A 140,042-nucleotide genomic window follows, 5' to 3' on the forward strand; every position below is an offset into this window, starting at 1 on the left:
GAGTGATCACACCATTGTGATTATCTGGGTCACGAAGATCTTTTTTGTACAGTTCTTCTGTGTATTCTTGCCACTTCTTCTTAATATCTTCTGCTTGTGTTAGGTCCATACCATTTCTGTCCTTTATGGAGCCCATCTTTGCATGAAATGTTCCCTTGGTATCTCTAACATTCTTGAAGAGATCTCTAGTCTTTCCCATTGTGTTCTTTTCCTCTATTTCTTTTCATTGATCGCTGAGGAAGGCTTTCTTATCTCTCCCTGCTATTCTTTGGAATTCTGCATTTCACAACACTTACCATCTAGTGGGAAGACAAATACAATGGTATTTTATATTTGTTAATTATATTTGACAATAGTCAAATATATTCATTAAATCAGAGGTCCCTCTGCCCTTGTCCCTTCAATGATGTCCCTATCTTTTTCCTCTCCATGAATTGACCTAGAACATTCTTTGTTCAGATGATTCACTCTATGTAAATGAAAAGAAAGCAAAGGACATACCTAGCCTCTTAGAAGATGTGATATGTGGATAATCAGCCTGGTTTTACCAGGTGGTTTGTGAAATCAGAAATCTTTCCTTTGTTACCGTTAATGCACAGGGCCAGCACAAAACATCTATGGTAATATCAGTTGATTGAAACAGAATATTCATACAACATCATATTACTGAAACTCACATTATGAAGTGTCACTACCAACTTCAGTCCAAGATAAATGCTATTCTGAACCCAAAAAAACATTTAGAGAATCATTCACAGTAAAGTTCAGAGTGGCTACAACCAAGTCAGAGACATCCAGCAGTAGAGAAGAAAAGGCCTTGATTGTGTTGCTCAGGGTGCATTGTGAGCCTCTTTTCTCCTCCTACAGATGCTGACATTTAAAGCCACAGTTCTTCATCTTGGGATGCACATGGTGGCTGGAAATCCTGCATGTGGGACTGGTTGCCCACGTCATGGCCTACCTCTTCACCATCATCAACGGTCTGCAGGGTTTCTTCATCTTCCTGATGCACTGCCTCCTCAGCCAGCAGGTACCACTATCTGACTCCACCCCAGGACTCGCCCAATCTTCACTCCTCTCTGTGAGCTGATCCAGAGTATGATTTGCTGCTACAGGTGCAAAAGCAATACAAGATAAGGTTCAAAGGGATCAAGAAAACCAAAGCTGAATCTGAGGAGTACATACTCTCCAGCAGGGCTATCTCAGAACCCTCTAAACACAGTGAGGTAAGATCATGCACTGTCCCCCAAAGCACTTCACTCACTGATCAATTGAGCAGCACATGTCTATCACACTGGACAATTGGGTATAAAGTAGGTGATACCCTATTATGACTCACAGTGGTTTATATCTAGGCTCACTCAGGACATTTCTCTGTCATGGAAAAATGTCTTCCTCTACTTCTGCTCATTGTGTTTCTATGCTCATCTTAACTCTTGTACATAGCTATCTTCTTATTCTCCACCTGGGTTGAGCACCCTTTTCTGTAACATGCTGCATGGACTTTTTCATGCACAAAATATGTAAAAAAAAAAAAAAAAAAAAAAAGGTCCTATGTTAGGCTCAACTTAAACAGGAACTCTGGATCTGAAGCAGAGATGCACAAGCAATCCAGCGGCACTCATGTCAACCACGGTACCCCTCTATATGTATGTTTCTGCCAAATCCCTTCAGTTGTGTCTGACTCTTTGCAACCCTATGGACCATAGCCCATCAGGCTTCTCTTTCCATGGGATTCTCCAGTCATGTATACTGGAGTAGGTTGCCATGTCCTCCTCCAGGGAATCTTCCTGACCCAGATATCAAATGCTTGTCTCTGGCATCTGCCTGCATTGGTAGGTGAGTTCTTTACCACTAACACCACCTCTATACAGAAAACAGTAAATATGTGGTTTATATAGTCATAAAAGTAAGGTGACATAAGCATTACATTAGACTGGAGAATTTCCTTCAGATTATGTAGTCATTCCTGGGATTTGCAACACACACAAACAATGCAAAACAGGATGATAATCACAGGGTGCATGGGAGAGATCCTGGCAAGGTGAATCTTACCAAGCAATTTTATTTTTGTGTTTACACAAACAGTTGTCATATTTTTTGTTTATATATTCTTCATATCAACACTTGAAGGTAAGGTAAGTATTATTATGTTTCCCTTTGATAGGTGAAAAAACTGAGACCATGGGGTCTATATAAATTGTGCAAGGACTTTAGCCCATCCTTGCTCCCAATATTGTTACTCTCTTGATGGTGTTCATTGATGCACAGAAGTTTTAATTTTTAAGAAGTGAAGTTTCTCTACTTTTTGTTCACTTCTCCTTTGGCTGTCCTATCTTAAAAACAATGACCTACCACAAGACCACAAAAATTTACACTTACATTTCTTCCAAGACTTTAGTAGTTTTAGTAACTACATATAGGTATATCTATTTGGAATTAACTTTTTATTGGTATGAGTTTCATAAATTTTTGTGAGGTCCACCTTCAGCATATGGATATACAGTTGTCCCATCTTCACTTATTGAAAAGATTACTCTTTCCCCAGGGACTTGTACTGACATCCTTGTTAAAATAAGTTACCATCAATAAGTTTTTATGCCTGCATTCTTGGCTCTTCCACTCATCTATCTTGAGTCATGTTGTTTTGTAGTACATTTTACTTTGGGGAATTGACTCTACCAATTTGTTCTTGTCAAGATTTTTCAACCATTTTGGATCCCATGAAGTCCCATGTAAATTCAAAGATACGCCTGTCAATTTCTGAGAAAATTAACTGAGGTATTGATAAGGACTGTATTGAATCTACAGGTCAATTTGGTGGAATGCTGCCATATTAACTGCATTATCTTCTGATCCATGAACATGGGATGTTTATCTATTGCTTTGAGTCTTCCCTGGCTTCTTTTGATGATCTTTTATAATTTTGAGTATAAAAGTCTACTACTTTCTAACAAGGTATTATTTTTCACACATTCCTTCTCAGAATTGGATTAACCAGTAAACCACAAATTTGCTGTCTTGGATGATGAGGAAAATTCTGAACTGTCATCTTTGAGGGAAAAAAAAAAGATACTTCTTCATGTTTTTTACAAGTAACTCTTCATGGAACCATTATGGAAGAAAGCATGAAGGGAATGTCTGATATTCAGATTGCTGGAGAATTTTAGTTTTCTGCTCCACATAGTATGCTCACTTCACTCCCAGCATAGTCAAGGAGTCACGACCCAATTCCCCAGTTTCCTTGGATTAAATCACCTGCTTCAATCTTTTTTCCTATAAAGTGCCTCTAATTGAAGATATATGACAAGGAAATTGAGCTTCAGAAGTCTATCTTAAAATGCAGGAAGAGAGGAAATAAGGTCAAACCCTACATGGAGGGTAAACAACTAATATGGTTCCCAAGATTTTTCTGGATTATGTCCTAAAAAAAACTTGAGTCACACGCAACCTAGGGCAGTTGGTCTCCATACATGCATGCTTCAACTTCACTCTCCATTTCTAAAGATTACTAACATTTTCATTAGAAAAATATATTTTACTACTCATCATGCACTGCACTAAATTAAGAGAGATTAGGATTCTAATTTCACAGAGCTTAAATGATAAATAAAATGCTTTATCAGAGTAAAATTGGAACCCTATGATTCATACATCTTTAAGCTGAGCTGGATAAAAAATATATATTGTTACTGCACAGTTTTGTTTTATTTACTTATATAACATATTATTACATATATAACAAATTATTTCTTTCTCAGAATGTTACCTAAGCAAGATCTAAACCAAAAGATTTCACTTACAATAAATGCCCTACAAACAGCCCCTTTTGTATCTCTTTAAACCAAATGGAAAATGACTGGAAATGATCATAATATACTAAATTTAAAATGCCCTTCAGTTGCTGTTGTTTGTCACTAAGTCATGTTCAACTCTGTGGACTGCCCACCAGGTTCTTCTGTCCATGGGATTTCCCAGGCAAGAATACTGGAGGGGAGGAGCCAAGATGACAGAGGAGTAGGATAGGGAGAACGCTGTGCCGAGCTTTGGAAGCACAGAGGGCAACATAACAGGGAGAAAAAATAAATAAACAATTAAAACTCACAGATTGCGAGCCCTACGGTAATCCCCCCAGCAGAGAAGCAGCGCAGACGCCTGCACACGCCATTAGCAAGCAGGGGCTGGGCAGGGAGGCGCGGCGCGGGCTGCATTGCTTAGAGTAAGAACCTGGCCTGAATACCCTGAGTGCTATCTGAGCAAAATAATTTGGGCTAGCAAACCAGACTGTGGCATATCTACCACGCAAAAAGCCAGCCCTAGCCTAAGACACCGCCAGGCCCGCTCACGGAACAAAGGACTGAACAGAGATAGCCGGCTGCAGACCTTCCCCCTCTGGTGACAGGCAGCCAGAGCCGGAAGGGGGCAATCGCAGCCCCAGAGAGACACTATCTATAAAACTGTAAGCAGGCTTCTTTGCTAACTAAAACTTCTTGGGGGTCTGGACGGTCAACATCTGCCTGAGAAGGTGCACCAGTTGTACACCCAGATAACCGAGTGGCAGGGAGGCAATAAGTCGCAGCAATGGCGCTCGTCAATCACCTCATCACCTGAGCTGCTCGGACCTGGGAAGAGCACAAAACGCAGGCCCAACTGAGTCTGCGCCTCTGAGGACTACCCGAGTGCCTGAATCTGAGTGGCTTGGACCTGGGAGGTGCATGCAGCCCAGGGCCGGCCTCGGATGGTTCCCTGCGGAACAACCTAGAGCCCGAGCAGTGTGGGCAGGGAGGCTACATGCACCGTGAGCAGGGGCAGACCCAGTGTGGCTGAGGCACTGCGAACACACACCAGTGTTATTTGTTTGCAGCATCCCTCCTTCCCTCCCCACAGCGCGACTGAACAAGTGAGCCTAAATAAAATAAAAAAAAAAGTGTCCTCCACCGTCCCCTTTGTGTCAGGGCGGAAACCAGACACTAAAGAGACCAGCAAACAGAAGAAGCTATAACAGAGGGAACCGCCTTGGAAGCTACAGGCAATAGATTAAAACCCTGTGGTTTCTACCAACTACATAGGAAGGGGCCTATAGACCTTGAGAAATATAAGTCAGACCAAGGAACTAGCCAAAAATGAACTGAACCCACAATACTCACAACAAAACCAGAGAAAGTCCTAGATATATTTTTACTATTTTTACGATCATTCTTTCTTTCTTTTTTTTTTAATTTTTTAAAAAAATTTTAAGTCCTCTTGTTCCTTTAATTTTCACTTTTATAACCTATTACTTTGCAAAAAAAAAAAAAAAAGAAGACCCAATTTTTTTTCTTCAGCAAACTTCATATATATATATTTTATAATTTTTTGACCTTGTTTTTTCTTCTTCTTCTTTTCTTTAACATTGTATTTTTGAAATTCCAAACTCTACTCTAGATTTTTAATCTTAGCTTTTTGGTACATGTTATCAATTTTGTACCTATAGTTTTTTTTATAATTTCTGTGACTTTTTTTTTTCTCTGTTTCTTTCTTTTCTTCTTTTATATAACATTGTATATCTGAAATTCCAAACTCTACTCTAGATTTTTAATTTATGCTTTTTGGTATTTGATATCAATTTTGTACCTGTATTTTCTTTATAATTTTTGCAACATTGTTTGTTTTTGTTTGTTTGTTTATTTCTCTCTTTGTTTTTCTTCTTCTTTTTTTTAACATTGTATTTTTGAAATTCCAAACTATACTCTAGATTTTTAATTTTGCTTTTTGGTATTAGTTATCAATTTTGTACCTATATTTTCTTTATAATTTTTGTGACATTGTTTGCTTTTGTTTGTTCATTTTTTCTCTCTTTCTTTCCTTCTTCTTTTCTTTAACATCATATTTTTGAAATTCCAAACTCTAGATTTTTAATTTTTGCTTTTATGTATTTATTACCAATTTTGTACCTTTAAGAACCCTATCTTCAGTACCCATTTTTCACTAGGGAGCGAGATTACTGGCTTGACTGCTCTCTCTCCCTTTGGACTCTCCTTTTTCTCCACCAGGTCGCCTGTGTCTCCTCCCTAACCCCTCTCTACTCTACCCAACTCTGTGTATTTCTGTGTGCTCCAGACGGTGGAGAACACTTAGGGAACTGATTACTGGCTGGATCTGTCTCCCTCCTTTTCATTCCCCCCTTTTATCCTTCTCGCCACCTCTGTCTCCTTCCTCCTTCTTCTCTTCTCTGTATAACTCCGTGAACATCTCTGAGCAGTCCAGTTGTGGAGTGCACATAAGGAAGTGATTACTAGCTAGCCCACTCTCTCCACTATTGATTCCACCTCATCTCATTCGGGTCACCTCTAACTCCCTCCTCCCTCTTCTCTTCTCCATGTAACGCTGTGAACCTCTCTGGGTGACCCTCACGGTAGAGAAACTTTTCATCTTTAACATAGATGTTTTATCAGTGGTACTGTATAGAAGGAGAAGTTTTGAAACCACTGTAAAAATAAGACCAATAACTGGAAGCAGGAGCCTTAAGTCCAAACCCTGACTCCAGGGAACTCCTGACTCCAAGGAACATTAATTGACAGGAGCTCATCAAACGCCTCCATACCAACACTGAAACCAAGCACCACACAAGGGCCAACAAGGGCAAGACATACCAAGCAAATTCTCCAGCAACAAGGGAACACAGCCCTGAGCTTCAAGATACAGGCTGCCCAAAGTCACCTCAAAACCATAGACATCTCATAACTCATTACTATACACTTCATTGCATTCCAGAGAGAAGAAATCCAGCTCCACCCACCAGAACACCGACACAAGCTTCCCTAACCAAGAAACCTTGACAAGCCACATGTACAAACCAACACACAGTGAGGAAACGCCACAATAAAGAGAGCACCACAAACTGCCAGAATACAGAAAGGACACCCAAACTCAGCAATTTAAACAAGATGAAGAGACAGAGGAATACCCAGCAGATAAAGGAACAGGATAAATGCCCACCAAACCAAACCAAAGAGGAAGAGATAGGGAATCTACCTGATAAAGAATTCCGAATAATGATAGTGAAATTGATCCAAAATCTTGAAATTAAAATGGAATCACAGATAAACAGCCTGGAGACAAGGATTGAGAAGATGCAAGAAAGGTTTAACAAGGACCTAGAAGAAATAAAAAAGAGTCAATATATAATGAATAATGCAATAAATGACATTAAAAACACTCTGGAGGCAAGAAATGGTAGAATAACAGAGGCAGAAGATAGGATTAGTGAATTAGAAGATAGAACGGTAGAAATAAATGAATCAGAGAGGATAAAAGAAAAACGAATTAAAAGAAATGAGGACAATCTCAGAGACCTCCAGGACAACATTAAACACCCCAACATTTGAAACATAGGAGTCCCAGAAGAAGAAGACAAAAAGAAAGACCATGAGAAAATACTTGAGGAGATAATAGTTGAAAACTTCCCTAAAATGGGGAAGGAAATAATCACCCAAGTCCAAGAAACCCAGAGAGTCCCAAACAGGATAAACCCAAGCCGAAACACCCAAAGACACATATTAATCAAATTAACAAAGATCAAACACAAAGAACAAATATTAAAAGCAGCAAGGGAAAAACAACAAATAACACACAAGGGAATACCCATAACGATAACAGCTCATCTTTCAATAGAAACTCTTCACGCCAGGAGGGAATGGCAAGACATACTTAAAATGATGAAAGAAAATAACCTACAACCCAGGTTATTGTACCCAGCAAGGATCTCATTCAAATATGAAGGAGAAATCAAAAGCTTTTCAGATAAGCAAAAGCTGAGAGAATTCAGCACCACCAAACCAGCTCTCCAACAAATACTAAAGGATATTCTTTAGACAGGAGACACAAAAACGGTGTATAAATTTGAACCCAAAACAATAAAGTAAATGGCAACGGGATCATACTTATCAATAATTACCTTAAACATAAATGGGTTGAATGCCCCAACCAAAAGACAAAGACTGGCTGAATGGATACAAAAACAAGACCCCTACATATGTTGTCTACAAGAGACCCACCTCAAAACAGGGGACATGTACAGACTGAAAGTGAAGGGCTGGAAAAAGATTTTCCATGCAAATAGGGACCAAAAGAAAGCAGGAGTAGCAATACTCATATCAGATAAAATAGACTTTAAAACAAAGGCTGTGAAAAGAGACAAAGAAGGTCACTACATAATGATCAAAGGATCAATCCAAGAAGAAGATATAACAATTATAAATATATATGCACCCAACACAGGAGAGCCCCAGTATGTAAGACAAATGCTAACAAGTATGAAAGGAGAAATTAACAATAACACAATAAAGGTGGGAGACATTAATACCCCACCCACACCTATGGATAGATCAACTAAACAGAAAATTAACAAGGAAACACAAACTTTAAATGATACAATAGACCAGTTAGACCTAATTGATATCTATAGGACATTTCACCCCAAAACAATGAATTTCACCTTTTTCTCAACCACACATGGACCCTTCTCCAGGATAGATCACATCCTGGGCCATAAATCTAGCCTTGGTAAATTCAAAAAATTAGAAATCATTCCAAACATCTTTTCTGACCACAATGCAGTAAGATTAGATCTCAATTACAGGAGAAAAACTATTAAAAATTCCAACATATGGAGGCTGAACAACACGCTGCTGAATAACCAATAAATCACAGAAGACATCAAAAAAGAAATCAAAATATGCATAGAAACGAATGAAAAGGAAAACACAACAAGCCAAAACCTGTGGGACACTGTAACAGCAGTCCTAAGGGGGAAGTTCATAGCAATACAGGCACACCTCAAGAAACAAGAAAAAAATCAAATAAATAACCTAACCCTACACCTAAAGCAACTAGAAAAGGAAGACATGAAGAACCCCAGGGTTAGTAGAAGGAAAGAAATCTTAAAAATTAGAGCAGAAATAAATGCAAAAGAAACAAAAGAGACCATAGCAAAAATCAACAGAGCCAAAAGCTGGTTCTTTGAAAGGATAAATAAAATTGACAAACCATTAGCCAGACTCATCAAGAAACAAAGGGAGAAAAATCAAATCAATAAAATTAGATGTGAAAATGGAGAGATCACAACAGACAACACAGAAATACAAAGGATCATAAGAGACTACTATCAACAAGTATATGCTAATAAAATGGACAACGTGGAAGAAATGGACAAATTCTTAGAAAAGTACAACTTTCCAAAACTGAACCAGGAAGAAATAGAAGATCTTAACAGACCCATCACAATCACCGTAATCAGAAATATTCCAGCAAACAAAAGCCCAGGTCCAGACGGCTTCACAGCTGAATTCTACCAAAAATTTAGAGAAGAGCTAACACCTATCCTGCTCAAACTCTTCCAGAAAATTGCAGAGGAAGGTAAACTTCAAAACTCATTGTATGAGGCCAGCATCACCCTAATACCAAAACCTAACAAAGATCCCACAAAAAAAGAAAACTACAGGCCAATATAACTGATGAACATAGATGCAAAAATCCTTAACAAAATTCTAGCTATCAGAATCCAACAACACATTAAAAAGATCATACACCATGACCAAGTGGGCTTTATCCCAGGGATGCAAGGATTCTTCAATATCCGCAAATCAATCAATGTAATACACCACATTAACAAATTGAAAAATAAAAACCATAAGATTATCTCAATAGATGCAGAGAAAGCCTTTGACAAAATTCAACATCCATTTATGATAAAAACTCTCCAGAAAGCAGGAATAGAAGGAACATACCTCAACATAATAAAAGCTATACATGACAAACCCACAGCAAACATTATCCTCAATGGTGAAAAATTGAAAGCATTTCCCTTAAAGTCAGGAACAAGACAAGGGTGCCCACTTTCACCATTACTATTCAACATAGTTTTGGAAGTTTTGGCCACAGCAATCAGAGCAGAAAAAGAAATAGAAGGAATCCAAATTGGAAAAGAAGAAGTAAAACTCTCACTATTTGCAGATGACATGATCCTCTACATAGAAAACCTTAAAGACTCCACCAGAAAATTACTAGAACTAATCAATGACTATAGTAAAGTTGCAGGATATAAAATCAACACACAGAAATCCCTTGCATTCCTATACACTAATAATGAGAAAATAGAAAGAGAAATTAAGGAAACAATTCCATTCGCCATTGCAACGAAAAGAATAAAATACTTAGGAATATATCTACCTAAAGAAACTAAAGACCTATATATAGAAAACTATAAAACACTGGTGAAAGAAATCAAAGAGGACACTAATAGATGGAGAAATATACCATGTTGATGGATTGGAAGAATCAATATTGTGAAAATGAGTATACTACCCAAAGCAATCTATAGATTCAATGCAATCCCTATCAAGCTACCAACAGCATTCTTCACAGAGCTAGAACAAATAATTTCACAATTTGTATGGAAATACAAAAAACCTCTAATAGCCAAAGCGATCTTGAGAAAGAAGAATGGAACTGGAGGAATCAACCTACCTGACTTCAGGCTGTACTACAAAGCCACAGTTACCAAGACAGTATGGTACTGGCACAAAGACAGAAATATAGATCAATGGAACAAAATAGAAAGCCCAGAGATAAATCCACACACATATGGACACCTTATCTTTGACAAAGGAGGCAAGAATATACAATGGATTAAAGACAATCTCTTTAACAAGTGGTGCTGGGAAATCTGGTCAACCACTTGTAAAAGAATGAAACTAGAGCACTTTCTAACACCATACACAAAAACAAACTCAAAATGGATTAAAGATCTAAACGTAAGACCAGAAACTATACAACTCCTAGAGGAGAACATAGGCAAAACACTCTCTGACATACATCACAGCAGGATCCTCTATGACCCACTGCCAGAATATTGGAAATGAAAGCAAAAATAAACAAATGGGACCTAATTAACCTTAAAAGCTTCTGCACATCAAAGGAAACTATTAGCAAGGTGAAAAGACAGCCTTCAGAATGGGAGAAAATAATAGCAAATGAAGCAACTGACAAACAACTAATCTCAAAAATATACAAGCAACTCCTACAGCTCAACTCCAGAAAAATAAATGACCCAATCAAACAATGGGCCAAAGAACTAAATAGACATGTCTCCAAAGAAGACATACAGATGGCTAGCAAACACATGAAAAGATGCTCAACATCACTCATTACCAGAGAAATGCAAATCAAAACCACTATGAGGTACCATTTCACACCAGTCAGAATGCCTGCGATCCAAAAGTCTACAAGTAATAAATGCTGGAAGGGTGTGGAGAAAAGGGAACCCTCTAACACTGTTGGTGGGAATGCAAACTAGTACAGCCACTATGGAGAACAGTGTGGAGATTCCTTAAAAAACTGGAAATAGAACTGCCTTATGATCCAGCAATCCCACTGCTGGGCATACACACTGAGGAAACCAGAAGGGAAAGAGACACGTGTACCCCAATGTTCATCACAGCACTGTTTATAATAGCCAGGACATGGAAACAACCTAGATGTCCATCAGCAGATGAATGGATAAGAAAGCAGTGGTACATATACACAATGGAGTATTACTCAGCCATTAAAAAGAATACATTTGAATCAGTTCTAATGAGGTGGATGAAACTGGAGCCTATTATACAGAATGAAGTAAGCCAGAAAGAAAAACACCAATACAGTATACTAACTCATATATATGGAATTTAGAAAGATGGTAACAATAACCCTGTGTACGAGACAGCAAAAGAGACACTGATGTATAGAACAGTCTTATGGACTCTGTGGGAGAGGGAGAGGGTGGGATGATTTGGGAGAAAGGCATTGAAACATGTATAATATCATGTATGAAAAGAGTTGCCAGTCCAGGTTCGATGCACGATACTGGATGCTTGGGGCTAGTGCACTGGGACGACCCAGAGGGATGGTATGGGGAAGGAGGAGGGAGGAGGGTTCAGGATGGGGAACACATGTATACCTGTGGCGGATTCATTTTTATATTTGGCAAAACTAATACAATTTTGTAAAGTTTAAAAATAAAATAAAATTTAAAAAAAAAAAAAAAAAAAGAATACTGGAGTGGGTTGCCATTTTCTTTTCTTGGGGATCTTCTCATCCCAGGGATCAAACCCATATCTCCTGCACTGGTAGGCAGATTCTTTATCACTGAGTTATCTGGGAAGCCTCATCAATGGGTATATGTTGTTCAGTTGATATGTCATGTCTGACTATTTGCGACGCCATTGACTGCAGCACACCTCACCATCTTCTGGAGTCAGAAGATGTCCCTCACCATCCTGTCCTTCACCATCTCCTGGAGTTTGCCCAAGTTCATATCCATTGAATCGGTGATGCCATCCAACTGTCTCATCCTCTGTTTTCCTCTGCTCCATCTGCCGTCAATCTTTCCCAGCATCAGGGTCTCTTCCAATGAGTCAGCTCTTCACATCAGGTGACTAAAGTGTTGGAGCGTCACCTTCAGCATCAGTCCCTTCACCATCAGCATTCAGGGTTGATTTCCTTTAGGACTGACTGGTTTGATCTCCTTGCTTTCCAAGGGACTCTCAAGAGTCTTCTCCATCACTACGGTTTGAAAGCATTAACTCTTTGGCACTCTGCCTTCTTTGTTGTCCAGTTCTCACATAGGTACATGACTACTGGAAAAACCATAGCCTTGACTATACACGCCTTTGATGGCAGAGTGATGTCTTTGTTTTCAACACACTGTCTAGGTTTGTCATAGCTTTCCTGCCAAGTAGCAGTCATCTTCTAATTTCATGGCTGCAGTCACTATCCACAGTGATTTTAGAGCCTAAAAAGAGGAAATATGTCACTGCTTCCACCTTTTCCCCTTATATTTGCCATGAAGGGATAGGACCATATGCCATGATCTTCGTTTTTTAATATTAAATTTTAAGCCAGCTTTTTCACTCTCCTCCTTCACCCTCATCAAGAGACTCTTTAGTTCCTCTTAGCTTTCTGTCATTAAAATGGGTATCATCCACATATCTGAGGTTGTTGCTATTGAGAGAGTCATTTCCTAGGCAGGTTGATAAGAAGTCTAGGGGTCCCCAAGGAGAGAGGGGTCTGGAATTCTCAAGGAGGAAGAAAGGGCAAACTTTTTTTTCCTTCTCTACATTCCTTAGGATTATATAACAATAATGTATCCTGCCTGAGGACAGTCTCTGGATTAAACCTTCTGGCTAAGTCTGCTATCTTAGAATGTAAATAATGGGAGTAGACCTGGTCTTTACAAGGATTATATAACAATAATGTATCCTGCCTGAGGACAGTCTCTGGATTAAACCTTCTGGATAATTGTGTTATCTTAGAATGTAAATTATAGGAGTAGGTCTGATGAGGTCTTTACAACCTCCAGACATTCTTTGGATTCATTGGAGAGTATATACCTTCATTGCTAACACTAGCAAGGGTGTACTCTTTCTGCCCCCTTCTGATGCCTATGTCAGAAGCTTTCTCTATCTCCTTTACACTTTATTTTTTTTTCATGATATTCACTTGTTTATTTTTTTATTTTATTTTTTAACTTTACAAAATTGTATTGGTTTTGCCATATATCAACATGAATCTGCCACAGATATACACGTGTTCCCCATCCTGAACCCTCCTCCCTCCTCCCTCCCTGTACCATCCCTCTGGGTCATCTTTATACTTTAATAAAACTTTATTACACAAAAGCTCTGAGCAATCAAGCCTCGTCTCTGGCCCCGGATTGAATTCTCCTCCGGGGGCCAAGAATCCCAGTGTCTTCGCATGATTCAACAACAACCTTTCACTATTTCTCCCCAAGAACTTAATTCCAGCTTGTAACTCATCCAGCCTGGCATGTAGCATGATGTGCTCTGTGTATAAGTTAAGTAAACAGAGTGACAATAAACAGCCTTATAAAGTGTCGCAATCATTTTTCAACCCTGAGCCAGTCAATTGTTCCATACAGGGTTCTAACAGTTGCTTCTGGACCCATATTCAGGTTTCTCAGGAGACAGGTAAGATGGTCCGGTATTCCCATCTCTTGAAGAGTTTTCCAGTTTGTTACAATCCACACAGTCAGGAGCATAGTCCATGAAATAGAGGTACATGTTTTTCAGGAATTTTCTTGCTTTCTCTATGATCCAGCAAATGTTGGTAATTTGATCTCTGGTCACTCTGCCTTTTCTAAACCCAACTCAAACATATGGAGATTCTCAGTTCATGTCATACTGAAGCCTAGCTTGGAGGATAGATATTAGTAAAATACCAGCCAATAAATATAGAAGATATGACAGAACTAGATCATGATAACTTTTCAGTAGTAAATGCCCACTAAATGCACTGGGAGAAATTATGTTCAAAGACAGGTCAATCCCACAAAACTTCCCAAGAGATTACTGATTAATTACGAGGAACAAAGTGTTTTTGGTTTTTTTTTTTAATGTTAGATCAGACAGCCACCAAATGAACTAATGATCAATCTCAACATTAAAAGTATCAGTGTGACATTGGATATTTCCTGATAAGACATGAATTTAAAGCATCTCATTTGTGATGAATAAAGGATTGTGACAAATACATCTGTCCTAAAGCTAATCCAGCCTTTAACCCCAAGGTTTGGCAAACTACAATTTTCAGGAAAAATCTGGAAATAAACTGCTTGTTTTTGTAAATAAACTCTAATTGGGTCCTAACCACACTATTCACTGGCTCATTGCCCATAGCTGCTTTCAGGTTACAATATCAAGTTGAGTGCTTGTGAAAGAGAATGCAAGACCACAAAGACAAAAATATTTACCTTCTGGCTCATTCTAGAAAAAGCTTACAGGAACCTATTCTTTGAGACCCAGTTTTCAGTACACTTGAAATACAGGGGAAATGCACACAAGTTAAATGACATCATGAGGAAACAATCAGGCAATTACAGAATATAGGAAACTCTTCTAATGTCAGTATCCTTGTAAAAAGTTCATAAGGTTATTCTAGATCAAAGTGAGAAAAGTGACATGACAATCAAATTCAATGTCAATTTTAGTAGGACTCTGATTTGGATGTATGCTATATAAATATTTTGGAGACAGTTGGGATAATTTGAGTATGCATCAGATATTTAAAGTTACTTATGAAACTATTGATTTTCTTGGGCGAAATAATAGTATTATAATTATGTACAGCATAGTCTATAAATTCTTCGATGTTTGATGAAGATGTATTAAAGAATAAAGTGTTGCAAAGTCTCCACTGAAAATCAAGTATCAGCAGGAAAATATACATATGTGTATATGTATTGTGAAATATTTTATAATGTGGCACTATGTTAAAAACTGTGGTTTCAAGGTATAGCCTATACAAGATTTTAGTGTGTCATTGTACCAAATTCTCTCTGTTTAAAATTATAAATAAGATATATCATAAAAATAAACAAATTCATAATCAGTTATTAATTCCTTAAAAACATACATACTCATGAATTTTTAGGTAGACCAAAAAATGTCTTTTTTAATAGAAAACTAACTTAGCAAATAGACACCTTATAAATATATGAATTGGTATGGCTATGTGGTGATGATTTAAAGTTTAAAACTTAGAAATAAAATAAAATTATTAAAATGTGTAAGAAAATAGAGAATACTTAGATTTCTGGCTAGAAAATAGAAAATGGAAACAGGTAACACCAAACTAGTAATGAGAAATATTCATAGAAACTACAAAGTCATGCCTTTCCTTGAACCCAGAGAGAGCTGATATACAACAAAGAAGCCTAAACTCTAAAAGATCATCCACAAATATACCATCAGGAACACTGGCTCACACATACAGTGCACACACACACAAATGATATGACTGTTACAGAAATGATTAAGAGGATTCATCAAAATTTTCTTAATTAAAGAAAGTGCTCTCAGCTTTTCACTGTTGAGTATGATGCTAACTGTGGGTTTGTCTTATATGGCCTTTTACACAAAACTAAAACAGAAAAAATTTAATTTGTATGAAATAGCAAAAGCAATCTTGAGAAAGGAAACAGAACCAGAGGGATGAGGGTCCCTGAAATCAGATTATACTAAAAATCTACAGTTATTCAAAGCAGTATGCTACTAGCACAAAAACAGAAATATACACCAATGGAACAGGATAAAGTCCAGAAACAAACACATACACCTGTGGTTATGTACTCTATGACAAAGAAGGAAAAAATATACAATGGAGAAGAGACAGTCTCTTCATTAAATGGTGCTGAGAAACTGGACAGCCACATGAAAAAAAATAAAATAAAATTAGAACATTCTCGATCACCATGCAGAAAACTAAACCCAAATGGTTTAAACACCTAAATTTAAGGCCAAATAGTATAAGACTCTTAGAGGAAAACATAGACAGAACACTCCTTGACATAAATTGTAGCAATATCTTTTTTGATCCCTAGTGGTCCACTGGTTAATGCTGGAGAAGTGGGTTCAATCCCTGGTCGGGGAACTATGATTTCATATGCTGGGGGCAACTGAGCCCACATGCAACTACTGAGCCCACATTGCAATGAAATATCCCACATGATGCAATAAAGATCCCACATCCCACCACAATTTATAAGATCTGACATAGCCAAATAAACAGACAAATAAACATTTTTCAAAAGAAAGACCATTTCAGAACTGGAGAAAATATTTTCCAAAGAAGCAAACAACAAAGCATTAATCTCCAAAATATTCAAACAGCTTGTGCAGCTCAATACTAAAATAAAAGAAAAACAAAAATGGGCAGAAGATCTACATGAATATAAGATGGTAACGACAACCCTGTATGCGAGAGAGCAAAAGAGACACAGATGTATAGAACAGTCTTTTGGACTCTGGGAGAGGGAGAGGGGGGATGATTTGGGAGAATGGCATTAAAACATGTATAATATCATATAAGAAACAAATCGCCAGTCCAGGTTCAATGCAGGATACAGGAAGCTTGGGGCTGGTGCGCTGGGATGACCCAGAGGGATGGGATGGAGAGGGAGGTGGGAGTGGGGTTCAGGATGGGGAACACGTGTACACCTGTGGCGGATGCATGTTGATGTATGGCAAAACCAATACAATATTGTAAAGTAAAAAAAAAATTAAATTTAATTTTAAAAAAAAGATATGCATAGGTGTGTGCTCAGTTACTTCAGCCATGTGGGACTCTTGGCACCCCCATGGACTGCAGCCCACCAGCTTCCCCTATCCATGGAATTCTCCAGGCAAGAATACTGGAATGGAATGCCCTCCACCAGGGGATCTTCCCAAACCAGGGAGTGAACCTGGGTCTCCTGCATTGCAGGAGCATTCTTTACCCACTGAGCCACCTGGGAAGCCTACCCCAAATACCCCACATAGAGATGTCCAAAAAGGACATGAATGATGCTCAACATCACTAATTATTAGAGACATGCAAATCAAAACTGTAAAGAAGTATCACCTCACACTGGTCAGGATGGCCATCACCAAAAATTCTACAAACAACAAGTGCTGGAGAGGATGTGGGGAAAAGGGACCCTTCCTACATGTTGGTGGGAATGTAAACTGGTACAGCCACAATGGACAACAGTATGGAGATTTTGGGGTGTCAGTGGCACTAAGGAGCAGCACAGAAGCACTTCATCAGGGGAATGGAGGCCAAGGGAAGAGTGAAGGGACTAGGACACCAGTGTTGTCATGTCCAAGAGATGGAGCATAAAGAGCTCAAGCTTTAGAACTGGAGGACACCAGCGATCACTGCCTTTCCACATAGATGGGAAAGGGTCATATGAGGACATAGGGAGAACAGGGCCAGGTACAAGCCCAGAGAGGGCTTTCATCAGAAACCAACCCTTCCAGCACTTGATCTTGGACATCCAGCCCCAGAACTGTGACAAAATAAATTTCAGCTCTTTGAGACACTCATTCTATATTTTGTTGTGGTAGCTCTAGCAGAACTGATCATCATAGCCACATAGAAAACAGTAAAAGTTTAAAAATGCAAAGAAAGAAAATTATCATAATTCTATCACACAGACTTCCAGAAAATTTGAGGGATATATTTTTCTTATCTTTAAAAACATATCAGGAATATTTTCTTTCATCATCAAATATGAATCTCAGACTATGTTGAGCTTTGTTGAAGAATAAAATCCTTAGTTTTAGACCTGCCAAGGTTTAGGGATGCTGGGGTGGCATGAGGGAAATCTTTGTGGTGATGGAATATTGACGGATCTTGATTGCAATGACAGTTGCAGGAATCTACATATATGATAAAACGACATGGAATTGCACACACACATCGTACCAATGTCAGTTTCTTCATTTAAATATTGGACTACCATTATATAAAAATGTAATCTTTGTGGGAAAAAGACTGAAGATTACACAAGAGCGCTTGGTACTGTTTTGCAACTTCCTCTTAATCTATATTTCAAAGTAAAACTTAAAAATAAAAAAATCTGAGTTCTCTGAGCTTGCAGTGCTGCTCTCCTCCCAGGGGAGGATTCTTGACTTCTTTTTTTTTTTCCCCAGCATGGCCCCTAAACACCAGTCTTCACTTACACCCCAAGCGAAGAAACCAAAGAAAGCGAGGCTGACTCCTGCCTCCAGGCCAGATGAGGCATGTGCTTCTTCAACTTTGCTGAAGGAAGAAAAAGAATAGCAAGAAGCAATTGAACATATTGATGAAGTGCAAAATCAGAAAGACTTAATGAACAAGCCAGTGAGTAGATTTTGAAAGTAGAATAGAAATATAAAAAACTTCACCAACCATTTTTTCAAAAGAGGTCAGAATTGATGGCAAAAATCCCAAAATTTTGGGTAGCAATATTTGATAACCATCCACAAGTGTCTGCACAGCTTGGGGAGGAGGATGAAGAGGCACTACATTATTTGACAAGAGTCAAAGTGGCAGAATTTGAAAACATTAAGTCAGGTTTCAGAATAGATTTTTACTTTGATGAACACCCTTACTTTGAAAACAAAATTCTCTCCAATGAATTTCATCTGAATGAGAGTGGTGACCCATCTTCAAAGTCCACTGAAATCAAATGGAAATCTGAAAAGGATTTGATGAAACAATCAGGTCAAACACAGAATAAAGCCAGCAGGAAGAGATAGCATCAGGAACCAGAAAGCTTCTTCATCTGCTTTACTGATCATTCTGATGCAGGTGCAGATGATTTAGGAGAGGTCATCAAAGATGATATTTGACAAATCTATTACAGTACTACTTGGTTCCTGACATGGATGATGAGGAAAGGGAAGGAGAAGAAGACAACGATGATGAAGAGGATGAAGGATTGGAAGATACTGATGAAGAAGGGAAGGAGAGGAAGATGAAGAAGATAGATGACTAATGAAAGGAACAATGATGGATTCCAACCTTTTTTTATTTTCTCCAGTCCCTGGGAGCAAGTAGCAGTCTTTTTTTTTTTTTTTTTTTTTTTTTTCTCCCTCCTCTTGTTCTCAGTCACCCTGCTTTTGCAGTCTCTTTTCCGTTTATACCATGGTTCAAAACTTATTTGGGGGGTGGGGGGGTGGGGAATACCTTGAGCAGAATTCAGTGATACTAGAAGAATACTAGATTCTTCAGTAAAGAATCTCTACCCATTTCTGTTCCAAATTCATTTTTATCCATTCCTGTCTCAACAAAAATTTTATGGAATCAACATCACCATGCTCTGTGGGGAAAAAAGAAAAACCTTCTGCTCCCTTAGCTGTGCTGGAAACTGGAGGGTGCTAGGCCCCTGTGTAGTAGTGCATAGAATTCTAGCTTTTTTTCCTCTCTTCTCTGTATATTGGGCTCAGAGAACACTGTGTCTCTATATGAATATGGACAGTTAACATTTACCAACATGTATCTGTCTACTTTCTCTTGTTTAAAAAAGGAAAAAATACTTTAAAAATGGGGTTTATAGAAGGTTAGCAAAGGGTGGGTTTCAGATGTTTGGGTGGGTTAAGTGGGCATTTTGACAACATGGCTTCTCCTTTGGCATGTTTAATTGTGATGTTTAATGGAAATTCTTGCAGTTTAAGATGACATTTTAAAATAAAATTCTCTCCTAATGATGACTTGAGCCCTGCCGCTTGCTGGGAGAATCAGCAGAACCTGTAGGATCTTATTTGCAATCAAAATTCTCTATTGTAATTTTGCTCCTGTTTATTCTTAAACTTTTCTTTTTGTTTCACTGGAAAGGAAAGATAAAGCTCAGTTTTAAACGTTAAAAGTGTACAAGTTGCTTAGTTACAATAAAACTAAATGTGTACACAAAAATATTTTTTAATCTGCTAATATATAGCAAATAAATAATTCTATTCACTCTGAACCAAGGTCCTCATACATGCAAAAAGACAAGTAAAATGAGTCTTCATGTTTGATATAGGAGGTCTTCATATATCAAAACAATATAAAAACCACTTTTGAAGAGGCTTGCAGTACAAATACCAGTAATATTATGCAAATGCTTAGAAAGTTCAGAGAAGTAATCATCAGGCAAAACAGGAGGAAGAAACATCCAGACCAGTGATTTCCTGTTAAGTAATGAAAAGCAGCATGCGTGTGCGCTAAGTTGCTTCAGTCATCTCCAACTCTTTGTGACCCTATGGGCCATAGCCTGCCAGGCTTCTCTGTCCACAGGATTCTCCAGGCAAGAATACTGGAGTGGATCACCATGCCCTCCTCCAGGGGATCTTCCCAACACAGCTATCAAACCCATGTCTCTTCAGTCTCCTGCTTTGGCAGGTAGATTCTTTACCACTAGCACCACCTGGATGAGCCCCATGAAAAGCAGAAGTCATACTGAAAGCCAGAAGTCCCTCCCCCACACACAGAGAAAGATAAGACATCTTCTGTGGCTGGGCTTTCTGCTCTCTGCACCATGAGAAACAAGTATCTAAGTTTGCTTCCAGGTAAGTAGAATTATAACAATGGAGTTAGACAACTAAAGCTGTCTGAGACTCTTTATCCAGTTTGAGAATTTCCTCTGTTCTTTACTTTTAAAAGCTTTTGTTTTATTTCTGGTTTTCCCACTATCTTTACAAAGGAAAGCAGGGAAGGAAATTTAAGAAGGGTATTAACTCAATTACATTAAGTTCTTAAAGGAGAAGGTTGGTGAAACTTTTAATTAGTTGGTTAATTTATATTTTTGGTTGTGCTGGGTCTTGCTGTTGTATGTGGGCTTTCTCTGTTTGCCATGCATGGGGGCTCCTCTTGGTTGCAGTGCAAGGGCTTCTCATTTTTTTGGCAATTCCCTCTTTTATTTTTTTAATATAAATTTATTTATATTAATTGGGGGCTAATTAATTTACAATATTATAGTGGTTTTGCCATACACTGACATGAATCTGCCATGGGTGTACATGTGTTCCACATCCTGAACACGCCTCCCACCTCCCTCCCCATCCCATCCCTCTGGGTCATCCCAGTGCACCAGCCCCGAGCACCTTCTCTCATGCGTTGAACCTGGACTGGCGATCCATTTCACATATGATAATATACATGTTTCAAGGCCATTCTCGCAAATCATCCCACCCTCAACCTCTCCCACAGAGTCCAAAAGACTGCTCTATACATCTGTGTCTCTTCTTCTGTCTCGCATACCGGGTTATCGTTACCACCCTTCTAAATTCCATTTATATGCGTTAGTATATTGTATTGGTGTTTTTCTTTCTGACTTACTTCACTCTGTATAATAGGCTCCAGTTTCATCCACCTCATTAGAACTGATTCAAATGTATTCTTTTGAATGGCTGAGTAATATTCCATTGTGTATATGTACCACAGTTTTCTTATCCATTCGTCTGCTGATGAACATCTAGTTTGCTTCCTTACCCTGGTTGTTATAAACAGTGCTGTGATGAACATTGTGGTACATGTGTCTCTTTCAATTCTGGTTTCCTCGGTGTGTGTGCCCAGCAGTGGGATTGCTGGGTCATATGGCAGTTCTATTTCCAGTTTTTTAAGGAATCTCCACTGTTCTCCATACTAGCTGTATTAGTCTGGATTCCCACCAACAGTGTAAGAGGGTTCCCTTTTCTCCGCTCCCTCTCCAGCATTTATTGCTCATAGACTTTTGGATAGCAGCCATTCTGACTGGCATGAAATGGTACCTCATTGTGATTTTGATTTGCATTTCTCTGATAATGAGTGATGTTGATCATCTTCTCATGTGTTTGTTAGCCATCTGTATGTCTTCTTTGGAGAGATGTCTGTTTAGTTCTTTGGCCCATTTTTTGATTGGGTCATTTATTTTTCTGGAATTGAGCTGTAGGAGTTGCTTGTATATTTTTGAGATTAATTCTTTGTCCTGCAGAAGCTTTTAATTTTAATTAGGTCCCATTTGTTTATTTTTGCTTTTATTTCCAATATTCTGGGAGGTGGGTCATAGAGGATCCTGCTGTGATGTATGTCAGAGAGTGTTTTGCCTATGTTCTCTCTAGGAGTTGTATAGTTTCTGGTCTTACATTCATATCTTTAATCCATTTTGAGTTTATTTTTGTGTATGGTGTTAGATAGTGTTCTAGTTTCATTCTTTTACAAGTGGTTGACCAGTTTTCCTAGCACCACTTGTTAAAGAGATTGTCTTTTCTCCATTGTATATTCTTGCCTCCTTTGTCAAAGATAAGGTGTCCATATGTGTGGATTTATCTCTGGGCTTTCTATTTTGTTCCATTGATCTATATTTCTGTCTTTGTGCCAGTACCATTCTGTCTTGATGACTGTGGCTTTGAAGCCAGGCAAGTTGATTCCTCCAGTTCCATTCTTCTTTCTCAAGATAGCTTTGGCTATTCGAGGTTTTTTGTATTTCTATACAAATTGTGAAATTATCTGTTCTAGTTCTCTGAAAAATACTGTTGGTAGCTTGATAGGGATTGCATAGAATCTATAGATTGCTTTGGGTAATATACTCATTTTCACTATTTTGATTCTTCTGGTCCATGAACATGGTATATTTCTCCATCTATTTGTGTCCTGTTTGATTTCTTTCACCAGTGTTTTATAGTTTTCTATATATAGATCTTTTATTTGTTTAGATAGATATATTCCTAAGTATTTAATTCTTTTTGTTGCAATGGTGAATGGAATTGTTTCCTTAATTTCTCTTTCTGTTTTCTCATTGTTAGTGTATAGGAATGCAAGGGATTTCTGTGTGTTAGTTTTATATCCTGAAACTTTACTATATTCATTGATTAGCTCTAGCAATTTTCTGGTGGCATCTTTAGGGTTTTCTATGTAGAGGATCATGTCATCTGCAAACAGTGAGAGTTTTACTTCTTCTTTTCCAATTTGGATTCCTTCTATTTTTTTTTCTGCTCTGATTGCTGTGGTCAAAACTATCAAAACCATGTTGAATAGTAGTGGTGAGAGTGGGCACCCTTGTTGTTTTCCTGACTTTAGGGGAAATGCTTTCAATTTTTCACCATTGAGGATAATGTTTGGTGTGGGTTTGTCATATATAGCTTTTATTATGTTGAGGTATGTTCTTTCTATTCCTGTTTTCTGGAGAGTTTTTATCATAAATGGATGTTGAATTTTGTCAAAGGCTTTCTTTGCATCTACTGAGATAATCATATGATTTTTATCTTACAATTAGTTAATGTGGTGTATTACATTCAATGATTTGCGGATATTGAAGAATCCTTGTATCCCTGGGATAAAGCCCACTTGGTCATGATGTATGATCTTTTTCATATGTTGTTGGATTCTGATAGCTAGAATTTTGTTAAGGATTTTTGCATCTATGTTCATCAGTGATATTGGCCTGTAGTTTTCTTTTTCTGTGGCGTCTTTGTCAGGTTTTGGTATTAGGGTGATGGTGGCCTCATAGAATGAGTTTGGAAGTGTACCTTCCCCTGCAATTTTCTGGAAGAGTTTGAGTAGGATAGGTGTTCAGTTCAATTCAGTTCAGTCGCTCAGTCGTGTCCGACTGCGATCCCATGAATTGCAGCAAGCCAGGCCTCCCTGTCCATCACCAGCTCCCAGAGTTCACTCAAACTCACGTCCATCGAGTCAGTAATGCCATCCAGCTATCTCATCCTCTGTCATCCCCTTCTCTTCTTGCCCCCAATCCCTCCCAGCATCAGAGTCTTTTCCAATGAGTCAATTCTATGCATGAAGTGGCCAAAGTATTTGAGTTTCAGCTTTAGCATCAGTCCTTCCAATGAACACCCAGGACTGATCTCCTTTAGAATGGACTGGTTGGATCTCCTTGCAGTCCAAGGGACTCTCAAGAGTCTTCCTCAACACCACAGTTCAAAAGCATCAATTCTTCGGTGCTCAGCCTTCTTCACAGTCCAATTCTCACATCCATACATGACCACTGGAAAAACCATAGCCTTGACTAGATGGACCTTTGTTGGCAAGGTAATATCTCTGCATTTTAATATGCTATCTAGGTTGGTCATGAATTTCCTTCCAAGGAGTAGGCGTCTTTTAATTTCAAAGCTGCAATCACCATTAGCAGTGATTTTGGAGCCCAAAAAAATAAAGTCTGACACTGTTTCCTCTGTTTCCCCATCTATTTGCCATGAAGTGATGGGACCAGATGCCATGATCTTCGTTTTCTGAATGTTGAGCTTTAAGCCAACTCTTTCACTCCTCTTTCACTTTCATCAAGAGGCTTTTTAGCTCCTCTTCACTTTAGCCCTTCTCTAAATTTTTGGTAGAATTCAGCTGTGAAGCCGTCTGGTCCTGGGCTTTTGTTTGCTGGAAGATTTCTGATTACAGTTTCAATTTCCCTGCTTGTGGTGCATCTGTTAAGATTTTTCTATTTATTCGTGTTTCAGTTTTGGAAAGTTGTGCTTTTCTAGGAATTTGTCCATTTCTTCCAAGTTTTCCATTCTATTGGCATATAGTTGCTGATAGTATTCTCTTATGATCCTTTGTATTTGTCTTGTCTGTTATGATCTCTCCATTTTCATTTCTAATTTTATTGATTTCATTCTTCTCCCTTTGTTTCTTGATAAGTCTGTCTAATGGTTTGTCAATTGTATTTATCTTCTCAAAGAACCAGCTTGGCTTTGTGGATTTTTGCTGTGGTCTCCTTTGTTTCTTTTGCATTTATTTCAGCCTTAGGTTTTAAGATTTCTTTCCTTCTACTAACCCTGGGGTTCTTCATTTCTTCCTTTTCTAGTTGCTTTAGGTGTAGAGTTAGGTTATTTGACTTTTTTCTTGTTTATTGAGGTAAGCATTATTGCTATGAACCTTCCCCTTAGCACTGCTTTTACAGTGTCCCATAGGTTTTGGGTTGTTGTGTTTTCATTTTCATTCATTTTTATCCATGTTTTGATTTCTCTTTTATTTCTTCTGTGATTTGTCGGTTGTTCGGCAGCATGTTGTTCAGCCTCCATATGTTGGAATTTTTAATAGCTTTTCCCCTGTAATTGACATCTAATCTTACTGCATTGTGGTCAGAAAAGATGCTTGGAATGATTGAATTTTTTTAATTTACCAAGGCTAGATTTATGGCCCAGGATGTCATCTATCCTGGAGAAGGTTCCATGTGCACTTGAGAAAAAGGTGAAATTCATTGTCTTGGGGTGAAATGTCCTATAGATATCAGTTGTGTCTAACTGACTATTGTATCATTTAAAGTTTGTGTCTCCTTGTTAATTTTCGGTTTAGTTGATCTATCCATAGGTGTGAGTGGTGTATTAAAGTCTCCCACTATTATTGTGTTATTGTTAATTTCCCCCTTTTTGCATGTTAGCATTTCCCTTACATAATGTGATGCTCTTATGTTGGGTGCATATATATTTATAATTGTTATATCTTCTTCTTGGATTGATCCTTTGATCATTATGTAGTATCCTTCTCTGTCTCTTCACAGCCTTTATTTCAATGACTATTTTATCTGATACGAGTATTGCTGCTCCTGCTTTTTTTTGGTCTCCAATTACATGAAATATCTTTTTTCAGCCCTTCACTTTCAGTCTGTATGTTTCCCTTGTTTACAGGTGGGTATCTTGTAGACAGCATATATAGGGGTCTTGTTTTTGTGTCCATTCAGCCAGTCTTTGTCTTTTGGTTGGGGCATTCAACCCATTTACATTTAAGGTAATTATTGATAAGTATGATCCTGTTGCCATTTACTTTGTTGTTTTGGGTTCGAGTTTATCCACTTTTTCTGTGTTTTCTGTCTAGAGAAGATCCTTTAACATTTGTTGGAGAGCTGGTTTGGTGGTGCTGAATTCTCTCAGCTTCTGCTTGTCTGTAAAGCTTTTGATTTCCCCTTCATATTTGAATGAGATCCTTGCTGGGTACAGTAATCTGGGTTGTAGGTTTTTCTCTTTCATCACTTTAAGTATGTCCTGCCATTCCCTTCTGGCCTGAAGAGATTCTATTGAAAGATCAGCTGTTATCCTTATGGGAATCCCCTTGTGTGTTATTTGTTGTTTTTCCCTTGCTGCTTTTAATATTTGTTCTTTGTGTTTGATCTTTGTTAATTTGATTAATATGTGTCTTGGGGTGTTTCACCTTGAGTTTATCCTGTTTGGGACGCTCTGGGTTTTTTGGACTTAGGTGATTATTTCCTTCCCCATTTTAGGGACGTTTTCAACCATTATCTCCTCAAGTATTTTCTCATGGTCTTTCTTTTCATCTTCTTCTTCTGGGACTCCTATGATTCGAATGTTGGGGCATTTAACATTGTCCCCGAGGTCTCTGAGATTGTCCTCATTTCTTTTAATTCTTTTTTCTTTGCTCTCTGATTCATTTATTTCTACCATTCTATCTTCTACCTCACTTATCCTATCTTCTTCATCTATTATTCTACTTTTGGTTCCCTCCAGAGTGTTTTTGGTCTCATTATTGCATTATTCATTATATATTGACTCTTTTTTATTTCTTCTAGGCCCTTGTTAAACATTTCTTGCATCTTTTCAATCCTTATCTCCAGGTTATTTATCTGTAATTCCATTTTGTTTCCAAGATTTTGAATCATTTTTACTATCATCATTCAGAATTCTTTATCAGGTAGATATCCTATCTCTTCCTCTTCTGTTTGGTTTGGTGGGCATTTATCCTGTTCCTTTACTTGCTGAGTATTTCTCTGCCTTTGCATCTTGTTTATATTGCTCTTTTTCGGGAGGCCTTTCCATATTCTGGCAGTTTGTGGTTCCTCTTTATTGTGGAGGTTTCTTGCTGTGGGTGGGGCTGGAAGGGTGGCTTGTCAAGGTTTCTAGGCTAGGAAATCTTGTGTCAGTGTTCTGGTGGATGGAGCTGGATCTCTTCTCTCTGGAGTGCAATGAAGTGCCTAGTAATGAGTTTTGAGATATCTATGGGTTTGGTGTGACTTTGGGCAGCCTGTATATTGAAGCTCAGGGCTATGTCCCTGTGTTGCTGGAGAGTTTGTGTGGTATGTCTTGCTCTGGAACTGGTTGGCTCTTGGGTGGTGCTTGGTTTCAGTGTAGGTATGGAGGCTTTTGATGAGCTCTTATCAATTAATGTTCCCTGGAGTCAGGAGTTCTCTGGTGTTCTCAGCTTTTGGACTTAAGCCTCCTGCCTCTGGTTTTCCGTCTTATTCTTACAGCAGCCTCAAGACTTCTCCATCTCTATAGCACCAATGATAAAACATCTTGGTTAATGATGAAAAGTTTCTCCACAGTGAGGGACACCCAGAGAGGTTCACAGTGTTACATGGAGAAGAGAAGAGGGAGGAGGGAGATAAAGGTGACCAGGAGAAGAAGATGGGAGATCAAAAGAGGAGAGAGCAATCTAGCTAGTACTAATTTCCCTATGTGCTCTCCACAGTCTGGACTGCTTAGAGATGTTCACGGAGTTACACAGAGAAGAGACAAGGGAGAAAGGAGACAGAGGTGGCCAGGAGGATAAAAGGAGGAATCAAAAGGAGAGAGACAGATCCAGACAGTAATCAGTTCCCTAAGTGTTCTCCACAGCCTGGAACTCACAAAGAGATTCACAGAGTTGGGTAGAGAAGAGAAGGGGGAGGGAGGAGATAGAGGCAACCTGGCGAAGAAAAAGGAGAGTCAAAATGGGGAGAGATCAGTCAAGCTAGTAATCTTGCTCCCAAGTAAAACTGGGTACTAAAGATTGGGTTCTTAAAGGTACAAAATTGATAACAAATACCGAAAAGCAAAGATTAAAAATCTAGGGTAGAGGCTAGACTCTCAAAAATACAATATTAAAAAAAACAGAACAAAGTCACAAAAATTATAAAATATAAATGTGAAGTTTGCTTAAAAATAGGGTCTTTTTTTTTTCAAGGTAATAGTAGGTTATAAAAATAAAAATTAAAGGCGTAATAGAGACAAATTTTTTTACCTTTTTAATTTAAAAAATGATAATAGTAAAGATATATCTAGGAATTTCTCTGGAGCTGTTGTGGACAGTGTAGGGTCAATTCATTTTCAGATAGCTCCTTGATCCAGCTTATACTTCTCAAGATCTATAGGCCCCTTCCTATGTAGTCAGTGCTAACTACAGTGTTTTAATCTTTTGCACCTGTCACTTCCAATGTGGTTCCCTCTGTTTGTTTTAGCTTCTTCTGTTTGCTGGTCTCTTCAGTGTCTAATTTCTGCCCTGACATAAGGGGGCGATTATGGTCACTTTTTTAGGCTCACTTGTTCAGTCGTGCTGTGGGGAGGGAGGAACACTGCAAACAAATATCACTGGCATGTGTGGGGAGTGCTCGCAGTGTCTCGGCCACACTGGGTTTGCCCCCGCTCACAGCATGTGTGCTTTCACGGTCTACACTTCTCAGGCTCTAGGTTGCTCTGCCAGAACTGTCTGAGGCGGGCCCTGGGTTACGTGCACTTCCCAGGTCTAAGCCGCTCAGGTTCAGGTTCTCAGGTACTCCACAAAGGCACAGACTGGGTTGGGTCTGCATTTTGTGCCCTTCCCAGGTTCAAGCAGCTCAGGTGATCAGGTGCTTGGTGAGCACAGTCACCCCCAGGTCGGGGGTGCATCTTATCCCCTCCCTCATCCCAGCCGCTCAGTTTTCTGGGTGCACAATGGGCGCACCTTCTCAAGTGTGCCGTGTGTCTCTTCTAGGGAGCTGATCTCTGGCTATGACTCTCCCAGTGAATGTCAACCATCCAGAATCCCAAGAAGTCTTGGTTAGCAATGACGCCTGCTTTCAGTTTGGTAGAGGATGCCTCTCTGGAGCCACGATTGCCCCCTTCCAGCTCTGGCTACTCCCCCCTGCCTGTCTCCTGCAGGGGATGGGCCAGTCCACAGCTGGCTAGCTCTGCTCAGTCCTTTATTCTGTGAACAGGCCTGGCAGTGTCATAGGTTAGGGCTTTTCACAGGATAGTTCTCTCTCTCTCTCTCTCTCTCTCCCCCCCCTCCCCCCCTCCCCCCCTCTCTCTTCCTCTCTCTCTCTCTCTCTCTCTCTCTGGCTATCCCACAGTCTGGGTTGATATCTCATGTTAGTTCCATCAGATTGTCCTCGGGGTATTCAGGCCCGGTCCTTACCCTAAGCAATGCAGCCCTTGCCTCCCTGCCCAGGCCCCGCTTGCTAGCAGTGGGTGCTAGCATCTGGGCTGCTTTTCTGCTGGAAGTTGCTGTTAGGCACGGAATCTGTGGGGTTTAAGTAGGTATTTATTTATTTTTCCTTCCACTTATGTTGCCCTCTGAGATTCCAAGACTTGCCACAGACCCGCAGGTGAGAGTGTTTCCTGGTGTTTGGAAACCTCTCTTTTTTAAGACTCCCTTCCTGGGACAGATCTCCGTCCCTACCTCTTTTGTCTCTCATATCTTTTATATTTTGTCCCATCTCCTTTCAAAGACAATGGGCTGCCTTTCTGGTGCCTGATGTCCTCTACCAGCATTCAGAAGTTGTTTTGTGGAATTTGTTCAGTCTTCAAATGTTCTTCCCATGAATTTGTGGGGGAGAAAGTGGTCTCCCTGTCCTATTCCTCCACCATCATAGGACCGCCCCCAACTCTCTCTTTTAAAACACTTTGTATTACATATTGGCATATAGCTGATTAAGGGATAGGCTAGCCACTCCAATATTCTTGGGCTTCCATTGTGGTTCAGCTGGTAAAGAATCGCAAACAATGTGGGAGACCTGGGTTTGATCCCTAGGTTGGAAAGATTCCGGGGAGATGGGAAAGGCTAGCCACTCTACTATTCTGGCCTGGAGAATTTCATGGACGGTATAGTCCATGGGGTCCAAAGAGCCAGACACAACTGAGCGACTTTCACTTTTACTTTTCATAGCTGATTAACAATGTTATGATAGTTTCAGGTGGGCAGCAAAGGGACTCAGCCATACATCTCTATGAACCCATTCTCCTCCAAACTTTGGTGGCTTCTCGTTGCAGAGCATGGGCTCTAGGTGTGTGGCTGTGGCTCATGGGGTTAAGTTGTTCTGCAGCATGTGGGATCATCCAGACCAGGAATCGAACTTGTTTCCCCTGCGTTGGCAGGCAGATTATTGCCCATTGGACTACCAGGAAAGTCCAAGTTGGTTTAATGCATTCCTAGTGAAACTTAACTAAGATTTCTCATTTTACCACCTGTATTAGCCCAGGTTCTCAAGAGGAACAGAACCAATAGGATGAATCTATAGAGGTGAGAAAGGATTTTATTTAAGAAACTGATTCATGAAATTGTGGAGGTTGGAAAATCCAAAAATCTCAAGAACCAGCAGCACACTGGAAACCCAGGATGACCTGATGTTGCATCTCACGTTCGAGGGCCTCCAGAAGCTTTTTTTTTTTTTTTTTCTTCAAGGAGGTCAATTTTCTTTTTCCTCTTAGGCCTTCAGCTGATTGGATGAGGTTCACCTAAATTATGGAGAGTAATGTGCTTTATTCAGAGTCTACTGATTTAAGTGTTAACTCAAACAGACTCACTGACTTAGAAAATAAGCTTATGATTACAGGGGGGAAGTGGGGGATGAGAGATAGATTGGGAGTTCGGGATTCACATGTACCCACTGCTATATTTAAAATAGATAATCAGCCCCAAAAATAAAAAATAAAAATAAAAATTAAATACCAGGGTCCAGCCCCGGATGGATCCAGGGATTCCCTCAGGATGACGGTGTTGGCGATTAAGGGATAGCAAAGGCTTAGAGATTTTTAGGTGCTCAATAATAACTGGTTTACATGGGAAATCAATAAAGTTCATGACACCAAACTTGCTCTGATACCTCGGAGGCCGCAGGCACCCTCTAGAATAGCGGAAGGTGCCCCACCTTAGGCACCTTCTCGAGTGGGTCTTAGAAGCCCAGGCAAATAAGTGGTCGCAGAGGACCCCTGTGCTCCAAATTATTTTGTCATGAAGAAAGAACAGAAGAGAAAAGGAGGAAAAGGAAACAAGAAAGAACTACACGGGGAGACCAAGGTTCGGTGAGCAAGGCCCATAGCTTTATTTTCAATAGGGGCTTTTATACCCTAAGTTGCACATAGAGGATAATAGAGGGTGTGAAATCATGCAAAGTCAAGCAGTCTTTGATCCTTATCGAAACCAGGGTTTCTTTTCTGCAAATTTATCGTATACAAATGGTTTAGGTGATTTACATCATCTTCTGGCCAGAAGGCCTGTTAACATTTTATGACTCTGATAAGGATTGTCAACCATAAGACTTATTTTCTCTAAGAGTAATTATTTTAAAGTTTGGTACCATCCTCCGAAGGTGTTAGATAAAGTTGCATTCCTATAGGGCAAGGGTGCAATGGCTTTACAACAAAGGAAAGAATTTATTACCTTAAGGGTCTAAAGTTGTTAACACGACGGCCACTAGTTATTTTTTCTACATACCAACTATATTAATTAATACACTTCCAAGGATACAATGCAGGGGATCTGGAAACTTGGCAGCAAGCATTGGCTCAACAATGAAATCTTCTACTAGTTCTACTCTGACAATTTCTAACTCTTCGAGAGGCTCTATACTATTTGAATATCTTAAGCTTCCCGTGCCTCTTGCAGCTGGGAGACTGTAAACAATCCTATGCATAGCTGTAGGAGTCCAGGTAAACCTGTCAGGAAAGTTAGAGAGCCATCTGAGGGTTTTGTGAACTAAAACACTCTTTTTTTTTTTTTTTAAACTTAACATAATTGTATTAGTTTTGTCAAATATCAAAATGAATCTGCCACAGGTATACATGTGTTCCCCATCCTGAACCCTCCTCCCTCCTCCCTCCCCATACCATCCCTCTGGGTCGTCCCAGTGCACCAGCCCCAAGCATCCAGTATCGTGCATCGAACCTGGACTGGCAACTCGTTTCATACATGATATTTTACATGTTTCAATGCCATTCTCCCAAATCTTCCCACCCTCTCCCTTTCCCATAGAGTCCATAAGACTGTTCTACACATCAGTGTCTCTTTTGCTGTCTCGTACACAGGTTTATTATTACCATCTTTCTAAATTCCATATATATGCGTTAGTATACTGTATTGGTGTTTTACTTTCTGGCTTACTTCACTCTGTATAATAGGCTCCAGTTTCATCCACCTCATTAGAACTGATTCAAATGGATTCTTTTTAATGGCTGAGTAATACTCCATTGTGTATATGTACCACAGCTTTCTTATCCATTCATCTGCTGATGGACATCTAGGTTGCTTCCATGTCCTGGCTATTATAAACAGTGCTGCGATGAACATTGGGGTACACGTGTCTCTTTCCCTTCTGGTTTCCTCAGTGTGTATGCCCAGCAGTGGGATTTCTGGATCATAAGGCAGGTTTATTTCCAGTTTTTTAAGGAATCTCCAGACTGTTCTCCATAGTGGCTGTACTAGTTTGCATTCCCACCAACACTGTAAGAGGGTTCCCTTTTCTCCACACCCTCTCCAGCATTTATTGCTTTTACAGTTTTGGATCACAGCCATTCTGACTGGCATGAAATGGTACCTCATAGTGGTTTTGATTTGCATTTCTCTGATAATGAGTGATGTTGAGCATCTTTTCATGTGTTTGTTAGCCATCTGTATGTCTTCTTTGGAGAAATGTCTATTTAGTTCTTTGGCCCATTTTTTGATTGGGTCATTTATTTTTCTGGAATTGAGCTGTAGGAGTTGCTTGTATATTTTTGAGATTAGTTGTTTGTCAGTTGCTTCATTTGCTATTATCTTCTCCCATTCTGAAGGCTGTCTTTTCACCTTGCTAATAGTTTCCTTTGATGTGCAGAAGCTTTTAAGGTTAATTAGGTCCCATTTGTTTATTTTTGCTTTTATTTCCAATATTCTGGGAGGTGGGTCATAGAGGATCCTGCTGTGATGTATGTCAGAGAGTGTTTTGCCTATGTTCTCCTCTAGGAGCTTTATAGTTTCTGGTCTTACGTTTAGATCTTTAATCCATTTTGAGTTTATTTTTGTGTATGGTGTTAGAAAGTGTTCTAGTTTCATTCTTTTACAAGTGGCTGACCAGATTTCCCAGCACCACTTGTTAAAGACATTGTCTTTAATCCATTGTCTATTCTTGCCTCCTTTGTCAAAGATAAGGTGTCCATAGGTGCGTGGATTTATCTCTGGGCTTTCTATTTTGTTCCATTGATCTATATTTCTGTCTTTGTGCCAGTACCATACTGTCTTGATAACTGTGGCTTTGTAGTAGAGCCTGAAGTCAGGTAGGTTGATTCCTCCAGTTCCATTCTTCTTTCTCAAGATCACTTTGGCTATTCGAGGTTTTTTGTGTTTCCATACAAATTGTGAAATTATTTGTTCTAGCTCTGTGAAGAATACCGTTGGTAGCTTGATAGGGATTGCATTGAATCTATAAATTGCTTTGGGTAGTATACTCATTTTCACTATATTGATTCTTCCAATCCATGAACATGGTATATTTCTCCATCTGTTAGTGTCCTCTTTGATTTCTTTCACCAGTGTTTTATAGTTTTCTATATATAGGTCTTTAGTTTCTTTAGGTAGATATATTCTATATATAGGTCTTTAGTTTCTTTAGGTAGATATATTCCCAAGTATTTTATTCTTTCCGTTGCAATGGTGAATGGAATTGTTTCCTTAATTTCTCTTTCTGTTTTCTCATTATTAGTGTATAGGAATACAAAGTGAAACACCACAAGACACATATTAATCAAATTAACAAAGATCAAACACAAAGAACAAATATTAAAAGCAGCAAGGGAAAAACAACAAATAACACACAAGGGAATACCCATAAGGATAACAGCTGATCTTTCAATAGAAACTCTTCAAGCCAGGAGAGAATGGCAAGACATACTTAAAATGATGAAAGAAAATAACCTACAGCCCAGATTATTGTACCCAGCAAGGATCTCATTCAAGTATGAGGAGAAATCAAAAGCTTTTCAGACAAGCAAAAGCTGAGAGAATTCTGCACCACCAAACCAGCTCTCCAACAAATACTGAACTAAAACACTCTTGTCACGCCCAGGAACTTTATTAACTGGAGCTGTAAGTTAATTCTTTTTCAGAGAGGGAGATTGGGGGGGGGGGGACAGCCCCCAGTAAAGTCAGAGGTGTAGGTGAGAGCACAAAGCAGTAAAGAAGGCAGACTCTGGTTTTGGGGTAGACGCTCAGGCAGGCCCAGAGGGGCACCCCTCAAGTTCTGGCTTGCCTTGCCCACCAGAACTCTCCCACATAACCTTGTTATGGGCGGGGGCTCCCGTGCTGGCTCCCGGCAATTAAAAATAGAAAAAAATAAATAAATAAAATAGATAATCAACAAGCACCTATTGCACAGCACAGTGAACTCAGCTCAGTATTCTGTAATAGCCTAAATGCAAACGTAATTTGTAAAAGAATCAGATCAGATCAGATCAGTCGCTCAGTCGTGTCTGAGTCTTTGCGACCCCATGAATCACAGCACGCCAGGCCTCCTTGTCCATCATCAACTCCCGGAGTTCACTGAGACTCACATCCACCGAGTCAGTGATGCCATCCAGCCATCTCATCCTCTGTCATCCCCTTCTTCTCCTGCCTCCAATCCCTCCCAGCATGAGAGTCTTTTCCAATAAGTCAACTCTTTGCATGAGGTGGCCAAAGTACTGGAGTTTCAGCCTTAGCATCATTCCTTCCAAAGAAATCCCAGGGCTGATCGCCTTCAGAATGGACTGGTTGGATCTCCTTGCAGTCCAAGGGACTCTCAAGAGTCTTCTCCAACACCACAGTTCACGATACTGGATGCTTGGGGCTGGTGCACTGGGACGACCCAGAGGGATGGAATGGGGAGGGAGGAGGGAGGAGGGTTCAGGATGGGGAACACATGTATACCTGTGGCGGATTCATTTTGATATTTGGCAAATCTAATACAGTTATGTAAAGTTTAAAAATAAAATAAAATTAAAAAAAAAAAAAAAAGACAAAAGCATCAATTCTTCGGCACTCAGCCTTCTTCACGGTCCAACTCTCACATCCCTACGTGACCACAGGAAAAACCATAGCCTTGACTAGACGGACCTTTGTTGGCAAAGTAATGTCTCTGCTTTTGAATATGCTATCTAGGTTAGATACATGTATATGTATAACTGAATCACTTTGCTATACACATGAAACTAACACAACATTGTTAATCAACTATGGTCCACTATAAGATAAAGATGAAAGAAATTTTTTTTCCTGCCAAACAATGCTAGTTCATGTAAAACCTTCACAGCAATATCTCAACTAGTGTAGACCTAATATGTGGGTACAGTGGCCCAGCCACATTGTTACATAAAATTAACCATACTATCTACTACTACTACTATTACTACTAAGTCTCTTTAGTCGTGTCCAACTCTGTGCGACCCCAGAGACAGCAGCCCACCAGGCTCCTCCATCCCTGGGATTCTCCAGGCAAAAACACTATAGTGGGTTGCCATTTCTCCAAAGCGTGAAAGTGAAAAGTGAAAGTGAAGTCGCTCAGTCGTGTCTGACTCTTAGCGACCCCATGGACTGCAGCCTACCAGGCTCCTCTGTCCATGGGATTTTCCAGGCAAGAGTACTGGAGTGGGTTGCCATTGCCTTCTCCACCTAAACCTTATTAGTCTTCAGTCATCTACAACTGAAATAAAGCTCATGCTATTATGCTATTACTACCATTGCACTCATTTGATCAAACCAGTCAATTCTAAAGAAAATCAACTCTGAATATTCTTTGAAAGGACTGATGCTGAAACTGAAGCTCCAATACTTAGGCTACCTGATGCAAAGAGCTGACACACTGGAAAAAACCCTGATGCTGGGAAAAAAGGAAGGCATGAGGAGAAGGGGGCAATAAAAGAGATGTTTGGATAGCATCATTGACTCAATGGACATGAGTTTGAGCAAACTCTGGGATGTAGTGGAGGACAGAGAGCCTGATGTGCTGCAGTCTGTGGGGCCAAAAAGAATTGGACACGACTTAACAACTGAAGAACAACTCATTTTGCATTGGGGAAATTGTGCTTCAAAGGACAGGTGGCATTTCCAAAGACATGTGGCCACCAAATGAAAGTTTATATTCAGACTTGGGTCTTCAAATCCATTCTTCACCAGGATCCTCTGTCACATAACAGTGTTGAAATGGCAGTACAGCCTGGAGGAGGATTTTTTTTTTTTTTTTTTTTTTATCTTTGCCTAAGAAGAAAGATCCTGGAAAGCACACAGCTCTGAAAAGATTTTTCTTAGGGTTCAACTTCTCACTTGGATGGGATGACAGACTAGGTACTGTTTGTAGGGTAGACTTGATCCCTTTACACCCACAGTGGTTTCATATCACAAAGCCTACTGCTGTCAGTGATTCATTTCAGGCCTGGACTGAGATCAAGGAGAGGAGCTTTGATCTCAGTGCACTATAGAAAGGCCAGGAGCGCATCTGCAGGGAACCATAGCAGCCATGGCTGCTGAACCTAGAGAGGCCACTTATCCAGGGCAGACTGGATCTACCCGCAGATACCTTAGTTCTCATATCTACCTGTCCTCACCCTCTCCTGATTCCAGGGTTCCATGACTTGCTGACATCATCATGAGGTAGGACTTGGACTGTCTAACTCCAAACTTGGACTGCAATATCCATGCTCTTTCTATGTGTCATGAAACATGTAACTCCAACAGGAGAAACCATCCTGGAGAGAAATCCAGAGAGATTTAGGCTATTGCCAGAGGACCAAGAACCTGAGTATGGGCAAAGGCACCAAACTGAGGACTTTCTTCCTCCTTCAAATATGCCCACTCATTTGGGAGAGGTTGGAGTTTCTAAGATGTGTCCTTGTCATCAGCTGCCTGTGTATACTCTGGCCCTTTACATCTAGCACCTGAGGTTCCATGAGGGCTGTGCCTGTCAGTAACTGATTCCCTGGGGAGTCCCAGGAGATGCAGGGGAAAGGCAGAGTCCTCAGTTCTGTGCAAAACACAGGAACCTTGGGGAGGCTGCTGGAAAGTGGTGGGCAGTGGAGACACCACCATCTCCCCCAGGAGGCAGTGGCCACAGGAAGGCGTTGAAACTGAAGCTCCATTTTCCTATCTTTGTCATCTCTGTCTTTCTGCCCCAGGACTCTTGGTGCTGCTGCTGTTTCCAATGGGACCTACAGCCCAGAACAGTAAAGGTGAGTCTGGGGAAAGGTGGAGAATGCATGCCAAGGTCTGGGTTCTCTCACCAACAAGGGAGAGAAGGAGACTTATTTTTCAAGTGAGGTTCAGAAATGGTTCTCTGGGAACAAGAGAAATTGTTTCTTCTACCCAAATGCCCAGAGTGTTCTAAGCTCTACCCCTTTGGATAGCATTGTCTCTCCCCCTTTCTCCCTCCCTTCCCCCCATTCATGCTTCCTTCCTTTCTGCCCATGGACCCCCAGATGATAGTTTTCTTTCATTCTCTGGAACTTCTGATGACGGTCTCCATCCCCATTTCTGCCCCCCACAGCCTGTGCTCTGCGGTGCCCTCCAAACTCCTCATGTGTCAATGGCACCGCCTGCCGCTGCACTCCAGGATTCATTTCTTCTTCTGGGGAGATCTTCACAGACCCCTTCGAGAGCTGTGATGGTACGAAGATTTGGGGTGGTGGCAGGACATGCAGAGAATGTGGGGTACAGCCCAGTACCCATGGGAGACATGGATATTCGATGGGTGCCTCAGGCTTTGTCCTCAGAACTGTCAAGCACAGAAAAAAGGAAAACAAAAAGATACAAAGGTGGGGAGATGAGACATGAATAATCCTGGCTTCCTGGAGAGGAGCTAGGTCTTCAAGAGTCTGGAGTCTGAGCCTCAGTTTGTCCTTTCAGGACTGAGGAGGGAGATGCAGAACTTCTACCCACTCCCCACTTCAGCACTGCCTACTGTGTTCCAATCTGGGGTGCCAGTCAGAGGGCTAGGAAGATCAGAGCTGACTGCACAAGCTTCAGGGATGGCTTGTTCCAGCTGCATCCTAGACTCAGCAGTATTGACCAAGAGTCTAAATTGTCCCAAAAAGACATGGATTACATATCAGGCCCAGTGCTGCAGAGTAAGGTAGGGGATGGAGATCTCTGTCTTGAGGGGACACACATCTTTGGGAGGTGACCCTTTGCCCTGTTGTGTTCCAGACATCAATGAGTGTGGACCACCCTCACCAGTGTACTGTGGAAGTTCAGCAGAGTGCCAGAACACGGAAGGGGGCTACCACTGCACATGCAGCCCAGGATATGAGCCTGTTTCTGGGGCAACAATCTTCCGGAATGAGAGTGAGAACACATGTCGCGGTAAGAATGAGGCTGCATTTCCTGCCTCTCATTTTTGACGTTTCAGGGCCGAAATGCTGAGTCATTTCTGAAGCATCCAGGGGACAGGACCTTGGTTACAGGTGTAGCACCCAGGTCTGAGTTGGGACAGTTTACAGGTACCTGTGCCACCCGCACAGAGGCAGATGGTACGAGCCAGGGACCCAGGTCCCGGCTTTGCCACCTGAGAGCTGCATGTGTGACACTGGCCAGGACACTTATTCAGAAATCACTGTTAACATGGGAGATGTGATAATATTATTGTGATTTTCTGTTTTCTTTTTTAAGTACCTCTATCTTGCACAAATAAAAACAAAAGCAACTTTGCCAAGATCACTATGTGACCTTGGACAAGTTAATTCACCTCTCTCTGTGCCCCAGCTTACCTAACTATAAAAAAATGGGGGCGGGAGGAATTATGGTGTTTACCTCATAGAATTGCTGGAAAGGTATATGAGGTCATAAAGCACAAAACACTGATGGCTGTTGGGATTTTAAATTATGGTTATCATGATCTAACATACCCTCTCCATAATGGGCATCCTTGGGGGCTCTGCCCCAGGGTGGGTGCTCAAGAGCAGCTGTCCTGCCCACTCCCTCACCAGGACCAGGAGGAGCATGGCCTCCACACATCACCAGGCTTTGCCCCACTTCCAGGGGGAGCAGGCAGGTAGGGAAAGGGGCAAGGGGCCAGCAGTGGGTCAGACAGGACTCCAGAGAGGGGTCCATGAAGAGGGATAGACCTGAATACTGAGGGTGAGGAGGGGAGGAGAGAGAAGGTGGGAGGTGAGAAGAATGCTGAGCTCAGGGTACAGAGAACTCTGAAGAGGGTTCTTTGACCACCCTGCTACAGGGAGAAGAGCCAGTGACTGTGGGCCCAGTCCCTTCCCTCCTGCCCTGCAGACAGAGGGCAGCAGAGCCTCCCTAGTGGGAGGGAAGAGGGGACCTGCATCTGTGTGGAGTCCCTGCTAGCCTATAGCAGCCTCAGTGGGTGGCTGTTGTGCTTGAACTCATGACCTGGTCAGAAGACAGAGCCTTCAGTAAATTAGTAAAGGTCCCTCATCGCCAGGCCTACTGTGTGTTTGGGGAATGGAGACTGAGTTGACTTTCCTCCCCCAATTTGCCTCATTGGCCAGATACTCTTGTGCAGTAAGCAACCTGCACAATTGCACATGGTGATCACTGATCCCACTCAGTGTGTCTGCACTAAGGGGCCTGCTCACCCATTGTTGTGAGACCCTCCAGAGACATAGATGGAGAAGACTGAAGTGGGAGGGGACCTCAACAGACCTCAAGGTGGATGACAGGGAGAGAGCCACCTGCTGGTTTGCATCAAAACCTTCTGCCTGAAGACCTAGATCTGTGACAGGCTTAGCTGGATTGTCTTACACTCCCCACCTCAGCATTCCAGCCCTCGCTGCACCCAAGTATATGTCCATCCATGTTCAGGCCATGAGGTCTGCTATGAGAAGAAGACCTGGGCTGGGACCCTGGGCTCCTTGTTCAACTTTTCCAGGCATCAGACGGCTGTCCTGTGTTCCTATCTAGTCTCCCAACCCTCACTGAACCCGAAGACTCAGAACCTCTGCAGAGGGTCTCTTCTGGATGTTCAGAACATCCCACTGTCACATGGCCTCTTATCTTCTTAAAACAAAAGAGGAAGTGACATTCAAGATACTCAGTGTGGTCACAGCACCATGTGTTCCTGAACACTATCTGTCCTCATTGCCACTGTTAGTACCATCTGGGAGAAGACCTGCCCCCACTGGGGCCTCTGAGACCCTGGGTCATGGTGGACTCTGGGGCCCCATCCAGAAATGTGAGAGGAGGAAGACTCAAGGAATGCTCCACTGTCCCCAGCCATCACTGACCCTGCCAGCAAACTGCCTGGAGAAGATGCCTCCTGGCACCCTGATGCAACATCTCAACTGCTCAGCTTCCGTTTATTTCCCTACCCAAGGCTCCACCTGACCCTCTCCTGTAATTTCAGTTACTGGGCCTGAGGTAGCTCTGATGACTGGGGCCTGGGAGGATGTTGTGTCAGGGGTGTGGCAGGGTGACGTCAACCCCCAACTCACTGGAAGAATCAGGTAAATGAAGAGGTTTCCATATGGTCTAAATGATAAGTTGTCACCAGGGACCATTTCCTCTGGTCTGACCTTCTACTAAGAAAGTCAACCCAGATTTCACAATGACCCAGACCATGTGAGGACAGAAGGTGGAGGCTGAGCCCCACACAGCAGTGTGCACATGTCCACATATCTAGTGGGAGGCCAAGTGTCAAGATGGCAGAAACACCTGCCACCCTTCGCCCATGAGCACCTTCTCCCTGCTCCAGCCACCCAGCCCTCACCCATCATAAGCCTTGCTCAGCTGTGGATTCTCATCACTTCCTGCCAGTCTGGGGTATGCCTTCATGGGAATCAGATAAAGGCACCTTCACAGCCCTAAAGCTGACTAGCCAGACATCAAACCCACTGTCCAGCACAGCCTGGTGCCCACTGAGCTTCCCTGGTAGCTCAGAGGTTAAAGCATCTGCCTGCAATGCAGGAGACCTGGGTTCGATCCTTGGGTCAGGAAGATCCCCTGGAGAAGGAAATGGCAACCCACTCCAGTATTCTTGCCTGGAGAATCCCATGGACAGAGGAGCCTGGTGGGCTACAGTCCACGGGATTGCAAAGAGTCGGACACGACTGAACGACTTCACTTTCATTTTCATTTTCTTCACAACTGCCCACAAGCCTCATCCTTGAGCTGCATGACTCAGGGATGGGTCTTTGTCCATGTCCACAGAGCTGGGGTCTCAGAGTTAGCATGAATGGAAAAGCACTGTCCTGCCAGGGTCAGCAGGATCCAAGGAGAACTCAGTGGCAGCATTTGCCCTGGGGAAGTCAGGACAAAGTGCATCACTGGGAACCAAGATGGGCCCTGCTCAAGGAACAAAGCTGTATTCGGTTACCAAGAAGACCCACCCAGGCCTTTTGTCCAAATCTTTAGCCTTGGACACGGGCAGCTGTGATGCCCCCATCCCAGCTGGCTTCTTCCCAGGGAGGCTCATGGAGTCAGAGATAGCAGATTGGGCAACTGGGCCACTTCTAGACAACAGAACCTCCGGGTCACCATGCTCTTCCATAGCATAACTCAATATGAATGAGGAGAGGCCCCCACTCACCAAGGAAGAGAGAGCGGGCCCTTCTGGATGCTTCTATGCTGAGAAACGTGGCTGACATCCAGACCAGAAGACTGTCCACAGCAGCAGGTATCCATCACCCTCTCCTTCCGCTTGCAGACGTGGACGAATGTCAGCACAGACCCCGAGTCTGTAAAGGCCGCAGCGTCTGCATCAACACCGAGGGCAACTACACCTGCCAGTGCCCACCTGGCTTGGAGTTCAGCCCAGAGGACCCGAGGCATTGCACATGTAGACCCTCGGAAGACAGTGTGAGGCAGGCCTGGAGCTGAGGAAGGAGCTGAGGTGGTTCAGAGACCCCAAGAATGAGGGAGACGAGACTCAGGTTCCTGTGACACCAAGGGCCTGCTGGGGCCCTGCCCAAGGATCACCTCCTCAAATGGTCCCACCACAGACCAGGGAGACAGCAGAGTCTTCTGGGCCTGGGGTTTATTTGTAGAGTTCCCTGCCCCCCAAGAACATCCCCAGACCTCACCCCTTCCGCATCTGCTACATTCGAGCAGAGGGAGGTGTCACCTCTGGCTTTCAGAGGGGGAAGCTCGGTTCAGGGCTAAAGAGAATGTGAGTAAGAGCATTGATGGAGGAGTCAAGCTTCCATGACTCAGTTTCTATCTTTGCCTCATTTTTCTTCTTAAAAATAGGGACAACGTCCCAGCTGGAATCATCTTAAGGGAAGCTGCCATAACAATCTTTGGCAATGAAGAGGCAGCAGCACTACGAGGAGAGCTGTGTCCTCAGCACAGTGACGAGCTGGGAGACCTGGGCTGCACAGGACTGGTCCTCTGGGTTCTGTTCTAATAAAGGCAGGGATGCAGCTCCAGATGGCAGTGGTGGCTCCCCCTCACCCACCACGTCACATGTGGGTCGTGATCAGTGCTACAACCTGCCTGGTTAGAAGCCCACAGAGCCTCCTGCACCCACAAAGTTGTGCCCTGTCCACCTTGCAGGGAGGATCTGAGCTTATGGAACTTTTACATAGAAAATGCTATCACACATTTGTATCCCAACAGGCCAGGTAACTTGCAGAGAGAGGGTGTCCTCAGAGCACAGCACTAAGAAATCTGAGAAGGGGCTTGAAGAATGGGTGCAGTGAGTGAAGGGGGGTAGCTCTGATCTTCTGGCTTTTTCCTCAGATGTGAATGAATGCACCTCTGGGAGAAAGCCATGCCACAGCTCCACCCACTGCCTCAACTCCATGGGCAGCTTTGAGTGCTGCTGTCGCACTGGCTGGAAGCTGATCCAATGGCCCAAACAGCAGTCTGGTTTAGATTGTTTAAAGGTTTAGAGCTCAGGGGCTACACTCTTGGGGACCCACACTCAAAACATCTAATTATATACTCACTGGTACCCACACAAACCAAACAAAAAGATCACTGGGGGTCCCCTGCTGTGTAAGGTGTTATGCATTTTGAGGCTAAATGTGAAAAGATCTTGGAGGGGTGGGGGGTCCTAGAGAAGGACCTGGGATACCAAGCAGAAGGCTCCCAGGGACCCCAGGCAACAGCTAATTACCAACTGGAAAGAGGATATGTCAGTATTTTCACAAGCTGTACTTGCTTCATCTGCTGTCTGTCAGAACTTTACACACTCCCTATATATATTTTCACAGCATCCACTACTCAAGGATGTGCTGTCCTTGATTCTAGGAGGTGGCATCACCTCCTGGGGAACGAATATGGGAAAAAGAGGGGCACAAGGAGGACAGGGGCCTCACAGGACTGAGGCAGAGTCTGACCCCCTCCTTCTTGCCCCCAGATGTGGATGAGTGCAGCTCCGGGTGGCATCAGTGCCACAACTCCACCGTCTGCGTCAACACTGTGGGTTCATACAGGTGCCACTGCCGCCGAGGCTGGGAGCCTAAACCTGGATTCCAGGATAAGCAAAGGAACACCATCTGTAAAGGTACCTATCCTGCCCTGATCTAAGACCCACCCACAGCAAACACAGACACTGCCACACCTAATGAGTTGCTCACCTGTCCCCTGCAGAGATCTCCTTCCCCACCTGGACTGCTCCCTCTGGAATCAAGAGCCAGGTGAGTGGCCCCAAAGGGACAGGCAGCAGGAAATCTCTCCGCAAAGCCCGTTCATTTCCCCCAAGCTCCCAGACTCACATGAGGCTCTCTGACCACCTTGTCTTCTCCCCTAGGCGCTGTCTCACTTCTTTAACAGAATCCAGGATCTGGGCAGAAACTTCAGTTCAGCCTCAGTCCTGAACACTGTTCAGGTAAGGGGCAGGCCCAAGGGAGGCAGGCAGAAGCACCCCATAGAAGCCTTGGGAAACTTTGATCTGGAAAGGGACACCCCAACAACAATGGTGTGCTCTCCCACAGGATGGGTGGGAAGAGTGGACACGTGTAGTGACTATTGAACACCATGGCACACCTACTAATGCCCTTTCCTTTCCCTATTTCTGGATATTGTGTTTACATCATCCTTGACACTAATGAAAAAGTTTGACCTCAGAGTGGCTTGATTGAAGGGGCAAAAATCACAGGGAATCCCATCCAGTACCACCTGTATCACCCAGACAGTCTCTTTGGTCTGTTCTCTGTGACTGGGACATAACTTCATACGGCCTCTCAGATGCATGGGCTTTGTGTCCCCATCCCCCCAGGACATCGTACAGGAGATGGGTGATTTGCTGGAGACCCCCGGGGACCTGAAAACCCTGCCCTTCTCAGAGCAGCATTTTGTGGTCACTAACCTGCTCTTTGGCCTGGAAAATGTCCTGAGAGGGGTGAGCAAGGCACTGCCTAAAGGGTCATTTACCTTCAATTCATCTGCAGGCATAGGTAAGTCAGTACCTGAGTCTGACCACAGGTTCCTGCTTTGCTTGTTCCCTGCCTCCTTGCTCTTCCAATCCCACTAAAGCAAAGTGACCATGCTTATATCTCCCAGTTAATGTCATAAACAAATTAAAATAAAAGGTTAAGGGCAAAATCGTTGAGAGGGATTAATAGGTACAAACTTGTAGTTGTAAAATAAATAAAAGGATGTAAGGTACAGAATCTGGAGAAGGAAATGGCAACCTGCTCCACTATTCTTGCATGGGGAATTCCATGGACAGAAGACCCTGGAGGGCTACAGTCCAGGGGTTTGCAGAAGTCAGACACGACGTAGTGACTAAACCACCACCAACGATGTTCAGCACAGGAAATGTAGTCAATAATATATGGAAATGAGTGGTAACTAGAGTTAGTGTGGTGACCATTTTGTAATGTATGATAATATCAAATCATTGTATTGTACACCTGAAACTATTATAATATTCTAGTTCAATTGCACTTCAGTGAAAAACAGAGAGAAAAAAAGGTTAAAAAGAAATGAAAAACTAAACTTTCATTGTAAAATGAAGTATCAGCAAAGGAAATAATTATACTGAAGAATTTATGATAAAATATAAATGGCTTCAAAACAAGACCACCTGCTGTCTCAGACGGTAAAGAATCTGCCTGCAGTGCAGGATACCTGGGTTCGATCCCTGGGTCAGTAATATCCCCTAAAAAAGGAAGTGGCAATCCACTCCCAGTACTCCTGCCTGGAGAATTCCAAGGACAGAAGAGTCTGGTGGGCTACAGTCCATGGGATCGCGAAGAGTCAGAGAAGAGTCACTAATACTTTCACTTTCTTTTCAAAATAAAACAAGGTATTAAATTTGGAAGTGTATAAATTTACTATTACTTGCTATTTAAGTCTGATTTGTTTTATTAAGTTGAAATGCACTTAATATAAATTCACCATTTTAACCAGAGTGTACAATTTGGAGACATATAGTAGTGTATTCACAGAGGTGTATAACCTTCACCTCTATTTCTAAAATATTTTCATAATTGCAAAGGTATTCTCTGTCCACTAAACAGTCACAAATTTCTCCTTTCCTTCAGCCCTGGCAATCAGTTATTGGTTTTCGGTCCCTATGGATTTCCATCCTGGATAGTTCCTATAAATAGAAATAAATATATTATGTTTCCTATAAACATTTGGGTTGTTTCTACCTTTTGACTGTTGTGAACAGTGTTACTGTGCATATTGATGTATAGGTATCGGCTTGAGTATCTATTTTAATTCATTTGAGTCACAAATGAATTAAAAGCTAGGAGTGGTATTGCTGAGTTATGCAGTAGTTCTATTTTCAACTTTTTGAGAAACTACCTAACTATTTTCGCAAAGCGGCTATTTTTCCATTTTCCAGTGTCAACAGCAATGTACAAGGGTTCCAGTCTCCTTATTGTCAGTGACACCTGTTGCTTCCATTTTTTTTCTGTCATTATAGCCATTCTAGTAGCTGTCAGGAGAGATTGCATCATGGTTTAATCTGCATTTCTCTATACCTAAGGATGTTTAACTTTTTTTATGTCATTGTTGAGCATTTTTGTACCTTTCTTGGAAATATATCTATCTACTCAAGTCCTTTTGCCTATTTTTTTTTCCTTTGGCCATGGCATGCAGCATGCAGGATCTTAATTCCCTGACCACGGATTGAACCCAGGTCACCACAGTGAAAGCCCAAGTTCTAACCACTAAATGGCCAGGAATTCTCCATCATAATAATTAAACAGATATACTATATAAACACATATAGTATATCTGTGTCTCATTGAAAAAGACCCTGATGCTGGGACAGATTGAAAGCAAAAGGAGAAAGAGGCAGCAGAGCATGAGATGGTTAGATAGAAATCACTGACTCAATGGACATGAATTTGATCAAACTCCATGGGTTAGTGAAGCACTGGGAAGCCTGACATGAAAAGTCCGTGGGGTTGCAAAGAGTTGGACATGACTTAGCAACTGAACAGCATGGTGTTATAGTCATCAAAACAATCACAATTACTACTCTAACTCCCACAATTCATAGAACTGTCACTGGAGGTGCAGGCGCCAAGCTACAGGAATATCACCTTGATTCAGAAACAGACAAAGATGATGCTGACCTGGGATACAGTGCATGATTCTGGTGACTCAGGTAATGGCTGAGACAGCGGGTAAGTCTTCACTGTGTGTCAAGATGCCCAAGGATATGACAAATGGGATATTGAAGTTTAAAGGGAATTGTGGGGTACGGTGGGGCAAAAGGAAATAGTTCATCTGTAGAAGAAGAGGTCCTTTCGGGCACTGCAAGATGTCAACCTTAGCCTTGTCCTGCAGGTCTTGCTGTGGTGGGCCTCCTGTCCACTTCAGGGATGGACAGATTCCTGGCTGAGGCCCCTCTGGTCCTGGATGCTGAGGAACTGACAACTCTATATGAGACACACAGGGGTTTGCTGCAGGAAAACTCCCACATCCTGCTGTCGGATGTCATATCTGCCTTTATCACCAACAAGGACACTGAGAACCTCAGGTCCCCAGTCACTTTTGTCTTCCAACATGTGAGTCAAGATGGGATGGAGTGGTGGGTGTGGAACAGGCCTGAGTCCTGGGCCCAGCCTTGGGCTTCAGGGGGCTGTGCCATGGGTGCATAAGCTGTTTAGGAAAGCCCTTCACAAGCTAGCTTTGGGTCAGCATTTCTGAGCAACAGCACCCCGAACTCACACCCACTTCCTCTTCCTGTTAACACAGTCAGTGACCCCTGGGCCAAGAGAGAAGGTGCACTGTGTGTATTGGGAGCATGGCCAGAATGGAAGTGGTCACTGGGACACCAGAGGCTGCTGGGTGACCAGCACCAGAGACAACAGCACCACCTGTCAGTGCAGCCACCTCAGCATCTTTGCTGTCCTCATGGCCCACTACAGTGTTCAGGTGAGAACCCTCAGACAGGCAGCATCCAAGGGCTACTGCTGTGTAACAAATTCACACACAAACAGCAGCTTTAGAAACAAAGATTTATTACTATCTCATAGTTTCTTCAAGTTAGCAAATAGTCGTGGTTCAGATGAGCTTTCTGTTCAGGTTCCTACAAGTCTTATAAACCTTTCATCAGAAAATTGGGGTCATCCCCTAACTCCCTGATTTATGGCAGATTTCAGTTCCTGGTGTTAGTAGGACTGAGGTAGTGTTTTCTTTATCTCTGGCAGCAGAGAACCAGGCTCAGTTCCCATGGTTGCCTGCATTCCTTCTCATCTGTTGCTGTTGTTCAGTTGCTAAGTCATGTCCCACACCTTGCGACCCCATATACTATAGCAGGACAGGTTCCCCTGTCCTTCAGTATCTCCCAGATTTTACTCAGAGTCATATCCACTGAGGCATTGATGCCACCCAACCATCTCATCCTCTGCTGTCCCGTTCTCCTTTTGCCTTCATTCTTTCCCAGCATCAGGGTCTTCTCCAATGAGTGGACTCTGTGCGCATCAGGGGCCAAAGTATTGGAGCTTCAGCTCAGTCCTTCCAATGAATATTCAGGGTTGATTTCCTTTAGGACTGACTGGTTTGATCTCTTTGCTGTCCAAGGGACTCTCAGCGGTCTTCTACAGCACCACAATTCAAAAGCATCAATTCTTCAGTGCTCAGCCTTCTTTCAGGTCCTAATTCTCCTCTGGGACCTCTCACAGTGCACCAGTGAATCTGTCTGGAGATCAGCAGCAGAAACTCCCTCATGTCAGAACTCTCTCAAACTCTGAATCATTTTTGCCAAGAAGAGCCTACCTCTTCTGAGGGCTCTTCTGGTTAAAACAGGTCCAACCAGGATAAACTGTCTAAGTCAGTTGATGGAGGGCTTGAATTTCACTTGCAACACTCTCTTCACGGCAGCACCTGGGTTGGCTCTTGACTGAACATATAGCAGAAGATGGAGATGAGGGGGTGGTTGCCAAATTAAAATTCTGTTTACCCCAGGGGTCTTCACAACAGGGTGCTCAGGGGCTGCAGAAAATATGAATTTTATGCTACCACCATTGTCAAAATATAGTAGACTTCCTCCATCAAGGGTTCAGTTCTAATCTATAATCATTAGTTCCCTTCTAAGAATGGATATTTCAGGGATGGGTGAGTGGCGTTCAAGGTGGGTGGTTAATACCTGGACATTGAGTCTCAGGTACAGACTCTATCACACACCATCACATGGTGGGGATGGAGGGTGGTGCTCAGCATGAAGTTTCATGCCTCTGTGTACCTACTGTGGTAATTGGGAGACTGAGTCATGCACAGAAGTCTACAGGAAAATAAACCCTTGTGAGTTCCAGAGTTTGTTCTTGACTAAAGATTCTCCTGTCCCTCTGTCCTTCCAGGGACAAAATTAATCATTCAGATCCCAAAAAATTCTAACATTCAGAAGCTGGAGAAAGCTATCCACAAATATACCAACTCTATCTAGGTCTTCTATTCTGATTTTTCTATGTCTAAAAATAAAAATGGTGGAAGGGTCATTACCCAGAGCAGGAAAGCATAACTGTGGTCCCCTCTCTGCTGGGTCCCAGGAGGAGGATCCCACACTGACTGTGATCACCTATGTGGGGCTGAGCCTCTCTCTACTCTGCCTCCTTCTGGGGGCCCTCACCTTCCTGCTGTGCAAAGCCATCCAGAACACCAGCACCTCGCTCCACCTGCAGCTCTCGCTCTGCCTCTTCCTGGCCCACCTGCTCTTCCTCACAGCCATCGACAGAACTGAGAACAAGGTTCGTATACTTTTCCAAAATACTCCTCCCCCAGGGGTTCTGAGTTCATGGAGCCACACTGCTTTGGACACTTTAGTAAAATGACTTGGGTTTCAGGTAAGGTTAAATTGGTAAATAACCAGTCTCACATTGACTGCCATGACTAGAAGGCAAACACTCTGTTGACAACTCCTTCATATACATCAAAGTTCTCCCTAGTGGAAAGTTATAGAAGTACCAGGGCCATGCTCCACCCTGACAGTCCCTCCTGGTGACACCTTCCTCCTCCCGCAGGTGCTGTGTGCCATCATCGCAGGTGCCTTACACTATCTCTACCTGGCCTCCTTCACCTGGATGCTGCTGGTGGGCCTGCACCTCTTCCTCTCTGCACGCAACCTGACGGTGGTCAACTACTCCGGTATCAACAGGTTCATGAAGAAGGCCATGTTCCCTGTTGGCTACGGAGTCCCTGCTGTGATTGTGGCCATTTCTGCAGCATCCAGGCCTCATCTTTATGGGACACCCACCAGGTAAATTAACTTCCAACTGTTCTTATCTCTCCAGCACAATCATGTGTTGTAGAACAAATGTAGTATTTGACTATGACAGATCACAATATACAGACACTAAGTAATAATCCCTAGGTCATCTTTGGTAGAGGATGATAATAATTAAGGAGAATGCCTTCAACCTCTGTTCATGAAATAACAAAGAGGAAATCAAAGGAAGTGCTTAGGGCATCACTTAGAAAAATATAGCCTGCTTTTTTATCCTAATTCTAGAGGATGTTTCAATTTTTCATTTGTAATAGTAGACACTGTAATTTACCCCACTTTGCAGATAAGTAAACTGAAGCACAAATAGTTTAAGTAAATGCAGAAACATGCACAGTTTAATTCAGTTTAGTAGGTAGCCAAGCTTAATTCAAATTCAGAGTCAAGATTCTTAGCTTACACTTTTATTTTCAGCTTTTAATACTAGAATTAATGCTTTTGCATTTTTGTTGACATATGCTACATATATTGTAGGGCTTCCCTTGTGGCTCAGCTGGTAAAGAATCTGCCTGAGATGTGGGAGACCTGGGTTCGATCCCTGGGTTGGGAAGAAACGCTGGAGAAGGGAAAGGCTACCACTCCAGTATAATGGCCAGGAGAATTTCATGGATTGAATAGTCCAGGGGGTCACAAAGAGTTAGACATGACTGAGCAACTTTCACTCACTCACTGAAAAATTCACCCTTTAAAAGTGTACAAATCAGTGGTTTTTAGAATAGTTACAAAGTACTGCAGCTATCATCGCAGTCTAATTTTACAACATTTTCAACGCCCCAAAGAAACCTCATACACAATAAAATTCACTTCTCATTCCTTCTACCCACTCCTCTGCCCCAACCCCTGACAAATGCTTATCTACTTTCTGTCTCTATTGGATATTTCACATAAATGCAATTATGCATGTGGTCTTTCATGGATGTTTTTACTTAGCCTTAAGTTTTCAAGGTTCATTCATATCGTAGTATGTATCATGACCTCACTTTTTGTTGTTGTTTTTGTTGCTATCATTTTGCAAATAATATTCCATTATATGGATATGTCACATTTTGTTTATCCATCCATAAGCTGATAGACAGATTATTTACCTTTTTGTAAAGCTATTATGTGAGATCACTACAAACATAAATGTACAAGTTTCATTTTTCCTGGTTATATATCTACTCTACAAGTAGAATCCTGGGATCAAATGGAAGATCTGGTTAGCCTTCTGACAAACCACCACTTGTTTTCCAAAGCTTCTGGACCATTTTACAAGCCAACTAGCAATATACGAGGGTTTCAGTTTCTCCATGTCATTATCAGTTGTAGTAGTAGTAGTAATGAGAATGGAGTCAAATTTCATTGTGGTTTCAATTTGTGATTTCTCCAATGACTATTGACGTTGAGCATCTTTTCACCTGCTTATTGACCATTTGCATATTTTCTTTGAAGAAACACATATTCAAATATTTTACCTTTTTTTGAAACTTTTGACTTTATTAATATTGGCATTGAAAATACCAGGTAATGCCTTTTCAGAAAAAAAAATGGCATTGAATTATCATAAAATCATGACATAAATCAAACTCTCAAGGAAGAAATGTCTATAAGGTCAAGATGATACTACAAAGCAGAACAAAGCAGGATGTTATTGCAGTCAACAGGCAAAAAGTAACTTCTAGAATCCACTCCTTGGGATCCTTAGAACTATGTACATATTTCTACACATATTTGAAGAAGATAGGCACATATCCATCATCAACAGTGATACAGTCTTTGTTTTTACCTTATGGGATGCAGTCATCCATCTTAAGTGAAAATGATTTTCACTCTTCTCAGAATAAAAAGTCACATCCTTCCAAAGGGTATTATATTAATTACTGGCCTATATCAAGTATTTCATAATTTCTTTGGTTTATTTTTAAACTGAAATATAGTTGATTTACAAAGTCATGTTAATTTCTTCTGTACAACAGACTGATTCAGTTATATATGAACATATGCATATATATTCTTTTCAATATTCTTTCCAATTATGCATTTTTTTAAATTGGAGGATAATTGCTTTACAATGTTGTGTTGGTTTATGCCATACAACAGTGTGAATCAGCCATAATTACATACATATATACTGAGCCCCTTTGAGTCTCCCTCCCTTCCCCCTATCCCACCCCTCCAGGTCATCACAGAGCACCAGGCTGGGCTCCCTGTATTACACAACAACTTCTTATCAGCTATTTGTTGTACAAATGGTGGTGTATATATGTCAATGTTATTTTCTCAGTTCATCCTACCTTGTTCTTCCCTCACTGTATCCACAATTCTATTCTCCATGTCTGCATCTCCATTCCTTCCCTGCAAATAGCTCCATCAGTACTATTTTTCTAGATACTATATAACCACATTACTATATGATATTGGTTTTCTCTTTTTGACTTACTTCACTCTTGGTAAGAGTCTCTAGGTTCATCCACCGCACTACAACTAATTCAAATTCGTTCTTTTTTACAACTGAGTAAGATTCCATTATATATTTATACCACAACTTCTTTATCTATTCATCTGTCAGTGGATATCTAGGTTGCTTCCATGTCCTGGCTATTGTAAATAGCACTGCAGTGAACACTGGGGTACATGTATCCTTTTAAATTATGGTTTTCTCAGGGTAATTGCAAAATAGTGAGATTGCTGGGTCATATGTTTGTTTTAATCCTAGATTTTTAAGGAATCTCCATACCGTTCTTCATAGTGTCTGTATCAATTTACATTCCCACCAACAGTGCAAGAAGGTTCCCTTTTCCCCACACCCTCTCCAGCATTTTTGTTTGTAGATTTTTGACGATGGCTATGAATTTAAGTAAGAAATAGATTTAAGGGCCTAGATCTGATAGATAGAGTGCCTGATGAACTATGGAATGAGGTTCGTGACATTGTACAGGAGACAGGGATTAAGACCATTCCCATAGAAAAGAAATGCAAAAAAGCAAAATGGTTGTCTGGGGAGGCCTTACGAATAGCTGTGAAAAGAAGAGAAGCGAAAAGCAAAGGAGAAAAGGAAAGATATAAACATCTGAATGCAGAGTTCCAAAGAATAGCAAGAAGAGAAAAGAAAGCCTTCTTCAGCGATCAATGCAAAGAAATAGAAGAAAACAACAGAATGGGAAAGACTAGAGATCGCTTCAAGAAAATTAGAGATACCAAAGGAACATTTCATGCAAAGATGAGCTCGATAAAGGACAGAGAAGGTATGGACCTAACAGAAGCAGGAGATATTAAGAAGAAATGGCAAGAATACACAGAAGAACTTTACAAAAAAGATCTTCACGACCCAGGTAATCACGATGGTGTGATCACTGACCTAGAGCCAGACATCCTGGAATGTGAAGTCAAGTGGGCCTTAGAAAGCATCACTATGAACAAAGCTAGTGGAGGTGATGGAATTCCAGTTGAGCTATTTCAAATCCTGAAAGATGATGCTGTGAAAGTGCTGCACTCAATATGCTAGCAAATTTGGAAAACTCAGCAGTGGCCACAGGACTGGAAAAGATCAGTTTTCATTCCAATCCCAAAGAAAGGCAGTGCCAAAGAATGCTCACACTACCGCACAATTGCACTCATCTCACACGCTAGTAAAGTAATGCTCAAAATTCTCCAAGCCAGGTTTCAGCAATACATCAACCATGAACTTCCTGATGTTCAAGCTGGTTTAAGAAAAGGCAGAGGAACCAGAGATCAAATTGCCAACATCCGCTGGATCATGGAAAAAGCAAGAGAGTTCTGGAAAAACATCTATTTCTGCTTTATTGACTATGCCAAAGCCTTTGACTGTGTGGATCACAATAAACTGTGGAAAATTCTGAAAGAGATGGGAATACCAGACCACCTGAGCTGCCTCTTGAGAAATCTGTATGCAGGTCAGGAAGCAACTGGTCAGTTAGAACTGGACACGGAACAACAGACTGGTTCCAAATAGGAAAAGGAGTACGTCAAGGCTGTATATTGTCACCCTGCTTATTTAACTTATATGCAGAGTACATCATGAGAAACGCTGGACTGGAAGAAACACAAGCCGGAATCAAGATTGCCAGGAGAAATATCAATAACCTCAGATATGCAGATGTCACCACCCTTATGGCAGAAATTGAAGAGGAACTAAAAAGCCTCTTGATGAAAGGGAAAGAGGAGAGTGAAAAGGTTGGCTTAAAGCTCAACATTCAGAAAACGAAGATCATGGCATCTGGTCCCACTACTTCATGGGAAATGGATGGGGAAACAGTGGAAACAGTGTCAGACTTTATTTTTCTGGGCTCCAAAATCACTGCAGATGGTGACTGCAGCTATGAAATTAAAAGACGCTTACTCCTTGGAAGGAAAGTTATGACCAACCTAGAGAGCATATTCAAAAGCAGAGACATTACTCTGCCAACAAAAGTCTGTCTAGTCAAGGCTGTTTTTCCCGTGGTCATGTATGGATGTGAGAGTTGGACTGTGAAGAAAGCTGAGCACTGAAGAATTGATGCTTTGAACTGTGGTGTTGGAGAAGACCCTTCAGAGTCCCTTGGACTGCAAGGAGATCCAACCAGTCCATTCTAAAGGAAAACTGTCCTGGGTGTTCATTGGAAGGACTGCTGCTAAAGCTGAAACTCCAATACTTTGGCCACCTCATGCAAAGAGTTGACTCATTGGAAAAGACTCTCATGCTGGGAGGGATTGGGGGCAGGAGGAGAAAGGGACAACAGAGGATGAGATGGCTGGATGGCATCACTGACTCGATGGACATGAGTTTGAACTCCAGGAGTTGGTGATGGACAGGGAGGCCTGGCATACTGTGATTCATGGGGTTGCAAAGAGTTGGACATGACTGAGTGACTGAACTGAACTGAACTGAACTAAATTCTGACCAGTGTGAGTTGATACCTCACTGTGGTTTTGATTTTCATTTCTCTAATGAGTGATGTTGAGCATCCTTTCATGTGTTTATCAGCCATCTGCTTTATTCGATAGAATATTGAACAGAATTCTATGTGCTACACAACAGGGCCTTGTTTATCCATTCCACATGTAATCACAACCCCCTCCCCCTTGGCAACCACAAGTCTGGCCACTACATCCACAAGTCTGTATCCGTTTCATAGATAGGTTCGTTTGTGTCATATTTTAGATTTCATAGATAAGAGATGTCATATGGTATTTATCTTTCTCTGTCTGACTGACTTCTCTAGTGTCATAATTGCTAGTTACAGCCATGTTGCTGCTAATGGCACAGTTTCATTGTATTTGTGTCAGGATAGTATTCCATTGTGTATATGTACCACATCCTCTTTATCTGTGCCTCTCAGAGACACTTCTCCTTCTTTTTTTCCTCTGTATGTAGCATATTTTCATGTTTCTTTGTATGTTGCTTAGAAGTAAGTCTCAGTCATGTCCATCTCTTTGCAACCCCATGGACTATAGAATCCATGGAATTCCCCAGGCCAGAATACTGGGATGAGTAGTGGTTCACTTCAGGGGATCCCCCCAACCCAGGTATCGAACCCAGGTCTCCCACATTGCAGGCAGATTCTTTACCAGCTGAGCCACCAGGGATATTATAATTATTGTTTAACACTAGATGTTTTAGATAATGCATTGTAACATTCCAGTTATCAGATCCCTCTGCCTTCCAAGGTTTCCTGTTTTTAGTTTGCTGCTCTTTGTTTAATAGTTTAATGACATTCCTAGACTAGTTCTGTATATTGATAATTGCCTGCAGTGTGTGGCCTTTGAGTTCTAGTTTAGGTTCTTGTTTTTATTTTTTAGTTCTAGGTGCCTAGGATCTCATATCTGCTTCAGTATAATCTTGTGGCCAACCAGTGTTTGGCCATACGATTTCTTTTTTTTTTTTAATTTATTTATTTTAATTGGAGATTTTCTTAAATGCCTTGCCTGTATGTTTTGCACACTTCCACAAAGGCATCTGTGTGAGAAGCCACATCTTCAGACTTCAGGAAGATTATGTAACAGTGTGGGCTTTCATGTCCTGACTGCACAAGCCTCAAGATCAGCCAGAGATGAGAGACTGTTGTCTTCTTCCTCAGGTCTTCACTGAGCATGGGCATATCCTTGTGCATCCATGGATTTCTGGGAATATTTCAGAGCTTTTCAAAGTTCCCCATGTCCCTGATTTTCTCCAGTACTTCCTTTTAAATTCACAATCTAGTTGACTCCACCTGAGATCATATCTTTGGGAAACTGAAGGTGTGACAGTAATTTGTATTATTTTGGTAATGTCCTAAAGGTGGGCTTTTGTAATGTCCCTCACTAAGATGAGCTGTCACCCAAATCAAAAAACCACCAAATTTGGAGACTAAAGAGTTCTCAGGGAGCCAAAATTGAAAAAAATAAATGTACCCCAATGTTCATTGCAGCACTATTTACAATAGCTAGAACATGGAAGCAATCTAGATGTCCATGGACAGATGAAGGGACAAAGAAGCTGTGGTACATGTACACGGTGGAATATTACTCAGTCATGATAAGGAATGTATTTGAGTCCGTGCTAGTGAGGTGGATGAACCTAGAACCCAGTATACAGACTGAAGTAAGTCAGAGGAAACAAAAATCATATATTAACACATATACATGGAATCTAGAAAGCTGGTACCGCTGAACCTATTTTCAGGGCACCAATGGCTTCCCATAATCTGCCTACCAATAAAGAGGACACAGGTTCAATCCCTGAGTCAGGAAGATCCCCCAGAGAAGGTAACTGCAACCCTTTCCAGTATTCTTGCCCTCTGAATTGCATGGACAGAGGAGCCTGGCGGGCTACAGTCCAGAGCATCACAAACAGTCAGACATGACTGAGTGACTAAACAGCAGTCGGGACACAGATACAGAGAACAGACTTATGGATGGTGTTGGGGGGAAGGAGGTGAGGATGGAATGTATGTAGAGTGCAACATGGAAACATATACATTACCATATGTAAAATAGATACTCAGTGGGAATTGGCTGTGTGGCTCAGGGATCTCAAATCGGGACTCTGTAACAACCTAGAGGGGTGGGATGGGGTGGGAGAGAGGTTCAAGAGGGAAGGGTCATAGGTATACCTATGGCTGTGTCAACTACAAATCGGCACTTACCAAGAGCATTGCTAATGACTGAACAACAAAGGCATTTGCCATCTGCCTCTATGGAGATGGAACCCCATGCTGCTATAGTGTTGACCTTCAACAATCCCTGAGGGAGTTTAAGGTGGAGTGAGGCACTCTGTGCTCCAGGGAATCTGGTGGGACAGGTCTTTAGATAGTTGGATGTTTTTAGGAACAGATTTTATTATCTCAATCCTTGCATCTCCTCATTTAGGGCTTCTCATCTAGAGAAGCACTAAATCCCTTCATGGTGACATCCTCATGACTAACAAAAGCCTTTTGTAAAATGAGTGCTTCATGCCATTGAACTCCCCCTTCACCAAAACCTTATATATTGACTTTCCCCCACTTCTGCTTTGGAGCAGTCTCTCAGAGCTGTCTGAGATGCTGCCCCTCCCCGGGCTGCAGTCCTCATTTTGCCCCAAATAAAACTAAACTCACAACTCTCAAGTTAAACACCCTTTTTTTTTTAGTCGACAGCTGATTCATGTTGATATATGACAAAAACTGCTGGTGCACTGGGACGACCGAGAGGGAGGGTATGGGGAGGGAGGAGGGAGGAGGGTTCAGGATGGGGAACACAGGTATACCGGTGGCAGATTCATCTCGATATTTGGCAAAACTAATACAATATTGTAAAGTTTTAAAATAAAATAAAATTTTAAAAAATAAAAAATAAATAAATAAAAATAAATTTAGTTATTTTAAAAAAGAGTTCCCAGGGAGTTAAAGGGTCAGAAAAAAGATATTGACTGTGCTCTGGGTATAATATGATGCTTTTAATGAAGATCCAAAAACAGTCACACATCTTTACTGACTGCAATGCTATTAGCTTTTGGCTGCTACACCACTTAGCTGGGGAGAGATGGAATGGAAATAGTTCAAAGGGAAATGTTGCAGACTTTTTTCACCCATCTTATTGAGGTTCCACAGTTTCTCTTGGATCAACGACTTTCAGTTTGTTCTGTGGCCTTGGATAACTGCCAGTTTTGAAATGGTTGGTATTAGTTGTTTTGCTTGTATTTTGGTTGTTTTAGGAGGAGTTCAAGTTTACCAAGGTCTTCAGTCTCCTGTTCAGGAAGTCAATCTCCCAGAACATGCACACTTAACCATACCATGCTGCTAAAGTTGATGTTTATCTGTGTCAACTGAGCTCTCTCCAGGAATACTTGAACACTTCCGTTTTCTCAAGCTTAATGCAGTGAAGTGTACTTCATTCTTCTCAGTGGCTGCTATATTTTCCTGAAATTTCCCACCATGCTCTCTGTTGTTCTAGAATGTCTCACTCTCTAGTTTACAGTAATGTAAGACTTAAAAGACGCTTACTCCTTGGAAGGAAAGTTATGACCAACCTAGATAGCATATTCAAAAGCAGAGACATTACTTGGCCAACAAAGGTTCGTCTAGTCAAGGCTATGGTTTTTCCTGTGGTCATGTATGGATATGAGAGTTGGACTGTGAAGAAGGCTGAGTGCCGAAGAATTGATGCTTTTGAACTGTGGGGTTGGAGAAGATTCCTGAGAGTCCCTTGGACTGCAAGGAGATCCAACCAGTCCATTCTGAAGGAGATAAGCCCTGGGTTTTCTTTGAAAGGAATGAAGCTAAACCTGAAACTCCAGTACTTTGGCCACCTCATGCAAAGAGTTGACTCATTGGAAAAGACTCTGATGTTGGGAGGGATTGGGGGCAGGAGGAGAAGGGGACGACAGAGGATGAGATGGCTGGATGGCATCACTGATTCGATGGACATGAGTCTGAGTGAACTCCGGGAGTTGGTGATGGACAGGGAGGCCTGGAGTGCTACGATTCACGGGGTCACAGAGTCAGACACGACTGAGCGACTGAACTGAACTGAACTGAAGACCAACAGTGATTTCTATCTGTAAAACCTTGAGCAATAGACGTCAGTTCTCTATGCTTCAGTTTCTAATCAGTTACTCGATAAGAGAACTTCTGCTTTTCACTGTTGTTAAAATTAAACTGAATAACTCAACAAGAAAAGACAAATAATTTAACAATGGACACAGCCTTTGGGAGTTGGAAGAGGAGAAAGTCCTAAGACCTCATAAGACCCTCCCCTGCCAAGTCATGACTGTCCACCCACATTCACCACACAAACTATCCCAGGATGGGTTCACTCTCCAGGCTCATAGTGGGAACAGCCTCTCGCTCCAGACTTGACAGTGCTGGATCCTGAGACAAATTAACTCATTAGTCTCTGTGGACATGCTTATTTTTTTAATTTATTTATTTTAAATGAAACAAATATTAATATTTTAATGATAAAAGGTACAGTTCACAAAGACAATAGACATCATAAACCATTAAACACTTTATCAACAAAGAACAAAGACACATAAAGCAAGAATCAAAAGAAATATGAAGAAAGAAAAAATATATATAGTGAGGCATATTAATATTTCTCAGAATATTTTATCAATTGCTTAAAAAATAATAGAGGAGCATCTTGAATGATGTCTTAATAATTTAAATAATTTCATAATTTGTATGGAAACACAAAAAACCTCGAATAGCCAAAGCTATCTTGAGAAAGAAGAATGGAACTGGAGGAATCAACCTGCCTGACTTCAGGCTCTACTACAAAGCCACAGTCATCAAGACAGTATGGTGCTGGCACAAAGACAGAAATATAGATCAATGGAACAAAATAGAAAGCCCAGAGATAAATCCATGCACATATGGACACCTTATCTTTGACAAAGGAGGCAAGAATAGACAATGGATTAAAGACAATCTCTTTCACAAGTGGTGCTGGGAAATCTGGTCAACCACTTGTAAAAGAATGAAACTAGAACACTTTCTAACACCATACACAAAAATAAACTCAAAATGGATTAAAGATCTAAATGTAAGCCCAGAAACTATACAACTCCTAGAGGAGAACATAGGTAAAACACGCTCCGACATAAATCACAGTAGGATCCCCTATGACCCACCTCCCAGAATATTGGAAATAAAAGCAAAAATAAACAAATGGGACCTAATTCAACTTAAAAGCTTCTGCACAACAAAGGAAACTATAAGCAAGGTGAAAAGACAGCCTTCAGAATGAGAGAAAATAATAGCAAATGAAGCAACTGACAAACAACTAATCTCAAAAATATACAAGCAACTCCTACAGCTCAACTCCAGAAAAATAAATGACCCAATCAAAAAATGGGCCAAAGAACTAAATAGACATTTCTCCAAAGAAGACATAAAGATGGCTAACAAACACATGAAAAGATGCTCAACATCACTCATTACCAGAGAAATGCAAATCAAAACCACTATGAGGTACCATTTCACGCCAGTCAGAATGGCTGCGATCCAAAAGTCTACAAACAATAAATGCTGGGGGGGGTGTGGAGAAAAGGGAATCCTCTCACACTGTTGGTGGGAATGCAAACTAGTACAGCCACTATGGAGAACAGTGTGGAGATTCCTTAAAAAACTGGAAATAGAACTGCCTTATGACTCAGCAATCCCACTGCTGTGCATACACACCAAGGAAACCAGAATTGAAAGACACGTGTACCCCAATGTTCATCGCAGCACTGTTTATAATAGCCAGGACATGGAAGCAACCTAGATGTCCATCAGCAGATGCATGGATAAGAAAGCAGTGGTACATATACACAATGGAGTATTACTCAGCCATTAAAAAGAATCCATTTGAATCAGTTCTAATGAGGTGGATGAAACTGGAGCCTATTACAGAGTGAAGTAAGCCAGAAAGAAAAACACCAATACAGTATACTAACGCATATATATGGAATTTAGAAAGATAGTAACAATAACCCTGTGTACGAGACAGTAAAAGAGACACTGATGTATAGAACAGTCTTTTGGACTCTGTGGGAGAGGGAGAGGGTGGGATGATTTGGGAGAATGGCATTGAAACATGTATAATATCATGTATGAAACGAGTCGCCAGTCCAGGTTCGATGCACGATACTGGATGCTTGGGGCTGGTGCACTGGGATGACTCAGAGGGATGGTATGGGGAGGGAGGAGGGAGGTGGGTTCAGGATGGGGAACACATGTATACCTGTGGCAGATTAATTTTGATATATTGCAAAACCAATACATTTAAATAGTTCAGTTCAGTTCAGTCGCTCAGTCGTGTCTGAGTCTTTGAGACCCCATGAACCACAGCACGCTAGGCCTCCCTCTCCATCACCAGCTCCCAGAGTCCACCCAAACCCATGGCCATCGAGTCAATGATGCCATCCAACCATCTCATCCTCTGTCGTCCCCTTCTCCTCCTGCCCTCAATCTTCCCCAGCATCAGGGTCTTTTCCAATGAGTCAGCTCTTCGCATCACGTGGCCAAAGTATTGGAGTTTCAGCTTCAACATCAGTCCTTCCAATGAATACCCAGGGCTGATCTCCTTCAGAATGGACTGGTTGGATCTCCTTACAGTCCAGGTGACTCTCAAGAGTCTTCTCCAACACCACAGTTCAAAAGCATCAATTCTTCGGCGCTCTTAAGTTTTCTTTATAGTCCAACTCTCATATCCATACATGACCACTGGAAAAACCACAGCCTTGACTAGACGGACCTTTGTTGGCAAAGTATGTCTCTGCTTTTGAATATGCTATCTAGGTTGGTCATAACTTTCCTTCCAAGGAGTAAGTGTCTTTTAATTTCATTGCTGCAATCACCATCTGCAGTGATTTTGAAGCCCCAAAAAATAAAGTCTGACATTGTTTCCACTGTTTCCCCATCTATCTACCATGAAGTGATGGGACCAGAGGCCATGATCTTCGTTTTCTAAATGTAGAGCTTTAAGCCAACTTGTTCACTCTCCTCTTTCACTTTCATCAAGAGGCTTTTTAGTTCCTCTTCACTTTCTGCCATAAGGGTGGTGTCATCTGCATATCTGAGGTTATTGATATTTCTCCCAACAATCTTGATTCCAACTTGTGCTCCCTCCAGCCCAGCGTTTCTCATGATGTACGCTGCATATAAGTTAAATAAGCAGGATAACAATATACAGCCTTGATGTACTCCTTTTCGTATTTGGAACCAGTCTCTTGTTCCATGTCGAGTTCTAACTGTTGCTTACTAACCTATACAGGTTTCTCAAGAGGCAGGTCAGGTGGTCTGGTATTCCCATCTCTTTCAGAATTTTCTACAGTTTCCTATGGTCCACACAGTCGAAGACATTGGTGTAGTCAATAAAGCAGAAATAGATGTTTTTCTGCAACTCTCTTGCTTTTTCCATAATCCAACAGATGTTGGCAATTTGGTCTCTGGTTCCTCTGCCTTTTCTAAAACCAGCTTGAACATCTTGAAGTTCACAGTTCACATATTGCTGAAGCCTGGCTTGGAGAATTTTGAGCATTACTTTACTAGTATGTGAGATGAGTGCAATTGTGTGGTAGTGTGAGCATTCTTTGGCACTGCCTTTCTTTGGGATTGGAATGAAAATGGACCTTTTCCAGTCCTGTGACCACTGCTGAGTTTTCCAAATTTGCTGGCATATTGAGTGCAGCACTTTCATAGCATCATCTTTCAGGATTTGAAATAGCTCAACTGGAATTCCATCACCTCCACTGGCTTTGTTCGTAGTGATGCTTTCTAAGGCCCACTTGACTTCACAATCCAGGATATCTAGCTCTAGGTCAGTGATCACACCATCGTGACTATCTTGGTCATGAAGATCTTTTTTGTACAGTTCCTCTGTGTATTCTTGCCACCTCCTCTTAATATCTTCTGCTTCTATTAGGTCCATACCATTTCTGTCCTTTATTGAGCCCATCTTTGCATGAAATATTCCCTTGGTATCTCTAATTTTCTTGAAGAAATATCTAGTCTTTCCCATTCTATTGTTTTCCTCTATTTCTTTTCATTGATCACTGAGGAAGGCTTTCTTATCTCTCCTTGCTATTCTTTGGAAATCTGGATTCAGATTCTTATACCTTTCCTTTTCTCCTTTGCTTTTCACTTCCCGTCTTTTCACAGCTATTTGTAAGGCCTCTTCAGGCAGCCATTTTGCTTTTTTGCATTTCTTTTTCTTGGGTATGGTCTTGATTCCTGTCTCCTGTACAATGTCACGAACCTACGTCCATGTTCATCAGGCACTCTATCTATCAGATCTAGTCGCTTAAATCTATTTCTCACTTCCACTGTATAGTCATAAGGGATTTGATTTAGGTCATACCTGAATGGTCTAGTGGTTTTCTTCACTTTCTTCAATTTCAGTCTGAATTTGGCAATAAGGAGTTCATGATCCCAGCCATAGGCAGCTCCCAGTCTTGTTTTTGCTGACTGTATAGAGCTTCCCCATCTTTGGCTGCAACGAATATAATCAATCTGATTTCAGTGTCGACCTTCATATTTAATTCATTTATATTAATCATATGCTACACAGATATATTTAAAAGTTTGAATCTTATATGCTGTTCTTAGATGTCCATAGGACATTTAGAAAAACTGGCAAAAGGATGAACATTACTAAATTTCAAAAGTAGAATTCATTTTTGTGTGTGTGATTCAGTTATACATGTACACATATAATATTTTTAAAATTATTTTCTGTTATAGGTCATTATACAAAATATTGACTACAGTTCCCTGTGCTATACAGTAAACCTTTGTTTCTCGTTGCATATCCATTTTTTTAATTAGAAATGTAGCATTCTATTCATACGAAGTCAAGCAAGTGGAATCAAAATGTCATAAAATTTTTAGTTAGGCAAAAATTAATATTTTTGAAAATATATATTACACATATTATTTATATATATATGTATACTAAACCTTTTGAACTACACTTGATAAAGGCTTGAGAAAGAATGTCAAAAAAATAAGAGATGAAGAAATTGAAAAACATAAACTAAATGAAATGGGAGCCATGAATATGAAATAGAAAAAGTGAAACAAATAGATAAAAGTAAAAGGTCCAGGTGTTTTTAAATGCGGCTGCTCATTAGAAACGTATTTGGAGCTCTGGAAAAAAAAAAAAAAGAAATGCAATACCTGGGCATTTGTATTTTCCAAATATTCCAAGATGATCCTGATACACATATGGACTTTAAAAAGTGTATGTCCATATGTACATCAGAATCATCTTGGAATATTTGGAAAATACAAGGATGGGGAACACATGTATACCCATGGCAGATTCATGTTGATGTACGGCAAAACCAATACAATATTGTAAATTTAAAAAATAAAATAAATTAAATTAAATTTTTTTTAAAGTGATTACAGATTTTCTAATAAATGCTAGTTTGGGTGATATCGAATTCTATAATTTTTTTGTTGACCAATCATGATACAATAATACTAAGTAAGTAATAATTCAGTTCAGTTCATTTGCTCAGTCATGACTGACTCTGCACAACTTCAGGCTTCCTCTCCATCATCAACTCCTGGAGCTTGCTCAAATTCATGTCCATTGAGTCAGTGATGCCATTCAACTGTCTCATCCTCTGTCTTCCCCTTCTCTTCCTGCCTTCAATCTTTCCAAGCATCAGGGTCTTGGAAAGACACCAATGAGTCAGTTTTTCGCACCAGGTGGCCAAAGTATTGGAGTTTCAGCTTCAGAATCAGTCCTTCCAATGACTATTCAGCACTGATTTCCTTTAGGATGGACTCGTTGGATCTCCTTGCTGTCCAAGGGACTCTCAAGAGTCTTCTCCAACACCACAGTACAAAAGCATCAGTTCTTTAGGGCTCAGCTTTCTTTATGGTCCAACACTCACATCTATACATGACTACTGGAAAAAGCATAGCTTTGACTAGAGGGACCTTTGTTGGCAAAGTAATGTCTCTGTTTTTTAATATGCTCTCTAGGTTGGTCATAGCTTTTCTTCCAAGGAGCAAGTGTCTTTTAATTTCATGGGTGCAGTCACATTCGGCAGTGATTTTTGAACCCTAGAAAATAAAGTCTGTCACTGTATCCACTGTTTTCCCACCTATTTGCAGTGAAGTGCTGGAACCAGATGCCATGATCTTAGTTTTTGAATGTTGTGTTTTAAGTCAGCTTTTCTCTCTCCTTTTTCACTTTCATCAAGAGGCTCTTTAGCTCCCCTTTGCCTTCTGCCCTAAGAGTGGTGTCACCTGCATATCTGAGATTAATGATAATTTTCCCTGCAGTCTTGAATCCATCTTGTGTTTCATCCTGCCTGGCATTTCACTAGATGTACTCTGCATACAAGTTAAATAAGCAAGGTGACAATGTTCAGCCTTAAAATACTCCTTTCCCAACTTGGAACCAGTCAGTTGTACTATGTCTGGTTCTAACTGCTGCTTCTTTACCTGCATACAGATTTTTCAGGAAGCAGGTAAGGTGGTCTGATAATCCCCTCTCTTTAAGAATTTTCCACAGTTTGTGTTGATCCACACAGTCAAAGCTTTAGTGTAGTTAATGAAACAGAAGTAGATGTTTCTCTGGAATTCTCTTGCTTTTTGTATGATCCAACAGGTGTTGGCAATTTAATAGTTACAGAATCACAGAATGGATGCTCATCAGTTTTCACAATTGATAGCCAGACAAAAAATAAAAGATTATTACAATTGCAAACCATAATGGGAACACGATTAATCTAACAATATAAAATAATTACATACAATTTGGGGGGTCAAGCAGAGTGATGTGGTAAGTGGAAGTATATACCTGGACATGTTTTCATCTGCTCAGCCAGTCTATATCTTTTGGTTGGTGCACTTAATCCATTTACATTTAAGATAATTATCGATATATATGATTCTATTACCATTTTTGTAATTGTTTTGGGTGCATTTTCTCTAGGTAGGGCTTTTCCTTTTCTGTTTACTGCCTAGAGAAGTTCCTTACCATTTGTTGTATAGCTGGTTTTGTGGTACTAAATTCTTTTAACTTTGGTTGTCTGGAAAGCTTTTTTTTTTTTTTTTTTTTTTTTTATTTTTAAACTTTACATAACTGTATTAGTTTTGCCAAATATCAAAATGAATCCGCCACAGGTATACATGTGTTCCCCATCCTGAACCCTCCTCCCTCCTCCCTCCCCATACCATCCCTCTGGGTCGTCCCAGTGCACCAGCCCCAAGCATCCAGTATCGTGCATCGAACCTGGACTGGCAACTCGTTTCATACATGATATTTTACATGTTTCAATGCCATTCTCCCAAATCTTCCCACCCTCTCCCTCTCTCACAGAGTCCACAAGACTGTTCTATATATCATTTGACTTCATCAAATCTGAAGGAGAGTCTTGCTGGGTAGAGTATTCTTGGTTATAGATTTCTCTTTCATCCCTCTGAATACATCATACCATTTGCTTCTGGCTTGTAGAGTTTCTGTTGAGAAATCAGCTGATAGCCTGATGGGAGTTCCCTTGTATGTCATTTGCCATTTTTCCCTTGTTGCTTTTAATATTTTATCTCTGTCTTTAATTTTTGCCAATTTGATTACCACATGTCTCAGCTCAGTGTGTTCCTCCTCGGGTTTATCCTGCCTGGGACTCAATGTGCTTCTTGGACTTGGTTGACTATTTTCTTTCCCATGTTAGGGAAGTTTTCAGCTAATACTTTCTCAGGTTGCTTATCTCTCTCTTCTCCTTCTGGGACACCTATAATGTGAATATTCGTGCGTTTAATGTCCCAGAGGTCTCTTAGGCTGCCTGCATTTCTTTTCATTCTTTCTTCTATATTCTGTTCTATGGCAGTGATTTCTACCATTCTGTCCTCCAGGTCATTTATCCGTGCTTCTGCCTCAGGTATTCTGTTATGGATTCCTTCTAGGGTATTATTCATCTCTGCTTCTTTGTTCTTTAGTTCTTGTAGGTCTTTGGTAAACATTTCTTGTATCTTCTCAATCTTTGCCTCTATACTTTTCCCAAAATCCTGAATCATATTCATTATCATTATTCTGAACACTTTTTGTGGAATGTTGCCTACATCCACATCATTTAGCTGTTTTTCTTGGGGTTTATAGTATCCCTTCATCTGAGATGTAACTTTCTGCTTTTTCATGCTGATTAACTTTCTGTGGTGTGGTTTTGTTTTGGTTGCTGTGGGATTGTGGTTCTTCTTGCGTCTTCTCTTTGTGTAAGCTTCCTAATGGCAGGGACTGGTGGTGGGAAAACCTGGGTCGTGCTTTGGTGGGCAGGGCCTTACTCAATAAAGCTTTAATCCAATTATCTGCTGATGGATGGGGTTGCACTTCCTCTCTGGTAGTTTTTTGGCCGAGGTGACCCAACCCTCAGGTCTATGGGCTCTGTGGTCAGGTTAATTTCCCCAAGAGGGTTTACACCAAAGGAGACATTCCCAGACAGCTGCTGCCAGTCCCCTCTGTCCCTGTGATGAGCCCCTGCTGACCCACACCTCCTCAGGATACCCTCCAACATTGCAGGTAGTTTTGGTTCAGTTTCCTGTGGAGTCACTGCTTTTTTCCTTTGAGTCTTGGTGCATGCAAGGTTTTGTTTGTGCCCTCCAAGAGTAGAGTCTCTGTTTCCCCCAGTTCTGTGGAAGTCTTGTAATCAAATCCCACTAGCCTTCCCAGTCAGATTCCCTGAGGATTCCCAGCTCCTTTGTTGGGCCCCCAGGCTAGAAGCCTGACGTGCGGTTCCAAACCTTCACAATGGTGGCTGATCTTCTTTTGTATTATTGTTCTCCAGGTTGTGGGTTACCCACCCGGTGGGTATAGGATTTGATTTTATCGTGATTGTGCCCCTCCTACCATCTCCTGCCATTTCTTCTTTATCTTTGGGCGTGGAGTATCTTTCTTTGGTCGATTCCAGCGTCCTCCTGTCTGTGGTTGTTCAACAGCTAGTTGTGATTTTGGTGCTTTTGCAGGAGGAGATGAGTAGAATCCTTCTACTCCTCCATCTTGAACCAGAAGCCCTGGACATGCTCCCTTTCAGTTGTAGGTCTCTTCTTGGTTGTGACTCAGAAAGGCCAAGTCCTCTTTCCGTTTGACTCCAGGTCTATCTCTTCAATTTTTCTGCCTGTTTGCTAGTTATGACCCTCTCCTCAATCTGGTTAAGTATTCATGTCAAGTATTGTTCTTCTGAAAACAGAATTTCTGTCTCTAATACCAAGTTCAACAGTGATTCCTTGCCTGCTTGCTTAGTCACTAAGATGTATCCAACTCTTTGCAACCCCATGGACTGTAGCCTTCCAGGCTCCTCTGTCCATGGATTTCCCAGGCAAGAATACTGGAATGGGTTGGCATACCCAGGGAATCTGCCTGACCCTGGGTCAAACCTGAGTCGCTTGCATCTCCTGCATTGGAAAGCAGATTCTTTACCACTCGCCACCATTCCCCAAAAAAGGACACTAATTTTGAATAAAGATTTCTCCAAAGATAAGTAAATGACAATAAGTGCATGAAAAGATGTTCAATATCATTAGTCATTAGGAAAATACAAATCAAAAACCACAAAAGGACACATCACTTCATACTCATTCACTTAAATGATTAAAGGAAATAAAGACTGACAATTACAAAAATGAAAAGTTATGGAACAATTAGAACCTTCATACATTGCTTGCTGAAATGAAATTAGTGCAACCACTTGTAGAAAACAATTTCTCAAAAGTTTTGATATGTAGGTACCAAATGACCCAGCAATTCCGCTCTTAGGTATATATCCTAAACATATGAAAATCCACACAAAAAATTACATCAGTGTTCATTGCAGCATTATTCAGAATACCCAAAGCCTGAGAATGACATAAATGTCCATCAGCTGATGAAGGCATACCAAAATGTAGCATAGCCACATAATAGAATATTATTCAGCTATGAAGAAAAACTAAAAATGAGTTTTCAGCCATAAAACCATGTTGCAACATGAATGAACCTTGAAAACATTAAGCGAAAGAATCTAGTCACAGAAGACCACATACTGTATGATTCCATTTATGTGAGTATCCTGAACAGGCAGATCCATAGTGACAGAAAGTTGATTAATTGTACTCGGGGGCGAGGATCAGGGTTGGGATGCATGGAAATGGGAATGAGGATTTCCTCATGCTATTGTGAATGCAATTTCTTTTTGAGGAGTTGAAAGTATTCTGAAGTTAGACTGTGGTGATGGTTGCACAACTCTGTGACCATCCAGAGATCACTCAACTGTACAGTTTTAATGGGTAAATTTCATTGGATGTTAAATCATATCTCAATAAAACCATAATTTTAAAAAAAAAAGTAGTGGATGAGTTTTACAGCAGATAAAAAATTAAATTGAATAATGCAAGAAAGGCTCTTAAAACTATGTTAGGTTCAGAGGACTCTCAAAAACTAACACATTTACAGACTTCCCTGCTTCAACCCTGATTATCTCAGGAACATCTACTCATTGGTCTTGTTTCTACTGAAACATGATTTCTTTGGGAATCTTCCTTAACCATTCTATTTCCTTAGACCCAAAACTGAGCATTACATTCAAAGATACATTGTCATAACCTCCCTTTTTTTATCATTAAATTGTGTATCTCCTGCCAATATGGGATTTACATGTATAGTCTCTTCACCACTTTATTGTCAGAGACAATCATAGAATCTGTCAAAAAAGAGACACACAATACTTCTTGAGTAATGAGTGAATTATATAATTATTATAGATCCCTAAGGATAAATGCATTTTTTTAATTTTTTAAGGGAGTCACTTTTTAAATATCTGTTTTTTACTTCCTTTATTATTTTTTTATATATTTTATTTTATTTTATAACTTTACAATATTGTATTGGTTTTGCCATATATCAACATGAATCTGCCACAGGTATACACATGTTCCCAATCCTGAACCCTCCTCCCTCCTCCCTCTCCATACCATCCCTCTGGGTCGTCCCATAGCACCAGCCCCAAACATCCAGTGTCATGCATCAAACCTGGACTGGCGACTCGTTCCATATATGATATTATACATGTTTTAATGCCATTCTCCCAATTCATCCCACATTTCCCTCTCCCACAGAGTCCAAAAGACGGTTCTATACATCTGTGTCTCTTTTGCTGTCTTGTATACAGGGTTATTGTTACCATCTTTCTAAATTCCATATATATGTGTTAGTATACTGTATTGGTGTTTTTCTTTCTGGCTTACTTCACTCTGTATAATAGGCTCCAGTTTCATCCACCTCATTAGAACTGATTCAAATGGATTCTTTTTAATGGCTGAGTAATACTCCATTGTGTATATGTACCACTGCTTTCTTATCCATGCATCTGCTGATGGACATCTAGGTTGCTTCCATGTCCTGGCTATTATAAACAGTGCTGCGATGAACATTGGGGTACACGTGTCTCTTTCAATTCTGGTTTCCTTGGTGTGTATGCTCAGCAGTGGGATTGCTGGGTTATAAGGCAGTTCTATTTCCAGTTTTTTAAGGAATCTCCAGACTGTTCTCCATAGTGGCTGTACTAGTTTGCATTCCCACCAACAGTGTGAGAGGATTCCCTTTTCTCCACACCCTCTCCAGCATTTATTGCTTGTAGCCTTTTGGATGGCAGCCATTCTGACTGGCATGAAATGGTACCTGATTGTGGTTTTAATTTGCATTTCTCTGATTATGAGTGATGTTGAGCATCTTTTCATGTGTTTGCTAGCCATCTGTATGTCTTCTTTGGATAAATGTCTATTTAGCTCTTTGGCCCATTTTTTGATTCGGTCATTTATTTTTCTGGAGTTGAGCTGTAGGAGTTGCTTGTATATTTTTGAGATTAGTTGTTTGTCAGTTGCTTCATTTGCTATTATTTTCTCCCATTCTGAAGGCTGTCTTTTCACCTTGCTTATAGTTTCCTTTGTTGTGCAGAAGCTTTTAAGTTGAATTAGGTCCCATTTGTTTATTTTTGCTTTTATTTCCAATATTCTGGGAGGTGGGTCATAGAGGATCCTGCTGCATTATATGTCGGAGAGTGTTTTGCCTATGTTCTCCTCTAGGAGTTGTATAGTTTCTGGGCTTACATTTAGATCTTTAATCCATTTTGAGTTTATTTTTGTGTATGGTGTTAGAAAGTGTTCTAGTTTCATTTTTTTACAAGTTAAAGATCATACACCATGGCCAAGTGGGCTTTATTCCAGGGGTGCAGGATTCTTCAATATCCACAAATCAATCAATGTAATACACCACATTAACAAATTGAAAAATAAAAACCATATGATTATCTCAATAGATGCAGAGAAAGGCTTTGACAAAATTCAACATCCATTTATGATACAAACTCTCCAGAAAACAGGAATAGAAGGAACATACCTCAACATAATAAAAGCTATATATGACAAACCCACACCAAACATTATTCTCAACGGTGAAAAATTGAAAGCATTTCCCCTAAAGTCAGAAACAAGACAAGGGTGCCCACTCTCACCATTACTATTCAACATAGTTTGGAAGTTTGGGCCACAGCAATCAGAGCAGAAAAAGAAATAAAAGAAATCCAAATTGGAAAAGAAGAAGTAAAACTCTCACTGTTTGCAGATGACATAACCCTCTACATAGAAAACCCTAAAGACTCCACCAGAAAATTACTAGAACTAATCAATGAATATAGTAAAATTTCAGGATATAAAATCAACAGACAGGAATCCCTTGCATTGCTATACACTAATAATGAGAAAATAGAAAGAGAAATTAAGGAAACAATTCCATTCACCATTGCAACGAAAAGAATAAAATACTTAGGAATATATCTATCTAAAGAAACTAAAGGCCTATATATATAAAACTATAAAACACTCGGAGAAGGCAATGGCACCCCACTCCAGTACTCTGGCCTGGAAAATCCCATGGATGGAGGAGCCTGGTGGGCCGCAGTCCATGGGATCGCTAAGAGTCGGATAAGACTCAGCGACTTCACTTTCACTTTTCACTTTCATGCATTGGAGAAGGAAATGGCAACCTACGCCAGTGTTCTTGCCTGGAGAATCCCAGGGATAGGGGAGCCTCGTGGGCTGCCGTCTATGGGGTCGCACAGAGTCGGACATGACTGAAGCGACTTAGCAGTAGCAGCAGCATAAAACACTGGTGAAAGAAATCAAAGAGGACACTAATAGATGGAGAAATATACCATGTTCATGGATTGGAAGAATCAATATTGTGAAAATGAGTATACTACCCAAAGCAATTTATAGATTCAATGCAATCCCTATCAAGTGACCAACGGTATTCTTCACAGAGCTAGAATAAATAATTTCACAATTTGTATGGAAATACAAAAAGCCTCAAATAGCCAAAGCAATCTTGAGAAAGAAGAATGGAACTGGAAGAATCAACCTGCCTGATTTCAGGCTCTACTACAAAGCCACAGTCTTCAAGACAGTATGGTACTGGCACAAAGACAGAAATATAGATCAATGGAACAAAATAGAAAGCCCAGAGATAAATCCATGCACCTAGGGACACCTTATCTTTGACAAAGGAGGCAAGAATATACAATGGATTAAAGACAATCTCTTTAACAAGTGGTGCTGGGAAAACTGGTCAACCACTTGTTAAAAAAAAAATGAAACTAAATATCTGTTTTTAATTGGAGGATAATTGCCTTGCAGTGTCTTGTTTGTTTCTGCCATAAAACAATGTGAATCACCCGTAAATATGCATATATTTCCCCTTCTTGATACTCCCTCCCACCCACCCCCATCCCATGCCTCTTGGTTGTCACAGGGCATTGGGTTGAGTTCCCTGTGTTATACAGCAACTTCCCACTAACTGTTTTACACATGGTAATGTATACGTTTCAATGCTGCTCTCTCAATTCACCCCACATTCTCCCCTCATTCTGTCCGCAAGTCTGTTCTCTATGTCTGTGTCTCTATTCCTGATCTACAAATAAATTCACCAGTACCATTTTCCTAGATTCCATATATATGCACTAATATGCAATATAAATTCATTTTTAAATTAATTTTCATTGGAATATAGTTGATTTACAGTGTTGTGTTAGTTTTTGCTATACAGCAAAGTGAATCAATTATCCATATACATATATTCAGCCCCTTTTCAGATTCTTTTGGCATATAGGTCATTACAAAGTATTGAGTACAGTACCCTGAGCTCTATAGTAGGTCCTTATTAGTTATCTGTTTTAAATATAGTAGCATGTATATGTCAATCCCAGCCACCCAATTTATTCCCCCCTTTCCCCCTTGGTAACTATAAGCTTGTTTTCTACATCTGCGACTTTATTTCTGTTTTGTAAATAGGCTCATTTATATACTTTTTTTAAGATACTGCATATAAGCAATATCATATATTTGTCTTTCTCTATCTGACTTACTTCACTCAGTATGACAATCTCTAGGTCCATTCATGTAACTGCAGATGGCATTATTTAGTTCTTTCTGACTAATATTCCATTGTAAATATGTACCACATCTTCTTGATCACAAATGCATTTTTTATTCTCTCCCTTCTCAGCTGCTGGCTCCACTCAGAAAAAGGATTTAAATGGGGTTTCCTTGGACCAGTCTGTGCCATCTTCTCTGTGAGTGATGACATCAAAGCATCTTTAATACTCAGCTAAGCATCATTTAAAGAGAACTAAAAGTGGGGGGCATGGGTTGGTGACAGAGGTGACAAGAACAGGAGTGTTCCTGGGTTATCATGGGTTTGGTTGCATTTTCTAAGACCATTCTTAAAACTTAACTCACTAATATGGTTAAAAATAGAAACTACCTACGTGTGGAAATGATGTTGGACAGGCTGGACAAGGGACTGAAATTGTACTCAAAAAATCTTTTCTGGTTTCCTGAAGGTCAATTTAGCCTTCTTTCTGATGACCCTTTGGATTTTGAAAAGCAAACTCTGTTCCCTCAATAGTGAGGTGTCCACCCTCCAGAACACGAGGTAAGATGGAGAAGAGACTGACAGCCCTGCAGATGTGTGGTTGCAAAAGTGAAGGCATGTGCCTGAACAGTTCCTTGTGTCCATTCTCAGGTTTTCTAAAGAAAGCCAGAGTAAAATGAATGGAGGTGTCCTAAGGCAGCAAGTTCAGACCACTGGTGTTCTCTATCCATCTCTAATTCCAGTTTGTGACCTTGTGACTCCCTCAGCAACATTCTCTGGACTTTGTCAGCAGTCCTATGACAAATGTGCAGAGAACAATTATGTTCCCATGAAGCACTTAGACGAATATGTGACCACTTCCACAGTCTAGTACACTTTCACACCCCACATTTCAAGCTCGTTCTCACCTCTCTCCCACTCCTCTTCCTGGTAAAAATCCCAGTGAACATTAAATCTTCTAAGAGGTTTAGGCAGACCTTTGTTCCAGGAACTCTTGTGCATATCTGAGGCTCTTTCTTTTGCACTTCTACCATTATCTTTTCTAAATTATGCATCTTACTGTTTTGTTGTATTAGTCATTTGAGTAGATCATGAGCTTTATGAAAATAGATATCTCGCCTTTGTGATGTTTAATGCCCAGGACCCAACACAGAGTGTGATGCATGGTACTTCCTCAGGAACATTGGTTGAATGAAATTAGGTATCTCCACAGACGATCATAAAGATTTTGCAACTTATGAAGTTTCGCTTCCCTTTCCATCCAAATCAAAATGTCATTCTAGACCTCAGTGGCATTTCTATTGTGGAGCATCATTGACAGCAAAGAATAAAACCAATCACAACCCAGTCTGAGAAGTCATTACCAACAGGGAAAGGAAGGAGCATGCATGAGTGAAGATGAGAATGGCTCTGGTTGTATCAGGAACTTACTTTCTCCTCCTACTCAGGATGCTGACATTTAAAGCCACAGCTCAGCTCTTCATCTTGGGATGCACGTGGTTTCTGGGAATCCTGCAGGTGGGACCGGCTGCCCGCGTCATGGCCTACCTCTTCACCATCATCAACAGCCTGCAGGGCGTCTTCATCTTCCTGGTGTACTGCCTTCTCAGCCAGCAGGTACCACTGTCTTGACTCCCTCTCAGGACTCATCCCATCCTCACTCCACTCAGGTGAGCTGACTCAGAGCATGCTTTGCAGGTCCGTGAGCAATACAGGAAGTGGTTGAAAAGAATCAGGAAAACCAAAGCCGAGTCTGAGAACTACACACTCTCCAGCAGGACCATGTCTGATGGTTGCAAACACAGTGAGGTAAGATCATGCACTGCCCCCAGAGCACTTCACTAACCAATTAATTGATCCGCACATGCCTAGCACACTGGACAACTGCATATGAGCTGTTGCTGTCTTAGGATGGCTTACCCTTTGTTTACTGTTTGACTCATTCTCAAGTGGCATTGGTGGTAAAGAATCTGCCTGTCAATGCAGGAGATGCCAGATACCTGGGTTTGAACCCTGAGTCAGGAAGATCCCCTAGGTAGAAAATGGCAATGAACTCCAGTATTCTTGCCTGGAAAATTCCATGCACAAAAGAGCCTGGCAGGTACAGTCCATTGGGTTGCACACATTCGGACACTACTGAGCATGCACACGTGTGCACACACACACACACTAACCATTAGCAGTGGTCTCAGTTTGTTTACAAAATGTATTTCACTTGTATTCCTTTGGGGAACTGTGTCCATCTTGACTCATATCAGTATTCTTATTGAAAACTTACTATGTGCCGTGCATGGTCAACTAAATAAGCAACTATCAATGATCTGAAATGGTGATGTACATTCTATTCAGAGTCACATTATCTTACCATTTTGCTGTACACCTGTCTCTGTGTAACACTCAGCAGCACCCCTCAAAAATGCAGAAAATGGGGGGAGATTATGTACTTATCTGTGCACCAAAGAGAAAGGTTTTGGCTGGAATTTTAGACTTTCTTAACAAGACTGCCTGATATTGGGGCACTCTCTGTGCTATGCTGTGCTGTGCTGTGCTGTGCTGTGCTGTGCTCCGTCGCTTCAGTCGTGTCTGATTCCGTGCTTTCCTATGGACTGTAGCACACCAGGGTCCTCTGTCCATGGGATTCTCCAGCAAGAATACTGGAGTGGGTTGTCATGCACTCCTCCAGGGGATCTTCCCAATCCAGGGATCAAATGCAGGTCTCCTGCACTGCAGACAGATTCTTTACCCCTGAGACACTGGAAAAGCCCCTTGGTTCCCTCTACCCACCACAAAACCGAAAAAGATAAGCAGTAGTGACACAATAATTCATGACAGTGATGACCAAGAAACAACACTTACTGGTTTAGGCTTACAAACTTATTTTCCTTATATTTTCTGACCTCTTCCATCTTCTATTTAATGCCTTCAATCTTCCATCTCACTGAAAGGAAACTACTATTTGCCTGGAAGCCCTTCTGCATTTCTTACATTACGGGTCCCCCCAACTTCCATAAGCACTGATTCCACCATTGAATCTTCTACCACTTTGCCCTTTCTCAACAAATGTTCTCAGCACTTATTTCACAAAGAAAATCAACCTTGTCATGATGATACTTTGCGAACTCTATGCCATAAAAAATATCAGTGTGCATCCTCTTGTATCATTGAGACAATGAACCTTCTCGTCTCTGAAGACAATTATTCCACCTATGCTTTGAATACCATTATTAATGCTTATCAATTTCCCTTATATTCTTTTTCACACATATTCTCTCATTCTCTCTTCCCCTTACCCTTCTTCCCTCACTCTTTCCTCTCATTTTCAACAGTATTTTCCCCATAGCCGCGGATACATGTTTGGTTCTCTTCTGTCTTACAAATATGTACTACTTGGCCATCTTCTAGCTACCAGCCAAGAGTTGACATTTCTGTCTTTATTTCCCTGCCTTAAACTCATGCCTTCAGCCTACCGGGGTCCAGCCCTGGTTGGATCCAAGGATTCCCTCGGGAGGACAGCATTGGCGAAAGAATAGCAAAAGGGGAGAGACAAAGGCTTGATCTAACTGGTTTACCCAGAAAGCCAATAAAACCTGTGACATCAGGTTTGCACTGACCACGGAGGCCACAGGCGCCCTCTCAAATCGTGGAAAGTGCCCACCTTAGGCACCTTCTCGAGTGGGTCTTAGAAGCCTGGGCAAATAAATGGTCTCAGAGGGGCCCCATGCTCCAAATTAGTCATCCTGAAGGAAGAACAGAGAAGAAAACGAGAAAAAAGGACACAAGAAAGAACGACACAGGGAGACCAAGCCTGATGAGCAAGGCCCACAACTTTATTTTCCAAAGTAGCTTTTATACCTTAAGTTGTGCATAGAGGATAATAGGGGGTAGAGAGTCATACAAGGTCAGCAGTCCTTGACCCTTATCGAAGCCAGGCTTTCTTTCTGCAAACTTATCATATGGCTTTAGGTGATTTACATCATCTTCTGGCCAGGAGGCCTGTTAACATTTTATGACCCTTTCTTCTGAATAATGGTTAGTCAATCAGAAAACTTATTTTCTCTAAAAGTGATTATTCTAAAGTCAAGCGCCACCCTCCGAAAGCATTAAAATTGCATTCCTATAAGGCAAAAGTGTGGTGGGCTATAACAATAAAAGAATTAACTCAAGGGTCCAAGGTTATTAACACCAAGGTTACTACTTATTTTCCCTATATACCAACTATATCAATTAATATACTCCCAAGGACACAATACAGGGGATGTGGAAACTTGGCAGCAAGTATTGGCTCAACAATAAAACACTCCACCAGTGCTATTCTAATAATTTCTTAACTCTCCGAGAAGCTCGGCATTGTTAGAATATCTTAAGCTTCCCGTGCCTCTCGTGGTTGGGAGGCTGTGAACAATCAATTGTGTAGCTGCAGGAATCTGAACAAACCTGTCAGGCAAGCTAAAAAGTCATCAGAGGGGTTTGAATTGGAACACACCTATTATACCTTGGAGACATATTAGCTAGAGCTCTAAGTTGATTTTCTTCAGAGAAAGGTGGTCGGGGATAGCCCCCACGTTAATGTCAGAAAAGTTGGTGAAAGTCGTGAAATAGTAAAATAGACAGATTTTGGTTTTGGGGTAGATGCTCGGGCAGGTCCAGGCGGCCTCTCGAGTCCTGATTCGCCTTTGCATGTCAGGTCCTCTCCGCATGACCTTGGGCACAAGTTTGGATCCTGAAAGTTACTCTCAACAGCTATCTTATTACCATCACAACATACCACCTTTGATCTTTTTGTTCTTATCTTTTCAATATGTCCACAATCTCTCCTGCTATCTCAACTTCCATCACCTCCTCCTTAGCCAGGCTCCCAGCTTGCCTAAACACCTGTTATGCTCACCTCACTGATTATTCTTTCCATCCTTGTCACCTCCCAATACATCCTTTACCCAGAAATCAGAAAGATCTTTTCAAAACACAAATAAAATCATTGCACTCTTTGGTAAAAACATTACATATAGGGTCAAAACCAAGAGCCATACATCAGTGAGAATTTGTTTGATTCATCTCCTGCTTTCCTCTCCAGCTTCATATACCATGTACTCACCATTATTCCGGCCACATCAAATTTCTTTCAATTTTGAAAATTCAATGTGCCTCTTTGGGACAGAGGCTTTGCACATATTCCTTCTCTTTAAAACACTCTATTTTATTCCTTGACTCAAAACTATGTACTCCTTCAGACATATCTCTATATGTCGATTCCTCCATGAAGCCTGTACCTGCTCAGGTTAGATCAGATTCTTCCATGTTTCTCTCCAATAGCCCCTAGAGAGTTTTGTCCGCGTCACTTTGCTCTTGATTTTCTGTATTTGATTAATATCTGTCTCCTTCTAGATTTACCATCTGCAGGCACCATTTGCTTTTCCTGTCTGTTATATCTTCACTATTTCACACAGTGCCAGACATGTAGAACACTCAATGCATAACTGCTACATGATTGGTTAAATTAATGAGTGAATAATCTGCACCTGAAAGAAGGGACAGAAACTGTCTTATTCATCAATCTCTCTCTCCAGTGTTTAACAATTTCCAAATGATCAGAAATTACTTACTAAACAAAAATGAATGAATGAATAACTGATCATTAAGGGGGTAAAATATCAGACAAAATTATTGATTATTTTATGGTGCCTCTTTCCTTTAGAAATACCAAAGTAATTCTCTCTCCTACTACATTTTTTTTTATTATTAACCATACTGTCTACCAATTAAACCCAAGTATTTCCTTATGATCCTAGAGCATTGTGTAGATCCTAGTTCCCAGAATGAAACAAATCTAGAATGAAATATTAGCTCAACCAAGTGTTTGCTCTGTGAGCTAGGTCAAATTGCTTTTCAAATTGTTTCAAAATTGTGAAACATTTTCAACTCTCAGTTGCCTCATTTGTCTCCTCCCTCCAAATTAAGACCATTTTCTTAGATTAACTCAATCAGGACTAACCACATGCTTCCCTTTGCAGACTCTAAGTGGGTCAAGTCTTGGTGGGAGGGGCTGAACATCCTCCTCACACTAAATTCTGATTCAGCCAAGGTTGCAGAGTGTAACCTAGCCTGAGTTAATGTGGCTTCCCTCATACAATTGATGCTGTCCACATGGGGAGGACCCCACAGATCTAAGAGAGTCAATGACTTGCTCTACCGCAGCCCTGTCCCACTCATGGATTACACTCATTCAGAGAGAATAGAACAAATAACTCCTGAGTCTCTGCTTAAGGGAATGCTAACGGTGTGTGACTCTCCATGCTCTTGAGTCAACTCAGCCTCAGCAAGGGCATAACCCTGTCCCTGGGAGACACAGAACAGAATCTGAGCTTCCCTCACTTTAGAATCCAAGAAGACTTGCACTTCCATAGTGTAGTTTCCTACCGTTGCTGTAACAGGTTACCACACACTTGCTGCTAAAAACAAACCAATTTATCCTACAGATCTAGAAGTCAAAAGTTCAAAATGGATCTTATGGGACTAAAATCAAAATGTCTGTATCCCTTATGGAGACTTTAGGGAAATACACATTTCTTCACCTTTTTTTAACTTCTTGGTGCTGCCTGCATTCCATGGTGCAGTGGCCTCGTAATTCACTCAATCTTCAAAGTCTGTTTAGTGTAGCTTTTCAGGTCAATCAGCTCACCTCTATCCTCCTCCTTCTTCCCCTTCTTCTTTTCCTCCTCTTTCATCTCTCTCTGTCTCTCTCTTCCTCACCTCCATCATTATATCTTTTCCCGTGTCTTACACTCTTACTTCCCTCTCTCCTTTATGAAGACCCAGATCATTACATTGGCTCATCAGGGTAATCCAGGATAAATTTTCCACCTCAAGATCATAAAAATTCATTTTTCCATGTAAGCTCATATATTTGCAGCTTCCAGAGTTAAGATGTTGACATCTTTGTGGGATCATTATTCTGCTAGCACATCTATTGTACGTGGGTTAGATTTATAGTTCAGTTCAGTTGTTCAGTCATGTCCAGCTCTTTGCAGCCCCATGGACTGCAGCACACCAGGCCTCCCTGTCCATCACCAACTCCTGGAGTTTACTCAAACTCATCTCCATTGAGTCAGTGATGCCATCCCACCATCTCATCCTCTGTCGTCCCCTTCTCCTCCTGCCTTCAATCTTTCCCAGCATCAGGGTCTTTTCCAATGAGTCAGCTCCTCGCATCAGGTGGCCAAAGTACTGGAGTTTTGGCTTCAACATCAGTCCCTCAGATGAACACTTAGGACTGATCTCCTTTAGGATGGACTAGTTGGATCTCCTTGCTGTCCAAGGGACTCTCAAGAGTCTTCTCCAACACCACAGTTCAAAAGCATCAATTCTTTGGCGCTCAGCTTTCTTTATAGTCCAACTCTCACATGCATACATGACTACTGCAAAAACCATAGCTTTGACTAGACGGACCTTTGTTGGCAAAGTAATATCTCTGCTTATTAATATGCTGTCTAGGTTAGTTGTAACTTTCCTTCCAAGGAGTAAGCATCTTTTAATCTCATGATTTATAGTAGAAATACTGAAATCTTCATATTATATATATATGAATAAATATTTGCCACTGTCCCCTACTTCCTGCAGAGATGATATACATAGTGAAGAAACGAAATATACTTTCTCTATAAAGAAACACAGTAATGGCATCAGATAGTCATTGAAGGATTCTAAACTTCAAGTAATCTAGTCAGCTATTTCTACTATCTATGGGCAAAGGACCAAACAAATCCATGGCTTAATGAAATTACATCTTCTACTTTCTCCTAAAATTTGGTGTCTCTTGTGCTTAAAAGTGGAGAAGGCAATGGCAACCCACTCCAGTACTCTTGCCTGGAAAATCCCATGGATGGAGGGGCCTGGTGGGCTGCAGTCCATGGAGTCGCTAGGAGTCAGACTCGACTGAGCAACTTCACTTTATTTTTTCACTTTCATGCATTGGAGAAGGAAATGGCAACCCACTCCAGTGTTCTTGCCTGGAGAATCCCAGGGATAGGGGAGCCTGATGGGCTGCCGTCTATGGGGTCGCACAGAGTCGGACATGACTGAAGCGACTTAGCAGTAGCAGCAGTGCTTAAAAGATAGGGATATCTTTCTTTCATCCTGGAATTTTCTTCTATGGCTTCCTGTCATCTTGTTCAAGAAAAACAAAATTTATCTGTGTTCCATTGTGCATAATTTCCTGGAGCACAATATTTGAAACCTTCTTGAGTGAAGTTGCCCATCCCAAACACCAGAATTTTCCCTGAGCTCTCTATAGACCTAGGAATAAATAACTCATACTGGGGATGGTAAGGATTGTCCAAAAGGACTTCAGTGATTTTTCCTTTACATCTCAGGCAATTAACAACAGATAACATTTCTAGACTTATCAATTTTCAAACTGCCATTTTATGACTCCATGAAGAAAACATTTCCTAAACTCTGATTAGAGGAATCAAGACATACAATTAGAAACAGATAGATTTTTTTTTGAAGGACATTTAACTGTTGTTATATTCTATAACTTCAGGGTTAGGAAACGTAAGGAGATGGGACTTCTGAGAAAGACCAGGCTCAACCAAATTTCATCCAGTCTGATAGGTATTTTGATCTTATCCTGACAAGTCCATCTGACAAGGAGATTTTTTTTAACTAAAGAATTCTAAAATTTCTTTTCTTTTTTTCAAAGAAAATATTTATCTTTCTATGGTCTCATGTATCATTTCTAAAATATTACCTTTCCAAGTTACTTTAAAAGATCTTTGATTTTTCACAGAGCTAGGACAAATAATTTCACAATTTGTATGGAAACATAACAAACTTTGAGTAGCCAAAATAATCTTGAGAAAAAAGAATGGAACTGGAGGAATCAACCTTCCTGACTTCAGACTATGCTATAAAGCTACAGTCATCAACACAGTATGGTACTGGCACAAAGACATAAATATAGATCAATGGAATAAAATAGAAAGCCCAGAGATAAATCCATTCACCTATGGACACCTTATCTTTGACTAAGGGGGAAAAAATATATAATGGAGAAAAGACAATCTCTTTAACAAGTGGTGTTGGGAAAACTGGCTGACCACCCATACAAGAATGAAACTAGAGCACTTTCTAACACTGTGCACAAAAATAAACTCAAAATGGATTAAAGATCTAAACATAAGACCAGAAACTATAAAACTCTTAGAAGAAAACAATGGTAGAACAGTCTCTCACATAAATCACAGCAGGATCCTCTATGACCCACCTCCCAGAGTAAAGGAAATAAAAACAAAATAAACAAATTGGGCTTAATTAAACTTAAAAGCTTTCGCACAATGAAGGAAACTATAAACAAGGTGAAAAGGCAGCCTTCAGAATGGGAGAAAATAATAGCAAATGAAGCAACTGACAACAAAGTATTAAACTCCAAAATATACAAACAGCTCATGCAGCTCAATACCAGAAAAACAAATGACCCAATCGAAAACTGAGCCAAAGAACTAAACAGACATTTCTCCAAAGAAGACCTATAGATGGTTAACAAACACAGGAAAAGATACTCAACATTGCTCATTATCAGAAAATGATAATCAAAACCTCAATGAGATACCATCTCACACCTTTCAGCATGGCTGCCATCAAAAAGTTTACAAACAGTAAGTGCTGGAGAGGGTGTGGAGAAAAGGGAACCCTCTTATATTGTTGGTGGAAATGCAAACTAGTATGGCCACTGTTCTCTATGGAGAACAGTGTGGAGATTCCTTAAAAAGCTGGAAATAGAACTGCCATATGACCCAGCAATCCCACTGCTGGGCATACACACCAAAGAAACCAGAATTGAAAGAAACACGTGTACCCCAGTATTCATTGCTGCACTGTTTACAATAGCTAGGGCATGGAAATAACCTAGATGTCCATTGGCAGATGAATGGATAAGGAAGTTGTGGTACATATACTGAATGGAAAATTACTCAGCTATAAAAAAGAATGCATCTGTGTCAGTTCTAATGAGGGTGATGAAGCTGGGGCCTATTATATAGAGTGAAATAAGTCAGAAAGAGAAACACCAATATAGGATATTAATGCATATATATAGAATGTAGCGGAGAAGGCAATGGCACCCCACTCCAGTACTCTTGCCTGGAAAATCCCATGGACAGAGGAGCCTGGTAGGCTGTAGTCCATGGGGTCGCTAAGAGTCGGACACGACCGAGTGACTTCACTTTCACTTTTCACTTTCATGCATTGGAGAAGGAAATGGCAACCCACTCCAGTGTTCTTGCCTGGAAAATCCCAGGGATGGGGGAGCCTGGTAGGCTACCGTCTATGGGGTCACACAGAGTCGGACACAACTGAAGTGACTTAGCATAGCATAGCAGCATAGCATAGAATGTAAAAAGATGGTAATGATGACCCTATTTGCAAGACAGCTAAAGAGAGGCAGAGGTAAAGAACAGACTTTTGGACTATGTGAGAGAAGGTGAAAGTGGGATGATTTGAGAGACTAGCATTGAAACATGTATATTACATATGTAAAACAGATAACCAGTACAAGTCTGATGCATGAAACAGGGCACTCAGAACCAGTGCTCTGGGACAACCCAGAGGGATGCGGAAGGGAGAGAGATGAGAGTGGGGTTCAGGATGGGGGGGACCTATGTACACCCATGGCTGATTCATGTTAATGTATGGCAAAAGCCACCCCAATACTGTAAAGTAATTAGCCTCCAATTAAAATGAATTAATTAATTTTAAAAAGATCTTTGGAGGGATTCCCTGGCAGTCCGGTGGTTAAGACTTGGCACTTTCACTGCTCTGCACCCAGCTTCAGTCCCTGCTCAGGAAATTAAGATCCCTCAAGCTGTGCAGAGTGGCAGAAAAAAAATCATTTGAACTGTATCTTCTTATTGCATGGAAAACCTGAAGTGTTATTCTTTGAGCCATTAAGTGAGAACAAAAGATACTTAGTTGTGTGTGTTTCAAGAAATTCATCATGTCATCAGTGTGAAAGAAGTCATGGTGGTGGACTTATTGGTTACTCAATTCCTGCAAATCTGGAATTATATTGTGTCCCAAGGACTGATGTTGAAGCTGAAACTCCAATACTTTGGCCACCTGATGCGAAGAGCTGACTCATTTGAAAAGACCCTGATTCTGGGAAAGATTGAGAGCAGGAGAAGAAGGGGACGACAGAGGATAAGATAGTTGGATGGCATCACCAACTCAATGGACATGGGTTTAGGTGGACTCTGGGAGTTGGTGATGGACAAGGAAGCCTGGCGTACTGCAGTTCATGAGGTCACAAAGAGTCGGACATGACTGAGCAACTGAACTGAACTGAACAGTGCATTCAAAAAAACTGTAAACACCTAAGATAAATCATAATGGAAAATAATATAAAAAGAATGTATATATGTGCATAACTGAGTCACCTTGCTGTATCTAATTATTAGAGAAACCTTGCCCCACTAAGAGCAGCCTCTTGTGGCCACTAACCAAGAAGCAAAAGTAAAGTTTAAAAGGAATTGCAGGTTATGATGGAGCTACAAAGAAAGTCCATCTAAAAGAGGGGTCATCTTGGGCACTCCCAGATGTCAATCTTCTCCTTGTCCTGCAGGTCCTATAGTGGTAGGGCTTATCTCCACACCTGGAATGGGAAAGTTGCTGGATAAAGTCCCCCTGGTCCTGGATACTGAGGAACAGGCAGTTGCACATGAGACACATGGGTTTGCTGTGGGAAGTCTCCCTCATACTGATCTCAGATGGCATATCCACCTTTGTCAGCAACAATAACACCCAGAACCTCAGCTCCCCTGTCACCTTGGTCTTCCAACATGTGAGTCCTGCTGGGATGGAGCTGTGGATGTGGAAGAGTCCTGAGTCCTGGGCAGAGCCTTGGGTTTCAGGGGGCTCCCCCACAAGTGCATCATATCCCCAGGAAAGCCCAGCATAAGCTAGCTTTGGGTCAGCATTTCTGAGCAATAGACCCACCAGCTCACACCTACTTCCTGTCCCTATAGTCAGTGATCCTTGGGCCAAAGAAGAAGGCATACTGCATCTTCTGGGAGTGTGGCCAGAATGTAAGTGGTCACCAGACCACCAGAGGCTGCAAGATGGTGGGAACCATCTGCCAGTGCACCCAACTCAGCAGCTTTGCTGTCCTCATGGCCCACTATGATGTGCAGAGGAGAACCCTCAGAGTGGCTACATTCAATGTGTGCTGCTGGGTAACAAATTCCCACCCATGTAAAACAAGAAAAAAATTAAATCTTGCATGGTACAACTGGGGTGGCTGCTCAGATTTTTACAATGCTGAAATCATTCTGTCCACCTGGACTGCATTCTTATTGAGGCTCAGAGTCCTCATCCAACCCTCTGACTTCTGGCAAGGTTCAGTTCCTTGTGGTTGTCAGACTGAGGTCTCATTGTCTTCCTATCTGTCAGCAAGGGAGCTGGTATAGCTCTCAGGGCCTATATGTGTTCCTTCTCAGGTGGCCTCTCCTGGAACCTCTCACAGTGTCTCTATCTGGAGGCCACCAGGAGAAGCTCCCTTACATGAAAACTCTCTAAACTTTGAATGTTTTCTCCAAAAAAAAAAGAAAGCTCAGTTTGTGTTTTTGCTTTTTTTTTGTAGAGGAAGTTCTTTTTTTGTTTGTTTGTTTGTTTTTTCTCAAACTGGAGGATAATTGCTTTACAATGTTGTTTTGGTTTCAGTGATAAAACAATGTGAATTAGCCATGGTGGTTTAGTCTCTAAGTCATCTCCAACTCTTGCAACCCAATAGGCTGTAGCCCCCCAGACTGCTTTTCCATGGACTTTCCCAGGAAAGAATACTGCAGTGGGTAGCCATTCTCTTCTCCATGGGATCTTCCCAACCCAGGGATGAAACCTGTGTCTCATGTCTCCTGTGTTCTTTACTGCATTCTTTATCACCACCTTGGAAGCCCACCCAGATTCGCATTTGACTTCAAATCTGGAAGTGGTTATGTATACCACAGGGGACAGTGATATGGTTGTCAGTAGAATTCTCAATACCATGAGAGTCTTCTGGAATTGAGTGCACAGAGGCTGTAGAAAGAAAGATTTGATGATGGCAGAGGTCAGAGGGGACCAGAGGAACCAGTGAGTACAGGTGAGTCAGGAGAAATCTTTGCCTCTTCACCTGACCAAATGAGCTGCTTACTTTCTCTGGTTCATCAAAACCAACACTCTCTGGCAACCTGAAACAATGGGGAATTTACTGAAATAAAAGTGGCACTGAAATGAAAGTAAGCATGAAACGACTGTAGCACAAAATTCTTAAGAATCACAGGAGCCCCCAGAAGTTTGAACAACAATCCAAGGCCATGTTTCCTACAGCCATGTGACTAGATGTCAAAATATCCATACTTAATACACCATTTTACATTTACTGAAGAGTTAAAATATTGGGGCTTTGAATGCCAAAACAATAAGAAAGGAACCATCTCCATCTCACTTTGAACCCCAGACACTGAGTTCCTCTTGGTCCAAAAACCAAAGTTGGCTTCTCCTGCACGTGTCAATAGATTTGATGTTTTACACAGTAAATACAATCTGTGTATTTCTTATTTGTTCCTTCTTTTTTCACACATCTGATAGATTATTCTCTTGAGTCTACAAAGAGATTCTCCATTATTTTTTGACCATGTGGTGTTCTGTTGGATAAATTACATATCAAGGCTCTTATAGTGAGTGTTTTTGTTAGATCATTTGTTAATACAAATAATGTTGCAACTGTTTACACTTACTTCATTGATCTCATTTTTGATTATGCAGTTAGGTTGGATACTGCGTCAAATTCACAACTGCATGTTTGTAGATACTTCCATATTTCAACCTCTTGAGGTCACTCCAACCACCCTGCCAACAGTAGTATGTGTGTGTGTGCTCACTTTTGGTGAACTCTGTTGTGACTCCATGTACTGTAGCCTGCAAGCTCCTCTATCCATGGGATTTTCTGGGCAAGAATACTAGAATGCATTGCCATGTCCACTTCCAGAATCTTGCCAACCTAGGGGTCAAACTCACATCTCTTGCATTTCTTGCATTGGCAGGCAGATTTTTTATCCTGAGCCACATGTTTCCCTACAGCCTTACCACAAGGTTCTTATCAAATTTTGTACTTTTACCCATCTGAGAGGAAAATAGCATATCTAGGGAAAGATGTGTATCCTTGTATCCTTTTTATTTTCAGTGAAAGGGAACATCTTTCTTTATGAGTCAGTAATATTTCAATCTCTGGAAACAATTTGTTCATATCCTTGGTATATTTTTCTATTAGCTTGTAGTACTTTTCTTATGGGTTGGGGGACACTCTTTAGATATGCTGTTGGTGAAACTAAAGACTCTCAAGTCTTACAGTACATCAAAAATCATCTGGAGGGCTTGTTATTTATTTGATATTTTACTGATAAATGTCATACCTAACCTAGGACCCAGCATACCAATTCATGCCCATATCTTTATTCATGTACTTCCTGCTACCCTCATCCACACTACTGTACCTGGTGAAATCAGGTTCACTGATTTCGGTTCACTGGTTTCCACTTACCACATCTTTTAAGAAGCCAGGGAGGTCCATTGTTTTCTTTTCATTAGCACATAGAGAATCATCTGGACAGAGAATGCTCTAGGTCATTTCATGGAGAGGAAAAATATAGGGACATCATTGGAGGGACCAGGCCAGAGGGACCTCCCATTTCACAAATATAATTGACCATTTGTATTTGTCTTCCCACTAGATGGTAAGGTTTGTGAAATCAGAAATCTTGCCTGTGTTATTTTTAATGCACAGGGTCAGCACAAAGCCATGTGCACAAAACATCCACAGTAATATCAGTTGATTGAAACTGGGGATATTTATTCAACATCATAAGGTTACTGAGATGTTGATAAGGATTGCATTGAATCTATAGGTCAATTTGCTGCAATGCTACCATTTTAAGAGTATTGTCTTCTGATCCATGAATGTGGCATGTTGATCCATTTCTTTGGGTCTTCTTTGACTTCTTTTGACAATCTTCTTTAGTTTTCGGTGTAAAAGTTTTGCAGTTTCTAACAAAGTGTCATTTTTACATATTCCTTTTCAGGAGACTTAAATTAACGGCTAAATCAGATGATCTTGTATCCTGTTCGGCAGGGAAAATTCTGAACTGTCATCTTTGGGCAAAACTTTTAAAATATGTTTTCATGTTTGTTACAGAAACTCTTCACAGAACCATTGTGTAAGGAAGTATGATGGGAATTGTTGATATTTAGATTACTGGGAGAATTTTGCTTTTCTACTCTATATGGTATGCTCTCGGCATAGTCAAAGGGCTCTGATGTAATTCTCCAGTTGCCTTAGATTAAATCACCTGCTTCAACCTTTTTCTACAAAGTTCCTCAAGTTTGTAGGTATATGAAGATATTTGAAGGTATATGACAAGGAAAATGAGCTTCAGAAAACTGACTTAAAATACCATAAGACAGGAAAGTAAGTTTCAAATACATACATGGAGGGTAAACAATTGCTATGGTGTCCCAAATTTTTCCTGGATTATGTCCTAAAAACACTTGAGTTACAAGCAAGCAGGACAGTTGGTTTCAATACATACATGCTTCAACTTCTTCACCCTCAAACTTATGCATGAGAAAAATATATTTTTCTACTCACCATATGTGTGGGTGTTTGTAAGTCATTCAGTAGTGTCTGACTCTTTGTGACCCCATAGTCCATAGCCCACCAGGCTCTTCTGTCCATGGAATTCTCCAGGCAAGAATACTGGAGTGGATAGCTATTCCTTTCTTCAGGGGATCTTCCTGACCCACGGATTGAAGTCAGGCCTCCTGCATTGCAGGCAGATTCTTTACCATCTGAGCCACCATGGAAGCTCGGTACACACCATGTACTGCACTAAATTAAGAGATCTAGTTTCTAATTTCACAGAGCTTACATGTTAAAGAAAAAGCTTTGTTAAGAATAAAATCAGAATCCTGTAAATAAATAAAATCTCTACATCCTTACAATTGTAAGATGTGCTGGGTTAGAAAGAGTATATTGCTACTGAACATTTTTTAAGTTTTACTTACATGTATAACAAACTATTTCATTCTCAGAATGTGATCTTGGCAAGATCCAAGTCCAGTGGGACATAGAAATGTCCCATGGACATCCACTGACCAGATTTGTATCAATTTAAACCAAATGGAAAATGACTTTAAATGATCATAACGTGTTAAATTTAAAATATCCATAAGTACATAATGATACTTAACATATTTGAAAATAAGTGTAGAAGATATGACAGAAGTAGATAATGACAATTTTTCAGTATCCAGTAAATCACCACTAAAAGCACTGGGGGAAATCTTGTTGAAAAACTGGCCAATCTCACAATGCTAAAGAACTCTCTTAAGTGATTATTGATTTATTACAAGGACCAAAGTGTATTTTTGTAATGTTAGATCAGATAGGCACCAAATGAATTTAATGATCAATCTTAACATCAATAATATCAGTCTGATGTTATATATTTCCTGATAAGACATGAACTGAAACCATTTGTGCTAAAGGTTTGTGTCCATATCACAAGTGTGTGTGTGTGTGTGTGTGTGTGTGTGCTGTCGCTTCAGTCATGTCCAGCCCTCCAGGCTCCTCTGTCCATGGCATTCTCCAGGCAAGAATACAAGAGTGGGTTGCCTCTAGTATTGATCTCTTCCAGGGCATCTTTCTGATTGAGGGATCGAACCCTCATCTGCCTGTGTCTTCCTGCATTGCACGCAGATTCTTTACCCACTAAGCCATCGGAGACGCTCAGTCAATTTAACCTATATCTAATCTAACCTTTAGACCAAGGCTTAGCAAATCCAGGAAGCTGCCTGTCTTGAGTGCTTGTGAAACAGTCTGCATTGCAGGCAGATTCTTTACCCACTAAGCCATCGGAGAAGCCCAATTTAACTTATATCTAATCTAACCTTTAGACTGAGGCTTAGCAAATCCAGGAAACTGCCTGTCTTGAGTGCTTGTGAGTCTGCACTGCAGGCAGATTCTTTACCCACTAAGCCATCGGCTACTGCTGCTGCTAAGTCGCTTCAGTCGTGTCCGACTCTGTGTGACCCCAGAGACAGCAGCCCACCAGGCTTCCCCGTCCCTGGGATTCTCCAGGCAAGAACACTGGAGTGGGTTGCCATTTCCTTCTCCAATGCATGAAAGTGAAAAGTGAAAGTGAAGTCACTCAGTCGTTCCCGACACTTAGCGACCCCAGGGACTGCAGCCTATCAGGCTCCTCTGTCCATGGATTTTCCAGGCAAGAGTACTGGAGTGGGGTGCCATTGCCTTCTCCAAAGCCATCGGAGAAGCCCAATCAATTTAACCTATGTCTAATCTAACCTTTAGACCGAGGCTTAGCAAATCCAGGAAGCTGCCTGTCTTTGCAAATAAACTCTTACTGGTTCAGAACCACACTATTCACTGGTTTATTGTCCATAGTTGCTTTCAGGCTACAGTGTGAAGTTGAGTGCTTGTGAAACAGTCTGCAAGACCACAAAGCCAAAATTTTTTACCATCTGGCCCTTTCTAGAAAAACCTTCTGGTACCTGTTCTAAACACAGGGGAAAGGCACACAAGTTAAATAACCATGATGAAGCAGTCAGGCAAATACAAAACAGGAAATTTTTCTAATGTCAGTATCATTGTAAAAGGTGCATAAGGCTATCTAGATAAAAGTGATGAAAGTGACATGGCAATCAAATTCACTGTCAACTTTAGTAGTGAGAGGGTAACAGGCAAGGAGGCCAGGGGTCTCCAAACACAGGAAATAGACTGCAAGTGTCAGACATTTTTTATCTCTTTCTTAAGTGACAGGAGGAAACAAACAAGTGCTAGATTTTTTCCCCTTCTCTATATAAATTTTAAGAGTTTTTTCTTAAAATTCTGTGTTGCCATGACACCTGGCTCCACCTGAACTTAACTTTTCTCAAACTTTGAGCTAACCAATCAACGCGTTTTTCTTATGGAAATGTTTGTCTTAAGCTATGTTAATGAGCTATGTATTTACCCTAGACTCTTTCTTCAAGTCGGTTTGCTTAAGACTCAGAACCAATGAGGGCTCAACAAACCTGTATGTTTTACTCATACATTGTTCTCCTAATCTATGTTAATGAAACTATATATTTACTTGAAAACCTGCCTTTCTTCACAATTCATGTCAATCGTTTTATGGCCTGGGATGACTCACCTGGTGCTAAATGTTATCTCAAAATGCCTGTGTGGGTGATGGGCCTGGTGCCACTCTGAGTTTTGAGACACCTCCTTTCTCTAATTAACAGCTTGCTGATAGGTATATAGCATGCAGCCAAAGGCTAGCAGATTTCCCTGGTGGTTCAGACGGTAAACCATCTGTCTACAATGCGGGAGACCCGGATTTGATCCCTGGATTGGGAAGATCCCCTGGAGAAGGAAATGGCAATCCACTCCAGCACTCTTGCCTGGAAAATCCCATGGACGGAGGAGCCTGATAGGCTACAGTCCATGGGGTCGCAAAGAGTTGGACACTTTCACTTTCACTTTCAAAGGCTAGCAGGGGGCACTCTTTCTGCCCCCTTCGGTGTCTATGTCAGAAGCTTTCTCTATCTCTTTTATACTTTAATAAAACTTTATTGCACAATAGCTCTGAGAGATCAAGCCTCGTCACTGGCCCCAGATTGAACTTCTCTCCTCCAGAGGCCAAGAATCCTGGCGTCTTTCACGGCTCAGCAACAGGCTTTCAGTAGGACTCTGATTTGGATATATGCTATAAAAATATTTTGGAAATGATTGAGATAAATTGAATATGTATGAGATATTTAAAGTTATTATGAAATTATTTTCTTGGATATAATAGCATTATAATCATGTAGAGCATATCCTATAAATTCTTCAATATTTGATGAAGATATATTAAAGAAAAAAGTGTTACAGTATGTTCGCTGAAAATCATGTATTAGCAGGAAAATATATGTATGTGTAAATACATTGTGAAAGATTTTTAATATGGCATTATGTGAATAACTGTGGTCTCAAGGTAGAGTATATATAATTTTGTGTGTCATTACACAAAATTCTGTTTAAACTTATAAATAAAATCTATCATAAAAATAAATGCTTAATTATTAATTCCTAAAATGTATATACTAATGAATTTCTAGGTGTACAAAGCTAGCTTTATAAATAGATATCTTATAAATATATGATTTTTATTGCTATATGGTGATGACACAAAATCTAAAAATTTAAAAAAAAATTATTATAATACAGAAGGAATAGAGGGTATTTCTACTTCTGCTTAGGAAATAGAAAATGGCAACCAGTAGCAGCAAACTCATAAGAACTATCCAGATAAACTACAAAGTCATTCATTTTCTTGGACTCAGAGACAGCTGATATACAGCCAAGTAACCTAAACTCTAAGAAAAGACACTATCATCCACGGAGAGACCATCAGGATGGAACACTGATACACATATACAAAGCCCAAAAAACAATGATCTAGCTGTCACAGATGATTAGGAGGAATTCATTTAAATTTTTAATCAGAGAAAATGCTTTCAGCTTCTCACTGTTCAGTATGATGTTAATTGTGCATTTTTCTTATATGGCCTTTTCCACAAAACTAGGACAAAAAAATTTTAATGTGTATGGAATTGCAAAAGCAACCTTGAGAAAGAAAAACAGAACTAAAGGAATCAAGCTCTCTAATTTCAGACTACACTACAAACTATAATTATCAAAACTGCATGTTATTCACACACACACACACACACACACACACACAACAGAAATACAGAACAATGGAATAGGATAGAAATTCCAGAGATAAATTCATGCACCTATGGTCACCTGATCTATGACAAAAGAAGGGAAAATATACAATGGAGAAAAGACAGTGTCTTCAGTAAGTGGTGCTATGAGAACTGGACAGCTACATATAAAAGACTGACATTAGAACACTTTTAAACACCATACAAAAAAAAAAAAAGAAAATCAAAATGGATTAAAGACCTAAATGTAAGACTAAATACGGTAAAACTCTTGGAGGAAAACAAAGGCACAACACCCTTTGACAGAAATCACAGTGGTATCTTTTAGGGTTCATCTCCTAGAGTAATGGAAATAAAAATAAAACCAAACAAATGAGACCTAATTAAAATCAAAAGTTTTTGCACAGCAAAGGAAACTATAAATGAAATGAAAAGACAACATACAGAGTGGGAGAAGATATTTGCAAATGATGCAACAAACAAGGAGTTAATTTGCAAAATAACAAATAGCTCATAGAACTCCATATAAAAAAAGAAAAAAACCCAACTGTGTGGACACAGTTGGAGAAGGACAGGGTGGGACAAATTGGGAAGGTAGCATTGAAACATAAACTTTGCATGTGTGCATACTAAGTCGCTTCAGTTATGTTTGACTCTGTGTGACCGTATGGACTGTAGATACCCCACTTCCAGGCTCCTCTGTCCATGGGGATTCTCCAGGCAAGAATACTGGAGTGGGTTATGATGCCCTACTCCAGGGGAACTTCCCAGCCCAGGAATCGAAACCACATCTCTTTTGTCTCCTGTGTTGGTGGGCAGGTTCTTTACCACTAGTGCCACCTGGGAAGCCCCAAAACATATACTTTACCATATGTAAAATGGATAGCCAGTGGGAACTTACTGTATAATACAGGGAGCTCAAATCCAGTGCTCTGTGACAACCTAGAGATGTTGCATGGGGTGCGAGGTGGGAGAAAGGTTCAAGATGGAGGAGCTGTGTGTATACCTATGACTGATTCATGTTGATGTATGGCAGAAACTAACACAATATTGTAAAGCAATTATCTTCCAATTAAAAAATAAAATTAAAAAGAGACTAGTTGAAGGAACTAGACACCAATAAAATGGACTACCTAGAAGAAATTAACAAATTCTTAGAAAGGAATAACCTTCTAAGACTGAGCCAAGAAGAAATAGAAAACATGAATAGACTCATCACAAGTATTGAACTTTAAACTGTGATTAAAAATCTTCCAACAAACAAAAGTCCAGGACCAGATGGCTTCATAAGAAAATTCTATCAAGCGTTCGGAGAAGAGTTAAAAACCTATCCTTCTCAAACTATTCCAAAATTTCAGAGGGAGGAACACTCATAACCTCATCCTATGAGGCCACCATTATCCTGATAACAAATCCAGACCAAGATATCATCAGGCCAATATCCCTAAAGGTTCAAATATCCTCAACAAAATACTAGCAAACAAAAATCCAACAGCACATTTAAAGGATCATATACCATGATCAAGGGTGATCTATCCCAGGGATACAAGGATTCTTCAGGAAACACAAATCAATCAATGTGATACACCATATTAACAAATTGAAGAATAAAAACCATATGATTATCCTAATGGATGCAAAAAAAAAAAGCTTTTGACAAAATTCAACACCCGTTTATGATAAAAATTCTCCAGAAAGTGGGCACAGAAGGAATCTAACTCAATATGATAAAGGCCATATAGGACAAACCCACAGCAAATATTATTCTCAATGGTGAAAAACTGAAAGTATTTCCTCTGGGATCAGGAACAAGACAAGGATGTCCAACCTCACCACTATTATTCAACATAGTTTTCAAAGTCCTAGACATGTCAATCAGAGAAGAAAAAGAAATAAAATGATTGAAATTGAAAAAGAAGCTAAACTGTCACTGATTACAGATGACATGATACTGTGTATAGAAAATCCTAAATATGCTATGAGAAAACTGTTAATACTAGATCTAAACAATGAATTTGGTAAAAGTGCAGGATATGAAATTAATAGGCAGAAATCTCTTGCTTTTCTATATACAAAAATCAAAATATTAGAAAGAGAAATTAAAGAAATAATTTCATGTTCCAACAACAACCCAATCAAAAAATGCATTGAAGATCTATATAGACATTACTCCAAAGAGGATATACAAATGGCCAAAAAGTACACAAAAAGATGTTCAGTATCACTAAATATTAGGGACATACAAATAAAAACTCTCATGAGGTATCACTGCACACTGGTCACAGTGGCCATGATCAAATAATCTACAAACAACAAATGCTGGAAAGGATGTGGAGAAAAGGGAACCTTTCTACACTGTTGATGGGAAAGTAAACTGGTACAGCCACTATGGAGAACAATATGCAAACTGTGGGGTGTCTGTAGGATCAGGGAGCAGAAGCACTTCCATAAGGGGCCAGAGGCCAAGGGAAGAGTGAAGGGAATAGGGCACTGGTGTTGTCATGTCCAAGAGATGGAAAATAAGAGCTCAACCTTTAGAACTAGAGGACGCCAGTGATCACTGTCTTTCCACATAGAGAAGAAAGCGTGCATTGAGATGAGGATGCAGTGAGATGAGGGCCAGGTACAAGTCGAGAGAGCACTTTCATCAGAAACCAACCCTGCCAACACTTGATCTTGGACATCCAGGCCCCAAAACTATGAGAAAATAACTTTCTGCTGTTTGAGACACTCAGTCTATATTCTGTTGTGGCAGCTCTAGCAGAACTGATGATCATGGCCACATAGAAAACAGTAAAGGTGAAAAATGCAAACAAGGAAAATTTTCATAATTCCATCACACAGATTACTAGAAAATTTGAGGGATATGTTTTTCTCATCTTTAAAAACATATCAGGAATATTTTCTTTTCTTATCAAATATGCATCTCACACAATGTTGAGCTTTGTTGAAGAAAAAAATCCTTAGTTTTAGACCTGCCAAGGTTTAGGGATGCTGGGGTGGCATGAGGGAAATCTTTGTGGTGATGGAATATTGATGGATCTTGATTGCAGTGGCAGTTGCAGGAATCTACATATGTGATAAAACGACATGGAATTGCACACATGCATCGTAGCAATGTCAGTTTCTTCATTTAAATATTGGACTATCATTATATAAAAATGTAGTCTTTGTGGGGAAATGACTGAAGATTACACAGGACTGCTTGGTTCTGTTTTGCAACTTCCTCTTAATTTATATTTCAAAATAAAACTAAATCTTTCAAAATAAAAATAAAAAAGTCTGAGTTCTCTGAGCTTCCAGTACCTCTCTCCTCCCCTGGGAGGATTCTTGGCTTTTTTTTTTTTTCCCCAGCATGGCCCCCAAACACCAGTCTTCACTTCCATCCAAGGCGAAAAAAAAAAACAAGAAAGTGAGGCCGACTCCTGCCTCCAGACCAGATGAGGCATCTGCTTCTTCAAACTTGCTGAGGGAAGAAAAAGAACAGCAAGAAGCAATTGAACATATTGATGAAGCGCAAAATGAAAGAAAGAGATTTAAAGAACAAGCCAATGAGGAGATTTTGGAAAGTAGAAGAGAAATATAACAACTCCACCAACCACCATCCCCACGGAAAAGAAATGCAAAAAAGCAAAATGGCTGTCTGGGGAGGCCTTACAAATAGCTGTGAAAAGAAGAGAAGTGAAAACCAAAGGAGAGAAGGAAAGGTATACCCATTTGAATGCAGATTTCCAAAAATAGTAAGGAGAGATAAGAAAGCCTTCCTCGTCGATCAATGCAAAGAAATAGAGAACAACAGAATGGGAAAGACTAGAGATCTCTTCAAGAAAATTAGAGATACCAAGGGAACATTTCATGCAAAGATGGGCTCAATAAAGGACAGAAATGGTATGCAACTAACACAAGCAGAAGATATTAAGAAGAGATGGCAAGATAAACAGAAGAACTGTACAATAAAGATCTCTTCATGACCAAGATAATCACGATGGTATGATCACTCACCTAGAACCAGACATCCTGGAATGTGAAGTCAAGTGGGCCTTAGAAAGCATCACTATGAACAAAGCTAGTGTAGGTGATGGAATTCCAGTTCAGCGATTTCAAATCCTGAAAGATGATGCTGTGAAAGTGCTGCACTCAATATGCCAGCAAGTTTGGAAAACTCAGCAGTGGCCACAGGACTGGAAAAGGTCAGTTTTCATTCAAATCCCAAAGAAAGGCAATGCCAAAGAATGCTCACACTACTGCACAATTGCACTCATCTCACACACTAGTAAAATAATGCTTAAAATTCTCCAAGCCAGGCTCCAATTCAGCAGTACATGAACCGTGAACTTCAAGATGTTCAAGCTGGTTTTACAAAAAGCAGAGAAACCAGAGATCAAATTGCCAACATCCGCTGGATCATGGAAAAAGCAAGAGAGTTCCAGAAAAACATCTATTTCTGCTTTATTGATGATGCCAAAGCCTTTGACTGTGCAGATCACAATAAACTGTGGAAAATTCTGAAAGAGATGGGAATACCAGACCACCTGAGCTGCCTCTTGAGAGATCTGTATGCAGGTCAGGAAACAACAGTTAGAACTGGACATGGAACAACAGACTGGTTCCAAGTAAGAAAAGGAGTGCATCAAGGCTGTATATTGTCACCCTGCTTATTTAACTTCTATGCAGAGTACATCATGAGAAATGCTGGGCTGGATGAAGCACAAGCTGGAATCAAGATTGCCGGGAGAAATATCAATAACCTCAGATATGCAGATGACACCACCCTTATGGCAGAAAGTGAAGAGGAACTAAAAAGCCTCTTGATGAAAGTGAAAGAGGAGAGTGAAAAAGTTGGCTTAAAGCTCAACATTCAGAAAATGAAGATCATGGCATCTGGTCCCATCACTTCATGGGACATAGATGGGGAAACAGTGGAAACAGTGTCAGACTTTATTTTGGGGGGCTCCAAAATCACTGTAGATGGTGACTGCAGCCATGAAATTAAATGACGCTTACTCCTTGGAAGGAAAGTTATGACCAACCTAGATAGCATATTCAAAAGCAGAGACATTACTTTGCCAACAAAGGTCCGTCTAGTCAAAGCTATGGTTTTTCCAGTGGTCATGTGTGGATGTGAGAGTTGGACTGTGAAGAAAGCTGAGCACCGAAGCATTGATGCTTTTGAACTGTGGTGTTGGAGAAGACTCTTGAGAGTCCCTTGGACTGCAAGGAGATCCACCCAGGCCATTCTAAAGGAGATCAGTCCTGCGTGTTCATTGGAAGGACTGATGCTAAAGCTGAAACTCCAATACTTTGGCCACCTCATGTGAAGAGTTGACTCATTGGAAAAGACTCTGGTGCTGGGAGGGATTGGGGCAGGAGGACAAGGGGACGACAGAGGATGAAATGGCTGGATGGCATCACAGACTTGATGGACATGAGTTTGAGTGAACACCTGGTGTTGGTGATGGACAGGGAGGCCTGGCGTGCTGCGATTCATGGGGTCTCGAAGAGTCGGACACTACTGAGCGACTGCACTGAACTGAACTCATTGTGTTATTATGAAGTGTAAATCATAAGTAACTTCATAAGTGAGAAAGAAAATGCAAGTCCATTTGTGACTGTGTTTTGGACAGATTAGCAGTGTAAGGGAATATTTTGTATCGTGCTGTCATCAGCTGTGTGTAAGATAGTTTTTTGTATTTTGCTGTATTGATACGTATTTAACTTCTTTGAAAGAGAATATCCATATTTGTGGTATGACAAATTTTTTTATTGCTATCAAAGAAAAGAAGCACATTTATCAATAACTTTGCACTTCTCGGTTTAATGTGTTCACATCTAAGAACATACGTATTTCATATTTACCAGGAGCAGAACTATTTCTTGGGTTCTCAGCATCCCCAAGGATCAAGCCTTAGAATCCTGAGACATGCTTCTGGATTCCTGGAGGCCCAAGGCTGCAATTTCAATTCCCCTTAGTCTCAGGTTTCCATTTACAGGAAGTTGCAGTATGTGGTTCCCAGTGTCCTCTACTCACAAACTTCTGGTTTCCAGATCCCTGAGAATACCAGCTTCTGGCAATCAGCAGAACAGATGTGAAATCTTAGAAAAGATCATTTTTATCTATCAGACAATAGGAAGTCTCTGCTCTCAACACTTCTAAACTAGGGAGCTCATGGAGAAGATTGGTTCATTGCAGCATTGCAAGAAGAAAACACAAACTACTCAAATGAACCATTAATAAACTATAGCAAAATGAAAAGTCATCTCAGTTTTAAGGAATACTGGCCCATGGACCCAAAGACTGAATTATTTCTACCTATGTTGACACAGAACAATTTTCACGTACACTATAAAGAGAAGTCAACTTGTTGGGTAATTTTTCAATAAAATACCTCATAATTCTAAAAGTATATATTATTAATACTTGAATATTTACAGGAAATGTTATATAACTTTCAAGATTAAAATATAGATTCTATGTTTACCAGAACAAATTATAATTTTGTGATAGTAGATGATAACTATTTAAGGAAGCCTAGATCAAGGTAGTAATCAACCATATGTCTTTTGTGTTTTGGGCATATTTTTTTCAACCAATATTTATTCATGTGGTCGGTATCAAGAATGAATTTTTCAATTTTGATAAGGCAAGAATATAATTGCTGAAAAGCACCATCTAAGGCATGACATAGTCTAAGGCACAAACATATTCTGTTTATGCTCTACCAACAAAACTTGAAATTCCTTATGCATACAAAACATCTGATATATTTTCTTAAATTACAATTTCAAACTCAGTAGCAATTGAGCTTTCATCATTGTTAATAAGCAGGATTTATTGTGGTGAAACCTCATGACCATATGATAAATGTTCATCTCAAAATATTTTGAACACTGACAATTGAATTGTCTCACAAATCTTTATTCCACCACAAAATGCACACAAATGTGATGAAAAAAAAAGAGAAGTACAAGTGCTTGAAAGAAATACACAAAATAGACACTATTTGCAGAAGGCATAGCTGTCTACCAAAGAAACTTCAGAGTGTATACTGAAAAATATAGAGAGTTCTACGTCTATACCAGACTTCCCTGGTGCCTCAGATGGTAAAGCATCTGTCTACAATGCAGGAGACTTGGGTTTGATCCCTGGGTGGGGAAGAACCCGTGGAGAAGGAAATGGCAATCCACTCCAGTACTATTGCCTGGAAAATCGCATGGACAGAGGAGCCTGGTAGGCTACAGTCCTTGGGGTCGCAAAGAGTCCGACACGACTGAGCGACTTCACTTTCACTTTCACGTCTATACCAAGATAAACATGGAAAGTCCGCTGGTTTTCCTATCAAAGGAAAATCCAATTTTAATATAGGAAAAATTGTTTGAAATTTAAGAATAAAACTAGGAAAAATTCTCCATTGTTGAAATGCTGTAATTTCTCAAGGAGAAAACTATAAAGTGTAATTGAAAGAAATCGTATGCTTACATAGACAGCTATACTGATGGTGTTGGAAAATCTTAGTTTTATAAGCAACCAATTACCTTCAAGTTAATCTACACAACCAATTCAATCAAAATCAAAGTCCAAAAGACATTTTGTGGAACTTATTAAACTTATTAAAGTTTATAGAAGAAAAATGTGAAAGGGGAAATAGCACAGTTGTAAAGAATGACATTGATTAATTGTTCATAACTGATATTTCTTACCCTCTGCTTTGCCAGTGATCAAACTTGAAACAGGTGTTTCTCTTTCCTACAGGTCCCTGAACTAAGTTTATCCACAAGCCTGTGTAAGCACCAAAATAAAGTAGAACATGCCTTCATTTATAACTTCCCCTGGAAAATGGCTGACCACAGTAAGATATATTTCCTGTCACAAACCAGGAATAATTTCCCCTTATTTGTCCACCAGCCCCCTAAAATTAAGTTTATCTTTGCCTACTTCCTTTACCCTATAAAAGAAAAACTTTTTTTTTCTGTATAATTTTGAGATGCTCACAGGTTTCTGAGATCAGAGCATTCTCCCTATTGCAATAGACTTATTGATGAAAGTCTCTTCTTATCCAACCAGATTTACAATAATTTAAAAGAAAATACACAAATTTGCTTCATAGCATCTATAAAAATGAAACTAAAGCATTTTAAGCATGATATTGGTCTGGAAATGGAAAAATGGATTCATGAAACAGAATCACAAATACATCATGTATAGAAATTTAATGTTTGACAGATATGGTATTTTAAATCTATGTTATCAAAGATTACATGTGAAGTCAGGAAAGTCACAATAATTTCTTTAATACATCACATCAAGACAGCAGGTAATTTATTCAGGAAAAATTATTGATTGAACAAATTCCAGGGGTAAAAACCTACCAAATAAACATTGGAAGATGAAGGACAATGTTCTAGGCAAGACTAAAGCGAAATCCGTATAGTAAATAATTGAAAAACTAGGCCAAAATAAAAGTTTGTAATGACATAACTGCCAATTTCATCTTATTACAATTGTAATGCGGATGATATTTACCCTGTTTGCTATCAACATGAGCATGGACATGCATCATCATCAAATGAGCCTGGTGTTCCCAGATACTCCTGTGCATAGAGGTCAGAGAATGTGCAGTGAACAGAGTGTGAAAGTCATCTTGGACCCACTGCACAGCATTCAAGTTTTGACTGGTTCATCCTCAGTATCTGTCTTTCCTGACAACATACTTACTGATCCCCATCCCTGGAGGCAGCTGTGAGCTAGAAAGGCCATTGGTAGTCATATCCCAGTTTGGAAGGGTTGACTTGACTGTATCTGGTTAATAATGCCTTTGTTCGAAATTTTCACAATTCGTATGGAAACAGAAAAGACCCCAAATAGCCAAAGCAGTCTTGAGAAATAAGAATGAAGCTGGAGGAATCAACCCTCCTGATTTCAGACCATACTCCAAAGTTACAGTCATCAAGAATGTATGGTACTGGCACAAAAACAGAAATATAGACCAATGGAATAAGATGGAGAGCCAAGAGATAAACCCATGCACCTACGGGTACCTTATTTTTGACACAGGAGGCAAGAATAAACAATGGGGCAAAGAAAGCCTCTTCAATAAGTGGTGCTGGGAAAACTGGACAGCTGTGTGCAAAAGAATGAAATTAGAACACTTCTTAACACCAGACACAAAGATTAACTCAAAATGGATTAAACACCTAAATGTAAGACCAGAAACTATAAAACTCATATAGGAAAACATAGGCAGAACACTCAATGACATAAATCAGAGCAAGATCTTCTATGCTGCTAAGTCACTTCAGTCGTGTCCGACTCTGTGCGACCCCATAGACGGCAGCCCACCAGGCTCCCCCGTCCCTGGGACTCTCCAGGCAAGAACACTGGAGTGGGTTGCCGTTTCCTTCTCCAATGCGTGAAAGTGAAAAGTGAAAGTGAAGTCGCTCAGTCATGTCCGACCCTCAGCAACCCCATGGACTGCAGCCTTCCAGGCTCCTCTGTCCATGGGATTTTCTAGGCAAGAGTACTGGAGTGGGGTGCCATTGCCTTCTCCGAGATCTTCTCTGACCCACCTCCTAATGTAATGGAAAAAAAATAACATAAAAAACTTGGAGCTAATTAAACGTAAAAGCTTTTGCACAGCAAAGGAAACTACAAACAAGGTGAAAAGACAACCCTCAGAATGGGAGAAAAATAATAGCAACTGAAACAACTGACAAAGAATTAATTTCCAAAATACACAAGCAGCTCATGCAACTTAATATCAGAAAAACAAACAACCCAATCAAAAGGTGGGGGAAAGACCTAAACATATATTTCTCCAAAGAAGACATACAGATGGTTAACAAACTCATGAAAAGATGCTCAGCATTGCTTATTATTAGAGAAGAGCAAATCAAAACTACAATGAGATACCACCTCACACCAGTCGGAATGGCCATATCAAAAAGTCTACAAACAATAAATGCTGGAAAAAGTGTGGAGAAAAGGAAACCCTCTTGCATTGCTGGTGGGGGTGTAAATTGATATAGCCATTATGGATGGTGGATGGTACAGAGATTCCTTTAAAAACTAGGAATAAAACTAGCATATGACTCAGCAATTTCACTACTAGGCATACATCCTGAGGAAACCAAAACTGAAAAAAGACACATGTACCCCAATGTTCATTGAAGAACTATTTACAATAGCCAGAACATGAAAGCAACCTAGATGTCCATAGACAGATGAATGGACAAAGAGGCTGTGGTATATATGTACAATGAACTACTACTCAACCATAAAAAAGAATGCATATGAGTCCATTCTAATGAGGTGGATGAACCTAGAGCCTATTATACAGAGTGAATTAAGTCAGAAAGAGAAATATAAATATCGTATACTGGTGCATATACATGGAATCTAGAAAGATAGTACTGATGAATTTATGAACAGGGGAGCAATGGAGAAACAGACATAGAAAACAGACGTAAGGACACAGAGGAGAAAGAGGTTGAGACCCATGGAGACAGTAACATGGAAATTTATAATACCATATGTAAAATAGGCAACCAATGGAAATTTGCTATATGACTCAAGGAGCTCAAACAGGGGCTCTGTGACAATCTAGAAAGATGGGATGGGGAGGGAGATGGAAGGGAGGCTTTGGAGGGGGGGGACATGGGTGTACCTATGGCTAATTCTTGTTGATGTATGACCAAAAAAACACAAGATTCTGTAAAGCAAATATCTTTCAATTAAAAACTAAATTGGCAAAAAACAAAATTAAAATAAAACTAATACCTTTGTTCTTCAGGCTCCTACTATGGGTAGGAGACCAGCTGAATTCAGAGGAAATATAACTGTGACTTACACACATATTTTCATTAAAATAATCTGCATTTGAAAGAAGTAACCTGGTGCTAATTTCTGTGTTAAAACCCCATGTAGTCTTACTGAGCTTGCTTTTCTTTATTCTTTTATCCCAATGAAAATGGATCGTCTTACTCTTTGGCATAGTCAATAAAGCAGAAATAGATGTTTTTCTGGAACTCTCTTGCTTCTTCCATGATCCAGCGGATGTTGGCAATTTGGTCTCTGGTTCCTCTGCCTCTTCTAAAACCAGCTTGAACATCAGGAAGTTCACGGTTCACATATTGCTGAAGCCAGGCTTGGAGAATTTTGAGCATTACTTTGCTAGTGTGTGAGATGAGTGCAATTGTGCGGTAGTGTGAGCATTCTTTGGCATTGCATTTCTTTGGGATTGGAATGAAAACTGACCTTTTCCAGTCCTGTGGCCACTGCTGAGTTTTCCAAATTTGCTGGCATATTGAGTGCAGCACTTTCACAACATCATCTGTCAGGATTTGGAGTAGCTCAATTGGAATTCTATCACCTCCACTAGCTTTGTCCATAGTGATGCTTTCTAAGGCCCACTTGACTTCACATTCCAGGATGTCTGACTCTAGGTCAGTGATCACACCATCGTGATTATCTGGGTTGTGAAGATCTTTTTTGTACAGTTCTTCTGTGTATTCTTGCCATCTCTTCTTAATATCTTCTGCTTCTGTTAGGTCCATACCATTTCTGTCCTTGATCGAGCCCATCTTTGCATGAAATGTTCCTTTGGTATCTCTGAATTTCTTGAAGAGATCTCTAGTGTTTCTCATTCTGTTGTTTTCCTTTATTTCTTTGCATTGATCGCTGAAGAAGGCTTTCTTATCTCTCTTGCTATTCTTTGAAACTCTGCATTCAGATGTTTTTATCTTTCCTTTTCTCCTTTGCTTTTCACTTCTCTTTTATTCAAAGCTATTTGTAAGGCCTCCCCAGACAGCCATTTTGGGTTTTTTTGCATTTCTTTTCCATGGGGATGGTCTTGATCCCTGTCTCCCGTACAATGTCATGAATCTCATTCCATACTTCATCAGGCACCCTATCTATCAGATCTAGGCCCTTAAATCTATTTCTCACTTCCACTGTATAATCATAAAGGATTTGATTTAGATCTAACCTGAATGGTGTAGTGGTTTTCCCTACTTTCTTCAATTTAAGTCTGAATTTGGCAAGAAGGAGTTCATGGTCTGAGCCACAGTCAGCTCCTGGTCTTCTTTTTGCTGACTGTATAGAGCTTCTCCATCTTTGGCTGCAAAGAATATAATCAATCTGATTTCGGTGTTGACCATCTGGTGATGTCCATGTATAGAGTCTTCTCTTGTGTTGTTGGAAGAGGGTGTTTGTTATGACCAGTGCATTTTCTTGGCAAAACTCTATTAGTCTTTGCCCTGCTTCATTGTGTATTCCAAGGCCAAATTTGCCTGTTACTCCAGGTGTTTCTTGACTTCCTACATTTGCATTCCAGTCCCCTATAATAAAAAGGACATCTTTTTTGGGTGTTAGTTCTAAAAGGTCTTGTAGGTCTTCATAGAACAGTTCAACTTCAGCTTCATCAGCATTACTGGTTGGGGCATAGACTTGGATTACTGTGATACTGAATGGTTTGCCTCGGAAACGAACAGAGATCATTCTGTCGTTTTTGAGATTGCATCCAAGTACTGCATTTCAGACTCTTTTGTTAACATGATGGCTTCTCCATTTCTTCTGAGGGATTCCTGCCCACAGTAGTAGATATAATGGTTATCTGAGTTAAATTCACCCATTCCAATCCATTTCAGTTCACTGATTCCTGGAATGTCAACATCCACTCTTGCCATCCCTTGTTTGACCACTTCCAGTTTGCCTTGATTCATTGATTAGCTCTAGTAATTTTCTGGTGGAGTCTTTAGGGTTTTCTATGTAGAGGATCATGTCATCTGCAAATAGTGAGAGTTTTACTTCTTGTTTTCCAATTTGGTTTCCTTTTATTTCTTTTTCTGCTCTGATTGCTGTGGCCAAAACTTCCAAAACTATGTTGAATAGTAGTTGTGAGAGTGGGCACCCTTGTCTTGTTCCTGACTTTAGAGGAAATGCTTTCAATTTTTCACCATTGAGGATAATGTTTGCTGTGGGTTTGTCATATATAGCTTTGATTATGTTGAGGTATGTTCCTTCTATTCCTGCTTTCTGGAGAGTTTTGATCATAAATGGATGTTGAATTTTGTCAAAGGCTTTCTCTGCATCTATTGAGATAATCATATGGCTTTTATTTTTCAATTTGTTAATGGGGTATATTACATTGGTTGATTTGCAGATATTGAAGAATCCTTGCATCCCTGGGATAAAGCCCACTTGGTCATGGTGTATGATCTTTTTAATGTGTTGTTGGATTCCGATTGCTAGAATTTTATTAAGGATTTTTGCATCTATGGTCATCAGTGATATTGGCCTGTAGGGTTTGGTTTTTTTTGTTTTTGGTTTTTTGTTTTTTTTTTTTTTTTTGGTGTTTTGGTTTTTTGTTTTTCTGTTTTGTTTTGTTGTTGTTTTTTTTTTTTTTCCTTTTGTGGCATCTTTGTCAGGTTTTGGTATTAGGGTGATGGTGGCCTCATAGAATGAGTTTTGAAGTTTACCTTCCTCTGCAATTTTCTGGAAGAGTTTGAGTAGGATAGGTGTCAGCTCTTCTCTACATTTTTGGTAGAGTTCAGCTGTGAAGCTGTCTGGACCTGGGCTTTTAGTTGCTGGAAGATTTCTGATTACAGTTTCAATTTCCATGCTTGTGATGGGTCTGTTAGTATTTTCTATTTCTTCCTGGTTCAGTTTTGGAAAGTTGTACTTTTCTAAAAATTTGTCATTTCTTCCACATTGTCCATTTTATTGGCATATAATTGCTGATAGTAGTCTCTTATGATCTTTTGTATTTCTGTGTTGTCTGTTGTGATCTCTCCATTTTCATTTCTGATGAGTCTGGCTAATGGTTTGTCAATTTTATTTGTCCTTTCAAAGAACCAGCTTTTGGCTTTGTTGATTTTTGCTATGGTCTCCTTTTTTTCTTTTGCATTTATTTCTGCCCTAATTTTTAAGATGGCTTTCCTTCTACTAACCCTGGGGTTCTTCATTTCTTCCTTTTCTACTTGCTTTAGGTGTAGAGTTATGTTATTTATTTGATTTTTTCTTGTTTCTTGAGGTATGCCTGTATTACTATGAACTTTCCCTTAGCACACTTTTACAGTGTCCCATAGGTTTTGGGTTGTTGTGTTTTCATTTTCATTCGTTTGTATGCATATTTTGATTTCTTTTTTGATCTTTTCTGTGATTTGTTGGTTATTCAGCAACGTGTTTTTCAGCCTCCATATGTTGGAATTTTTAATAGTTTTTCTCCTGTAATTGAGATCTAATCTTACTGCATTGTGGTCAGAAAAGATGCTTGGAATGATTTCAATTGTTTTTTTAATTTATCAAGGCTAGATTTATGGCCCAGGACATGATCTATCCCGGAGAAGGTTCCATGTGCGCTTGAGAAAAAGGTGAAATTCATTGGTTTTGGGTGAAATGTCCTATAGATATCAATTAGGTCTAACTGGTCTATTGTATCATTTAAAGTTTGTGTTTCCTTGTTAATTTTCTGTTTAGTTGATCTATGCATAGGTGTGAGTGGGGTATTAAAGTCTCCCACTATTATTGTGTTATTGTTAATTTACCCTTTCATACTTGTTAGCATTTGTCTTACATGTTGCGGTGCTCCTATGTTGGGTGCATATATATTTATAATTGTTATATATTCTTCTTGGACTGATCCTTTGATCATTATGTAGTGTCCTTCTTTGTCTCTTTTTACAGCCTTTGTTTTAAAGTCTATTTTATCCTGATATGAGTATTGCTACTCCTGCTTTCTTTTGATCTCTATTTGCATTGAATATCTTTTTCCAGCCCTTCACTTTCAGTCTGTATGTGTCCCCTGTTTTGAGGTGGGTCTCTTGTAGACAATATACATAGGGGTCTTGTTTTTGTATCCATTCAGCCAGTCTTTGTCTTTTGGTTGGGGCATTCAACCCATTTATGTTTAAGGTAATTATTGATAAGTATGATCCCGTTGCCATTTACTTTATTGTTTTGGGTTCGAGTTTATACACTGTTTTTGTGTCTCCTGTCTAGAGAATATCCTTTAGTATTTGTTGGAGAGCTGGTTTGGTGGTGCTGAATTCTCTCAGCTTCTGCTTGTCTGTAAAGCTTTTGATTTCTCCTTCATATTTGAATGAGATCCTTGCTGGGTACAGTAATCTGGGCTGTAGGTTATTCTCTTTCATCACTTTAAGTATGTCTTGCCATTCCCTCCTGGCCTGAAGAGTTTCTATTGAAAGATCAGCTGTTATCCTTATGGGAATCCCCTTGTGTGTTATTTGTTGTTTTTCCCTTGCTGCTTTTAATATTTGTTCTTTGTGTTTGATCTTTGTTAATTTGATAAATATGTGTCTTTGGACGTTTCACCTTGGGTTTATCCTGTTTGGGACTCTCTGGGTTTCTTGGACTTGGGTGATTATTTCCTTCCCCATTTTAGGAATGTTTTCAACTATTATCTCCTCAAGTATTTTCTCATGGTCTTTCTTTTTGTCTTCTTCTTCTGGGACCCCTATGATTCGAATGTTGGGGTGTTTAACATTGTCCTGGAGGTCTCTGAGATTGTCCTCATTTCTTTTAATTCGTTTTTCTTTTATCCTCTCTGATTCATTTATTTCTACCATTCTATCTTCTAATTCACTAATCCTATCTTCTGCCTCCATTATTCTACTATTTGTTGCCTCCAGAGTGTTTTTTATCTCATTTATTGCATTATTCATTATATATTGACTCTTTTTTTTTTATTTCTTCTAGGTCCTTGTTAAACCTTTCTTGCATTTTCTCAATCCTTGCCTCCAGGCTATTTATCTGTGATTCCATTTTTATTTCAGGATTTTGGATCATTTTCACTATCATTATTTGGAATTCTTTATCAGGTAGATTCCCTATCTCTTCCTCTTTTGTTTGGTTTGGTGGGCATTTAACCGGTTCCTTTACCTGCTAGGTATTCCTCTGTCTCTTCATCTTGTTTATATTGCTGAGTTTGGGGTGGCCTTTCTGTATTCTGGCAGTTTGTGGAGTTCTCTTTATTATGGAGTTTCCCCGCTGTGGGTGGGGTTGTATCGGTGGCTTGTCAAGGTTTCTTGGTTAGGGAAGCTTGTGTCGGTGTTCTGGTGAGTGGAGCTGGATTTCTTCTCTCTGGAGTGCAATGAAGTGTATAGTAATGAGTTATGAGATGTCAGTGGATTTGGAGTAACTTTGGGCAGCCTGTATATTGAAGCTCAGGGCTGTGTTCCTGTGTTGCTGGAGAATCTGTGTGGTATGTCTTCCTCTGAAACTTGTTGGCCCTTGTGTGGTGCTTGGTTTCAGTGTCGGTATGGAGGCGTTTGATGAGCTCCTATCACTTAATGTTCCCTGGAGTCAGGTGTTCTATGATGTTCTCAGGATTTGGACATAAGCCTCCTGCTTCTGGTTTTCCGTCTTATTTTTACAGTAGTCTCAAGACTTCTCCTTCTATACAGCACAGTTGATAAAACATCTAGGTTAAAATGAAAAGTTTCTCCACAGTGAGGGACACCCAGAGAGGTTCACAGAGTTACATGGAGAAGAGAAGAGGGAGGAGGGAGTTAGAGGTGACCCGAATGAGATGAGGTGGAATCAAAAGAGGAGAGTGCAAGCTAGCCCGTAATCACTTCCTTATGTGTGCTCCATGGTCTGGACCGCTCAGAGATGTTCATGGAGTTACACAGAGAAGAGAAGAGGGAAGAAGGAGACGAGGTGACCAGGAGGATAAAAGGGGGTAATGAAAAGGAGAGACACAGATCCAGCCAGTAATCAGTTCCCTAAGTGTCCTCCACCATCCGGAATACACAGAGATTCAGAGAGCTGGGTAGAGAAGAGAAGGGGGAGGGGGGAGACAGAGGCAACCTAGTGGAGAGAAAGGAGAGTCCAAAGCGGGAGAGAGAAGTCAAGCCAGTAATCTCGCTCCCAAGTAAAAACAGGTACTGAAGATTGGGTTCTTAAAGGTACAAAATTGATAACAAATACAAAAAGCAAAGGTTAAAATTCTAGAGTAGAGGTTGGATTTTCAAAAATAAACTATTGAAGAAAACAAGAAGGAAAAAAAGTCACAAAAGTTATTATATATATATATATTATATATTATATATATATATATTATATATTATATATATATATATAAAGTTTGCTTTACCAGTGCCAGATGCATGTTATGCATGTTGATGTATGGCAAAACCAATACAATATTGTAAAGTAAAAAATAATAATAATAAAATAAAAAAATAATAAAAAAATAAAAAACAGTATTTTTTTGAAAAGTAATAGTAGGTTATAAAAATGTAAATTAAAGGAGTAATAGAGGACTTAAAAAAATTTTTTTAAGTTTAAAAAAAAGAAAAAAGAAAAGAAGAAGAAAAAAGGGAAAAGAAAAGAATGATCATAAAAATATATCTAGGACTTTCTCTGGTGTTGTTGTGGGCAGTGTGGGGTCAGTTCATTTTCAGATAATTTCTTGGTCCTTCTTATATTTCTCAAGATCTATAGGCCCCTTCCTATGTAGTCGGTACTAACTACAGGGTTTTAATCTATTGCACCTGTCACTTCTAAGGCTGTTCCCTCGGTTTTAGCTTCTGTTTGCTGGTCTCTTCAGTGTCTGATTTCCGCCCTGACACAAGGGGGCGGTGGTGGACACTTTTTTAGGCTCACTTGTTCAGTCGTGCTGTGGGGAGGGAGGGACGCTGCAAACAAATAACACTGGCGTGTGCTCGTAGTGTCTCAGCCACACTGGGCCTGCCCCTCCTCACGGCGCGTGTACCCTCCCTGCCCACAATGCTCAGGCTCTAGGTTGCTCTGCCGGGAACCATCCAAGGCCAGCCCTGGGCTGCATGCCCCTCCTAGGTCTAAGCCGCTCAGGTTCAGGCACTCGGGTAGTCCTCAGAGGCGCAGACTCTGCTGGGCCTGCGTTTTGTGCCCTTCCCAGCTCTGAGCAGCTCAGGTGATGAGGTGTTTGGCGAGCACGGTCACTGTGACTTATCACCTCTCCCATGCCTGCCACTCGGTTTTCTGGGTGTACAACCGGCGCACCTTCTCAGGTGGATGACTGTCCAGAACCCCAAGAAGTGTTAGTAAGCAAAGAAGCCTGCTTGCTGTTTGGCAGATAATGTCTCTCTGGGGCTGCAATTGCCCCCTTCTGGCTCTGGCTGCCTGTCAACAGAGGGGGATGGTCTGCAGCCGGCTAGTTCTGTTCTGCCCTTGGTTCTGTGCGCGGGCCTGGCGGTGTCTTAGGGCTTTTCGCGTGGTAGCTATCCCACAGTCTGGTTTGCTAGCCCAAATTAGTTCACTCTGATTACCCTTTGGCGCATTTGGGCCCAATCCTTACTCTAAGCAATGCAGCCCGTGCCTCCCTGCCCTACCCCGCGTTGCTAGTGGTGGGTGCAGGTGCTGTTTCTCCGCTGGGGGAGTTACCATTGGGCTCATAATCTGTGGGGTTTAATTATTTACTTATTTTTCTCCCTATTATGTTGCCGTCTGTGCTTCCAAGGCTCGGCACAGACTCGGCAGCGAGAGTGTTTCCTGGTGTTTGGAAACTTCTCTCTTTTTAAGACTCCCTTCCTGGGACGGAGCTCCATCCCTACCTCTTTTGTCTCTTTTTTTGTCTTTTATATTTTTCCTACCTCCTTTCGAAGACAATGGGCTGCTTTTCTGGGTGCCTGATGTCCTCTGCCAGCATTCAAAAGTTGTTTTGTGGATTTTACTCAGCGTATAAATGTTCTTTTGATGAATTTGTCGGGGAGAAAGTGGTCTTCCCATCCTATTCCTCCGCCATCTTAGGACCGCCCAAATTTGTCTATTTTTATTGGAGGAATATCTCAGTTCAGTTCAGTCGCTCAGTCGTGTCCGACTCTTTGCGACCCCATGAATCGCAGCACGCCAGGCCTCCCTGTCCATCATCAACTTCCGAGCTCCCTGAGACTCACGTCCATCGAGTCAGTCATGCCATCCAGCCATCTCATCCTCTGTAGTCCCCTTCTCCTCCTGCCCTCAGTCCCTCCCATCATCAGAGTCATTTCCAATGAGTCACCTCTTCGCATGAGGTGGCCAAAGTACTGGAGTTTCAGCCTTAGCATCATTCCTTCCAAAGAAATCCTAGGGCTGATCTCCTTCAGAATGGCCTGGTGGGATATCCTTGCAGTCCAAAGGACTCTCAAGAGTCTTCTCCAACACCACCATTCAAAAGCATCAATTCTTCAGCGCTCAGACTTCTTCACAGTCCAACTCTCACATCCATACGTGACCACAGGATAAACCATAGCCATGACTAGATGGACTTTTGTTGGCAAAGCAATGTCTCTACTTTTGAATATGCTATCTAGGTTGGTCATAACTTTCCTTCCAAGGAGTAAGCGTCTTTTAATTTCATGGCTGCAGTCACCATTTGTAGTGACTTTGGAGCCCCCAAAAGTAAAGTCTGGCACTGTTTCCACTGTTTCCTCATCTATTTCCCATGAAGTGATGGGACCAGATGCCATGGTCTTCGTTTTCTGAATGTTGAGCTTTAAGCCAACTTTTTCACTCTCTACTTTCACTTTCATCAAAAGGCTTTTTAGTTTCTCTTCACTTTCTGCCATAAGGGTGGTGTCATCTGCATACCTGAGGTTATGATATTTCTCCCAGCAATCTTGATTCCAGCTTGTGCTTCATCCAGCCCAGCATTTCTCATGATGTACTCTGCATAGAAGTTAAATAAGCATGGTGACAATATATTGCCTTGACGTACTCCTTTTCCTATTTGGAACCAGTCTGTTGTTCCATGTCCAGTTCTAACTGTTACTTCGTGACCTGCATATAAATTTCTCAAGAGGCAGATCAAGTGGTCTGGTATTCCCTTCTCTTTCAGAATTTTCCACAGTTTATTGTGATCCACACAGTCAAAGGCTTTGGCATATTCAATAAAGCAGAAATAGATGTTTTTCTGGAACTTCTTGCTTTTTCGATGATCCAGCGGATGTTGGCAATTTGATCTCTGGTTCCTCTGCCTTTTCTAAAACCAGCTTGAACATCAGAAAGCTCACGGTTCACATATTGCTGAAGCCTGGATTGTAGAATTTTGAGCATTCCTTTACTAGCATGTGACATGAGTGCAGTTATCTGGTACTTTGAGCATTCTTTGGCATTGCCTTTCTTTGGGGTTGGAATGAAAACTGACCTTTTCCAGTCCTGTGGCCACTGCTGAGTTTTCCAAATTTGCTGGCATATTGAGTGCAGCACTCTCACAGAATCATCTTTCAGGATTTGAAAGAGCTCCACTGGAATTCCATCACCTCCACTAGCTTTGTTCGTAGTGATGCTTTCTAAGGCCCACTTGACTTCACATTCCAGGATGTCTGGTTCTAGGTCAGTTATCACACCATCGTGATTATCTGGGTCATGAAGATCTTTTTTGTACAGTTCTTCTGTGTATTCTTGCCATCTTTTCTTAATATCTTCTGCTTCTGTTAGGTCCATACCATTTCTGTCCTTTATCGAGCCCATCATTGCATGAAATATTCCCTTGGTATCTCTAATTTTCTTGAGGAGATCTCTAGTCCTTCCCATTCTGTTGTTTTCCTCTATTTCTTTACATTGATAGCTGAAGAAGGCTTTCTTATCTCTTCTTGCTATTCTTTGGAACTCTGCATTCAGATGTTTATATCTTTCCTTTTCTCCTTTGCTTTTCACTTCTCTTCTTTTCACAGCTATTTGTAAGGCTTCCGCAGACAGCCATTTTGCTTTTTTCCATTTCTTTTCCATGAGGATGGTCTTGATCCCTGTCTCCTGTACAATGTCATGAACCTCATTCCATACTTCATCAGGCACCCTATCTATCAGATCTAGGCCCTTAAATCTATTTCTCACTTCCACTGTATAATCATAAGGGTTTTGACTTAGGTCATACCTGAATGATCTAGTGGTTTTCCCTACTTTCTTCAATTTTAAAGTCTGAATTTGGCAAGAAGGTGTTCATGGTCTGAGCCACAGTCAGCTCCTGGTCTTCTTTTTGCTGACTGTATAGAGCTTCTCCATCTTTGGCTGCAAAGAATATAATCAGTCTGATTTCGGTGTTGACCATCTGGTGATGTCCATGTATAGAGTCTTCTCTTGTGTTGCTGGAAGAGGGTGTTTGTTATGACCAGTGCATTTTCTTGGCAAAACTCTATTAGTCTTTGCCCTGCTTCATTGCGTATTCCAAGGCCAAATTTGCCCGTTACTCCAGATGTTTCTTGACTTCCTACTTTTGCATTCCAGCCCCCTATAATGAAAAGGACATCTTTTTTGGGTGTTAGTTCTAAAAGGTCTTGTAAGTCTTCATAGAACCGTTCAACTTCTGCTCCTTCAGCATTGCTGGTTGGGGCATAGACTTGGTTTACTGTGATATTGAATGGTTTGCCTACAAAACGAACAAAGATCATTCTGTCGTTTTTGAGATTGCATCCAAGTACTGTTTTTCAGACTCTTTTGTTGACCATGATGGCTACTCCATTTCTTCTGAGGGATTCCAGCCTGCAGTAGTAGATATAATGGTCATCTGAGTTCAATTCACCCATTCCAGTCCATTTTATTTTGCTGATTCCTAGAATGTCGACATTCACTCTTGCCATCCCTTGTTTGACCACTTCCAGTTTGCCTTGATTCATGGACCTGACATTCCAGATTCCTATGCAATATTGCTCTTTACAGCATCGGACCTTGCTTCTATCACCAGTCACATCCACAGCTGGGTATTGTTTTTGCTTTGGCTCCATCCCTTCATTCTTTCTGGAGTTATTTCTCCACTGATCTCCAGTAGCATATTGGGCACCTACTGACCCAGGGAGTTCCTCTTTCAGTATCCTCTCATTTTGCCTTTTCATACTGTTCATGGGGTTCTCAAGGCAAGAATACTGAAGTGGTTTCCAGTAATTTTTCTTTAGGCAAAGGCCATTGTTCTACCCACACTGGGTCTTGAGATTTCCATGTAATGGGGTTGGCAGCAAAAACAATGGCCTCCATTATAAATTTGGATACCCCAATCCAGTATGTTGCTGTCTAGGAGTTGGGCAAATTGGCTCAATTATTCCTGTCTGTTGTTTACCTAATCCTTTTGATGGATCATAGGCCATATGGAGCATTTGGGAGGCCACTTTGTCATCAGGGCTAAAAAGCAGCACTCCCATTTGAGATAGAACGTCCCTCCCCCATAGGGTAAGGGGGAGTGAAGGAACTACATAGGGTTGGAAAGTTCCACAGGTATCCTCAAACCGCCAATCTAACATTTTTGCACTCTTAACTACGGCGGGGGCTCTCCCTATTCCCACCAACTCGTTTTCAGTAGTATGTGTTGGCCAGGAGCTGGGCCAGTCCTTCCCAGCAATACAGGAAACATCTGCTGCTGTATCTAATAGTCCCACAATAGACCTGCCACTAGCCAAAATAGTTTTCATAGGGCGTTTCTGAGTAATTTCTGTCACCCAAAAGACCATATCACTGGACCCAAATCCTTTCTCTTGCCTCTCACTGAGTAGCAGTGTGCCCTATGGCAGTTTGATAAGGCAAAAGTAAAAGTTGAGCTATTCTTTGTCCTTGATGAATTTGCATAGTTTTAATTTGGGGTGAAATCATTATCTGAATCTCTCCTGTATAATCTGAATCAATCACTCCAGGGATAACTGTAAGTCCTTGCATGGCTAAAGAGCTTCTGCCTAATGTAATTCCTACCAAACCTGTCGGTAATGGGCCTTTAACCCCTGTAGGGATTTTTACAGTAGGACTATCTGGTGTTAATATTGTTGAGGTGGTGGAACTGAGGTCCAGTCCTGCGCTGCCTGGTGTTGCTCTGATCAGTTCTGTGATGGGACGAAGGGTATGCATGGGTTCAATGTTGTTGCCCCAATCGTTGTCAGGGCCTGAGGCTGGCCCCTCAACCTGTTTCCCGACTGCTGGTCAGGAATTAGCAAGGTTCCGTTTTTATGGAATTTTGATCTGCAGTCCCTTGCCCAGTGATACCCCCTTTGACAACGAGGGCAAGGAGCCTTAGGGAGATTAGGAGTCATAGCCATGGAGGCAGGGTTTGACGGAGAAGAACTAGCTGTTCTTTGGGGGCAGGCGCACATAAAGTGCCCCTCCCAGCCACAAGAAAAGCAGGCTTTGGACAAGCCAGCATTCCAACCTTGATTACTGGAATAATTCTTTGGGTTATTCTTGCCTGTAAGAAAGGATTGAACCGTCTGTTGATAAGAATCTCCTTTTATGGCTGCAGCTATGGCAATGCCCTGCATCATTGCTGGTCCTACATTTGCACATTGCCTGATGAAATCTCCTACTTCCCCAGATTTTTTTAGAGGATGTAGGATGGCCTGGCAGGTAGAGTTAGCATTTTCAAACGCTAGTTGTTTTATCAATATATCAGCTGCCTCATCATTAGGAATTACTCTGCGAACTCCCTCCATAAACCGTGATATAAAGTCCTCATATGGCTCTTCTGGCTTTTGTTTAATGTTTGAAAAGGAAGAGGTTGATTCTTTTCCTTGAAGCAATGATCGCCAGGCCCCAAGGGCACAGGCTGTTACCTGTTCTAGAGTCCTTTTGTCTAAACCCATCTTATCTCCAAGCGTTCCAAATTCACCAGTTCCTATTAACATTTCTTTTACAATATATCTCGGGCCATATTTGCGGTTAGCATCAGCCTGCTTTGGGCCAAGATCTTCATATTCAGTTCTCCAAAGCATATATTGCCCTCCAGATAGACAAGCCTTAGCAACTGTTTTCCGATCATGAGGTGTCATCCATCTGACCACCAAGGCCACTACCAGTGTTATAGTATACGGGGCTGTAGCCCTATATAAGGCACAAGCCTGTTTAAGTTCCTTAAGTAGTTTCATTGAAAGGGGTTCCCAGGAGGGAACCTCTCCCCTATCCGTTTCATCAAACATTACGGGAAAACAAGCCTCATGGTGGGGATCAAATTCATCCTCAGGGCCAGAGAGAACCCTCCTGCGGGGGACTCCTAACGGAGGTCCCTTATCCCCACAAGGAAGGGAGGTATCAGGGTCGGGAGCGTCCCACATTTCTCCTCTCCTGTTCTGGAGATCCTTAAACTGTCTGATGTTTAAACCTTACGGATGGCCTGATTGGGGATGTTTCTCTTAAGCTCTTAGGAGCATCCTCAGCTAAAACAGGCCAATCCTCATCAGAATGGTATCGAGCTGCTGTTTCCTCTAAATCTTCCTCATCTTGAGGAGAAAGCTGGTCTTTCTTTTCATCCCTATTTTCAGTATGACTATCGGTGTCCATGGCAGCTAACATGGTGTTTAATTGTTGATAGCTAAGTATAGCCTCTTCATCTTCACTTTTTTCTTTAACATGTACCTTTTCAGATTCATGAGCTGGATCTAAAGCATCTCTAATCATATTCCACAGAGAAAAGGTGTCAGTAGGGACTTTCTCTGGGCCATGCTGAGTGTAATAAGTTTTTAGCTGTTTCCCTGTTTTTTCCCAGGTATATAGTTTAACACTGCCCTCTTCTGGAAACCAAGGACATTGCTCTTGTACAAAAAAAAGATAGAACATTAGCTTTCTTAACCTTTATTCCTCTTTTGTTTAACTGTTGCAAGATTACTCCTATAAAGAGTTGTCGTACTTTTGACTCATTGTTACCCATGTCAGAAAATTTCTATCTTTTCTACTTCTCCTTCAAAACGATTCCTACTTGCCACTCCTTCTCACCCAACCTATCTTATGCAGGGTGGTCCGCGGCACCCTGAGTGGGGTCCTAGCCATCCGAAAAATTGCACAGTGTGTGGAGGCTTACCTTTGGGAGCCTGGTTCGGGCGCCACTTACCAGGGTCCAGCCCCGGTAGGATCCAGGGATTCCCTCAGGAGGACGGTGTCGGCGATAAGGAAAGTAAAAGGGGAGAGAAAGAGGCTTGATCTTCCTTGGTTTACACAGAAAGGCAATAAAGCTCCTGATACGGAACTTGCTCTGTTCATGGAGGCCACAGGCGCCCTCTCAGTGGGGTGAGGATGCAGGACGCCCTCTCTCCGGTGAAGATGCAGGGTGCCTTCCCGATCGGGTCTTAGAAGCCCAGGCGAAAAAGTGAACTTAGAGAGCTCCTGTGTTCCAAGTAGTTATCCTGAAAGAAGAACAGAGAGAGAAAAAGAGAGAAAAGGAAAAAAGGAATGACACGGGGAGACCAAGCCTGATGAGCAAGGACCGTAACTTTATTTTTTAAAGGAGCTTTTATACCCTCAGTTGTACATAGAGGATAATAGGGGGGTGTGGAGTCATGCAAAGTCAGCAGTCCTTGACCCTTATCGAGACCAGGCTTTCTTTCTGCAAACTTATCATATACAAAGGCTTTAGGTGATTTACATCATCTTCTGACCAGGAAGCCTGTTAACATTTTTCTTCTGATAAAGTTTAGTTAACCAGAAAACTTATTTTCTCCAAAGGTGATCTTTCTAAAGTTTAGCGCCACTCCCCAAAAGCACTAGATAAAGTTGCACTTCTATAGGGCAAAGGTGTGGTGGGGTGTAACAAGGAAGGAATTTATTACCTCGAGGGTCTAAAGTTGTTAACATCAAGGCTACTACTTATTTTTCCTATATACCAACTATATTAATTAATATACTCACAAGGACACAATGGGTAAGGGATATGGAAACTTTACAGCAAGCATTAGCTCAACAATGAAATCCTCTACCAGTTCTATTCTAATAATTTTTAACTCCCCAAGAAGCCCTGCATTGTTAGAATATCTTAAGCTTCCCGTGCCCCTCGTGTTTGGGAGGCTGTAAACAATCACATTCATAGCTGTAAGAGTCCAGATAAACCTGTCAGGCAAGTTAGAAAGCTATCTGAGGGCTTTGAATTGGAACTCACCTATTATGCCCAGGAGACTTATTAACTAGAACTTTAAGTTGATGTCCTTCAGAGAAAGGTGGTCGGGGATAGCCCCCAGTTAATGTCAGAGGAGTTGGTGAAAGTCATAAAATAGTAAGACAGACTCTGGTTTTGGGGTAGGTGCTTGAGCAGGTCCAGGGGGTCCCTCGAGTCCTGATTTGCCTTTGCCTTCAGGTCCTCTCCGCATGACCTTTGTCATGGGTGGGACTCCGTACTGGCTCCCGGCACAGCAGAGACGACAGCACCACCTGCCAGTGCACCCACTTCAGCAGCTTTGCTGTCCTCATGGCCTACTACGATGTGCAGGTGACACCCCTCAGAAGGGCTGCATTCAATATCTTGATGTGGAACAAATTCTCACACATGTAAAACCTGAAAAAAATACTGTCTCCCAGTTATGTCAGGCCAGTGATCTGGCACGGTATAGCAGGGATATCTGCTCAGGTTCTTCCAAGGCTGAAATCATTCTGTCAGCCTGGGCTGCATTCTGACCTGAGGTTTTGGGTCCTCCTCTCACCCTCTAATTTTTGGCACAATTCAGTTCCTTGTGGTGGTAGGACTGAGGTCTCCTTGACTTCCTATCTGTCAGCAGGTCTCCATGTTTAGCTCTTAGGGCTACCTGCATTTCTTCCCATGTGGACGTCTCTTGGGAACTTTAGTACAGTACAAAAATTAGTTTTATGCAATAAGCCAAGTATTCTCAAAAGTTAACGTGTGTCAGGATCATCTGGAGGGCTGGTTATTTATTTTTAAACATTTTATTCCTAAAAAAAATCAAACATAGAGACATGTTGCAAAAATAAATTTGGTGCTACCATACTCAATTGCTTTTTATCCAGAAGCACCTAATTTGCAGGTTTAAACATTCATTTTCTTCATACTTTGTGCATCTACTTCTGCCTTTCTCTCTCTACCTACCCAGACTAGTAATAAAAAGCAATTGGCAGGTATTTTTTTCCTTGTCCTCAGGGACTTTGGATGATTTCCAAAAAGAGGGGAGCTTCCCAGGTGGCTCAGTAGTAAAGAATCCACCTACCAATGCAGAAGACACAGGAGACTCAGGTTCAAAAACCTGGGTTGGGAAGATCCCCCAGAGGAGGATATGGCAACCCACTTCAGTATTCGTGGCTGGAAAATTCCATGGACAGAGGAGCCTGGCAGCCTACAGTCCATGAGGTTCTAAAGAGTCAGACACAGTAGAAAGACTGAGCATACATCCAGGCCAAAAAGAGACAGACAATATGAATTTTAAGCTACTGCCATCATCTAAGTATAGTAGTTTTCCTCTTTTACCCAAGAATTTAGTTCTAAATCTGTAAGAATCAGTGGCCTCTTTTACCCAAGAATTTAGTTCCAAATCTGAAAGGATTAGCAGCCAGCCATGAAGAAGTATTACAGGGATAAATTGTGTTGAATTCAGAGTTAGGAGTTGATACTTGCACATCATGACTACAGGTGGTTCAGTTCAGTTCAGTCACTCAATCGTGTCCGATTCTGAGACCCCATGGACTGCAGCACGCCAGGCCTCCCTGTCCATCACTGACTCCCAGAGTTTACTCAAATTCATGTCCATTGATCACTAATGCCAACACTTTTTTTTAATGCCATCCAACCAACTCATCCTCTGTCATCCTCTTCTCCTACTGCCTTCAATCTTTCCCAACATCAGGGTATTTTCAAATGAGTCAGCACTTCGCATCAAGTGGCCAAAGTACTGCAGTTTCAGCTTCAGCATCAGTCCTTCCAATGAACATTCAGGATTGATTTCCTTTAGGATGGACTGGTTGGATCTCCTTGCAGTCCAAGGGACTCTCAAGAGTCTTCTCCAACACCACAGTTCAAAAACGCCAATTCTTCAGTGATCAGCTCTCTTTATAGTCCAACTCTTACATATATACATGACTACTAGCCTTACTAGACGGACCTTTGTTGGCAAATTAATGTCTCCATTTTTAATATGCTATCTAGGTTGGTCATAACTTTCCTTCCAAGGAGTAAGCGTCTTTTAATTTCATGGCTGCAGTCACAATCTGCAGTGATTTTGGAGCCCCAAAAAATAAAGAATGACACTGTTTCCACTGCTTCCCCGTCTATTTCCCATGAAGTGATGGGACCGGATGCCATGATCTTAGTTTTCTGAATGTTGAGCTTTAAGCCAACTTTTTCACTCTCCTCTTTCACTTTCATCAAGAGGTTCTTTAGTTCTTCTTCATGTTCTGCCATAAGAGTGGTGTCATCTGTGTAAATGAGGTAATTAATATTTCTCCCGGCAATCTTGATTCCAGCTTGTGCTTCTTCCAGCCCAGCACTTCACATGATGTACTCTGCATATAAGTTAAATAAGTAGGGTGACAATATACAGCCTTGACATACTCCTTTTCCTATTTGGAAGCAGTCTGTTGTTCCATGGCCAGTTCTAACTGTTGCTTCCTGACCTGCATACAGGTTTCTCAAGAGGCAGGTCAGGCAGTCTGGTATTCCCATCTCTTTCAGAATTTTCCAAAGTTTATTGTGATCCACAGTCAAAGGCTTTGGCATAGTCACTAAAGCAGAAATAAATGTTTTTCTGGAACTCTCTTGCTTTTCCAGTGATCTAGTGGATGTTGGTAATTTGATCTCTGGTTCCTCTGCCTTTTCTAAGACCAGCTTTAACATCTGGTAGTTCATGGTTCACGTATTGTTAAAGCCTGGCTTGGAGAATTTTGAGCATTACTTTGCTAGTGTGTGAGATGAGTGCAATTGTGTGGTAGTTTGAGCACTCTTGGGCATTGCCTTTCTTTGGGATTGGAATGAAAACGGACCTTTTCCAGTCCTGTGGCCACTGCTGAGTTTTCCAAATTTGCTGACTTATTGAGTGCAGCACTTTCACAGCAACATCTGTCAGGATTTGAAATAGCTCAACTGGAATTCCATCACCCCCACTAGCTTTGTTGGTAGTGATGCTTGCTTTCTAAGCCCACTTGACTTCACATTCCAGGATATCTGCCTCTAGGTGAGTGATCACACCATTGTGATTATCTGGGTCACGAAGATCTTTTTTGTATAGTTCTTCTGTGTATTCTTGCCACTTCTTCCTAATATCTTCTGCTTGTGTTAGGTCCATACATTTCTGTCCTTTATGGAGCCCATCTTTGCATGAAATGTTCCCTTGGTATCTCTAATATTCTTGAAGAGATCTCTAGTCTTTCCCATTGTGTTCTTTTCCTCTATTTCTTTTCATTGATCGCTGAGGAAGGCTTTCTTATCTCTCCCTGCTATTCTTTGGAATTCTGCATTCACAACCCTTACCATCTAGTGGGAAGACAAATACAATGGTATTTTATATTTGTTAATTATATTTGACAATAGTTAAATATATTCATTAAATCAGAGGTCCCTCTGCCCTTGTCCCTTCAATGATGTCCCTATCTTTTTCCTCTCCATGAATTGACCTAGAACATTATTTGTTCAGATGATTCACTCTATGTAAATGAAAAGAAAGCAAAGGACATACCTAGCCTCTTAGAAGATGTGATATGTGGATAATCAGCCTGGTTTTACCAGGTGGTTTGTGAAATCAGAAATCTTTCCTTTGTTACTGTTAATGCACAGGGCCAGCACAAAACATCTACAGTAATATCAGTTGATTGAAACAGAATATTCATACAACATCATATTACTGAAACTCACATTATGAAGTGTCACTACCAAAACTTCAGTCCAAGATAAATGCCATTCTGAACCCAAAAAAACATTTAGAGAATCATTCACAGTAAAGTTCAGAGTGGCTATAACCAAGTCAGAGACATCCAGCAGTAGAGAAGAAAAGGCCTTGATTGTGTTGCTCAGGGTGCATTGTGAGCCTCTTTTCTCCTCCTACGGATGCTGACATTTAAAGCCACAGTTCTTCATCTTGGGATGCACATGGTGGCTGGAAATCCTGCATGTGGGACTGGTTGCCCACGTCATGTCCTACCTCTTCACCATCATCAACGGTCTGCAGGGTTTCTTCATCTTCCTGATGCACTGCCTCCTCAGCCAGCAGGTACCACTATCTAACTCCACCCCAGGACTCGCCCAATCCTCACTCCTCTCTGTGAGCTGATCCAGAGCATGATTTGCTGCTACAGGTGCAAAAGCAATACAAGATAAGGTTCAAAGGGATCAAGAAAACCAAAGCTGAATCTGAGGAGTACACACTCTCCAGCAGGGCTATCTCAGAACCCTCTCAACACAGTGAGGTAAGATCATGCACTGTCCCCCCAGAGCACTTCACTCACTGATCAATTGAGCAGCACATGTCTATCACACTGGACAATTGGGTATAAAGTAGGTGATACCCTATTATGACTCACAGTGGTTTATATCTAGGCTCACTCAGGACATTTCTCTGTCATGAAAAAAGGTCTCCCTCTACTTCTGCTCATTGTGTTTCTATGCTCATCTTAACTCTTGTACATAACTATCTTCTTATTCTCCACCTGGGTTGAGTACCCTTTTCTGTAACATGCTGCATGGACTTTTTCATGCACAAAATATGTAAAAAAAAAAAAAAAAAAAAAGGTCCTATGTTAGGCTCAACTTAAACAGGAACTCTGGATCTGAAGCAGAGATGCACAAGCAATCCAGAGGCACTCATGTCAACTACGGTACCCCTCTATATGTGTATGTTTCTGCCAAATCCCTTCAGTTGTGTCTGACTCTTTGCAACCCTATGGACCATAGCCCATCAGGCTTCTCTTTCCATGGGATTCTCCAGTCATGTATACTGGAGTAGGTTGCCATGTCCTCCTCCAGGGAATCTTCCTGACCCAGATATCAAATGCTTGTCTCTGGCATCTGCCTGCATTGGTAGGTGAGTTCTTTACCACTAACACCACCTCTATACAGAAAACAGTAAATGTGTGGTTTATATAGTCATAAAAGTAAGGTGACATAAGCATTACATTAGACTGGAGAATTTCCTTCAGATTATGTAGTCATTCCTGGGATTTGCAACACACACAAACAATGCAAAACAGGATGATAATCACAGGGTGCATGGGAGAGATCCTGGCAAGGTGAATCTTACCAAGCAATTTTATTTTTGTGTTTACACAAACAGTTGTCATATTTTTTGTTTATATATTCTTCATATCAACACTTGAAGGTAAGGTAAGTATTATTATGTTTCCCTTTGATAGGTGAAAAAACTGAGACCATGGGGTCTATATAAATTGTGCAAGGACTTTAGCCCATCCTTGCTCCCAATATTGTTACTCTCTTGATGGTGTTCATTGATGCACAGAAGTTTTAATTTTTAAGAAGTGAAGTTTCTCTACTTTTTGTTCACTTCTCCTTTGGCTGTTCTATCTTAAAAACAATGACCTACCACAAGACCACAAAAATTTACACTTACATTTCTTCCAAGACTTTAGTAGCTTTAGTAACTACATATAGGTATATCTATTTGGAATTAACTTTTTATTGGTATGAGTTTCATAAATTTTTGTGAGATCCACCTTCAGCATATGGATATACAGTTGTCCCATCTTCACTTATTGAAAAGATTACTCTTTCCCCAGGGACTTGTACTGACATCCTTGTTAAAATAAGTTACCATCAATAAGTTTTTATGCCTGCATTCTTGGCTCTTCCACTCATCTATCTTGAGTCATGTTGTTTTGTAGTACATTTTACTTTGGAGAATTGACTCTACCAATTTGTTCTTGTCAAGATTTTTCAACTATTTTGGATCCCATGAAGTCCCATGTAAATTCAAAGATACGCCTGTCAATTTATGATAAAAAATAACTGAGATATTGATAAGGACTGTATTGAATCTACAGGTCAATTTGGTGGAATGCTGCCATATTAACTGCATTATCTTCTGATCCATGAACATGGGATGTTTATCTATTGCTTTGAGTCTTCCCTGGCTTCTTTTGATGATCTTTTATAATTTTTAGTATGAAAGTCTACTACTTTCTAACAAGGTATTATTTTTCACACATTCCTTCTCAGAATTGGATTAACCAGTAAACCACAAATTTGCTGTCTTGGATGATGAGGAAAATTCTGAACTGTCATCTTTGAAGGAAAAAAAAAGATACTTCTTCATGTTTTTTACAAGTAACTCTTCATGGAACCATTATGGAAGAAAACATGAAGGGAATGTCTGATATTCAGATTGCTGGAGAATTTTAGTTTTCTGCTCCACATAGTATGCTCACTTCACTCCCAGCATAGTCAAGGAGTCACGACCCAATTCCCCAGTTTCCTTGGATTAAATCACCTGCTTCAAACTTTTTTCCTATAAAGTGCCTCTAATTGAAGATATATGACAAGGAAATTGAGCTTCAGAAGTCTATCTTAAAATGCAGGAAGAGAGGAAATAAGGTCAAACCCTACATGGAGGGTAAACAACTAATATGGTTCCCAAGATTTTTCTGGATTATGTCCTAAAAAAAACTTGAGTCACACGCAACCTAGGGCAGTTGGTCTCCATACATGCATGCTTCAACTTCACTCTCCATTTCTAAAGATTACTAACATTTTCATTAGAAAAATATATTTTACTACTCATCATGCACTGCACTAAATTAAGAGAGATTAGGATTCTAATTTCACAGAGCTTAAATGATAAATAAAATGCTTTATCAGAGTAAAATTGGAACCCTGTGATTCATACATCTTTAAGCTGAGCTGGATAAAAAATATATATTGTTACTGCACAGTTTTGTTTTATTTACTTATATAACATATTATTACATATATAACAAATTATTTCTTTCTCAGAATGTTACCTAAGCAAGATCTAAACCAAAAGATTTCACTTACAATAAATGCCCTACAAACAGCCCCTTTTGTATCTCTTTAAACCAAATGGAAAATGACTGGAAATGATCATAATATACTAAATTTAAAATGCCCTTCAGTTGCTGTTGTTTGTCACTAAGTCATGTTCAACTCTGTGGACTGCCCACCAGGTTCTTCTGTCCATGGGATTTCCCAGGCAAGAATACTGGAGGGGAGGAGCCAAGATGGCGGAGGAGTAGGATGGGGAGAACACTGTGCCTAGCTTTGGAAGCACAGAGGGCAACATAACAGGGAGAAAAAATAAATAAACAATTAAAACTCACAGATTGCGAGCCCTACAGTAACTCCCCCAGCAGAGAAGCAGCGCAGACGCCTGCACACGCCATTAGCAAGCAGGGGCTGGGCAGGGAGGCGCGGCGTGGGCTGCATTGCTTAGAGTAAGAACCTGGCCTGAATACCCTGAGTGCTATCTGAGCAAAATAATTTGGGCTAGCAAACCAGACTGTGGCATATCTACCACGCAAAAAGCCAGCCCTAGCCTAAGACACCGCCAGGCCCACGCACGGAACAAAGGACTGAACAGAGATAGCCGGCTGCAGACCTTCCCCCTCTGGTGACAGGCAGCCAGAGCCGGAAGGGGGCAATCGCAGCCCCAGAGAGACATTATCTATAAAACTGTAAGCAGGCTTCTTTGCTAACTAAAACTTATTGGGGGTCTGGACGGTCAACATCTGCCTGAGAAGGTGCGCCAGTTGTACACCCAGATAACCGAGTGGCAGGGAGGCAATAAGTCGCAGCAATGGCGCTCGCCAAACACCTCATCACCTGAGCTGCTCGGACCTGGGAAGAGCACAAAACGCAGGCCCAACTGAGTCTGTGCCTCTGAGGACTACCCGAGTGCCTGAACCTGAGTGGCTTGGACCTGGGAGGTGCATGCAGCCCAGGGCCAGCCTCGGATGGTTCCCTGCGGAACAACCTAGAGCCCGAGCAGTGTGGGCAGGGAGGCTACATGAGCCGTGAGCAGGGGCAGACCCAGTGTGGCTGAGGCACTGCGAACACACGCCAGTGTTATTTGTTTGCAGCATCCCTCCCTCCCTCCCCACAGCGCGACTGAACAAGTGAGCCTAAAAAAAAAAAAAAAGTGTCCTCCACCGTCTCCTTTGTTTCAGGGCGGAAACCAGACACTAAGAGACCAGCAAACAGAAGAAGCTATAACAGAGGGAACCTCCTTGGAAGCTACAGGCAATAGATTAAAACCCTGTGGTTTCTACCGACTACATAGGAAGGGGCCTATAGACCTTGAGAAATATAAGTCAGACCAAGGAACTAGCCAAAAATGAACTGAACCCACAATACTCACAACAAAACCAGAGAAAGTCCTAGATATATTTTTACTATTTTTACGATCATTCTTTCTTTCTTTTTTTTTAATTTTTTAAAAAAATTTTAAGTCCTCTATTGTTCCTTTAATTTTCACTTTTATAACCTATTACTTTGCAAAAAAAAAAAAAAAAAAAGAAGAAGACCCAATTTTTTTTCTTCAGCAAACTTCATATATATATTTTTTATAATTTTTTGACCTTGTTTTTTTTTTCTTCTTCTTTTCTTTAACATTGTATTTTTGAAATTCCAAACTCTACTCTAGATTTTTAATCTTAGCTTTTTGGTACATGTTATCAATTTTGTACCTATAGTTTTTTTTATAATTTCTGTGACTTTTTTTTTCTCTGTTTCTTTCTCTTCTTCTTTTATATAACATTGTATATCTGAAATTCCAAACTCTACTCTAGATTTTTAATTTATGCTTTTTGGTATTTGATATCAATTTTGTACCTGTATTTTCTTTATAATTTTTGCAACATTGTTTCTTTTTGTTTGTTTGTTTATTTCTCTCTTTGTTTTTCTTCTTCTTTTTTTTAACATTGTATTTTTGAAATTCCAAACTATACTCTAGATTTTTAATTTTGCTTTTTGGTATTAGTTATCAATTTTGTACCTATATTTTCTTTATAATTTTTGTGACATTGTTTGCTTTTGTTTGTTCATTTTTTCTCTCTTTCTTTTCCTTCTTCTTTTCTTTAACATCGTATTTTTGAAATTCCAAACTCTACTCTAGATTTTTAATTTTTGCTTTTATGTATTTGTTACCAATTTTGTACCTTTAAGAACCCTATCTTCAGTACCCATTTTTCACTAGGGAGCGAGATTACTGGCTTGACTGCTCTCTCTCCCATTGGACTCTCCTTTTTCTCCACCAGGTCGCCTGTGTCTCCTCCCTAACCCCTCTCTACTCTACCCAACTCTGTGTCTTTCTGTGTATTCCAGACGGTGGAGAACACTTAGGGAACTGATTACTGGCTGGATCTGTCTCCCTCCTTTTCATTACCCCCTTTTATCCTTCTGGCCACCTCTGTCTCCTTCCTCCTTCTTCTCTTCTCTGTATAACTCCGTGAACATCTCTGAGCAGTCCAGTTGTGGAGTGCACATAAGGAAGTGATTACTAGCTAGCCCACTCTCTCCACTATTGATTCCACCTCATCTCATTCGGGTCACGTCTAACTCCCTCCTCCCTCTTCTCTTCTCCATGTAACGCTGTGAACCTCTCTGGGTGACCCTCATGGTAGAGAAACTTTTCATCTTTAACATAGATGTTTTATCAATGGTGTTGTATAGAAGGAGAAGTTTTGAAACCACTGTAAAAATAAGACCAATAACTGGAAGCAGGAGCCTTAAGTTCAAACCCTGACTCCAGGGAACTCCTGACTCCAAGGAACATTAATTGACAGGAGCTCATCAAACGCCTCCATACCGACACTGAAACCAAGCACCACACAAGGGCCAACAAGTTCCAGGGCAAGACATACCAAGCAAATTCTCCAGCAACAAAGGAACACAGCCCTGAGCTTCAAGATACAGGCTGCCCAAAGTCACCCCAAAACCATAGACATCTCATAGCTCATTACTATACACTTCATTGCACTCCAGAGAGAAGAAATCCAGCTCCACCCACCAGAACACCGACACAAGCTTCCCTAACCAAGAAACCTTGACAAGCCACATGTACAAACCAACACACAGTGAGGAAACGCCACAATAAAGAGAACTCCACAAACTGCCAGAATACAGAAAGGAGACCCCAAACTCAGCAATTTAAACAACATGAAGAGACAGAGGAATAGCCAGCAGATAAAGGAACAGGATAAATGCCCACCAAACCAAACCAAAGAGGAAGAGATAGGGAATCTACCTGATAAAGAATTCCGAATAATGATAGTGAAATTGATCCAAAATCTTGAAATCAAAATGGAATCACAGATAAACAGCCTGGAGGCAAGGATTGAGAAGATGCAAGAAAGGTTTAACAAGGACCTAGAAGAAATAAAAAAGAGTCAATATATAATGAATAATGCAATAAATGAGACCAAAAACACTCTGGAGGCAACAAATAGTAGAATAACAAAGGCAGAAGATAGGATTAGTGAATTAGAAGATAGAACGGTAGAAATAAATGAATCAGAGAGGATAAAAGAAAAACGAATTAAAAGAAATGAGGACAATCTCAGAGACCTCCAGGACAATATTAAATGCTACAACATTCGAATCATAGGGGTCCCAGAAGAAGACAAAAAGAAAGACCATGAGAAAATACTTGAGGAGATAATAGTTGAAAACGTCCCTAAAATGGGGAAGGAAATAATCACCCAAGTCCAAGAAACCCAGAGAGTCCCAAACAGGATAAACCCAAGCCGAAACACCCAAAGACACATATTAATCAAATTAACAAAGATCAAACACAAAGAACAAATATTAAAAGCAGCAAGGGAAAAACAACAAATAACACACAAGGGAATACCCATAACGATAACAGCTCATCTTTCAATAGAAACTCTTCAAGCCAGGAGGGAATGGCAAGACATACTTAAAATGATGAAAGAAAATAACCTACAACCCAGGTTATTGTACCCAGCAAGGATCTCATTCAAATATGAAGGAGAAATCAAAAGCTTTTCAGATAAGCAAAAGCTGAGAGAATTCAGCACCACCAAACCAGCTCTCCAACAAATACCAAAGGATATTCTCTAGACAGGAGACACAAAAACGGTGTATAAATTTGAACCCAAAACAATAAAGTAAATGGCAACGGGATCATACTTATCAATAATTACCTTAAACATAAATGGGTTGAATGCCCCAACCAAAAGACAAAGACTGGCTGAATGGATACAAAAACAAGACCCCTACATATGTTGTCTACAAGAGACCCACCTCAAAACAGGGGACACATACAGACTGAAAGTGAAGGGCTGGAAAAAGATTTTCCATGCAAATAGGGACCAAAAGAAAGCAGGAGTAGCAATACTCATATCAGATAAAATAGACTTTAAAACAAAGGCTGTGAGAAGAGACAAAGAAGGTCACTACATAATGATCAAAGGATCAATCCAAGAAGAAGATATAACAATTATAAATATATATGCACCCAACACAGGAGAGCCCCAGTATGTAAGACAAATGCTAACAAGTATGAAAGGAGAAATTAACAATAACACAATAAAGGTGGGAGACTTTAATACCCACCCACACCTATGGATAGATCAACTAAACAGAAAATTAACAAGGAAACACAAACTTTAAACAATACAATAGACCAGTTAGACCTAATTGATATCTATAGGACATTTCACCCCAAAACAATGAATTTCACCTTTTTCTCAACTGCACATGGACCCTTCTCCAGGATAGATCACATCCTGGGCCATAAATCTAGCCTTGGTAAATTCAAAAAATTAGAAATCATTCCAAACATCTTTTCTGACCACAATGCAGTAAGATTAGATCTCAATTACAGGAGAAAAACTATTAAAAATTCCAACATATGGAGGCTGAACAACACGCTGCTGAATAACCAATAAATCACAGAAGACTCAAAAAAGAAATCAAAATATGCATAGAAACGAATGAAAAGGAAAACACAACAAGCCAAAACCTGTGGGACACTGTAACAGCAGTCCTAAGGGGGAAGTTCATAGCAATACAGGCACACCTCAAGAAACAAGAAAAAAATCAAATAAATAACCTAACCCTACACCTAAAGCAACTAGAAAAGGAAGAAATGAAGAACCCCAGGGTTAGTAGAAGGAAAGAAATCTTTAAAATTAGAGCAGAAATAAATGCAAAAGAAACAAAAGAGACCATAGCAAAAATCAACAGGGCCAAAAGCTGGTTCTTTGAAAGGATAAATAAAATTGACAAACCATTAGCCAGACTCATCAAGAAACAAAGGGAGAAAAATCAAATCAATAAAATTAGATGTGAAAATGGAGAGATCACAACAGACAACACAGAAATACAAAGGATCATAAGAGACTACTATCAACAATTATAAGCCAATAAAATGGACAACGTGGAAGAAATGGACAAATTCTTAGAAAAGTACAACTTTCCAAAACTGAACCAGGAAGAAATAGAAAATCTTAACAGACCCATCACAAGCACAGAAATTGAAACTGTAATCAGAAATACTCCAGCAAACAAAAGCCCAGGTCCAGACGGCTTCACAGCTGAATTCTACCAAAAATTTAGAGAAGAGCTAACACCTATCCTGCTCAAACTCTTCCAGAAAATTGCAGAGGAAGGTAAACTTCAAAACACATTGTATGAGGCCAGCATCACCCTAATACCAAAACCTAACAAAGATCCCACAAAAAAAGAAAACTACAGGCCAATATCACTGATGAACATAGATGCAAAAATCCTTAACAAAATTCTAGCAATCAGAATCCAACAACACATTAAAAAGATCATACACCATGACCAAGTGGGCTTTATCCCAGGGATGCAAGGATTCTTCAATATCCGCAAATCAATCAATGTAATACACCACATTAGCAAATTGAAAAATAAAAACCATATGATTATCTCAATAGATGCAGAGAAACCCTTTGACAAAATTCAACATCCATTTATGATAAAAACTCTCCAGAAAGCAGGAATAGAAGGAACATACCTCAACATAATAAAAGCTATACATGACAAACCCACAGCAAACATTATCCTCAATGGTGAAAAATTGAAAGCATTTCCCTTAAAGTCAGGAACAAGACAAGGGTGCCCACTTTCACCATTACTATTCAACATAGTTTTGGAAGTTTTGGCCACAGCAATCAGAGCAGAAAAAGAAATAGAAGGAATCCAAATTGGAAAAGAAGAAGTAAAACTCTCACTATTTGCAGATGACATGATCCTCTACATAGAAAACCCTAAAGACTCCACCAGAAAATTACTAGAACTAATCAATGACTATAGTAAAGTTGCAGGATATAAAATCAACACACAGAAATCCCTTGCATTCCTATACACTAATAATGAGAAAATAGAAAGAGAAATTAAGGAAACAATTCCATTCACCATTGCAACGAAAAGAATAAAATACTTAGGAATATATCTACCTAAAGAAACTAAAGACCTATATATAGAAAACTATAAAACACTGGTGAAAGAAATCAAAGAGGACACTAATAGATGGAGAAATATACCATGTTGATGGATTGGAAGAATCAATATTGTGAAAATGAGTATACTACCCAAAGCAATCTATAGATTCAATGCAATCCCTATCAAGCTACCAACGGTATTCTTCACAGAGCTAGAACAAATAATTTCACAATTTTTATGGAAATACAAAAAACCTCTAATAGCCAAAGTGATCTTGAGAAAGAAGAATGGAACTGGAGGAATCAACCTACCTGACTTCAGGCTCTACTACAAAGCCACAGTTATCAAGACAGTATGGTACTGGCACAAAGACAGAAATATAGATCAATGGAACAAAATAGAAAGCCCAGAGATAAATCCACGCACATATGGACACCTTATCTTTGACAAAGGAGGCAAGAATATACAATGGATTAAAGACAATCTCTTCCACAAGTGGTGCTGGGAAATCTGGTCAACCACTTGTAAAAGAATGAAACTAGAACACTTTCTAACACCATACACAAAAATAAACTCAAAATGGATTAAAGATCTAAACGTAAGACCAGAAACTATAAAACTCCTAGAGGAGAACATAGGCAAAACACTCTCTGACATACATCACAGCAGGATCCTCTATGACCCACTGCCAGAATATTGGAAATGAAAGCAAAAATAAACAAATGGGACATAATTAAACTTAAAAGCTTCTGCACATCAAAGGAAACTATTAGCAAGGTGAAAAGACAGCCTTCAGAATGGGAGAAAATAATAGCAAATGAAGCAACTGACAAACAACTAATCTCAAAAATATACAAGCAACTCCTACAGCTCAACTCCAGAAAAATAAATGACCCAATCAAACAATGGGCCAAAGAACTAAATAGACATGTCTCCAAAGAAGACATACAGATGGCTAACAAACACATGAAAAGATGCTCAACATCACTCATTATCAGAGAAATGCAAATCAAAACCACTATGAGGTACCATTTCACGCCAGTCAGAATGGCTGCGATCCAAAAGTCTACAAGTAATAAACGCTGGAAGGGTGTGGATAAAAGGGAACCCTCTAACACTGTTGGTGGGAATGCAAACTAGTACGGCCACTATGGAGAACAGTGTGGAGATTGCTTTAAAAACTGGAAATAGAACTGCCTTATGATCCAGCAATCCCACTGCTGGGCATACACACAGAGGAAACCAGAAGGAAAAGAGACACGTGTACCCCAATGTTCATCACAGCAGTTTATAATAACCAGGACATGGAAACAACCTAGATGTCCATCAGCAGACGAATGGATAAGAAAGCTCTGGTACACATACACACTGGAGTATTACTCAGCCATTAAAAAGAATACATTTGAATCAGTTCTAATGAGGTGGATGAAACTGGAGCCTATTATACAGAGTGAAGTAAGTCAGAAAGAAAAACACCAATACAGTATACTAACGCATATATATGGAATTTAGAAAGATGGTAACAATAACCCTGTGTACGAGACAGCAAAAGAGACACTGATGTATAGAACAGTCTTATGGACTCTGTGGGAGAGGGAGAGGGTGGGATGATTTGGGAGAATGGCATTGAAACATGTATAATATCATGTATGAAAAGAGTTGCCAGTCCAGGTTCGATGCATGATACTGGATGCTTGGGGCTAGTGCACTGGGACGACCCAGAGGGATGGTATGGGGAAGGAGGAGGGAGGAGGGTTCAGGATGGGGAACACATGTATACCTGTGGCGGATTCATTTTTATATTTGGCAAAACTAATACAATTTTGTAAAGTTTAAAAATAAAATAAAATTTAAAAAAAAAAAAAAAGAATACTGGAGTGGGTTGCCATTTTCTTCTCTTGGGGATCTTCTCATCCCAGGGATCAAACCCATATCTCCTGCACTGGTAGGCAGATTCTTTATCACTGAGTTATCTGGGAAGCCTCATCAATGGTTATATGTTGTTCAGTTGATATGTCATGTCTGACTATTTGCGACGCCATTGACTGCAGCACACCTCACCATCTTCTGGAGTCAGAAGATGTCCCTCACCATCCTGTCCTTCACCATCTCCTGGAGTTTGCCCAAGTTCATATCCATTGAATCGGTGATGCCATCCAACTGTCTCATCCTCTGTTTTCCTCTGCTGCATCTGCCGTCAATCTTTCCCAGCATCAGGGTCTCTTCCAATGAGTCAGCTCTTCACATCAGGTGACTAAAGTGTTGGAGCTTCACCTTCAGCATCAGTCCCTTCACCATCAGCATTCAGGGTTGATTTCCTTTAGGACTGACTGGTTTGATCTCCTTGCTTTCCAAGGGACTCTCAAGAATCTTCTCCAGCACTATGGTTTGAAAGCATTAATTCTTTGGCACTCTGCCTTCTTTGTTGTCCAGTTCTCACATTGGTACATTACTACTGGAAAGACCATAGCCTTGACTATACACGCCTTTGATGGCAGAGTGATGTCTTTGTTTTCAACACACTGTCTAGGTTTGTCATAGCTTTCCTGCCAAGTAGCAGTCATCTTCTAATTTTATGGCTGCAGTCACTATCCACAGTGATTTTAGAGCCTATAAGGAGGAAATATGTCACTGCTTCCACCTTTTCCCCTTATATTTGCCATGAAGGGATAGGACCATATGCCGTGATCTTAGTTTTTTAATATTAAATTTTAAGCCAGCTTTTTCACTCTCCTCCTTCACCCTCATCAAGAGACTCTTTAGTTCCTCTTTGCTTTCTGTCATTAGAGTGGGTATTATCCACATATCTGAGTTTGTTGCTATTGAGAGAGTCATTTCCTAGGCAGGTTGATAAGAAGCCTAGGGGTCCCCAAGGAAAGAGGGGTCTGGAATTCTCAAGGAGGAAGAAAGAACAAACTTTTTTTTTCCTTCTCTACATTCCTTAGGATTATGTAACAATAATGTATCCTGACTGAGGACAGTCTCTAGATTAAACCTTCTGGCTAATTCTGTTATCTTAGAATGTAAATTATGGGAGTAGGTCTGGTGAGGTCTTTACAACCTCCAGACATTCTTTGGATTCATTGGAGAGTATATAACTTCATTGCTAACACTAGCAAGGGTGTACTTTTTCTGCCCCCTTCTGATGCCTATGTCAGAAGCTTTCTCTATCTCCTTTATACTTTAATAAAACTTTATTACACAAAAGCTCTGAGTGATCAAACCTCGTCTCTGGCCCCAGGTTGAATTCTTCTCCTCCGGGGGCCAAGAATCCCGGTGTCTTTGCATGATTCAACAACACCCTTTCACTATTTCTCCCCGAGAACTTAATTCCAGCTTGTAACTCATCCAGCCTGGCATATAGCATGATGTGCTCTGTGTATAAGTGAAGTAAACAGAGTGATGATAAACAGCCTTATAAAGTGCCACAATCCTTTCTCAATCCTGAACCAGTCAATTGTTCCATACAGGGTTCTAACAGTTGCTTCTGGACCCATATTCAGGTTTCTCCGGAAACAGGTAAGATGGTCCGGTATTCCCATCTCTTGAAGAGTTTTCCAGTTTGTTACAATCCACACAGTCAGAGGCATAGTCCATGAAATAGAGGTAGATGTTTTTTAGGAATTTCCTTGCTTTCTCTATGATCCAGCAAATGTTGGTAATTTGATCTCTGGTCACTCTGCCTTTTCTAAACCCAACTCAAACATATGGAGATTCTCAGTTCATGTCATGCTGAAGCCTAGCTTGGAGGATAGATATTAGTAAAATACCAGCCAATAAATATAGAAGATATGACAGAACTAGATCATGATAACTTTTCAGTAGTAAATGCCCACTAAATGCACTGGGGGGAATTTTGTTGAAAGACGGGTCAATCCCACAAAATTTCCCAAGAGATTACTGATTAATTAGGAGGAGCAAAGTGTTTTTTTTTTTAATAATGTTAGATCAGAGAGCCACCAAATGAACTAATGATCAATCTCAACATTAAAAGTATCAGTGTGACATTGAATATTTCCGGATAAGACATGAATTTAAAGCATCTCATTTGTGATAAATAAAGGATTGTGACAAATACATCTGTCCTAAAGCTAATCCAGCCTTTACCCCAAGGTTTGGCAAACTACAATTTTCAGGAAAAATCTGGAAATAAACTGCCTGCTTTTGTAAATAAACTCTTATTGGGTCCTAATCACACCATTCACTGGTTCACTGCCCATAGCTGCTTTCAGGTTACAATATCAAGTTGAGTGCTTGTGAAAGAGAATGCAAGACCACAAAGCCAAAAATATTTATCTTCTGGCTCATTCTAGAAAAAGCTTACAGGAACCTATTCTTTGAGACCCAGTTTTCAGTACACTTGAAATACAGGGGTAAAGCACACAAATTAAATGACATCCTGAGGAAACAATCAGACAATTACAGAACATAGGAAACTCTTCTAATGTCAGTATCCTTGCAAAAAGTTCATAAGGTTATTCTAGATCAAAGTGAGAAAAGTGACATGACAATCAAATTCAATGTCAATTTTAGTAGGACTCTGGTTTGGATATATGCTATAAAAATATTTTGGAGACAGTTGGGATAATTTGAGTATGCATCAGATATTTAAAGTTACTTATGAAACTATTGATTTTCTTGGGTGAAATAATAGTATTATAATTATGTAGAGCATATTCTATAAATTCTTCAATGTTTGATGAAGATGTATTAAAGAATAAAGTGTTGCAATGTCTCCACTGAAAATCAAGTATCAGCAGGAAAATATACATATGTGTATATGTATTGTGAAATATTTTATAATGTGGCACTATGTTAAAAACTGTGGCTTCAAGGTATAGCCTATACAAGATTTTAGTGTGTCATTGTACCAAATTTTCTCTGTTTAAAATTATAAATAAGATCCATCATAAAAATAAACAAATTTATAATCAGTTATTAATTCCTTAAAAACATGCATACTCATGAATTTTTAGGTAGACAAAAAATGTCTTTTTTAATAGAAAACTAACTTAGTAAATAGATACCTTATAAATATAGGAATTGGTATGGCTATGTGGTGATGATTTAAAGTTTAAAACCTAGAAATAAAATAAAATTATTAAAATATAGAAGAAAATAGAGAATACTTAGATTTCTGGCTAGAAAATAGAAACTGGAAACAGGTAACACCAAACTAGTAATGAGAAATATTCATAGAAACTACAAAGTCATGCCTTTCCTTGAACCCAGAGAGAGCTGATATACAACAAAGAAGCCTAAACTCTAAGAAAAGATTATCCACAAATATACCATCAGGAACACTGGCTCACACATGCAGTGCACACACACACAAATGATATGACTGTTACAGAAATGATTGAGAGGATTCAACAAAATTTTCTCTTTTTTTAATTTTATTTTTTAACTTTACAATATTGTATTGGTTTTGCCATATATCAACATGCATCTGCCACAGGTATACTCGTGTTCCCCGTCCTGAATCCTCCAAAATTTTCTTAATTAAAGAAACTGCTCTCAGCTTTTCACTGTTGAGTATGATGCTAACTGTGGGTTTGTCTTATATGGCCTTTTTCACAAAACTTAAACAGAAAAAATTTAATTTGTATGAAATAGCAAAAGCAATCTTGAGAAAGAAAACAGAACTAGAGGGATGAGGGTCCCTAAAATCAGATTATACTAAAAATCTACAGTTATTCAAAGCAGTATGCTACTAGCACAAAAACAGAAATATACACCAATGGAACAGGACAAAGTCCAGAAACAAACACATACACCTGTGGTTATGTACTCTATGACAAAGAAGGAAAAAATATACAATGGAGAAGAGACAGTCTCTTCATTAAATGGTGCTGAGAAACTGGACAGCCACATTTAAAAAAAATAAAATTAGAACACTCTCAAATACCATGCAGAAAACTAAACTCAAATGGTTTAAACACCTAAATTTAAGGCCAAATAGTATAAGACTCTTAGAGGAAAACACAGGCAGAACACTCCTTGACATAAATTGTAACAATATCTTTTTTGATGCCTGGTGGTCCACTGGTTAATGCTGGAGAAGGGGGTTCAATCCCTGGTCGGGGAACTATGATTTCACATGCTGGGGGCAACTGAGCCCACATGCAACTACTGAGCCCACATTGCAATGAAATATCCCACATGATGCAATAAAGATCCCACATCCCACCACAATTTATAAGATCTGACATAGCCTAATAAACAGACAAATAAACATTTTTCAAAAGAAAGACCATCTCAGAACTGGAGAAAATATTTTCCAAAGAAGCAAACAACAAGGCATCAATCTCCAAAATATTCAAACAGCTTGTGCAGCTCAATACTAAAATAAAAGAAAAACAAAAATGGGCAGAAGATCTACATAGATATTTCTCCAAAGAAGGTATGCGTAGGTGTGTGCTCAGTCACTTCAGTCATGTGGGATTCTTTGCACCCACATGGACTGCAGCCCACCAGCTTCCTCTACCCATGGAATTCTCCAGGCAAGAATATTGCAATGGAATGCCCTCCTCCAGGGGATCTTCCCAAATCAGGGAGTGAACCTGGGTCTCCTGCATTGCATTCTTTTCCCACTGAGCCACCTGGGAAGCCTACCCAAATACACCACATCAGACCAGATCAGTCGCTCAGTCGTGTCCAACTCTCTGTGACCCCATGAATCCCAGCACGCCAGGCCTTCCTGTCCATCACCAGCTCCCGGAGTTCACTGAGACCCACGTCCATTGAGTCAGTGATGCCATCCAGCCATCTCATCCTCTGTCATCCCCTTCTCCTGCCCCCAATCCCTCCCAGCATCAGAGTATTTTCCAATGAGTCAACTCTTTGCATGAGGTGGCCAAAGTACTGGAGTTTCAGCCTTAGCATCATTCCTTCCAAAGAAATCCCAGGGCTGATCTCCTTCAGAATGGACTGGTTGGATCTCTTTGCAGTCCAAGGGACTCTCAAGAGTCTTCTCCAACACCACAGTTCAAAAGCATCAATTCTTCGGTGCTCAGCCTTCTTCACAGTCCAACTCTCACATCCATACATGACCACAGGAAAAACCATAGCCTTGACTAGACAAACCTTTGTTGGCCAAGTAATGTCTCTGCTTTTGAATATGCTATCTAGGTTGGTCATAACTTTCCTTCCAAGGAGTAAGCATCTTTTAATTTCATGCCTGCAGTCACCGTCTGTAGAGATGGCCAAAAAGGATATGAATGATGCTCAGCATCACTAATTATTAGAGACATGCAAATCAAAACTGTAAAGAAGTAGCACCTCACACTGGTCAGGATGGCCATCACCAAAATTCTACAAACAACAAGTGCTGGAGAGGATGTGGGGAAAAGGGACCCCTCCTACATGTTGGTGGGAATGTAAACTGGTACAGCCACTATGGACAACAGTATGGAGATTTTGGGGTGTCAGTGGCACTAAGGAGCAGCACAGAAGCACTTCATCAGGGGAATGGAGGCCAAGGGAAGAGTGAAGGGAATAGGACACCGGTGTTGTCATGTCCAAGAGATGGAGCATGAAGAGCTCAAGGTTTAGAACTAGAGGACACCAGTGATCACTGCCTTTCCACATAGATGGGAAAGGGTCATATGAGGACACAATGAGAACAGGGCCAGGTACAAGCCCAGAGAGGGCTTGCTTTCATCAGAAACCAACCCCTTCCAGCACTTGATCTTGGACATCCAGCCCCAGAATTGTGAGAAAATAAATTTCAGCTCTTTGAGACACTCATTCTATATTTTGTTGTGGTAGCTCTAGCAGAACTGATAATCATAGCCACATAGAAAACAGTAAAAGTTTAAAAATGCAAACAAATAAAATTATCATAATTCCATCACACAGACTTCCAGAAAATTTGAGGGATATATTTTTCTTATCTTTAAAAACATATCAGGAATATTTTCTTTCATCATCAAATATGAATCTCAGACTCTGTTGAGCTTTGTTGAAGAATAAAATCCTTAGTTTTAGACCTGCCA

At 40.5% G+C, this 140,042-nt stretch overlaps 2 protein-coding genes and 1 pseudogene across 2 annotated transcripts in view; all 3 read left to right on the top strand.

Annotated features, from left to right (window-relative positions):
- Nucleotides 1-1,090, top strand: part of LOC129621772 (adhesion G protein-coupled receptor E2-like) — a 103,988-nt gene extending 102,898 nt beyond the window's left edge. Inside the window, exon 25 of the mRNA XM_055538638.1 lies at nucleotides 884-1,090. Within this exon, the coding sequence (XP_055394613.1) occupies nucleotides 884-1,090 (207 nt within the window). The remainder of the gene's footprint in view (nucleotides 1-883) is intronic.
- A 17,420-nt stretch (nucleotides 1,091-18,510) lies between these two features.
- LOC129641988 (protein SET-like) lies at nucleotides 18,511-19,336 on the top strand (annotated as a pseudogene).
- A 1,521-nt stretch (nucleotides 19,337-20,857) lies between these two features.
- On the top strand, nucleotides 20,858-115,968 carry LOC129621824 (adhesion G protein-coupled receptor E2-like). The gene is made up of 21 exons (XM_055538751.1): nucleotides 20,858-20,888; nucleotides 37,392-37,445; nucleotides 37,760-37,879; nucleotides 38,419-38,574; nucleotides 41,882-42,013; nucleotides 42,916-43,044; nucleotides 43,499-43,684; nucleotides 43,771-43,817; nucleotides 43,931-44,008; nucleotides 44,399-44,576; nucleotides 46,640-46,747; nucleotides 46,930-47,150; nucleotides 47,341-47,520; nucleotides 49,134-49,331; nucleotides 49,605-49,840; nucleotides 73,334-73,400; nucleotides 73,671-73,762; nucleotides 74,650-74,818; nucleotides 74,900-75,010; nucleotides 85,219-85,425; nucleotides 115,879-115,968. Exons 1-21 carry the CDS (start codon nucleotides 20,858-20,860, stop codon nucleotides 115,966-115,968), a joined length of 2,790 nt encoding a protein of 929 aa, XP_055394726.1.
- The last annotated feature ends 24,074 nt before the right edge of the window (nucleotides 115,969-140,042 follow it).

Source organism: Bubalus kerabau, chromosome 1 (genome assembly GCF_029407905.1).
Source record: "Bubalus kerabau isolate K-KA32 ecotype Philippines breed swamp buffalo chromosome 1, PCC_UOA_SB_1v2, whole genome shotgun sequence".
In the NCBI taxonomy this organism is placed as follows: Eukaryota; Metazoa; Chordata; class Mammalia; order Artiodactyla; family Bovidae; genus Bubalus; species Bubalus kerabau.

Coding starts and splice junctions, on each gene's coding strand:
- LOC129621824 (XM_055538751.1), top strand. CDS start 20,858: ATGAGAAACAAGTATCTAAGTTTGCTTCCAG. Junction 44,577..46,639: donor CAATTCATCTGCAGGCATAG/GTAAGTCAGTAC, acceptor CACAATTCATAG/AACTGTCACTGGAGGTGCAG. Junction 75,011..85,218: donor ATGGTTGCAAACACAGTGAG/GTAAGATCATGC, acceptor CTGTCCCTATAG/TCAGTGATCCTTGGGCCAAA.